Source organism: Oncorhynchus tshawytscha, linkage group LG19, assembly GCF_018296145.1.
Source record: "Oncorhynchus tshawytscha isolate Ot180627B linkage group LG19, Otsh_v2.0, whole genome shotgun sequence".
Classification (NCBI taxonomy): domain Eukaryota; kingdom Metazoa; phylum Chordata; class Actinopteri; order Salmoniformes; family Salmonidae; genus Oncorhynchus; species Oncorhynchus tshawytscha.
In genome coordinates, this window is record NC_056447.1 from 59,290,031 (window position 1) to 59,411,926 (window position 121,896).

Sequence of the window (121,896 nt, forward strand, 5' to 3'; positions counted from 1 at the left end):
CCTATAGAATAGGCCTACGCTAAAAAACCACACGAAGGAAGTAAGTAAGTATAATAAGTAATCTGTGTGACGTGCCATGGACATGTTCAGATTCATTAGATGTTAAATAAGTCACATGTCAAAGCCCTCACATTACATTAAACAACATTAGTTGACAGTGAACCGGGAACATGCCTTGACTACATAACGTGATGTTCCCTCTTTGATCATCACAGCACAATGGAAATAACAGTTGATAAGCACTGTGCTGGCGAGCACTGTGTCCTGTTGAGGTGAAGCTTACATTTAAAGGCTAGAATACACGTTGCATAAAGGGGACAATTCAATGTCTTCTGCTTTTTACAAGTTATGAGGTCTATTTGAACTGTCGAACAGCTGTGCTTCCAGTAGTCTATTGTTACTGTAAGAGGAATGTTGTACGTTTTATATACAATGCATTCAGAAAGTATTCAGACCCCTTGAATTTTTCCACATTTTGTTACATTACAACATTATTCTAAAATTGAGTAAACTGTTTTTTTTTAACCATAATCAATCTACACACAATACCCCATAATGACATCACAATACCCCATAATGACATCACAATACCCCATAATGACAAAACACAAACAGGTTTTTTGACATTTTTGAAAATCTATTAAAAATGTCAAACTGAAATATCACATTTATATAAGTATTCAGACCCTTTACTCAGTACTTTGTTGAAGCATCTTTGGCAGTGATTACAGCCTCGATTCTTCTTGGGTATGATGCTGCAAGCTTGGCACACCTGTATTTGGGGAGTTTCTTTCATTCCTCTCTGCAGATCCTCTCAAAATCTGTCACGTTGGATGGGGAGCGTTGCTGCACAGCCTTTTTCAGGTCTCTCCAGAGATGTCGATCGTGTTCAAGTCTGGGCTCTGACTGGGCCACTCAAGGACCTTCAGAGACTTGTCCTGATGCCACTCCTGAGTAGTCTTGACTGTGTGCTTAGGGTCATCGTCCTGTTGGAAGGTGAATCTTTGCCCCAGTTTGAGGTTGTGAGCGCTCTGGAGCAGGTTCTCCACAAGGGTCTCTCTGACTTTGCTCCATTAATCTTTGCCTCAATCCTGACTAGTCTCCTAGTCCCTGCTGCCACCACCATGCTTCACTGTAGGGATGGTGCCAGATTTCCTCCAGATGTGATGCTTGGCATTCAGGTCTGACTGCCTGTTCAGGGGCAGACTGCCTGTTCAGGGGCAGAACGACAGATTTGTACCTTCTGGTTACTAGTTGAACGCTCTAACCACTAGGCTACGCTGCCGCCCCTTACAGTGCACTCGGAAAGTATTCAGACCCCTCGACTTTTTCCTCATTCATCTACACATAATACCCCATAATGACAAAGCGAAAACATATATATGTATATATATATTTTTTTTTACTTCACAGGAGAGCTATTTGAATGTTAATCAAAATGTGTTTTTGGGCAGAAATGCCTTCTGGAACATGTGAACTTGCATATGCCTTAATAACAAACTTGCATTTAAATTTGAATAACATTGTTCAATTATGAGCCTAGTTGGTTTAGCCACGAAAAAGTGAGTAACCTTTCCAGTAGCTATGATTGGCTGAGATAATGAGTGGCTGGACATGCCGAGATGAGTTCGGATTGGTCTACCATGTAGAGCGCTTCTGTCTATAATTTGAATTGGTCAGTATGTGTATGTAATCCTTTCTAACGGAGCTTTGTGAAAGATATCAGGTTCATGATGTCACTGCGCCAACTGTCGATAGAACTGTTGCTCTCCACTTTCTTGGGGACCGAGTTTTGAAATCAGTGGAATTAGAGTATGATAGCTAAAGAGATGGAGAAAACACCTGTCTCCGGATAACATCTTCAAACTAAGGGCAGCCATGGAATCCGTGACAGAGAGGGTGAGGAGTCCATCCATGTATACGGGCAAAATAGTCTAGCTAGCTACATTTTCAGATATTACACGTTTCTAATTTTGTCAGAAAGTCATTTTCATTTCAAATTAAAGTGTACTGTTAGCTAGCTAGCTAACAATAGCGGCACTCCTAGTGGCTGGGGACTTTAATGCAGGCAAACTTAAATCAGTTTTAACACATTTTTACCAGCATGTCACATGTGCAACCAGAAAAAATAAATCCTAGACCACCTTTACTCCACACACAGAGATGCATACAAAGCTCTCCCTGCCCCCCATTTTGCAAATCTGACCATAATTATATCCTCCTGATTCCTGCTTACAAGCAAAAACTAAAGCAGGAAGTACCAGTGACTTACTCAATGCAGAAGTGGTCAGATGACGCTGATGCTACACTAGAGGACTGTTTGGCTAGCACAGACAGGAATATGTTCCGGGATTCATCCAATGGCATTGAGGAGTATACCACATCAGTCACCGGTTTCATCAATAAGTGCATCGATGACGTTGTCACCACATTGATCTTACATACATATCACTTGATCTTACATACATATCACAACCAGAAGCCATGGATTACAGGCAACATCCGCATCGAGATAAAGGCTAAAGCTGCCGCTTTCAAGGAGCGGGAGAGTAATCCGGATGCTTATAAGAAATCCCGCTATGCCCTCAGACAAACCATCAAACAAGCAAAGTGTCAATGCAGGATTAAGATTGAATCCTATTACACCAGTCCTGATGCTCGTCAGATGGGGCAGGTCTTGAAAACTATTACGGACTACAAAGGGAAACCCAGACACGAGCTTCCCAGTGACGTGAGCCTACCAGACGAGCTAAATGCCTTTCATGCTCGCTCCGAGGCAAGCAACATTGAAGCATGCACGAGAGCACCAGCTGTTCTGGATGACTGTGTGACAACGCTCTCGGTAGCCGATGTGAACAAAACCTTTAAACAGGTCAATATTCACAAAGCCGCTGGGCCAGACTGATTACCAGGACGTTTACTCAAAGCATGTACGGACCAACTGTCAAGTGTCTTCACTGATATTTTCAACCTCTCCCTGACCGAGTCTGTAATACCTACTAATACCTAATGTTTCAAGCAGACCACCATAGTCCCTGTGCCCAAGGAAGTGAAGGTAACCTGCCTACATGATTCCCGCCCCGTGGCACTCACGTCGGTAGCCATGAAGTGCTTTGAAAGGCTGGTCATGGCTCACATCAACAGCATCATTCCGGACACCCTAGACCCACTCAAATTCGCATACCACCCCAACAGATCCACAGATGACACAATCTCAATCACACTCCACACTGCCCTTTCACACCTGGACAAAAGGAACACCTATGTGAGAATGCTGTTCATTGACTTCAGCTCAGCGTTCAACACCATAGTGCCCACAAAGCTCATCACTAAGCTAAGGACTGTGGGACTAAACACCTCCCTCTGCAACTGGGTCCTGGACTTCCTGACGGGCCGCCCCCAGGTGGTAAGAGTAGGCAAACAACACGTCCGCTGATCCTTAACATTGGGGCCCCTCAGAGGTGTGTACTTAGTCCACTCCTATATTCCCTGTTCACCCACGACTGCGTGGCCAAACATGACTCCATCATTAAGTTTTCTGACGACACAACAGTGGCCTTATCACCGACAACTATGAGACAGCCTATAGGGAGGAGGTCAGAGAACTGGCAGTGTGGTGCCAGGAGAACAACCTCTCCCTCAATGTGAGCAAGACTAAGGAGCTGATCGTGGACTACAGGAAAAGGAGGGCCGAACAGGCCACCATTAACATCGACGGGGCTGTAGTGGAGCGGGTCGAGAGTTTCCAGTTACTTGGTGTCCACATCACCAACGAACTCTCATGGTCCTAACATACCAAGACAGTCATGAAGAGGGCACGACAAAACCTTTTCCCCCTCAGGAGACTGAAAAGATTTGGCATGGGTCCCAGCCTGCACCATTGAGAGCATCCTGACCGGTTGCATCACCGCCTGGTATGGTAACTGCTCGGCATCTGACCGTAAGGCGCTACAGAGGGTAATGCAAATGTCCCAGTACAACACTGGGGCCAAGTTAACTGCAATCTAGGACCTATATAATAGGCGGTGTCAGAGGGAAGCCCATAAAATTGTCAGAGACTGTTTTCTCTGTTATCGCACGGCAAATGGTACGGGAGCACCAAGTCTAGGACCAAAAGGCTCCTCAACAGCTTCTACCCCCAAGTCATAAGACTGCTGAACAATTCATAAAATTGCCACCGGACTATTTACATTGACCCCCTCTCCCTTTTGTACACTGATGCTATTCGCTGTTTGTTTGTTTGTTGCCATTGCATAATCACTTCGCCTCCAACTACATGTACAGATTACCGCAAATAGCCTGTACCCCCGCACACTGACTCGGTACCGGTGCCCCCTGTATATAGCCTCGTTATTGTTATTGTTATTGTTATTCTGTTACTTTTTATTATTACTTTTTTATTTTAGTCTACTTGGTAAATATTTTCTTCTTCTTCTTGAACTGCACTGTTGGTTAAGGGCTTGTAAGTCAGCATTTCACAGTAAAGTCTACACTGTTGGTTAAGGGCTTGTAAGTCAGCATTTCACAGTAAAGTCTACACATGTTGTATTCGGTGCATGTGACAAATTAAGTCTGATTTGATTTGGGTCGCTAGCTAATGTTATGTGTATGATCTGTGTAATAATATTACCTGTATCTCAGGGCCATTATAGCCTAATGTTAGCTAGGTAACATTGAACCTGGTTGGTTAGCTACCCGCAGATTCATGCAGGGTAGTAACGTCATGAGTTGGGATTATGGTTCATTGTTTAGCTAGCTAGCTAGCTACATGTCCAAACAAAAGACTCCTCTATGCAAGTAACCATTTCATAGACTGTTCATGATGCCACTGCGCCAACTGTCGATAGACCTAGCTGGTAATTTGCTCTGGCTATCTACTCCGATTTCAGAGCCTCTCGTCTGAGTGTGGATAACTGACAGATTTATGAACGCTCAACACCTAATGAATATGGCCTTTGGCAAAAGAGATTAATTAAATTGTTGCCAGCAGCACAGTTGCAGTCACCAACACTCTGGATAAAACAGCCTACCCAGCTCTCCTAGGGTGAGTAAAATGGTCAGAGTGAGCTGTTCTCTCATTTGTGTCTGAAAGTAGCTAGCAAGATAGCCAACATTAGCCCATTAGCTTGAGTGCTTGACTGCTGTTGTTACGTCAGAACACTCAGATCAACACTACTCCTCGGCCAGAGCGTCCAGCTCTGAACGCTCTGACAGTGAAACACTCTGAATTTACAAACGGACAATCTGACAACGCTGAGATTACAAATGCCCAGAAAACACTCTGGCACTCCAGATTAAATTTACGAACACACCCGTAGTATTTACCAGCCTTTAGTCTTGAAATCTTTGGTTGTTTAGAACATTGCCTCACATGTGAATCCTTAAAGAGATGGGTGGGGCTAAAGCTTAAGAGGGTGTGAACGATGTTGAATGGGTGTAGACAAAGAAGAGCTCTCCAGTAGGTGTACCAAAATGTTCAAGGGCTATTTTCTCAAAAGTGATTTCCCATTGTTCCTCAACTGTAGTGTACGATATACCATTTTCTAGCTCTGAGTCTCTACTTTTATCCAAGATGAAAAACACAATTTCTAATTTTGCTACATAAAACCGAATCGAGCCGGTCGGTCACATATTAACATAAGTATTCAGACCCTTTGCTATGAGACTCAAAATTCAGCTCAGGTGCATCCTGTTTCCATTGTTCATCCTTGAGATGTTTCTACAACTTGATTGGAGTCCATCTGTGGTAAATGCAATTGATTGAACATGATTTGGAAAGGTCTATATAAGGTCCCACAGTTGACAGCGCATGTCAGAGAAAAAAACAATCCATGAGGTAGAAGGAATTGTCCATAGAGCTCAGAGACAGGATTGTGTCAAGGCACATATCTAGGGAAGGGTAACAAAACATTTCTGCAGTATTGAAGGTCCCCAAGAATGCAGTGTTACTGATCTATCGGGGGAGAAGGGCCTTGAGCAGGGAGGTGACCAGGAACCCAATGGTCACTCTGACAGAGCTCCAGAGGTCCTCTGTGGAGATGGGAGAACCATCCAGTTTGTCAAAAGGCACCTAAAGAATGGTCAGACCATCAGAAACAAGATACTCTGGTCTGATGAAACCCAGATTTAACTCTTTAGCCTGAATGCCAATGTTCCGTCCGGAGGAAACCTGGCACCATACCTACAATGAAGCATGGTGGTGGCAGCATCGTGCTGTGGGTATTTTTTTCAGCGACAGGGACTGGGAGACTAGTCAGGATCGAAGGAAAGATGAACAGAGCAAAGTAAAGAGAAGTCCTGATGAAAAACTGAGGCTCCAGAGTGCTCAGGACCTCAGACTGGGGTGAAGGTTCACCTTCCAAAAGGACAATGACCCTCAGCACATTAGTGGCTTTGGGACAAGTCTCTTCTTTGGGGTATAACGGGTTGCCACTTACTTTCTGAGGTAAAATGATCTATCCACCTTCATCAGGGCTATCATTTCTACGTGAAATAATGATCTGTGAGTTACCTGCTTTAAAATGTAGCTGAACGTAACTATTTTACAATCTCTCTCTCCTCTGATAGCATCACACGGCTCTGCTCAGCGACTCAGCTCTTTGTAGTTACCGTTTCCATCCTCAGAGATATTCACCGCCTCGGCGCCCAATGGTAATCTATCGCTGTACTCCGAACCCACCTCAAATTTTAATGTAGAACCCGGGATAGACTCGGTAACCACACTCCCCTCCACCTCCTCCCCGTCCTGTCCGTCCTCCCCCTCTCCTATCTCACTTGGGTTAGAATTCTTCTCTGACTCCACAAACGACACCTGGGGGTCGAAATCACCTCCAACCATATGTTTGTCCATTTGATCTGGGTTCTTCTGCGCTGCCTTCATGATCAGTTTGTAAGTCTTTCCCTGGTACTTGTTTAAGAGATGACAACAGGTTGCTCCCAGCAGAGGGACTGTAGCCAGCACCAACAGGAAGATACTAACCATCACTATGATCAACAGAGAAGGAATTTTCATCCTGGTTGTGAAGACAACCTGAACCTGACAGTCCTGCCCTCCGTAGGTCAGACACAGGGTGTAGTTAGTGCCTGGTTGTAGGCCCTGGAACTTATAGGTGTTGATCCCTTCCTCTATCCGGGACCACTGCACCACAGAGTGTCCGTTACCAGTATTAAAACACAGATAGAGCATGTCTAGGGGGGTTTTGGTTGAGCCTTGATAGAGGCTGAACGGCTCTTTGTCGACGGTCTCTAGGTTCTCATTGCGGCTGAGGTGAAGGTTGTTCTTAGTGTTGGGGAGCTGGAGAGGGTTGAGCTGCACTTTGGCCTCCGTCTCGGATACCTCCAACGCGATGACACCTAAATCAAATGTATATTGTTTCAGCTGGTCCAGACTGAGGTTGAATGCGTGATTGGAGATGTACTGAGTGCCATCGCTGATGCCACACTTCCTGGGAAACGGAAGCTCCTCTGAGCCCTCGCCAGCCTGCACTGAGCCATCAGCGTGTTTAAAAGATGACCCAGTTGGATCGTTCTTGGTCTTCTCAGAGTCGGACTTGGGCCAGTTGATGATGTTGTTGGTCATCTTAGGCCCCGGCTTGTTTCCACCAGACGGACGGAGGATCTTATCTGCTGTGGTGGCCAGCATGGAGTTAATGGCTTGTTTCTTGGTGCCTTCCACCACTACCTTCACTGTGCTGTCTGCTTTACCGAGATCGTTGACAGCTGAGCAGCTGTAGTTCCCATCCTCCTTCTTGCTCATACGGGGGATGATCATAGTGCCGTTCTGGAAGACCAAGAACCGGCCGTTGGTGCTTTTATCATTGATGGGCGAGTCACTATTCATGCTGACCACAGAGGGCAAACTGAATGTGAACTTCTGGTTCCCTGCATTCACCACCTCCCAGCTGACCTCTGGTTTGGGGTTGCCCTTGGTCTCACAGTTGAGAATCACCATAAAGCCCTCGTATAGCTCAGTGTTGTCCAGGTTTGGCTGGTAGGTGATGGACACTGACGGGGCCTTGCAGTCCAGCTTGGGCATTTTGGTCACCAGGGCCCCTTGCAGATGCTCTGGGGCCTCGCAGACGATAGAGTCCTGCTCCGGGACAGAGATCTTAGACTCCGTGATCCAGTCTCTCAGCCACTCCAGACTGCAGGAGCAGGTGAAGGGGTTGTTGTAGATCTGAAGGTGAGACATGGAGCTCAGAGAGCTGAAGGTCCCCTGAACTATAGTAGTGAACCTGTTGTTGTTGATCCTCAGGGACCTCAGGTCTTTGAGAGTCGAGAAGGAATATTTAGGGAGGTTGATCATCTCGTTGTTGTTCATCTTGAGCAGCTGAAGGGAGGTGAGGTTGGCCAGGTCTTCCCAGGGGAAGCTGATGATCTTATTGTAGCTGACGTCCAGGTTTCTCAGCTGGATCAGCAGTGCCAAGGTGTCCCTCTCTATGATCACGATCTCATTGTGGGCCAGCCATAGGGAGGTCACCTGAAGAAGAATACTTTATTAATATCTCTTTTGCTGTACCCAGCCCAGCCCATCCCATGTAATATAATCATATAATATATGCCAGTGACTTGCAGTCATGCTTTCAGACAGTTTTCATATGGCTGGCTCCAGTGTGAATCAAACCCACAATCATGGTTTTGCAAGAACCATGATCTGCAAACTGAACCCCACAGGACCATATTCACAAACACACCTGGGTGACGTTAGGACCATATTCACAAACACACCTGAGTGACATTAGGACCATATTCACAAACACACCTGGGTGACATTAGGACCATATTCACACACACCTGGGTGACGTTAGGACCATATTCACACACACCTGGGTGACGTTAGGACCATATTCACACACACACCTGGGTGACGTTAGGACCATATTCACACACACCTGGGTGACGTTAGGACCATATTCACACACACACCTGGGTGACATTAGGACCATATTCACACACAACTGGGTGACATTAGGACCATATTCACACACACACCTGGGTGACGTTAATAAAGCTCTTGGCCTTCAGGAGTTTGATCTTGTTGGCAGAGAGAGAGAGAGTGGTGACGTTGAAGGGGAGGCCTACGGGAACTAATAGCAGGTCTTTGTAGGCACAGTCAGCGAAATGGTGGGCGTATTTATCCAGACAGCTACAGGTATCTGGACAACACTGGGCCAGACCCAACACAGAGGTCCATACAGCCAGGACACAGACCAGCCGCCACGACGCCATGTTCACCACCTGAGAACACACAGATAAGATGTTAATTAACAATTCATGAGATTATTTTCTGCTAATCTATACAGATCTTTAAAATACAAAACCCATAAATCATGATGTTCTACACAGAAATAATCCTTATGATAATGCATTGAGACATCCTGTGCATCACATCACGACACTACATCACTACACTATATCAATACATCACTACATCACTACACTAAATCAGGACATCACTACATTACATCACTACATCAATGAACTACATCCCTACTTCACTACATCATGACACATCAATACATCACTACACTACATCACTACACTAAATCATGACATCACTACATTACATCAATAATCTACATCACCACTTCACTACATCATGACACATCAATACATCACTACACTACATCACAACACTAAATCACTACATCACGACACCACATCAGTACAGTACATCACATTACATCACTACATCACATTACATCACTACACCACAACAGTACATCATTACAGTACAGCACTACATCGCTTCATCACTACACTACATCACTGCATCATCACATTACATCACTACACTACAATACATCCCTACAGTACAACACTACACTACATCCCTACATTACTACAGTATATCCTTACATAACTACACTACATAACAAAACATCACCACATTACTTCACAACATCACTTCCTTACATCACTACACTACATTACTACACTAGACCCCTGCACTATATCATTACATCACAACACTACATCACTACACTATATCACAACATTACATCACTATATCACTACATTACATCACTACACTATATCACTACATTACATCACTACACTATATAATTACATTACATAACTACACTACACCACCGCACTACACTATATCACTACACTACATCACTAAATTACATCACCACACTATATCACTACATTACATCACCACACTATATCACTACATTACATCACCACACTATATCACTACATTACATCACCACACTATATCAGTACATTACATCACTACACTATATCACTACATTACATCACTACATCATTACATGACTACACTATATCACTACATCACATCACCACACAATATCACGACATTACATCACTACGTCACTACACTACATCAATACATTACTGCATCACATCACTACATCACTACATTACATCACTACACTATATCACTACATTACATCACTACATTACATCACTACACTATATCACATCACTACATCACTACATTACATCACTACACTATATCACATCACTACATCACTACATTACATCACTACACTATATCACTACACTATATCACTACATTACATCACTACACTACATCACTACAACACTACACCACATCGCCAAACATCACTACACTGCAGTAGACCAGGGCTGTGTCTCCTAGAGGTTATAGGGATTACTGCAGTAGACCAGGGCTGTGTCTCAGAGAGGTTATAGGGATTACTGCAGTAGACCAGGGCTGTGTCTCAGAGAGGTTATAGGGATTACTGCAGTAGACCAGGGCTGTGTCTCCTAGAGGTTATAGGGATTACTGCAGTAGACCAGGGCTGTGTCTCAGAGAGGTTATAGGGATTACTGCAGTAGACCAGGGCTGTGTCTCAGAGAGGTTATAGGGATTACTGCAGTAGACCAGGGCTGTGTCTCAGAGAGGTTATAGGGATTACTGCAGTAGACCAGGGCTGTGTCTCAGAGAGGTTATAGGGATTACTGCAGTAGACCAGGGCTGTGTCTCAGAGAGGTTATAGGGATTACTGCAGTAGACCAGGGCTGTGTCTCAGAGAGGTTATAGGGATTACTGCAGTAGACCAGGGCTGTGTCTCAGTGTCTCAGAGAGGTTATAGGGATTACTGCAGTAGACCAGGGCTGTGTCTCAGAGAGGTTATAGGGATTACTGCAGTAGACCAGGGCTGTGTCTCAGAGAGGTTATAGGGATTACTGCAGTAGACCAGGGCTGTGTCTCAGAGAGGTCATAGGGATTACTGCAGTAGACCAGGGCTGTGTCTCAGAGAGGTTATAGGGATTACTGCAGTAGACCAGGGCTGTGTCTCAGAGAGGTTATAGGGATTACTGCAGTAGACCAGGGCTGTGTCTCAGAGAGGTTATAGGGATTACTGCAGTAGACCAGGGCTGTGTCTCAGAGAGGTTATAGGGATTACTGCAGTAGACCAGGGCTGTGTCTCAGAGAGGGCATAGGGATTACTGCAGTAGACCAGGTCTGTGTCTCAGAGAGGGCCTAGGGATTACTGCAGTAGACCAGGGGCTGTGTCTAGGAGAGGTTATGGGGATTACTCTAGACCAGGGCTGTGTGTCAGAGAGTTATAGGGATTACTGCAGTAGACCAGGGCTGCTGTCTCTAGAGAGGTTATAGGGATTACTGCAGTAGACCAGGGCAGTAGACCAGGGTACTGCAGTAGACCAGGGTTTGTCTCTAGGAGAGGTTATAGGGATTACTGCAGTAGACCAGGGCTGTGTCTCAGAGAGGTTATAGGGATTACTGCAGTAGACCAGGGCTGTGTCTCAGAGAGGGCCTAGGGATTACTGCAGTAGACCAGGGCTGTGTCTCAGAAAGGTTATAGGGATTACTGCAATAGACCAGGGCTGTGTCTCAGAGAGGGCATAGGGATTACTGCAGTAGACCAGGGCTTGGCTGTGTCTAGGAGAGGTTATAGGGATTACTGCAGTAGACCAGGGCAGTGTGTCAGAGAGGGCCTAGGGATTACTGCAGTAGACCAGGGCTTGGCTTTCTCTAGGAGAAGTTATAGGGATTACTGCAGTAGACCAGGGTTTGGCTGTCTCTAGGAGAGGTTATAGGGATTACTGCAGTAGACCAGGGCTGTGTCTCAGAGAGGGCATAGGGATTACTGCAGTAGACCAGGTCTAGTCTGTGTCTCAGAGAGGGTATAGGGATTACTGCAGTAGACCAGGTCTAGGCTGTGTCTCAGAGAGGGCATTGGGATTACTGCAGTAGACCAGGTCTAGTCTGTGTCTCAGAGAGGGCATAGGGATTACTGCAGTAGACCAGGTCTAGGCTGTGTCTCAGAGAGGGCATAGGGATTACTGCAGTAGACCAGGTCTAGGCTGTGTCTCAGAGAGGGCATAGGGATTACTGCAGTAGACCAGGTCTAGGCTGTGTCTCAGGGAGGGCATAGGGATTACTGCAGTAGACCAGGTCTAGGCTGTGTCTCAGAGAGGGTATAGGGATTACTGCAGTAGACCAGGTCTAGGCTGTGTCTCAGAGAGGGTATAGGGATTACTGCAGTAGACCAGGTCTAGGCTGTGTCTCAGAGAGGGTATAGGGATTACTGCAGTAGACCAGGTCTAGGCTGTGTCTCAGAGAGGGTATAGGGATTACTGCAGTAGACCAGGTCTAGGCTGTGTCTCAGAGAGGGTATAGGGATTACTGCAGTAGACCAGGTCTAGGCTGTGTCTCAGAGAGGGCATTGGGATTACTGCAGTAGACCAGGTCTAGGCTGTGTCTCAGAGAGGGCATAGGGATTACTGCAGTAGACCAGGTCTAGGCTGTGTCTCAGGGAGGGTATAGGGATTACTGCAGTAGACCAGGTCTAGGCTGTGTCTCAGAGAGGGTATAGGGATTACTGCAGTAGACCAGGTCTAGGCTGTGTCTCAGAGAGGGTATAGGGATTACTGCAGTAGACCAGGTCTAGGCTGTGTCTCAGAGAGGGTATAGGGATTACTGCAGTAGACCAGGTCTAGGCTGTGTCTCAGAGAGGGCATAGGGATTACTGCAGTAGACCAGGGCTAGGCTGTGAAGATCTCATACAAATACACTTCAACTAAGGACTTTAAGAAAAGGTTTAACATGTTCAATCTGTTTTAACCTGTACTGAAAAGGTTCAACGTGTTCAATCTGTTTTATCGTAATGTTATCTTATTGGTTTAGGGCAACCAACTTCCTGTGTTCAGGCAAATTCTTACAGCTACAATTTCACAAAGCTTCCAAAGTAACTGGGCAAGACAAATATATAAGTGCCTTTGAACGGGGTATGGTAGTAGGTGCCAGGTGCAGAGGTGTGCCAAGAACTGCAACACTGCTGGGTTTTTCACACTCAACTGTTTCCCGTGTGTATTAATTGCAGGAATGGTCCGCCACCCAAAGGACACCCAGCCAACTTGACACAACATTGTGAAGCATTGGAGTCAACATGGGCCAGCATCCCTGTGGAATGCTTTCTAAACCTTGTAGAGTCTATGCCCGAAGAATTAAGGCTGTTCCGAGTGCAAAAGGGGGTGCAATTCAATATTAGGAAGGTGTTCCAAATGTTTTGTACATTTTGTGAATATTTTCGTTGTCATTTTGACATCCGAAGTATAACCTCACAAACTGCACTTATTTCTGAACAAAGAACACTAGTGTTCAAATAAAGAATACAGTGGTTTTGAGGTTGTTTTTTTTTTTCATGCTGAGAAATGCAACATTAATTAAACATGGAATGGATCTATGGTTAAAGTCTGATAATGCCTCAATCTAATCCTATTTGTCCACATTACTATCGAATAAACATCATATTGGGGTCATAATGCATGTGTGTATATATATATTGTTACATCATTATCTCCAGTTTACTTTCTGATTTCAATCAACTTACCTCTCTGAAATTAAAATTCCCAATCCTTGCAGTTTTCCTAACAGGGCACTATCTGGATTATATCTTCTTTATAACATAAATTAGTGGTCAAAACAAGTAACGTCCTCTGTAGTAGATCCTTTTACGTGTCTTTTCTCCACGCTGATAACGTAGACCGTGGAGGAAACATATTTTTTTTCCGGTGGGATGATACGGTGCGATCCGAGCCAGTTCCCTCTCGCGACTGACAGAGGACGAACGGTCCACTGCGCGCTCCTGCCGTTAGTCACAGCGATGGTAGAGTTTGTGATCGCGCAGGCAGCCTCTCCCATTCCTTTACCATCATCAGTTCTGGAGTAAAGATAGGCCTTCAAAGGTTCCGGATTCGCCTGCCATCCACGAAAAATATTGATAATTTAGACACTAATGTTTAATTCATTGTTATTTCGACCTAAACTCATTTTTGACACCATTCTCCCCAGAGTTTGGTTTTTCCAGTTACAGAGAGATTTGACCAACCTAAACATAAAAGATGAGGAGTTATTTGTAAACATTATGAGTTGTGCTCTGTTGAGTTGGGGACTTAAATAGGTCTGGATGGTTGTAACGAAACATGTTATTGTTGTCATATATGGATGAAAGCTAAAAAAATAAAAAAAATCACATTGACAGAACAGGAAAATGTGAGGTCCCTCAATTGCTGGCGAAATTATAGGGCTACGTGACGATACATTTGATCATTATGATTATAATAATGAGGCATTGGGCTAATTGGAAAATATGTATATTGCACTACAGTGTGAATTTATTTGCACCAAAGAAAATAACTGATAAACAACCATACAGATAAAAACAGATCAATAATAAAAGCGTGCATGTGATTGGGTTAGGGTTAACCCTAACCCTAACCCAGGGGCTGATATAAAAACCACAACAAAACTATATACAATAAGTAAATACAAGTTTGTTAAAACAGATAACAAAACCCATGAATCCTAAATGAACAAAGGAAGCAATCAGCAATCAGAAATAAAAAAACAACAGTATTTGTTTTGATGGAATAAAGGAAGACAGAAAGATATGGGCCTATTGACACAAGAAATGAAATCATCCACCATATCAGAGGTGTTGGCTATAGGCCAACGTCTGGATCAAGTCTACAGTGGATCTATTTTCAAATAACGACTGCCATCTTCTGGTTTGACCTGCTGTTCTCCAGTAACAGCCTCATTTCAAGACCATGAAACTTGAAACTAGATTCTGGAATAAAACCTTTGCCATACAATTTACGATACAAGGAAATACATGTTCTGTCTTCCGTTTGTTACTATTTTAGCTCTTTGCCTGTTGTGTTGTTGTGTGTAGTGTATCCACAGGCTACTCAGTCCCTTTCCTCTTCCCCGTGCCCAGCTGCACTTACTATCCATGTACCCCATCTAATGCCCAGCTGCACTTACTATCCATGTACCCCATCTAATGCCCAGCTGCACTTACTATCCATGTACCCCATCTAATGCCCAGCTGCACTTACTATCCATGTACCCCATCTAATGCCCAGCTGCACTTACTATCCATGTACCCCATCTAATGCCCAGCTGCACTTACTATCCATGTACCCCATCTAATGCCCAGCTGCACTTACTATCCATGTACCCCATCTAATGCCCAGCTGCACTTACTATCCATGTACCCCATCTAATGCCCAGCTGCACTTACTATCCATGTACCCCATCTAATGCCCAGCTGCACTTACTATCCATGTACCCCATATAATGCCCAGCTGCACTTACTATCCATGTACCCCATCTAATGCCCAGCTGCACTTACTATCCATGTACCCCATCTAATGCCCAGCTGCACTTACTATCCATGTACCCCATCTAATGCCCAGCTGCACTTACTATCCATGTACCCCATCTAATGCCCAGCTGCACTTACTATCCATGTACCCCATCTAATGCCCAGCTGCACTTACTATCCATGTACCCCATATAATGCCCAGCTGCACTTACTATCCATGTACCCCATCTAATGCCCAGCTGCACTTACTATCCATGTACCCCATCTAATGCCCAGCTGCACTTACTATCCATGTACCCCATCTAATGCCCAGCTGCACTTACTATCCATGTACCCCATCTAATGCCCAGCTGCACTTACTATCCATGTACCCCATCTAATGCCCAGCTGCACTTACTATCCATGTACCCCACCTAATGCCCAGCTGCACTTACTATCCATGTACCCCATCTAATGCCCAGCTGCACTTACTATCCATGTACCCCATCTAATGTCTCTTTGGAGTACTGCACCACACTCTTCACCCCACAGACAGCAGGCTAGTGGGGTCACAGACAGCAGGATAGTGGGGTCACAGACATCAGGCTAGTGGGGTCACAGACATCAGGATAGTGGGGTCACAGACATCAGGCTAGTGGGGTCACAGACAGCAGGCTAGTGGGGTCACAGACATCAGGCTAGTGGGGTCACAGACATCAGGCTAGTGGGGTCACAGACATCAGGCTAGTGGGGTCACAGACATCAGGCTAGTGGGGTCACAGACAGCAGGCTAGTGGGGTCACAGACAGCAGGCTAGTGGGGTCACAGACAGCAGGCTAGTGGGGTCACAGACAGCAGGCTAGTGGGGTCACAGACATCAGGATAGTGGGGTCACAGACAGCAGGCTAGTGGGGTCACAGACAGCAGGATAGTGGGGTCATGTCTTAGTGTCTTGGTGGGGGAAGTCAGAAAACTGTAACGGCACAGGACAGATGACCTGTCATGTTCCCTTCAGATCAACTGTCATGTTCCCTTCAGGTCACCTGTCATGTTCCCTTCAGATCACCTGTCATGTTCCCTTCAGGTCACCTGTCATGTTCCCTTCAGATCACCTGTCATGTTCCCTTCAGATCACCTGTCATGTTCCCTTCAGATCACCTGTCATGTTCCCTTCAGGTCACCTGTCATGTTCCCTTCAGGTCACCTGTCATGTTCCCTTCAGATCACCTGTCATGTTCCCTTCAGATCACCTGTCATGTTCCCTTCAGATCACCTGTCATGTTCCCTTCAGATCACCTGTCATGTTCCCTTCAGGTCACCTGTCATGTTCCCTTCAGATCACCTGTCATGTTCCCTTCAGATCACCTGTCATGTTCCCTTCAGATCACCTGTCATGTTCCCTTCAGGTCACCTGTCATGTTCCCTTCAGATCACCTGTCATGTTCCCTTCAGGTCACCTGTCATGTTCCCTTCAGATCACCTGTCATGTTCCCTTCAGATCACCTGTCATGTTCCCTTCAGATCACCTGTCATGTTCCCTTCAGGTCACCTGTCATGTTCCCTTCAGATCACCTGTCATGTTCCCTTCAGATCACCTGTCATGTTCCCTTCAGATCACCTGTCATGTTCCCTTCAGGTCACCTGTCATGTTCCCTTCAGATCACCTGTCATGTTCCCTTCAGGTCACCTGTCATGTTCCCTTCAGATCACCTGTCATGTTCCCTTCAGATCACCTGTCATGTTCCCTTCAGATCACCTGTCATGTTCCCTTCAGGTCACCTGTCATGTTCCCTTCAGATCACCTGTCATGTTCCCTTCAGATCACCTGTCATGTTCCCTTCAGGTCACCTGTCATGTTCCCTTCAGATCACCTGTCATGTTCCCTTCAGTCACCTGTCATGTTCCCTTCAGATCACCTGTCATGTTCCCTTCAGATCACCTGTCATGTTCCCTTCAGATCACCTGTCATGTTCCCTTCAGATCACCTGTCATGTTCCCTTCAGATCACCTGTCATGTTCCCTTCAGGTCACCTGTCATGTTCCCTTCAGGTCACCTGTCATGTTCCCTTCAGGTCACCTGTCATGTTCCCTTCAGGTCACCTGTCATGTTCCCTTCAGATCATTATCTTCCTTCTCCTCTCACAGATGTCTGATGTGAGATTGGGCAAACCCATCACAGATGTCTGGGGTGAGATTGGGCAAACCCATCACAGATGTCTGGTGTGAGATTGGGCAAACCCATCACAGATGTCTGATGTGAGATTGGGCAAACCCATCACAGATGTCTGATGTGAGATTGGGAAAACCCATCACAGATGTCTGGTGTGAGATTGGGGAAACCCATCACAGATGTCTGATGTGAGATTTGGCAAACCCATCACAGATGTCTGATGTGAGATTGGGCAAACCCGAGACGGCCTACAGGGAGGAGGTGAGGGCCCTCGGAGTGTGGTGTCAGGAAAATAACCTCACACTCAACGTCAACAAAACTAAGGAGATGATTGTGGACTTCAGGAAACAGCAGAGGGAACACCCCCCTATCCACATCGATGGAACAGTAGTGGAGAGGGTAGCAAGTTTTAAGTTCCTCTGCATACACATCACAGACAAACTGAATTGGTCCACTCACACAGACAGCATCGTGAAGAAGGCACAGCAGCGCCTCTTCAACCTCAGGAGGCTGAAGAAATTCGGCTTGTCACCAAAAGCACTCACAAACTTCTACAGATGCACAATCGAGAGCATCCTGGCGGGCTGCATCACCGCCTGGTACGGCAACTGCTCCGCCCACAACCGTAAGGCTCTCCAGAGGGTAGTGAGGTCTGCACAACGCATCACCGGGGGCAAACTACCTGCCCTCCAGGACACCTACACCACCCGATGATACAGGAAGGCCATAAAGATCATCAAGGACAACAACCACCCGAGCCACTGCCTGTTCACCCCGCTATCATCCAGAAGGCGAGGTCAGTACAGGTGCATCAAAGCTGGGACCGAGAGACTGAAAAACAGCTTCTATCTCAAGGCCATCAGACTGTTAAACAGCCACCACTAACATTGAGTGGCTGCTGCCAACACACTGACACTGACTCAACTCCAGCCACTTTAATAATGGGAATTGATGGGAAATGATGTAAAATATATCACTAGCCACTTTAAACAATGCTACCTAATATAATGTTACATAACCTACATTATTCATCTCATATGCATACGTATATACTGTACTCTATATCATCGACTGCATCCTTATGTAATACATGTATCACTAGCCACTTTAACTATGCCACTTTGTTTACATACTGATCTCATATGTATATACTGTACTCGATATCATCTACTGTATCTTGCCTATGCTGCTCTGTACCATCACTCATTCATATATCTTTATGTACATATTCTTTATCCCCTTACACTGTGTATAAGACAGTAGTTTTGAAATTGTTAGTTAGATTACTTGTTGGTTATTACTGCATTGTCGGAACTAGAAGCACAAGCATTTCGCTACACTCGCATTAACATCTGCTAACCATGTGTATGTGACAAATAAAATTTGATTTGATTTGAGATGTCTGATGTGAGATTGGAGAAAACCATCACAGATGGCTCCGGTAATTGCCCAGTTATAATTTCCCAGATGGCTCCGGTTATTGCCCAGTTATAATGGTCAAGTGCTGCAAAGAAGAAGCTAGAAAATCTGCAGCTGGCCCGAGCGTCATGTCTTGCTCTTCATTGTAATCAGAGGGCTAATTTAAATACTATGCTGCCAGTCTCTCTTGGCTAAGAGTTGAAGAGAGACTGACTGCATCACTTATTTTTTTTAAAGAAACATTCATGTGTTCCAAATTCTAAATTGTATGCATAGTCAACTTACTCACAGCTTTGACACACACAGTTACCCCACCAGACATGCCACCAGGGGTCTTTTCACAGTCCCTAAATCCAGATCAAATTCAAGATGTACAGTATTATATAGAGCCCTTGTTGCATAGAACTTCCTTCCATCTCATATTGCTCAAATAAACAGCAAACCTGTTTTAAAAAAACAGATAAAGCAACACCTCACCGCACAACGCCTCTCCCCTATTGGACCTAGATCGTTTGTGTGTATGTAGTGATATGTAGGCTACGTGTGCCTTTAAAACAATGTATGTAGTTTTGTCTTTGAGCTGTTCTTGTCTATTAATGTTCTGTATTATGTCATGTTTCATGATTTGTGTGGACCCCAGGAAGAGTAGCTGCTGCTTGTGCAACAGAGGGGATCCTGTTGGGGATCCTAATAAATACCAAACTCAATAAAAAGGCTTATTACCTGAGCCAACAGATGATCACCAATGTACAGGCTATCATTGGCCTTGTTCGACAGTATCAAAACGACTGAATACAAATCACATTGCATCATAAATAATGACTCATTATTATTTGTCAGTCAGTCACAATTTAACCATGATACATTGCGGTTTAGATCCTATCAAACACGGCCATTGTACACCCGTGTACACGTATTCAGGCTGTGTCACTGTGCGCGTCCAAGGGGATCACTTTCGTTGGTCACTGCCTTCCAAGGTGTGTTGCATTATGGGGAGAAGAATTGTCAGACTTGTGACTACAAGTGATCAAGGGTCATGAAGTTTGACTGCAGTCTACCGCAAGTTTCTGCAGTTGTTTTTTCACCAATTTCATCCTGCAGCCATCGCTTGCATTGTGGGAGGATTTATTGTCAACCAATCATTAGGGTGTTTTTGGTTGACCCACGCAAATGTTACCAAAGACATGACAAACCCCAACTAACTTTGCCGCAACTCATGTATACAGTTAATATGATAGAATTGCTGTCTTCCCGGATCATAAATTATTGGAATGTGTTTGAGGTCCTCCCTGTGTGGATGTGTCATATGTCTTACACCAGTCCAAAGGCCTAATGGTGGAAATAATTCATATGATTATCATAGAGGTGTCCAAGACCTGACACAGCCCAAAGTAACAAACACCCCACTCTGACACCTTCCTAGAGGGGTCCCTGACACAGCCCAAAGTAACAAACACCCCACTCTGCCACCTTCCTAGAGGGGTCCCTGACACAGCCCAAAGTAACAAACACCCCACTCTGACACCTTCCTAGAGGGGTCCCTGACACAGCCCAAAGTAACAAACACCCCACTCTGACACCTTCCTAGAGGGGTCCCTGACACAGCCCAAAGTAACAAACACCCCACACTGACACCTTCCTAGAGGGGTCCCTGACCTGACACAGCCCAAAGTAACAAACACCCCACCCAGTATTCAAACCTGCACCTTAGAGACTCAGTCCTCCTTAGCTTACCATCCATTACATCACTATTCCACCTCAGTCCTCCTTACCTTAAAATCCGTTTTATCACTATTCCACCTCAGTCAGTCAACAACAAGGGCTCTGGAGCATGCTTTCATCAAGGATCTATCTGAACTTTGCTCCGTTCATCTTTCCCTCGATCATGACTGGTCTCCCCGTCCCTGCTGCTGAAAGACCTCCCAAAATGATGATGCTGCCAACACTATGCTTCACCGTAGGGATGGTATTGGCCAGGTGATGATTGTTACCTGGTTTCCTCCAGACCTTACACTTGGCATCCAGGCCAAAGAGTTCAATTTTGGTTTCATCAAACCAGAGAATCTTTTTTCTCATGGTCTGAGAGTCTTTTAGGTGCCTTTTGGCAAACTCCAAGAGGGCTATCATGTGCCTTTTCACTGAGGAGTGACTTACGTCTGGCCACTCTACCGTAATGGCCTGATTGGTGGAGAGCTGAATAGATGGTTGTCTGGTCTGCAGGGGCCAAGGACGTGGATGTCGATTAAGGCAGCCCCCCACACCTCTCTGATTCAGAGGGGTTGGGTTTAATGCGGAATTCAGTGGAACGCATTCAACTGACTAGGTATCTCCCTTGCCTTCTGGAAGCTTCTCCCATCTCCACAGAGGAACTCTGGAACTCTGTCAGAGTGACCATTGGGTTCTTGGTCACATTCCTGACCAAGGCCCTTCTCCCCCGATTGCTCAGTTTGGCCAGGCGGCCAGCTCTAGCAAGAGTCTTGGTGGTTCCAAACTTCTTCCATTTAAGAATGATGGAAGCCACTGTGTTCTTGGGGACCTTCAATGCTGCAGACATTTGTTGGTACCCTTCCCCAGATCTGTGCCTCGACACAATCCTGTCTCAGAGCTCTACTGACAATTCCTTCGACCTCATGGCTTGGTTTTTGCTCTGACATGCACTGTCAGCTGTCGGACCTGATATAGACGGGTGTGTGCCTTTCAAAATCATGCCCAATCAATTGAATTTACCACAGGTGGACTCCAATCACGTTGTAGAATGGATGGAGGTGGGGGTTTTATGACACCTCACTCATCATAAACCATAGGCAGCAGACGATTCCCTTTGTGGCCTAGTTTGGGTGATCAGAATGTCTGTGTGCCTTATGAAGAGTGTACCGCCCAAGAACTTCAACATCAAATAATGGACACCGGGACAATATATTTCATCCCCCAAATGTTGGTAATGACTTAGCGTGTGGTGGAAATTACATTTCATACAAAACCACTGATGAAAAACACCATTAAAAATGTTAATATCACACCATTCAAAATCTCAACTAAAAAAATACACGTGCCTCAATAACTTACAGCGTCTTTTAGAACAATTTGGGGATTCAATGCAGTAGGAAGAAACACTGGTTGACAAACAAATGATTGTTCACTGGCTGCAGTCTATTGATTCAGACTCATGAGACAGGTGTGTGCTCGCTCAAGGTTTGCCCATAATGCTCTCTGTTGCTTAACAACAGAGCAAATTTCATCCCAGACTGAGCCGTCAAGCATCATATGCTGTTTTGTCACTGCATGAGGCTCAGGGACAAGACCAAGCACATTATCTGGTTGGTACCATACAATGTCCTCTCTCATTGGCCAACATAATCGGTTGGCTCCCACACGACTCATCAACATCTTGTATAATACAGGGTAAGGGTCTTCATCATATTTCCCAACACACCACTTTCCAATCAGTCCCTCATGCATGTCTTGTTATTTAACTAGGCAAGTCAGTTAAGAACACATTCTTATTTACAATGACGGCTTAGGAACAGTGGGTTAACTGCCTTGTTCATGGGCAGAACGACAGATTTTTACCTTGTCAGCTTGGGGATTCAATCTTCAACCTTTCGGTTACTAGCCCAACGCTCTAACCACTAGGCTACCTGCCTCTAACCACTAGGCTACCTAGTCAATATACAATAATAATATCTATAGTGTAAGTAAAATGAACGCAAATAAGTTAGAAATTGTGCTGCTAATGCACATGACGGCACAAACACATCTCGTAAAAATTAAATATGCTATTGTTGGTTATCTTATGGAATTTATAGAAATAAAACATTTCCCTTCTTCAGAAGTTCCAGCTAGGCAGGCTAATGTTAGTTAGCTAATGTTAGTTAGCTAATTAATTTACTTGCTATCATACAGTTGGCGTAAATGAATAATTATGTATAATTATGTATTTATTATAAGTAGACATGATAATTAATAATTATGTATTTATTATAAGTAGACATGCAGTCATAATTGACTGTAGAGCATAAAGAACCCACAAGCTACCGGTGGCTGAAAGCACAATCATTGTGGGATGAATGAGTGCCGAATTTCCGGCAAAGGGTGGTCCATTCCTCCCTCGCCCCTTTTATTAAATTTTTTTGTAATTTTTTCATCTCCAATGTTTATTGAAAACATAAATAGATTTGCACAATGAACACTTATTTCTCAAATACACCGTTCCAGTTGTTGGTTAGCTATCTAGCAAATTCTTTGGCAAAGCATTGACATGAAATCAGTCAAAACACCTCAAAACAAGCCATGGTGTCAAGTCCAGGACAGGATGAAACTAGCTTAAACGAGTCACTTACGATTCCCCACATGTCAGTTCCTTGTTCACGATCTGGCAATCCAGCATCAAAACTATTCACGGACCTCGGGCCCCATTTTTATTTTTTTAAATAAATTAAGAAATATAACATTTCAAATGACAATAGAATACAAAGATAAGGCATCACTACATGTGTAGTTTTTCTGAATAAATATAAATAGCATTAAGAGTAAAAAAATTAAATCAGAAGGCTTGACTTTCAAAAGTTAAAGTTCCTAAAAGAAACTAACTAAAAAAATGATAAATCCTCCCTCGCTCGGCAGACTCAACAGCCTTGGTTTCTCAAATGACTGCCTCGCCTGGTTCACCAACTACTTCTCAAACAGAGTTCAGTGTGTCAAATCAGAGGGTCTGTTGTCCGGACCTCTAGCAGTCTCTATGAGCGTGCCACAGGGTTCAGTTCTCGGGCCGACTCTTTTCTCTGTATACATCAATGATGTCGCTCTTGCTGCTGGTGATTCTCCAATCCACCTCTACGCAGACGACACCATTCTGTATACTTCTGGCCCTTCTTTGGACACTGTGTTAACTAACCTCCAGACGAGCTTCAATGCCATACACTCCTTCCGTGGCTTCCAACTGCTCTTAAATGCAAGGAAAACTAAATGCATGCTCTTCAACCAATCACTGCCCACACCTGCCCGCCTGTCCAGCATCACTACTCTGGACGGTTCTGACTTAGAATGTGTGGACAACTACAAATAACTAGGTGTCTGGTTAGACTGTAAACTCTCCTTCCAGACTCACATCAAGCATCTCCAATCCAAAATTAAATCTAGAATTGGCTTCCTATTTCGCAACAAAGCATCCTTCACCCATGCTGTCAAACATACCCTCGTAAAACTGACCATCCTACCGATCCTTGTCTTCGGCGATGTCATTTACAAAATAGCCTCCAACACTCTACTCAGCAAATTGGATGTAGTCTATCACAGTGCCATCCGTTTTGTCACCAAAGCCCCATATACTACCCACCACTGCGACCTGTATGCTCTCATTGGCTGGCCCTCGCTTCATATTCGTCACCAAACCCACTGGCTCCAGGTCATCTATAAGTCTTTGCTAGGTAAAGCCCCGCCTTATCTCAGCTCACTGGTCACCATATTAACACCCACCCATACGTAGCATGCGCTCCAGCAGGTATATCTCACTGGTCACCCCCAAAGCCAATTCCTTTTTGGCCGCCTTTCCTTCCAGTTCTCTGCTGCCAATGACTGGAACGAATGGCAAAAATCACTGAAGCTGGAGACTCATATCTCCCTCACTAACTTTAAGCACCAGCTGTCAGAGCAGCTCACAGATCACTGCACCTGCACATAGCCCATCTGTGAACAGCCCATCCAACTACCTCATCCCCATACTGTTATTAATTTGATTTATTTTGTACCCCAGTATTTATTTGCACCCCAGTATCTATACTTGCACTCATCTTCTGCACATCTATAACTCCAGTGTTTAATTGCTATATTGTAATTATTTCACCACTATGGTCTATTTATTGCTTTACCTCCCTTATCCTACCCCATTTGCACACGCTGTATATAGACTTTCTATTGTATTATTGACTGTATGTTTGTTGCTTTGCTTTATCTTGGCCAGGTCGCAGTTGTAAATGAGAACTTGTTCTCAACTAGACTACCTGGTTAAATAAAGGTTAAATAAATAAAGTGTATGCTCATCAGATCTCATGAAACGTCATCAGAAGTGTTGACTTCATTTGAGGGCTGTGTCTTTTAAGTGTTTGGACCACAAAGCCTTGATGTGAGACAGGACAACAACAGTGAAATACAGACATGAAATGCTTTAGAAAATAAAAGAAACAACATTTTGAAAGCTGAAAAAAAATTGAAAGTTAGTTTAGTCTCTACTGGATGTGGGAAAAAATATATAAATGGTTTGCCATGCCCCGTCCCCTAAACTCTGGGAACAATGTTTTTGTCCCGGGACTTGAGCGTTATCACATGACACTTGGTCAACTGCTGAAATGGTAAATGCTGCTAGCTGTTTATTTCGATAAAGTGTGAATATTGTGTTTCCTATCATTACTACTTAGCTGAGCATTTGATAGATAGCATGTTGATCCGTCTGAACAAGAAGAGTCAAGACAAGAAATGCTAGCTGGCTAAAAACAATCACTCGGATGCTTATTAGCTAAATTAGCTATCCAGCTGCCAGGTAAATAAATGTGTCAGTGTTCATTACATGCACAAACAGCAACCATAATATTGTGCATATGTTTCTTACTGTTCCTAGAGATTCCGGTTTTGTGGGGATTTGGACTGCCCAGACTGGGTTCTTGCCGAAATCAGCACTTTGGCGAAAATCGTAAGTTTAGCGCCGTGACTGGTTGCATCACGGCCTTCGAGACAAGCTGCTAAGAGTGGATGACTCCTCTGGTCTCTAATATGTAGGCTCACTTCTCACTTTCATCACAAGTCAGAATTTGGAATAAACTTCAATTTGAACGTACTTTACATGTTGTCTGCTGATTTTTGTTCGTATGTAGGAGGTAATCTGAGACAATATATCCACAGATTAGTGTTATTAACCCGACTTTTCGGTAACTGGTTTGTATTTTCAATGCTGATAAACGCGACTTGCACAAATATGTCCGAGTTTAACTGAAGCACAGACCAAATGTTGTCCCAGGTAATCAGCTGGCACTTTCAGCTGATTGGGAGGGACATGCTTTGGTCCACAATGTTTGGTTACATCTGGCTATTTACATATTGTGCATCACGTGAAATGTGTCAGGAGATGGGAAATTCAAGGAACAGAACCTACTGGCGGCAAAAAGTTGGGTAACAATATTTTACTGTGGACATTTGATCTCCACTACCTTCCAGATAAATGACCAACAGCATGGACGACTGGTAAATTAACCTAAAATATAATTGTATTAAACATTCTGGCTTGCATATTTTCTTACAGCTACTTCTTTCAGACATATTATCATGTAGTAACCATGGTACCAGTCTGACGTTTAGGCAAGGCCTTTGTACTGGAATTGCTCTGTCCATGACTGTAACGCCCTCCAGCGGATGGTGAAGACGGCCCAGTACATTACTGGGAACGTGCTCCCACCAATGATGTGTATATAAATCATTGGCTCCCACCGATCCAGGACATGTATTTGAAATGATGCGTGAGGAAGGCCCGCAGCAACATCAAGGACCCCACACAACCCAGCCACGAGCTGTTCACTACCTTACTGTGGGGCAGATGGTGTCGGAGCATGAGGTCTGATACCAACATGCTCAGAGACAGTTTCTATCTACAAGCCATCAGACTGCTGAACACTTGAACTGAACTGACCACCTGCTCTGATTCTCTGAACCTTACACATGTACTCATACCCACACAGACATAAACACATCCACACACCCGTATACATTCATGTTACATACACACATCACAACTGCTGCTACCAGACTCTTATTATGACTGCTAAATAATACACAATTTAAACACTTGCCCCCAATCCCCCCCTTCCCCAAAATATGTATACATATTGGACTGTGCCTTCCTGCATCTTCTACTGAGCCATTTACTTTGTTCCTATTATCTTTTTATTAGTTCTCATTGTTGCTCCATTGTCCATATTGAACCTGCAGGAAGCATTTGGTTGGACGGTGTATACCATGTGTATCCTGTCCCTACCACTAATAATACTTGAAACTGCATTCATCCAGTAGAAATCATCCCCTGACGTTTGTCTTCTCTATTCCCAACAGTCAAGTGTGAAGATGAAACTCCTCTGTGTCCAGGTGTTGATGGATATGCTGGGAGAGGGCATTGATGTAAGTATCTCATACATGAACTCCCTATTGTCACCTGCAATTTTATTGTCTTAAAATGTGCCATTCCCTTTTTTTTGTCTTTTTCAGTATGACAAAGTTTCAAAGCTAACTGCAGATGCAAAGTTTGGTAAGCTGAATTCTGTTTTTAAAATGTGCTGCTACTTTGATGCAAACTGTAATAAAGGACAGCTTCAACACAGAAAGCTATACACACATGATGCTGGTCTATACTCTACATCTATTCTATCAATGCATCTGTGTTATTCTGATTTCTAGAGAATGGAGACATCAAGGCCAGTGTAGCCGTGTTGACCTTCATCCTCTCCAGTGCAGCCAAACATGATGTGGACAGTGAATCTCTCTCCAGTGAGCTGCAGCAGTTAGGACTCCCTAAAGGTACAGTAGTTTTCCATAAGTTACTCATACTATAGCCATTCATAGTGAGAATACCTCAAAGTACTAGGTTTGTTACAACCACTCACTGCAAAGGCTCATTTATTTTTCAATTAATGGATTGTAATAATATTTGAATGCGTACAGACTCCATTCCACTGTGGATGTTCCAAGCCCTCTAACGATGTGTAGTATCATAGTCATGCCTTTTTGGTTTTCCTCATCGGTATATCATGTATCTTGTAGAACACACCACAGGACTGTGTAAATCCTATGAAGACAAGCACATTGCCCTGCAGGAGAAGCTAAGGGAGAGCAGTCTGAGATGTGAGTTATCAACCTTCATTTGATTGAAGAAGACTTATAATACCTAAATGTTTTCTGGGGGGAGTAACACAAGGTGGCTAAAGAGATTTCAGATTCTCATTGGGCACTGCATTTTCTCTCGTGCTGTGTTTGTGGGTCATCTAGAGAGTATGGCGTGTTGACTAAACTCTGAGCCCCAGTATAATATAAACATGTTTCTGTACATATATAGCATTTATTATTGCTGTGTTTCAGTGGGTCGGTTGGAGGTAGTGTCTTGGCGTGTTGACTACACCTTGAGTTCCAGTGAGCTTCAGGAGGTTAATGAGCCCACAGTGCAGCTCTGTCTCCAGACCCAAGGGGCAGAGACTGGACACACGGAGACCACCATCGTCTCTGTGTCTGCAGACAAGTTCAGAGTCCTGCTGACAGGTGAGCCTGTGATGTACCATAAATACTGTTACAAAAAATCTACTCATATGGGACTAGAATCCTGAGGGCTTCACTGATTTCAATGTCTCTCTATGCTTCCCCCCTAGAACTAAAACAAGCACAGGCCATGATGAATGCACTACAATGAAGCAAGACTCTAAAAGTTTTGATTAATGATGCAGTGACTGGATCAGAAGAAAGTCAAGCAAGAGTGCAAGACATTGACAGAATATCATACAGGATGAGTGGACCATGATCTTTTGAATGTATTTTGTACATTGTGTTTATTCTATAATTGTTATTAAATATGTTGATGTATTTCTCATTTGTCCATGTCGAATCTATGATATGTATTTTCTTGAAAAAAATTACAACTTTACAATTAAATGTTTTGTCTACTTGCAATTTCTTAATTAGAAAATGTGTAAGAGTAGAACTTACCCTCTAGTAACATTTGGTGACGGGCACCCGTAGATATTACGTGTGGAACTACATGTCCCATCAGCCATTGCTCTTTAAGTATCGCAACTGGCCGACTAAGGTGCATCACTGAGTGGGCGTGTTAATGTGTGTCGCAGTTCCAGAAGCATCACACGTAAGTTTGTCGTAATTGCAAACATTGTTCATTGATATTTATTGAAGATGCACTCGGAAACAAAAGCTCAAAATCACGAAGTAAATTTACCACCAGACTGAAAGTGAGTGCTGTGTTTGGCACGTTTTTTCATAGAATATAACGCAGTAGCTAGCTAACGTTGACTAGTTACACAACTAATTTAACATCACACTCCATGCGTCCATACAAGGTTTGGATATTGACTTGCATGCAATTTATTCGTAAATACATTCGTGCAGCTACTTTCCTGACATTGTCACTCGCAGCTTGTGTAAAAAGTGTACAGTACAGGCTGTATGAAAATGTTACTGCCCACAATGGCTGTTTGGAAAAATATGATTTCATTGAATGTGTAGCCACAAGGTCTCTTTTTAAATTGTACCCGCCAAACAATTGAACATGTAATGTTTGGAATTAACTTGCGTAGTTAGGCCTATACTATGCAGTGTCCTAAAACTCTTGTCTGTCTCTCTTGGTCCCCTGTCTCCAGAACCACCAGGATGCCTTAGAGTCAAGAGGTGCACCTGGCCAGTCTGTCAACAGGATGCGTTGTGGGTGGTCTTCACTGGCCCTGTACAGAGACTTCATATCCATGCACATTGAATTTCTACTTGTACCTGTGAAAATAGACAAGTTATCTTTACTCATTGTGTATTAAGTGTTTTGCTTTTCTCTCACTTTCTTTCTCTCTGCATTGTTTTCTCTTAGCATTTACTGTTAGTCTACACATGTTGTTTAGTAAGCATGTTATGAATAAAGATGAATCAGATGTCACCAAAAGCCCTGAGTTCCCCTTTTCCTGCCCGGCCAACACCATCACCTCCAGAAGCAAGGAGGTCCGGCTCACGTACCCCCTAGAGGGGCGACCCCGCCCTGGGTAGCAGCAGGTCGTGGGTACTAGTTAGCCCAGAGGCCACACATTTCAGAGTAGGTGCTGATATAGGATTGGGGGTTTGGTATAGTAGGACTTAAAGTTAACTAAAGCAGGATTTGCGCTCTGGTGTGTATGGTTCGGTAGGACTTTAACTATGCCACTTGGTTTACATACTCATCTCATATGTATATACTGTACTCGATATCATCTACTGTATCTTGCCTATGCTGCTCTGACAAATAAAATTTGATTTGATTTATATAGTGTATAGTGCGGTAGGACTTCAGATATATAGTGTATAGGAACATCACAACCCAGTGTGATGTCAGTATAGAATATAGTACTTTAGGACTTCAGGTATAGGATATAGTATAGTAGGACTTCATGTATAGTAATTTAGTACTTCAGGTATAGTAAAGTGTGAATTCAGTGTAGTATATAGAACTGTAGGACTTCAGTATAGTTCATAGTACAATAGGACTTCAAGTATTGTACATAGTATGATAAATGTATATGTAAAAAATTGAGAAGACATTACAACCTTGCATAACAAGGATAAGAAGAATAACCTCATACAATGCAAGGAAAATTATATTCACCTGAAGTGCTGGTCCTGCTTCAGGTGTTGTTGCCAGCCATATCTTTCCACCAACAGTGTTCCATCCTCCAGTCCAACCAGCTGTGGGCTGTTGACCCCTGTCATAGTGCTGTTCTTCACAACACCAGCAATCTCAGACAAAGTGTTCATTCAGGTCTTTCTGAAGCGCTGCTCGATGAGGCCGAAGCCCCAGTCGGGGGGGCAAACTTGGTGTGGCCTGTGATCAGGAAGTGAAGGTCCAGACTGGTGGCGCTTGTGCATTGTCCACCAGGCACAATACCAGAGCACACACTTGTTCTTGTTTTGGCCACTGCAGTTATCACAATTCAGGTCCACACGTGTTTCCCCAACTAGCCAAAATGCTTGTGCTTCTAGTTCTGACAGTGCAGCAATATCTAACAAGTAATCTAACAATTCCACAACAACTACCTAATACACACAAATCTAAGTAAAGGAATGGAATAAGAATATATACATCCAAATATATGGATGTGCAATGACCGAGCGGCAAAGGCAAATAAAATGTTATTGATCACATACACATGGTTAGCAGATGTTAATGTGAGTGTAGCTAAATGCTTGTGCCTCTAGTTCCGGCAGTGCAGTAAGTAATCTAACAAATTCACAATGACTACCTCATACAGGCAGACTTGCTCCCAGGCAGACTAAATAACTTTTTTGCCCGCTTTGAGGACAATACAGTGCCACTGACACGGCCTGCAACGAAAACATGCGGTCTCTCCTTCACTGCAGCCGAAGTGAGTAAGACATTTAAACGTGTTAACCCTCGCAAGTGTTTACGGACATATTCAATCAATCCCTATACCAGTCTGCTGTTCCCACATGCTTCAAGAGGGCCACCATTGTTCCTGTTCCCAAGAAAGCTAAGGTAACTGAGCTAAACGACTACCGCCCCGTAGCACTCACATCCGTCATCATGAAGTGCTTTGAGAGACTAGTCAAGGACCATATCACCTCCACCCTACCTGACACCCTAGACCCACTCCAATTTGCTTACCGCCCAAATAGGTCCACAGACGATGCAATCTCAACCACACTGCACACTGCCCCAACCCATCTGGACAAGAGGAATACAGTGCCTTGCGAAAGTATTCGGCCCCCTTGAACTTTGCGACCTTTTGCCACATTTCAGGCTTCAAACATAAAGATATAAAACTGTATTTTTTTGTGAAGAATCAACAACAAGTGGGACACAATCATGAAGTGGAACGACATTTATTGGATATTTCAAACTTTTAACAAATCAAAAACGGAAAAATTGGGCGTGCAAAATTATTCAGCCCCTTTACTTTCAGTGCAGCAAACTCTCTCCAGAAGTTCAGTGAGGATCTCTGAATGATCCAATGTTGACCTAAATGACTAATGATGATAAATACAATCCACCTGTGCGTAATCAAGTCTCCGTATAAATGCACCTGCACTGTGATAGTCTCAGAGGTCCGTTAAAAGCGCAGAGAGCATCATGAAGAACAAGGAACACACCAGGCAGGTCCGAGATACTGTTGTGAAGAAGTTTAAAGCCGGATTTGGATAAAAAAAGATTTCCCAAGCTTTAAACATCCCAAGGAGCACTGTGCAAGCGATAATATTGAAATGGAAGGAGTGTCAGACCACTGCAAATCTACCAAGACCTGGCCGTCCCTCTAAACTTTCAGCTCATACAAGGAGAAGACCGATCAGAGATGCAGCCAAGAGGCCCATGATCACTCTGGATGAACTGCAGAGATCTACAGCTGAGGTGGGAGACTCTGTCCATAGGACAACAATCAGTCGTATATTGCACAAATCTGGCCTTTATGGAAGAGTGGCAAGAAGAAAGCCATTTCTTAAAGATATCCATAAAAAGTGTTGTTTAAAGTTTGCCACAAGCCACCTGGGAGACACACCAAACATGTGGAAGAAGGTGCTCTGGTCAGATGAAACCAAAATTGAACTTTTTGGCAACAATGCAAAATGTTATGTTTGGCGTAAAAGCAACACAGCTCATCACCCTGAACACACCATCCCCACTGTCAAACATGGTGGTGGCAGCATCATGGTTTGGGCCTGCTTTTCTTCAGCAGGGACAGGGAAGATGGTTAAAATTGATGGGAAGATGGATGGAGCCAAATACAGGACCATTCTGGAAGAAAACCTGATGGAGTCTGCAAAAGACCTGAGACTGGGACGGAGATTTGTCTTCCAACAAGACAATGATCCAAAACACAAAGCAAAATCTACAATGGAATGGTTCAAAAATAAACATATCCAGGTGTTAGAATGGCCAAGTCAAAGTCCAGACCTGAATCCAATCAAAAATCTGTGGAAAGAACTGAAAACTGCTGTTCACAAATGCTCTCCATCCAACCTCACTGAGCTCAAGCTGTTTTGCAAGGAGGAATGGGAAAAAACTTCAGTCTCTCGATGTGCAAAACTGATAGAGACATACCCCAAGTGACTTACAGCTGTAATCGCAGCAAAAGGTGGTGCTACAAAGTATTAACTTAAGGGGGCTGAATAATTTTGCACGCCCAATTTTTCAGTTTTTGATTTGTTAAAAAAGTTTGAAATATCCAATAAATGTCGTTCCACTTCATGATTGTGTCCCACTTGTTGTTGATTCTTCACAAAAAAATACAATTTTATATCTTTATGTTTGAAGCCTGAAATGTGGCAAAAGGTCGCAAAGTTCAAGGGGGCCGAATACTTTTGCAAGGCACTGTATATACATACGCATACCTATATAGATATACATATACACATATATACATACACATACCTATATAGATATACATATTCACATATAAACATACACATACCTATATAGATATACATACACATACCTATATAGATATACATACACATACCTATATAGACATACATAAACATATATATACATACACATACCTATATAGATATACATATTCACATATATACATACACATACCTATATAGACATACATAAACATACCTATATAGACATACATAAACATATATATACATACACATACCTATATAGATATACATATTCACATATATACATACACATACCTATATAGACATACATAAACATACCTATATAGACATACATAAACATATATATACATACACATACCTATATAGACATACATAAACACATATATACATACACATACCTATATAAGTTTACATATACACATATACACATATATACATAAGCATACCTATATAGACATACATATTACTTTGCCACCATGGCCTTTTTTGCCTTTACCTCCCTTCTCACCTCATTTGCTCACATTGTATATAGACTTGTTTATACTGTATTATTGACTGTACGTTTGTTTTACTCCATGTGTAAATCTATTTGATTTGATTTGTGTCGTTGTATCTGTCGAACTGCTTTGCTTTATCTTGGCCAGGTCGCAATTGTAAATGAGAACTTGTTCTCAACTTGCCTACCTGGTTAAATAAAGGTAAAATAAATAAATAAAATAAACATATACATACCTATATAGACATACATACTTTTTTTTTTAAGAATATACCTTTATTATTATTCCCCGCAAACCCTGCCACCGTTCCCCAATTGCAGTAAACCAATAAATACTTAGGCTTCTACCTTCAGTTTAAATATCTTATACTCATTTTACAGACAAAAAATAACTATTGTAAAATAGATTGTGTTTGTTTTTAGTCCTTTCTCTATTACTGATGTCCATCCAGTTTGATTTCTATTTGTAACTGTGCTATTTCACAAAGGTTCTGAACCTGTATATTTTACAGACCCCATATGTTTTACATTGGTTATCTTGTTATTAGTCCCACCCTGCAGCTCCATTCAACCTCTCCCATCTATCTCTCAACTTCATCAATTTTGGATTTCTACTTGCCATATATTTTTCAACTGTGCTGTGATGCTTCACAAACAAATTGAACCTTTCTATTCTCATAGCTTCTACAGTTTGTAAATGAAAAATAAACATTTTTGCTAAAATAATTATATTATTGATTGACATAGTCATAGCCATAGTCAATCAATAATATTATAATTATTTTAGCAAAATGTTTATTTTTCATTTACAAACTGTAGAAGCTATGAGAATAGAAAGGTTCAATTTGTTTGTGAAGCATCACAGCACAGTTGAAAAATATATGGCAAGTAGAAATCCAAAATTGATGAAGTTGAGAGATAGATGGGAGACGAATCACCTTGTATTGCTATCTGCAGTGTTAGTTCTAGGCAAATGTTGCTATTCTTCAGCCATTCCTGGACCTGTGACCAAAAACGAGCTACATATGGAGAGTACCAAAATAAATGATCTAATGACTCTGCCTCCTCACAGCAGAATCTGCAGAGCTGGGAAGATTGTATCCCCATATATATAACATTCGATTGGTTGCAAGAATTTTGTATAGTAATTTATATTGAAACGTTAGAAGTTTTGAATCCAGTGTTGTTTTGCGTATCAATTCATAAACCATGTGCCATGGAATGGGTACATCCAAAATCTCTTCCCAACTACTTTGCAATCTATATGGCACAGCTGTCAGTTTTTTAGTCCTTAAATTAATTTGGTTTATGTTTTTATTTATCACACTTCTCTTTAACTATTTATGTTCTTTAAAACAGGGCCGACATACACGTTCCTTACTTCTTTCCCCTTCTACTTGCCTCTTCCATTTTTGTGGTAATGCTGCAATTAATTCGTTGTAATTTTGGGTAGAGCAGACATTTCCATGTCTGTGTTAGCTGTATGTGTGACATAACTCCACCAGTCCTATTTATGATATCATTCACAAAAATTATACCTTTTTTAAAAATGTATTTCTAAAAATACTTTAAAAAAAATCAATTAGTATATTTGAGTTGAACCACAATATTTGTTGTATTATTTGTTCTGTCTTTTCAGGTCGATTAAACTGAAATTGCAAACAACTTTCTAAGGCTTGTTTGAAAAATAATGATATTTTGGAGATTATTCCCTTTTCAAACAACCGAAAGTTACCAATGTAATCTGAATAAAAGGAAAAAGGCCCTTCTTGAACATAGGATGAGACATTCTTAGCAATTTACTAGAGAACCAGTTTGGATTTAAGTATAACTTTTGTATGACTGATGCCTTTAGTGAAAGGTCTAATGCTTTAATATTTAATAATTTCTGCACTCCGAAATCATATTCGTTATACAAATAGGCCCTTTTAATTTTGTCTGTCTTGCCCTTCCAAATAAAATGGAATATTTTTTGTTAATATAATTTAAAAAGCAGGTCACTAGGTGTAGGCAAAACCATAAGCAAATAGGTAAACTGTGATATGACTAAAGAGTTAATCAGGGTGATTTTTCCACAAATAGAAAGGTATTTTCCTTTCCATGGTAGCAAGAGCTTATCTATTTTTGCTAACTTTCTATAAAAATGTATTGGAGTGAGATCATTTCTTTCTTTTAGGATTTGTATACCGAATATGTCTACATCTCCGTCAGACCATTTAATTGGTGAACTACACGGTAATGTAAAATGAGCATTTTTTAGTGATCCAATATGTAATATAGTACACATCATAATTTGGTTATAATCCAGAGAGGATAGCAAACGTATCTAGATCCTCTATGAGGCCATGGAGAGATTCTAATTGTGGTTTTGAAAGAAAACATAAATCATCAGCGTACAATGAAACCTTAGTTTTTAAGCCACAGATTTTTAATCCCTTAATATTATTGTTTGATCTAATTTTGCCAGCTAACATTTCGATGGCAATAATAAATAGATATGTCGATAGTGGACATCCTTGTTTTACTCCTCTAGATCATTTCAAACTTTCTGAGATGTAGCCATTATTTACTATTTTACACCTAGGGTTACCGGAATATCCCTCTTGTTGGACAGGAACACACCCCTTGTAACCCTCCCCTTATTGTACAGGAACACCTCCATTGTTGGACAGGAACACCTCCATTGTTGGACAGGAACACTCCCCTTGTTGAACAGGAACACTCCCCTTGTTGGACAGGGACATCTTGTTTGGAAAGGAATACCACACTTGTTGAACAGGCACTATCCCCTTCTTGGACAGGAACACTCCCCTTGTTGGACGGGCAAGCCCCACTTATTGGACAGGAACAGTTCCCTTTGCTGGAGAGAAACAACCCCCTTTTTGGACAGGAACACCTTATTGACCAGAAAATCCTGCTTTGTTGGACAGGAACATCCCCCATGTTTTACAGTAACAACACCATTGTAATACTTATAGGACAGGATTACATCACCCTTGTTGGACAGGAACACACCACTTGTTGGACAGGAACACACCCCTTGTTGGACAGGAATACCTTGTTGGACAGGAACACCCCCTTGTTGGACAGGAATACCTTGTTGGACAGGAACACCTTGTTGGACAGGAACACACCCCTTGTTGGACATGAATACCTTGTTGGACAGGAACACACCCCTTGTTGGACAGGGACAAGGAACACCCCTTGTTGGACAGGAATACCTTGTTGGACAGGAATACCTTGTTGGACAGGAATACCCACTTGTTGGACAGGAACACACCCCTTGTTGGACAGGAATACCTTGTTGGACAGGAACACCCCTTGTTGCAAAGGACAGGAACTACTCTTGTTGGACCAGCCTTGTTGGACAGGAAAGGACAGGAATACCTTTAAAAGGAACACCCCTTGTTGGACAGGAACACCTTGTTGCCCTCAGGCCCAGGAATACCTTGTTGGACAGGAACACCACTACCACAGGAATATCTGGACAGGAACACTGTTGGACATGAACACCTCGTTGTATTTCAGGCCAGCTACTCCACCACTAGGCAGTTTATACACTGTTTTAAAAAATACATTCACAGATTTCACAACACACTGTTTGCCCTCAGGCCCCTACTCCACCACGACCACATATCTACAGTACTAAATCCATGTGTACATGTCTGTATAGTGTGTATGCTATCGTGTGTGTGTATGCATGTGTCTGTAACTACAGTATGTTTGGGTTGCCTCACAGTCCCCGAAATTCAATAAGGTGTTTTTTAATCTGTTTTTTAAAACATAATTTTACTGCTGGCATCAGTTACTTGATATGGAAAAGTACTGTGCGCCACGCATAGTCTGTTCTGGACTTTGAAGAGACAACTTGTGGTATGCCTTGTGGGGTAGGCATGGGGGTCAATACCTCTCAAAAATACAAGGACACCCCCTTCTTTAACAGGATCATCCCCTTGATGGACAGGATTACCCCCCTTTTTGGAAAGGACCACCCCTTCTTGTTCGACAGGAACACCCCCTTGTTGGACTGGAACCATACCCTTGTTGAATAAGAAATCCTTGTTGGCCATGAACACCCCATTGTTGGTCAAGAATATCCCCTTGTTGGATAGGAACACCCCCTGGTTGGAAGTAACACATCACCGTTGGATAGGAACACCCCCTGGATGAACAGTAACACACCACCATTGGATAGGAACACCCCCTGGTTGGACAGTAACACCCCCTGGTTGGATAGGAACACCCCCTGAATGGACAGTAACCTACCACCTTTGGATAGGAACAGCCCCTGGTTGGACATTAACACATCACCGTTGACTAGGAACACCCCCTGATTGGATAGTAACAGACCACTGTTGGAAAGAAACACCCCCTGGTTGGATAGGAACACCCCCTGGCTGGGCAGTAACACACCACCGTTGGAAAGAAACACCCCCTGGTTGGATAGGAACACCCCCTGGATGGGCAGTAACACACCGCTGTTGGATAGGAACACCCCCTGGTTGGATAGGAACACCCCCTGGTTGGATAGAAACACCCCCTGGATGGAAGTAACACGTCATCACTGGATAGGAACACCCCCTGGCTGGACAGTAACACATCACCGTTGGATAGGAACACACCGCCTGGTTGGATAGGAACACCCCCTGGTTGGAAGAAACAAATCACCATTGGATAGCTTTTTTCCATCTACGTAACATTGCAAAAATCAGAAACTTTCTGTCCAAAAATGATGCAGAAAAATTAATCCATTCTTTTGTCACTTCTAGGTTAGACTACTACAATGCTCTACTTTCCGGCTACCCGGATAAAGCACAAAATAAACTTCAGTTAGTGCTAAATACGGCTGCTAGAATCCTGATTAGAACCAAAACATTTGATCATATTACTCCAGTGCTAGCCTCCCTACACTGGCTTCCTGTCAAAACAAGGGCTGATTTCAAGGTTTTACTGCTAACCTACAAAGCATTACATGGGCTTGCTCCTACCTATCTCTCTGATTTGGTCATGCCGTACATACCTACATGTACGCTACGGTCACAAGACGCAGGCCTCCTAATTGTCCCTAGAATTTCTAAGCAAACAGCTGGAGGTGGCAGGGTAGCCTAGTGGTTAGAGCGTTGGACTAGTAACTGGAAGGTTGCAAGTTCAAATCCCCAAGCTGACAAGGTACAAATCTGTCATTCTGCCCTGAACAGGCAGTTAACCCACTGTTCCTAGGCTGTCATTGAAAATAATAATTTATTCTTAACTGACTTGCCTAGTAAAAAGGTAAAATAAAAAATAAATAAAAGGCAGAGCTGTCTCCTATAGAGCTCCATTTTTATGGAACGGTCTGCCTACCCATGTCAGAGACGCAAACTCGGTCTCAACCTTTAAGTCTATACTGAAGACTCATCTCTTCAGTGGGTCATATGATTGAGTATAGTCTGGCACAGGAGTGGGAAGGTGAACGGAAAGGCTCTGGAGCAACGAACCGCCCTTGCTGTCTCTGCCTGGCCGGTTCCCCTCTTTCCACTGGGATTCTCTGCCTCTAACCCTATTACGGGGGCTGAGTCACTGGCTTGCTGGGGCTCTCTCATACCGTCCCTGGGAGGGGTGCGTCACCTGAGTGGGTTGAGTCACTGATGTAGTCATCATGTCTGGGTTGGCGCCCCCCCTTGGGTTGTGCCGTGGCGGAGATCTTTGTGGGCTATACTCAGCCTTGTCTCAGGATGGTAAGTTGGTGGTTGAAGATATCCCTCTAGTGGTGTGGGGGCTGTGCTTTGGCAAAGTGGGTGGGGTTATATCCTTCCTGTTTGGCCCTGTCCGGGGGTATCCTCGGATGGGGCCACAGTGTCTCCTGACCCCTCCTGTCTCAGCCTCCAGTATTTATGCTGCAGTAGTTTATGTGTCGGGGGGCTAGGGTCAGTTTGTTATATCTGGAGTCCTCTCCTGTCCTATTCAGTGTCCTGTGTGAATTTAAGTGTGCTCTCTCTAATTCTCTCTTTCTCCCTTTCTTTCTCTCTCTCGGAGGACCTGAGCCCTAGGACCATGCCTCAGGACTACCTGACATGATGACTCCTTGCTGTCCCCAGTCCACCTGACTGTGCTGCTGCTCCAGTTTCAACTCTTCCGCCTTATTATTATTGGACCATGCTGGTCATTTATGAACATTTGAACATCTTGGCCATGTTCTGTTATAATCTCCACCCGGCACAGCCAGAAGAGGACTGGCCACCCCACATAGCCTGGTTCCTCTCTAGGTTTCTTCCTAGGTTTTGGCCTTTCTAGGGAGTTTTTCCTAGTCACCGTGCTTCTACACCTGCATTGCTTGCTGTTTGGGGTTTTAGGCTGGGTTTCTGTACAGCACTTTGAGATATCAGCTGATGTACGAAGGGCTATATAAATAAATTTGATTTGATAGGAACACCCCCTGGATGGACAGTAACACACCACTGTTGGATAGGAAACCCCCCTGGATGGACAGTAACACACCACTGTTGGATAGGAACACCCCCTGGATGGACAGTAACCTACCACCTTTGGATAGGAACAGCCCCTGGTTGGACGGTAACCCACCACCTTTGGATAGGAACACCCCCTGGTTGGACATTAACACATCACCGTTGACTAGGAACACCCCCTGGTTGGACAGTAACACACCCCCTGGTTGGATAGGAAATCCTCCCGGTTGGACAGTAACACACCACCTTTGGATAGGAACACCCCCTGGTTGGACAGTAACACACCACCTTTGGATAGGAACATCCCCTGGTTGGATAGGAACATCCCCTGGTTGGATAGGAACATCCCCTGGTTGGACAGTAACACACCACTGTTGGATAGGAACACCCCCTGGTTGGACAGTAACACACCACCGTTGGATAAGAACACCCCCCCTCTGGTTGGAAGTAACACATCACCGTTGGATAGGAACAGCCCCTGGTTGGACAGTAACACACCACCACTGGATAGGAACACCCCCATGTTGGAAGTAACACATCACTGTTGGATAGGAACACCCCTGGATGAACAGTAACACACCACCGTTGGATAGGAACACCCCCTGGTTGGATAGGAACACCCCTGGTTGGAAGTAACACATCACCGTTGGATAGGAACACCCCTGGATGAACAGTAACACACCACCGTTGGATAGGAACACCACCTGGTTGGATAGGAACACCCCTGGATGAACAGTAACACATCACCGTTGGATAGGAACACCCCTTGTTGGAAGTAACACATCACCGTTGGATAGGAACACCCCTGGTTGGATAGGAACACCCCTGGTTGGATAGGAACACCCCTGGTTGGAAGTAACACATCACCGTTGGATAGGAACACCCCCTGGATGAACAGTAACACACCACTGTTGGATAGGAACACCCCTGGTTGGATAGGAACACCCCTGGTTGGATAGGAACACCCCTGGGTGAACAGTAACACACCACCGTTGGATAGGAACACCCCTGGTTGGAAGTAACACATCACCGTTGGATAGGAACACCCCCTGGTTGGATAGGAACACCCCCTGGATGAACAGTAACACACCACCGTTGGATAGGAACATCCCCTGGTTGGATAGGAACACCCCCTGGATGAACAGTAACACACCACCGTTGGATAGGAACACCCCCTGGTTGGATAGGAACACCCCCTTGTTGGACAGGAACAACTCCTTGTTGTCCAGGATAAACCCCCTTGTTGGACAATAACACCACGTTGTTGGACAGGAACAACCCCGTTGTTGGACAGAAAAAAACCCTTTGTTGGACAGGAACACCTTGTTGGGCAGGAAAACCTTGTTGGGCAGGAAAACCTCCCTTGTTGGACACCCTCGCTATCGGTGGTGATAACCTGGTCCAGTACGATGTCATAGCAGTCCCGTGAAAGACTAAATGTTTTCAAACTGTGTATTGGTTTATTCTCATATCATGTCCTACAAAAACATACAATTTAGTAGCTTCTACAAAACCTATGTGAATGTTAATATTATTATTAGAATGTTGATACAGACCAAACACAAACCTTTCGTAGCACATAAAACACATTAAAAACGATTAAAATATCAGATAAATCTTGTTGCACACTCAGTAGTTCAATAACAAACTTGAATCTAATTGATAAAGAATAGTGCTTATTCTTTCAAATCTGTGGAGAAGATTTGAATAGTTACCAAATTTACTTGAAATAAACATACATTCTTATTCTAAAAGAGGAGAGTGTATAAAAAATACATAATAAAATAACTGAGATGTCAAACATAACCATGAGGAAATAGCCTGGCGTACATTTGTGATGGGGAAGTCAGATACGATATTGTCAACACAGAAACAAATTATTTTTGAATAGTCTGATAACAACAAATGAGGTAAACATTGTATGGAATTTGAAGTTTGGTAGTTGCAACTGTAGGCCTATGTTACTCTATGATATCACCCTGAGAGGGGCCATTCAGGTGAGGGCCAGAGCTGGTGTTTCCCCTACAATTAGAATTACTGGCATGTGTACACTCAATATGGCTGCCCGTCAACTCATCATGGACGTTGACATGAATGAAATCATGCGTTCTAGTCATTCTAATTTCCTTTCATGGTTGTCTTCTCTTCTCTACGCCATCTCAATTGGTTCTTCTTGCAGTTGTGTCTCCAGTTTAACATCTTTCACTTTCTTTGTATCACTTTTGTGATTCTTCCTGATATTTGATAGAAAATAACAGTTCGTTATTTGTAGCATAAATATGCTAAAAAAAAACTAAAATAGAACAAACTGAGTAATTCTAATTTTCCTGTTCAACTAGTTTCCTAACAGAAGAGATTACAGAAGAGAACGATGAATAGTGTACTTACTTGCTCTGCATGGCCAGGACAACAATGACTATGATGAGTATTGCTCCAGTGATCCCAAACACCACTCCTAGAATCAGGGCTACAGGAAACAGAATAACAGGTCAGTGTTTAATTAACAGAAGATAATAAATGAATATTAAGTCCAAACTGTTGAACAGGCCTACAGTATATTGTTTTTTAAGAGACCTACACTACACAGTGCCTTTGGAACATATTCATAACCCTTGGCTTTTTCCACATTTTGTTACTTTACAGCATTATTCTAAAATGGATTAAATTATTTATTTTTCTCATTAATCTACACACAATACCCCATAATGACAAAGTGAAAAAGTGTTTTTAGAATTTTTGCAAATGTTAAAAAATTATGAGACACGAACATGAGACTCGAAATTGAGCTCAGGTGCATCCTGTTTCCATTGATGATCCTTGAGATGTTTCTATAACTTGATTGGAGTCCACCTGTGGTAAATTCAATTGATTGGACATGATTTGGAAAGGCACACACCTGTCTATATAAGGTCCCACAGTTCGGAACCATCAAGACTCTTCCTAGAGCTGCCGCCCGGCCAAACTAAGCAATCAGGGGACAAGGGCCTTGATCAGGGAGGTGACCAACAACCTAATGGTCCCTGGGACAGAGCTCCAGAGTTCCTCTGTGGAGATGGGAGAACCTTCCAGAAGGACAACCATCTCTGCAGCACTCCACCAAGCAGGCCTTTATGGTAGAGTGGCCAGACGGAAGCCACTCCTCAGTAAAAGGCACATGATAGCCCTCTTGGAGTTTGCCAAAAGGCACCTAAAGGACTCTCAGACCATGAGAAAAAAAGATTCTCTGGTCTGATGAAACCAAAATTTAACTGAATGCCAAGCGCCAGGTCTGGAGGAAACCTGGCACCATCATCCCTACGGTGAAGCATGGTGGTGGAGGCATCATGCTTTGGGGATGTTTTTCATAGGCAGAGACTGGGAGACTAGTCAGGATCGAGGGAAAGATGAACGGAGCAATGTACGGAGAGACCTGTGAATCCTGTGAAAGGTCTGAACACTTATATAAATGTGATATTTCCATTTTTAAATTTTTAATAGATTTGCACAGATTTCTTAAGAACGGTTTTGATTCGTCATTATGGGGTATTGTGTGTTGACTGGTGAGGAAAAAAACGATTTAATCAATTTTAGAATAAGGCTGTAACGTAACAAATGTGGAAAAAGTTAAGGGGTCTGAATACTTCCGAATGCACTGTACAATACAAAAGTATGTGGACACCACTTCAAATGATTGGATTTGGCTATTTCAGCCACATCCGTTTGCTGACAGGTGTATAACATCGAGCACACTGCTCGAACTCACTAATGCTCTTGTGGCTGAATGGAAGCAAGTCCCCGCAGCAATAATCCAACATCTAGTGGAAAGCCTTCCCAGAAGAGTGGAGGCTGTTTTAGCAGCAAAGGGTAGACCAACTCCATATTAATGCCTTCCCAGAAGAGTGGAGGCTGTTATAGCAGCAATGTTCCAACATCTAGTGGAACGCCTTCCCAGAAGAGTGGAGGCTGTCATAGCAGCAATGTTCCAACATCTAGTGGGAAGCCTTCCCTGAAGAGTGGAGGCTGTTATAGCAGCAATGTTCCAACATCTAGTGGGAAGCCTTCCCTGAAGAGTGGAGGCTGTTATAGCAGCAATGTTCCAACATCTAGTGGAAAGCCTTCCCAGAAGAGTGGAGGCTGTTATAGCAGCAATGTTCCAACATCTAGTGGAAAGCCTTCCCAGAAGAGTGGAGGCTGTTATAGCAGCAATGTTCCAACATCTAGTGGGAAAGCCTTCCCAGAAGAGTGGAGGCTGTTATAGCAGCAATGTTCCAACATCTAGTGGAAAGCCTTCCCAGAAGAGTGGAGGCTGTCATAGCAGCAATGTTCCAACATCTAGTGGGAATGCCTTCCCAGAAGAGTGGAGGCTGTTATAGCAGCAAATGACCAACTCCATATTAATGCATTCCCAACATGGAGGCTGTTATAGCAGTGGGGACCAACTCCATATTAATGCCTTCCCAGAAGAGTGGAGGCTGTTATAGCAGCAATGTTCCAACATCCATAGTGGAATGCCTTCCCAGAAGAGTGGAGGCTGTTATAGCAGCAATGTTCCAACATCTAGTGGGAATGCCTTCCCAGAAGAGTGGAGGCTGTTATAGCAGCAATGTAGACCAACTCCATGGAAATGCCTTCCCAGAAGAGTGGAGGCTGTTATAGCAGCAATGTTAGACCAACTCCATATTAATGCCTTCCCAGAAGAGTGGAGGCTGTTATAGCAGCAATGTTCCAACATCCATATTAATGCCTTCCCAGAAGAGTGGAGGCTGTTATAGCAGCAATGGGTAGACCAACTCCATATTAATGCCTTCCCAGAAGAGTGGAGGCTGTTATAGCAGCAATGGGTAGACCAACTCCAGTATTAATGCCTTCCCAGAAGAGTGGAGGCTGTTATAGCTGCAATGTTCCAACATCTAGTGGAAAGCCTTCCCAGAAGAGTGGAGGCTGTTATAGCAGCAAAGGGTAGACCAACTCCATATTAATGCCCTCCCAGAAGAGTGGAGGCTGTTATAGCAGCAAAGGGTAGACCAACTCCATATTAATGCCTTCCCAGAAGAGTGGAGGCTGTTATAGCAGCAAAGGGTAGACCAACTCCATATTAATGCCTTCCCAGAAGAGTGGAGGCTGTTATAGCAGCAAAGGGTAGACCAACTCCATATTAATGCCTTCCCAGAAGAGTGGAGGCTGTTATAGCAGCAAAGGGTAGACCAACTCCATATTAAAGCCTTCCCAGAAGAGTGGAGGCTGTTATAGCAGCAAAGGGTAGACCAACTCCATATTAATGCCCATGATTTTGGAATGGGATGTTCGACAGGTGTCCACATTCATTTGGTCATGTAGTGTATTTCTCTACTCACCAACAGGAGTATCGGGCTCATCCTCCTCCTCTTCAGTACCCTCATCTGATGACAGAACATATCAGAAATATTATAGACAACATAATATCAGATTATTATAATATCAGATTATTCTAGAAATTATAATATCAGATAAATATAGATAATATAATATCAGATTAATATAGATATTATAATATCAGATTATTATAGACCGAACATCAGATTGTTATATAAATTATAATATCAAATTATAGATATTATAATATCAGATTGTTATAGATATTATAATATCAGTTTATTATTCAACATGACATTCATCTGTAGTTAGTTTTCATTTTCATTGAACACTACAAGAAAAATTTATATTTCATCATTGATTAATACATTTTTTTGCTATACTATGTAATTTTATGTAATGTCATTTTACCATGAATCCCAGCACAGGTGGCATTGCAGGCATGATGGTCGATGAACCTGTTCCCATTCCCCACACAGCCAGTCCAGTGAAACTTCTTACACTTCTCATGGATGGGGTCGTAGAAATAACGCAGGTAGGTGCCAAAGCATTCACCCAGAGCCTTCTTGAAGTGGCAGGCTTTTGACTCTGGGGAAGGACAAGGGTTGGGTATGGAGAGATGGCATTAATTACACACTAAGATGTGTGATTAATTACACACTAGGAGCCCATGCTCTTACAATGGAAAGCATAGGGTCATATGCAATCCCAGATTGCAATTCCTATGGCCTCCACTAGATGTCAGCAGTCTTTGTTCAAGGTTTCAGGCTTGAAAAATGAAGAATAAATATGAGTTTTAGTACGATGACACAAGTTTGGAAATCTGTGTTTGAGTTCGCAGCGAAGCGAACCTGCTAATTTTGCTTTCCTATTGAACATACTTCTTTAATTATAGTGTAATTACATTTTAGGGTACGTGAGGAATAAATATAAATGTATTTTGACTTGTTGAAACAAAGTTTAAGTGTAGATTTCGGATTCCATTCTTTCCATGTTTAAACGAGTGGATTACTCAAATCGATGGCACCAACTAAATTGACTTTGGGATACAAAGAAGGATTTTATCTAACAAAACTACACTACATGTTGTAGCTGGGACCCTTTGGTTTGCAAATCAGAGGAAGATTTTCAAAAAGTAAGTGAATATTTAATCGCTATTTGTGAATTTATGAAACCTGTGCTGGTTGAAAAATATTTTGATGTGGGGTGCCGTCCTCAAACAATCGTATGGCATGCTTTTGCTGTAAAGCCTATTGTAAATCGGACAATTCAGTTAGATTATCAATAATTTAAGCTTTTAACAGATATAAGACACTTGTATGTACCTAAATGTTTAATATCCATACATTTTATGATTATTTATTTGAATTTGATTGCACTCCAATTTCACCGGAAGTTGACAACAGGTATCCCACTGGCAGGATGCCTAGCTCATGTGTAAATATTTGTATGAACATAGCAAGATTCAACAACTGAGACATGAACTGAACAAGTTCCACAGACACGTGACTAACAGAAATTGAATAATGTGTCCCTGAACAAAGGGGGGGACAAAATCAAAAGTAAGTCATTATATGGTGTGGCCACCAGCTGCATTATGCACTATAGTGCATCTCCTCCTCATGGACTGCACCAGATTTGCCAGTTCTTGCTGTGAGATGTTACCCCACTCTTCCACCAGGGCACCTGCAAGTTCCTAGACATTTCTGGGGGAATGACCTCCTCCTCCGATCCAACAGGTCCCAGATGTGCTCAATCATTGGGATTGAGATCTGGGCTCTTCGCTGGCCATGGCAGAACACTGACATTCCTGACTTGCAGGAAATCACGCACAGAATGAGCAGTATGGCTGGTGGCATTGTCATGCTGGACGGTCATGTCAGGATGAGCCTGCAGGAAGGGTACCACATGAGGGAGGAGGATGTCTTTCCTGTAACGCACAGCGTTGAGATTGCCTGCAATGACAACAAGCTCAGTCTGATGACGCTGTGACACACCGGCCCAGACCATGACGGACCCTCTCCGAATTGATCCCGCTCCAGAGTACAGTTCTCGGTGTAATGCTCATTCCTTCGATGATAAAAGCAAATCCGACCATCATCCCTGGTGAGACAAAACCGTGACATGTCAGTAAAGAGCTCTTTATGAGCTAAACGACTACCGCCCTGTAGTACTCACTTCCGTCATCATGAAGTGCTTTGAGAGACTAGTCAAGGACCATATCTCCTCCACCCTACCTGACACCCTAAACCCACTCCAATTTGCTTACCGCCCAAATAGGTCCACAGACGACGCAATCGCAACCAGACTGCCCTAACCCATCTGGACAAGAGGAATACCTATGTGAGAATGCTGTTCATCGACCACAGCTCAGCATTTAACACCATAGTACCCTCCAAACTCGTCATCAAGCTCGAGACCCTGGGTCTCGACCCCGCCCTGTGCAACTGGGTACTGGACTTCCTGACGGGCCACCCCCAGGTGGTGAGGGTAGGTAACATCTCCACCCCCCTGATCCTCAACACTGGGGCCCCACAAGGGTGCGTTCTGAGCCCTCTCCTGTACTCCCTGTTCACCCACGACTGCGTGGCCATGCACACCTCCAACTCAATCATCAAAACACCAGTCCCAATGGGATTTGATTTGAATGTCAACAGTGAAGAGGTGACACCGGGATGCTGGCCTTTTAGGCAGAGTTACAAAGAAAAAGACATATCTCTGATTGGCGAGTAAAAATACAAATTAAGATGGGCAAAAGAACACAGACACTGGACAGAGGAACTCTGCCTAGAAGGCCAGGATCCCGGAGACGCCTCTTCACTGTTGACGTTGAGAGTGGACAGAGGAACTCTGCCTAGAAGGCCAGGATCCCGGAGACACCTCTTCACTGTTGACGTTGAGAGTGGACAGAGGAACTCTGCCTAGAAGGCCAGCATCCTGGAGACGCCTCTTCACTGTTGACGTTGAGAGTGTGTATGTTACCATGTGTTTGTATGCATGTGGGTGCTGCTTAAACAGTCCCCGCTGTTCCATAAGGTGTATTTTTATCATTTAAAAAAAATCTAATTTTATTGCTTGCATGAGTTACTTGATGTGGAATAGAGTTCCATGTAGTCATGGCTCTGTAGTACTGTGTGCCTCCCATCGTCTGTTCTGGACTTGGGGACTGTAAAGAGACCTCTTGTGGCATGTCTTGTGGGGTATGCATTGGTGTCCGAGCTGTGTGCCAGTAGTTTAGACAGACAGCTCAGTACATTCAACATGTCAATACATCTCATAAATAAAAGTAGTGATGAAGTCAATCTCTCCTCCACTTTGAGCCAGGAGAGATTTACCTGCATATTATTAATGTTAGCTCTCTGTGTGCATCCAAGGGCCAGCCGTGCTGTCCTGTTCTGAGCCAATTTCAATTTTCCTGAGTCCTTTTTTGTGGCACCTGACCTCACGACTGAACAGTAGTCCAGGTGTGACAAATCTAGAGCCTGTAGGACCTGCCTTGTTAATAATGCTGTTAAGAATGCAGAGCAGCACTTTATTATGGACAGACTTCTCCCCATCTTAGCTACTGTTGTATCAATATGTTTTGACCATGACAGTTTCCAATCCAGGGTTACTCCAAGCGGTTTAGTCCCCTCAATTTGCTAAATTTCCACAATATTCATTACAAGATTTAGTTTAGGGTTCAGTGAATGATTTGTCCCAAATGGTTTTAGTTTTATAAATATTGAGGACTAACTTATTCCTTGCCAACCATTCTGAAACTAACTGCAGCCCTTTATTAAGTGTTGTCATTTCATTCGCTGTAGTAGCTGACATGTATAGTGTTGAGTTATCCGCATACATAGACATGCTTTCTTTACTGAAAGTCAGTGGCATGTCATTAGTAAAGTTTGAAAAAAGTAAATGGGCCTAGACAGCTGCCTTGGAGTATTCCTGATTCTGTTGGAGATGCTTCCATTAAGAACACCCTCTGTGTTCTGTTAGACAGAACTCTTTATCCACATTATAGCAGGGGGTGTAAAGCCACAACGCATACGTTTTTACAGCAGCAGACTATGATCGATAATGTCAAAAGCTGCACTGAAGTCTAACAAAACAGCCCACACAATCTTTTTTATCATTTTCTCTCAGCCAATCATCAGTCATTTGTGTAAGTGCTCTGTTTGTTGAATGTCCTTCCCTACACGCGTGCTGAAATTCTGTCAATTTGTTTACTGTAAAATAACATTGTATCTGGTCAAGCACCATTTTTTTCCAGAAGTTTACTAAGGGTTGGTAACTGGCTGATTGGTCGGCTATTTTTTATTTTTTATTTTTACCTTTATTTAACCAGGTAGGCAAGTTGAGAACAAGTTCTCATTTACAATTGCGACCTGGCCAAGATAAAGCAAAGCAGTTCGACAGATACAACAACACAGAGTTACACATATGAGTTACACATATTACACATATGGGGCTTTGGTGACAAAACGGATTGCACTGTGATAGACTGCATCCAATTTGTTGAGTAGGGTATTGGAGGCTATTTTGTAAATGACATCGCCAAAGTCGAGGATTGGTAGGATGGTCAGTTTTACAAGGGTATGTTTGGCAGCATGAGTGAAGGATGCTTTGTTGCTTTGTTGCGAAATAGGAAGCCAATTCTAGATTTAACTTTGGATTGGAGATGTTTGATATGGGTCTGGAAGGAGAGTTTACAGTCTAACCAGACACCTAAGTATTTGTAGTTGTCCACGTATTCTAAGTCAGAGCCGTCCAGAGTAGTGATGTTGGACAGGCGGGTAGGTGCAGGTAGCGATCGGTTGAAGAGCATGCATTTAGTTTTACTTGTATTTAAGAGCAATTGGAGGCCACGGAAGGAGAGTTGTATGGCATTGAAGCTTGCCTGGAGGGTTGTTAACACAGTGTCCAAAGAAGGGCCTGAAGTATACAGAACGGTGTCGTCTGCGTAGAGGTGGATCAGAGACTCACCAGCAGAAAGAGCGACCTCATTGATGTATACAGAGAAGAGAGTCGGTCCAAGAATTGAACCCTGTGGCACCCCCATAGAGACTGCCAGAGGTCCGGACAGCAGACCCTCCGATTTGACACACTGAACTCTATCAGAGAAGTAGTTGGTGAACCAGGCGAGGCAATCATTTGAGAAACCAAGGCTGTCGAGTCTGCCGATGAGGATGTGGTGATTGACAGAGTCGAAAGCCTTGGCCAGATCAATGAATACGGCTGCACAGTAATGTTTCTTATCGATGGCGGTTAAGATATCGTTTAGGACCTTGAGCGTGGCTGAGGTGCACCCATGACCAGCTCTGAAACCAGATTGCATAGCAGAGAAGGTATGGTGAGATTCGAAATGGTCGGTAATCTGTTTGTTGACTTGGCTTTCGAAGACCTTAGAAAGACATGGTAGGATAGATATAGGTCTGTAGCAGTTTGGGTCAAGAGTGTCCCCCCCTTTGAAGAGGGGGATGACCGCAGCTGCTTTCCAATCTTTGGGAATATTTGAGCCAGTAAAGGGGGCTTTACTATTCTTAGGTAGCGGAATGACTTTTGCTTCCCTCCAGGCCTGAGGGCACGTACTTTCTAGTAGGCTTAAATTGAAGATGTGGAATATCGTCCGTTATTATCCATAGTAATTTTCCATCCAGATTGTCAGACCCCGGTGGCTTGTCATTGTTGATAGATAACGATCATTTTTCACCTCTTCCACACAGACTTTACAGAATTCAAAATTACAATGCTTGTCTTCCACCATTTGGTCAGATATAGTGTCAGCGTTTGTTGACATTCCCAAAACATTCCATGAATTGATAAAAACGTAAAATTGACCATATCTATCTGCTCACTTGTCAGAGAAAAATAAAAGGTGTAATATTTTTTGCGGGCTGTATATAAAACAGATTTTAATCAGATGTCATGTTGCTAAAAGGCTATAAGTTCTACTTTAAATGTGTGTTATCTCACCGTCCATGGGATAGATCTCCTCTGCCTTGGCAGAACAGTTCCTCATACAGAGCCTCTCCAGGGTGAAGCGGTTAGCGTTGCCGCCCTCCCCCAGGTACTTGAAGGGGTAGCACAGGTCTTTAGCTGCGTCATAATACAGCAGGATCTGGAAGTCATCTGCTCCTGAGGTTGGAGCTGTACCCTCATCCTGTGGTAGGGAACAGTACTCTGTTGGAACACAGAGAGAAATGGAGAGGGAGGGTTAGAACAGACTACAGTACGCTGTTGGACCATAGAAGATAAAAGGAACATTTACAAAAGACAGGTGGAGAGAACTGAGAACATCCGGTGTGCTGCTGGACCATGGAGAGATGGGGATAAATTAGAACAGACAGGTAGAGAGACCTGAGAACATCCTGTGTGCTGTTGGACCATAGAAGATAAAAGGAACATTTACAAAAGACAGGTGGTGAGAACTGAGAACATTCGGTGTGCTGCTGGACCATGGAGAGATGGGGATAAATTAGAACAGACAGGTAGAGAGACCTGAGAACATCCTGTGTGCTGCTGGACCATAGAAGATAAAAGGAACATTTACAAAAGACAGGTGGAGAGAACTGAGAACATCCGGTGTGCTGCTGGACCATGGAGAGATGGGGATAAATTAGAACAGACAGGTAGAGAGAACTAAGAACACCCTGTGTGCTGCTGGACCATGGAGAGATGGGGATAAATTAGAACAGACAGGTAGAGAGACCTGAGAACATCCTGTGTGCTGCTGGACCATGGAGAGATAAATTAGAACAAACAGGTAGAGAGACCTGAGAACATCCTGTGTGCTGCTGGACCATGGAGAGAAATTAGAACAGACAGGTAGAGAGAACTGAGAACATCCTGTGTGCTGCTGGACCATGGAGAGATGGGGATAAAGTAGAGAGAACTGAGCAGACAGAACACATTTAGGGGTTGGATGCATTTAGAAAAATAGATTATTTTAAGATGAAAATTGCACTTGTATACCACCTGTATTTCTAATGTTGTAATGTCGCAGTATGACGGGGAGAATTAGACAGACAAACAATATGCACTGCAAACAGTACATGCACTACATACATCCACTACGATTGAGTGCAGATGATTATCGTGCAATATGTTGAATGTAAATGTTTAACTAACTCTGTCACCAGAGAGGCCCACTCCTAGTTTTTATGATGGCTGTAAACATCATAATGTCATCTACAGTTTCACCACTCCCTTCTCAGTCCCACCTTCAACTCCCTCCTCAGTCCCACGTTTTCAATATGGCAGCCTAGAGGCTTTCTGGCTTCTTGTTTTTAAAGCAAGTCAAAGTGAGGGTGTCCATCACAGAGATGTATGTACGGTCTAATTATTTTTCTGGACGTATGTATCCAATCCCTTACAATGCAACACAGATTCCATCCAATCCCTTACAATGCAACACAGATTCCATTGGTAGAAAGATGTCCTTTTGCCAAGATGGTCTAGAACTCCAGAGAGAGCTGAAACCAAGACGGTCTAGACCTCCAGAGAGAGCTGAAACCAAGACGGTCTAGACCTCCAGAGAGAGAACTGGAACCAAGACGGTCTAGACCTCCAGAGAGAGCTGAAACCAAGATGGTCTCGAACTCCAGAGAGAGCTGAAACCAAGATGGTCTCGACCTCCAGAGAGAGAACTGGAACCAAGACGGTCTAGACCTCCAGAAAGAGCTGAAACCAAGACGGTCTAGACCTCCAATCCCTTACAATGCAACACAGATTCCATTGGTAGAAAGATGTCCTTTTGCCAAGATGGTCTAGAACTCCAGAGAGAGCTGAAACCAAGACGGTCTAGACCTCCAGAGAGAGCTGAAACCAAGATGGTCTCGAACTCCAGAGAGAGCTGAAACCAAGATGGTCTCGAACTCCAGAGAGAGCTGAAACCAAGATGGTCTAGACCTCCAGAGAGAGAACTGGAACCAAGACGGTCTAGACCTCCAGAGAGAGAACTGGAACCAAGACGGTCTAGACCTCCAGAGGGAGCTGAAACCAAGACGGTCTAGACCTCCAGAGAGAGAACTGGAACCAAGACGGTCTAGACCTCCAGAGAGAGCTAAAACCAAGACGGTCTAGACCTCCAGAGAGAGAACTGGAACCAAGACGGTCTAGACCTCCAGAGAGAGCTGAAACCAAGACGGTCTAGACCTCCAGAGAGAGAACTGGAACCAAGACGGTCTAGACCTCCAGAGAGAGAGCTGAAACCAAGACGGTCTAGACCTCCAGAAAGAGCTGAAACCAAGATGGTCTAGACCTCCAGAGAGAGAACTGGAACCAAGATGGTCTAGACCTCCAGAGAGCTGAAACCAAGATGGTCTAGACCTCCAGAGAGAGAACTGGAAACAAGATGGTCTAGACCTCCAGAGAGCTGAAACCAAGATGGTCTAGACCTTCAGAGATGGTCAGAACACCATGTGGAAAACTGAACCAGGTCAAACTATCCAGCCTGCTGCCACAGCACAATTTCCCTGTATCTTATTGACCTTGACCGTAACCCCTCCCCAACCACTAGTCACAGCCCAACTAACTCCCCTGTATCTTATTGACCATAACCCCTTCTCATCCAGCAACCACAGCCCAACTAACTATCCTGATGGTATTAAGGTCTATAACAATTAGCTGTGGTCCCAGTCTGGGGTAGATTTGAGGTTGTTGAGTCCCTTAATGGCAGAAACCCATGTGACCCTCTCAGTTTGCGCAATATCGCTATCATTGTTGGGCAAATGATTGTTCCTAGCTTTATAGGGTCCTAAAACATTTCAAATACAGGAAGCAGCATTCTCTGTAAACTCTGACTCCTAAACTGTAGGACAACAACATCCAACAACAAACCACCACCTTTTCATCATAGTCTTGATGATTCTCAGATTTACACCATGTGACCTGGACTTAGCACTACGCTGGTGTTGGATATGGCCCACAAGGTCGAAAGGTAAATCTTCAACACCTCATCAACGCCCATCAAAACAGATGAGTACGAAGCATTCATATTTCACTGTACAATGTATACTCTATTCAACTGCTTCAGAACGAAAACCTTTGACACAGAAACAGATGAGAATTAGTGCTTGTCTTTTATTACGTCTTGATCTAAAGTAAAGCCTTCAATTGTCAGTGAAACCGCCATGTTGTCAGACTGATACTGTCACGGATCATAAAGGATTTGAAGAGAATAACCTTTGACTTCCCTGTTCTATATTAGTTACAGTGTTACCATAAATGCAGAATCTTAGAATGGATAACATATTGAAACATGAGTAACTTCATTCATTGATTAAATTCATAAATATTGTTGTAAAATAGTCATATTTTCTATATTGAATGAAATGTGTGTTGGACTTTTTTGCACTCCCTCCCAAACTCAAGTGAAGTGAACTCAAGTTGAAGAGAAGCACAGACAGGCTTCCCTTATTTCAAGTGGCAGAGGAGTAAAACGAATTGAAAAACATTACAAGCGTTTGATGCTAGAACGAAAACATAGTAAAAGAAGAGTTATAAGACAACTTTATAAGCAGAGAACGGTAGACATATTTGATGAAATCATAGTCTCAAAATGCAAATTAATTTTGGATGTACAGACAGAGCACTGACTGAGGTAGTCACATAAATACTAAATGATTGAACTTACCTGGTACTTCAGTGTGAACCATGTAGAATGTAGCAAAAGCAAAAACCCCAAATATGACCATTTGTTTCATGATGTTGTCTGTGTGTTCTCTCTAGTCTTCAGCAGAGTGAATGACGATTGTAGTCTCCAGTAAACTACAGGGGAAGTGGAGGATTGGCAGTTAACATCCCTGACCTTTGTACTTATAATGGTCCTCTGATACCAGGGCTGTGTCCCAAACCCTATTCCATATGGGCCCCAGGTAAAAGGAGTGTACTATAAGGGTATTGGGTGCAAAAAGGATATTAGCCTGGTCCCAGATCTGTTTGTGCTGTATAGGTTAACATATAGAGAGGACGTCAAAACTCGATCTTTAACCAGAGATCACACTTTTTTTCAAATACTGTAAAAGTATATGCTCAAATTTGTTTATTGAAGACAACTTTAATTTGCTTTGAATCTAATGTTCCATGAATACATGTGCACAACAAAAATAACGCAAACCAAGCAGGGACGGACTGGGACAAAAATTCAGCCCTGGCATTTCAGCCACGCTAGCCCACATCACCCCCATGTCTGTCACTCCTGTTAATCGCTATTACATATAGAGCCAACATATTCTTCCTACCTCCACTGCACTCACCTCTGAGCTGTCTATGCTAAGTCTAGCGTCCTTTACCACAGCACTGGGACCAGAAGACCAGGGGACCACACTGCCTGCACTGGGCCCAGCAACATCCTAGTTGTGAATGAATAATCACATGTCGTGACTTGACTTTAACATTGCTCTCAAATCAAATTGTATTAGTCACATGTGCCAAATACAGCAGGTGTAGACCTTCAGTGAAATGCTTACTTACGAGCCCCTAACCAACAATGCAGATAAAAAAAATATGAATAAGAATAAGAAATAAAAGTAATTTAAGAGCAGCAGTAAAATAGCAATAGCGAGACTATATACAGGGGGTGCCGGTACAGAGTCAATATGCTTGGGCACCGGTTTGTTGAGGTAATATGTACATGTAGGTAGAGTTATTAAAGTGACTATGCATAGACGATAACAACAGAGTGTAATAGCGGTGTAAAAGAGGGGGGGGCAATCCCTGATGTCCTTACACAAGCTCTCTGGTCTTGGCCATTGTGGAGAGGTTGGAGTCTGTCTGATTGAGTGTGTGGACAGGTGTCTTTTATACAGGTAACCAGTTCAAACAGGCGCAGTTAATACAGGTAATGAGTGGAGAACAGGAGGGCTTCTTAAAGAAAAACTAACAGGTCTATGAGAGCCGGAATTCTCATCATACAATGTGATTTTCTGGATTTTTGTTTTATATTCCGTCTCTCACAGTTGAAGTGTACCTATGATTAAAAAAATGACAGACCTCAACATGCTTTGTAAGGAGGAAAACCTGCAAAATCGGCAGTGTATCAAATACTTGTTCTCCCCACTGTATATACTGTACACAATACCATCTACTGCACCTTGCCTATGCCGTTCTGAACCATCACTCATTCATATATCTTTATTTACATATTCTTCATCCATTTACACCTGTGTGTATAAGGTTGTTGTTGTGAAATTGTTAGGTTAGATTACTTGTTGGTTATTACTGCATTGTCGAAACTAGAAGCACAATAATTTCTCTACACTCGCATTAACATCTGCTAACCATGTGTATGTGACAAATAAAATTTCATTTGATTTGGAATAGTTCCATGTGGTCATGGCTCTATGTAGTACTGTGCACCTCCCATAGTCTGTTCTGGACTTGGGGACTGTGAGGATACCTCTGGTGGCATGTCTTGTGGGGTATGCATGGGTGTCCGAGCTGTGTGCTAGTATTTTAAACAGACAGCTCGGTACCTTCAGCTTGTCAACACCTCTTACAAAAACAAGTAATGAGGAAGTCAATCTCTCCTCCACTTTGAGCCATGAGAGATTGACATGCACATCATTAATGTTAGCTCTCCATGTACTTTTCAGGGCCAGCCATGCTGCCCTGTTCTGAGCCAACTGCAATTTTCCTGAGTCCTTTTTTGTGGCACCTGACCACACGACTGAACAGCAGTCCAGGTGTGACAAATCTAGAGCCTGTAGGACCTGCCTTGTTAATAGTGCTGTTAAGAATGCAGAGCTGCTCTCTGTTATGGACAGACTTCTCCCCATTTCTCCCCTACTGTTGTATCGATATGTTTGACCGTGACAGTTTACAATCCAGGCAGTTTAGTCTCCTCAACTTGCTCAATTTCCACATTATTCATTACAAGATATAGTTGAGGTTTAGGGTTTAGTGAATGATTTATTCCAAATACAATGTTTTTAGCTTTGGAAATATGTAGGACTAACTTATGCCTTACTACCCATTCTGAAACTAACTGCAGCTCTTTGTTGAGTGTTGCAGTCATTTCAGTCGCTGTAGTAGCTGACATGTATAGTGTTGAGTCATCCTCATACCTAGACACACTGGCCTTACTCAAAGTCAGTAGAATGTTGTTTGTAAACATTTTAAAAAGAAAGGGGCCAAAACCGCTACCATGGGAATTCCTGCTTCTACCTGGATTATGTTTCTCTCAGCCAATCATCATCGACCTGGCCCGGGTATCCTGGAAGGACATTGACCTCATCCCGTCAGTTGAGGATGCCTGGTCATTCTTTCAAAGTAACTTCCTCACCATTTTAGATAAGCATGCTCCGTTCAAAAAATGCAGAACTAAGAACAGATATAGCCCTTGGTTCACTCCAGACCTGACTGCCCTCGACCAGCACAAAAACATCCTGTGGCGGACTGCAATAGCATCGAATAGTCCCCGCGATATGCAACTGTTCAGGGAAGTCAGGAACCAATACACGCAGTCAGTCAGGAAAGCTAAGGCCAGCTTCTTCAGGCAGAAATTTGCATCCTGTAGCTCCAACTCCAAAAAGTTCTGGGACACTGTGAAGTCCATGGAGAACAAGAGCACCTCCTCCCAGCTGCCCACTGCTCTGAGGCTAGGTAACACGGTCACCACCGATAAATCCATGATTATCGAAAACTTCAACAAGCATTTCTCAACGGCTGGCCATGCCTTCCGCCTGGCTTCTCCAACCTCGGCCAACAGCTCCGCCCCCCCCCCGCAGCTACTCGCCCAAGCCTCTCCAGGTTCTCCTTTACCCAAATCCAGATAGCAGATGTTCTGAAAGAGCTGCAAAACCTGGACCCGTACAAATCAGCTGGGCTTGACAATCTGGACCCTCTATTTCTGAAACTATCCGCCGCCATTGTCGCAACCCCTATTACCAGCCTGTTCAACCTCTCTTTCATATCGTCTGAGATCCCCAAGGATTGGAAAGCTGCCGCAGTCATCCCCCTCTTCAAAGGGGGAGACACCCTGGACCCAAACTGTTACAGACCTATATCCATCCTGCCCTGCCTATCTAAGGTCTTCGAAAGCCAAGTCAACAAACAGGTCACTGACCATCTCGAATCCCACCGTACCTTCTCCGCTGTGCAATCTGGTTTCTGAGCCGATCACGGGTGCACCTCAGCCACGCTCAAGGTACTAAACGATATCATAACCGCCATCGATAAAAGACAGTACTGTGCAGCCGCCTTCATCGATCTTGCCAAGGCTTTCGACTCTGTCAATCACCATATTCTTATCGGCAGACTCGGTAGCCTTGGTTTTTCTGATGACTGCCGTGCCTGGTTCACCAACTACTTTGCAGACAGAGTTCAGTGTGTCAAATCGGAGGGCATGCTGTCCGGTCCTCTGGCAGTCTCTATGGGGGTGCCACAGGGTTCAATTCTCGGGCCGACTCTTTTCTCTGTATATATCAATGATGTTGCTCTTGCTGCGGGCGATTCCCTGATCCACCTCTACGCAGACGACACCATTCTATATACTTCCGGCCCGTCCTTGGACACTGTGCTATCTAACCTCCAAACGAGCTTCAATGCCATACAACACTCCTTCCGTGGCCTCCAACTGCTCTTAAACGCTAGTAAAACCAAATGCATGCTTTTCAACCGTTCGCTGCCTGCACCCGCACGCCTGACTAGCATCACCACCCTGGAATGTTCCGACCTTGAATATGTGGACATCTGTAAGTACCTAGGTGTCTGGCTAGACTGTACACTCTCCTTCCAGACTCATATCAAACATCTCCAATCAAAAATCAAATCTAGAGTCGGCTTTCTATTCCGCAACAAAGCCTCCTTCACTCACGCCGCCAAACTTACCCTAGTAAAACTGACTATCCTACCGATCCTCGACTTCGGCGATGTCATCTACAAAATAGCTTCCAACACTCTACTCAGCAAACTGGATGCAGTTTATCACAGTGCCATCCGTTTTGTCACTAAAGCACCTTATACCACCCACCACTGCGACCTGTATGCTCTAGTCGGCTGGCCCTCGCTACATATTCGTCGCCAGACCCACTGGCTTCAGGTCATCTACAAGTCCATGCTAGGTGAAGCTCCGCCTTATCTCAGTTCACTGGTCACGATGGCAACACCCACCCGTAGCACGCGCTCCAGCAGGTGTATCTCACTGACCATCCCTAAAGCCAACACCTCATTTGGCCGCCTTTCGTTCCAGTTCTCTGCTGCCTGTGACTGGAACGAATTGCAAAAATCGCTGAAGTTGGAGACTTTTATCTCCCTCACCAACTTCAAACATCTGCTATCAGAGCAGCTAACCGATCGCTGCAGCTGTACATAGGCTATCGGTAAATAGCCCACCCAATTTTACCTACCTCATCCCCATACTGTTTATATTTATTTACTTTTCTGATCTTTTGCACACCAATATCTCTACCTGTACATGACCATCTGATCATTTATCACTCCAGTGTTAATCTGCAAAATTGTAATTATTCGCCTACCTCCTCATGCCTTTTGCACACAATGTATATAGACTCTCTTTTTTTCTACTGTGTTATTGACTTGTTAATTGTTTACTCCATGTGTAACTCTGTGTTGTCTGTTCACACTGCTTTGCTTTATCTTGGCCAGGTCGCAGTTGTAAATGAGAACTTGTTCTCAACTAGCCTACCTGGTTAAATAAAGGTGAAATAAAAAATAAAATAAAAGTAATTTGTGTAAAGTGCCATGCCGTGCTTGTCGAGCGTCCTTCCCTGTAAGCATGTTGAAAGTCTGTTGTCAATTTGTTTACACCCTCGACAACTACTGTGATGATTATTATTTGACCATGCTGGTCATTTATGAACATTTGAACATCTTGGCCATGTTCTGTTATAATCTCCAACCGGCACAGCCAGAAGAAGACTGGCCACCCCTTCTAGGGAATTTTTTCCTAGCTACCGTGCTTCGACACCTGCATTGCTTGCTGTTTGGGTTTTAGGCTGGGTTTCTGTACAGCACTGATCAAATCAAATGTATTTATATAGCCTTTCTTACATCAGCTGCTATATCAAAGTGCTGTACTAAAACCCAGCCTAAAACCCCAAACATATTCCACATACACGCACAAATCTGAATTACACCTGTGCTGGAATAATACATTATGGCATTTCAAACATGATAGTACAAAAAAACACATTTCATATTTCCACAAACTTCAGTGTTTCCTTTCAAATTGTATCAAAAATAGGTCCTGAGCTACAGGCAGTTAGATTTGGGTCCTGAGCTACAGGCAGTTAGATTTGGGTATGTCATTTTAGGTGAAAATTGAAAAATAGAGGCGGATCCTTTTAATGGGTTTGTGCTTATTAGTAATTGGAATTAGCAATTGTATAAATGTGTCAAGTGCAGCGTCTGGTTGCTCCTCATTACACACCACAGACCAGCAAATATTATTTACATCAACATATTCATCAATAAAAAACGTATTGTATGACCTCTCATACACCATATTAGGCCCAGACATTGGAACTTTGGTTTTCCTAGATAAATAAATTAAATCAAAGTTTATTTGTCACGTGCGCTGAATACAACAGGTGTAGACCTTACAGGGAAATGCTTAAAATGGCTATTATATTGTGATCAGTACATCCTATGGATTTGGATACTGCTTGAAAGCAAATTCTGCAGCAGTAGTAAAGATATGATTAATACATGTTGATGATTTAATTCCTGGGCTGTTTGTAACTACCTGGTAGGTTGACCAACAACCTGATCCAGGTTACAGGCACTGGTTACAGTTTGAAGCTTTTCCTGATTGGGCAGCTTGATGATGTCCAGTCAATATTTAAATCACCCAGAAAATATACTTCTGTTGATATCACATACATTATCAAGCATTTCACACATGTTATCCAGATACTGACTGTTGTCACTTGGTGATCTATAGCAGCTTCCCACCAGAATGGGCTTTAGGTGAGGCAGATGAACCTGTAGCCATATTACTTCAACATTATTTAGCATGAGATCCTCTCTAAGCTTTACAGGAATGTGGTTCTTTATATTTCCACGCCTAGTCATGGCGACGTATATTTTCTCATTGTACATTTTTGGGGCTTTAGTACTTCTCTTAGCAGAACTTTTAGAGTGTCACGACTCCCGCCGAAGTTGGCTCCCCCGCCTGTTCGGGCGGTGTTCAGCGGTCGTCGTCACCAGACTACTAGCCGCCACCGATCCCTTTTTCTTTTCGGTTAGTTTTGTCTCATTTGTTACACCTGTTCCTATTTTGTGTGTGCGTGATTTTCTTCCCTATTCAGTTTATGGAACCCGCCCCTTTGTTGTGCGGGATTATTTTGATGTTCACGTTGTATCGTTGGTGTTGTTAGTCCTCTGGACCTTGTTACCCGTTATTTGGGTTGGTCAGTGTTTGCGCCCTGCGTGTTGGGCATTTCATTTCGGTGCCGTATTAAAGTGCACTTTTCCCCTGGACCTCTCTGCGCCTGATTCCTCGCTACACATCTAGCCAGCCGTGACATAGAGAGCATTGGTTAAGATTTTGATTGTCATTGAACCATTTGTTATCTTTCTTACTCTTGTGTGGGTTGGGTACAGGAACTTAGCGAGCTGGTTGATTGTAGCGCTAGTCGTTTCGCTGGCAACGTACTTTATAGTTATTTTGATCACGGCGGTTATTGGTTTCATGTTTTCGGGGAGGATACCATGCGTGTGCGTTATCTCTTACCGCTCCCTGATGCTGCACCCTCTAACTGGAGTGAGTGCGCCTGCTCCTGATACCCGAGATGTCAGGGTTCTTAGCGCGGCTCACTTTTGATGCCTCAAAAGCTGTGCTCGCAAGCTCTGACTTCTGAGATTGGCAAACAAACGTGGGATGTAGGTCCCAAGTAGTAAATTAAGTTGTTTTAGTGAGTAGGTCAAAGTAAGCTGAACAAAGTCTATGATAGTATAATGGTGGGTGTTTAATCCGAGCTTGTTTGACATTTTTAGTCAGCAAAATGCCGTGTTTGCGAGTCGCAGAAACACTGAATTCTATTTTCAAAGCCGTGGCAAGTTTCGCGTAGTCGTTTTGCACATGTAGCTGTTGTAGACTAATTAACCTCGTCACGTGTCTATTTGACGTTCGCTTCAACAGGTAAAGCCTGTCAGAACCCGTAGTGTTTGAATAGCCATCCTCTATGTCTGCTAAGAATGTCTCAGTGTTGTTTGGCTGACCTGGAACGGGGTCAAAGGTGAGGAAGTTTAACGATTTTGTCAATGTGTTCGAAGCTAAGAATGTGGAGAAGGTTGGCTTCATCCTGTTGGGAATTATGGGCAGTTTAGGCAAGAGGAGAAGCCAAGCTTTGGCTTTGTTGGCAAGGAGGCACCATATTACACTGTGTAAAATGGCCAAGAGGAAAAGACTGAGGGACCCCTGAGAGAGGTAAAGTCTGAAACCTTCTGCCGTGTTCCCGCCTTTCTGTACCGAGCTCCGGTTGTGAGCTTGGTTTTTTGGTTGGGTGACTGTTCTGGAGTTCCTCCAGGTGGTATCAGCTCCTACTGCTGCTAGCGTGGGGGTGAGACTGGTAGGGAGCAGCACAGGGTTAAAGATCAGCTCCTACTGCTGCTAGCGCGGGGGTGAGACTGGTAGGGAGCACCACAGGGTTAAAGATCAGCTCCTACTGCTGCTAGCGTGGGGGTGAGACTGGTAGGGAGCACCACAGGGTTAAAGATCAGCTCCTAATGCTGCTAGCGCGGGGGTGAGACTGGTAGGGAGCACCACAGGGTTAAAAATCAGCTCCTACTGCTGCTGGCGTGGGGACGAGGGGGAGACTGGTAGGGAGCACCACAGGGTTAAAGATCATTCACAGTTGAGGGTTCCAGATCAAAGCTGATGGTGAAAATTACATGGTTTGGGCTTTTCATGCAATAATTGTTTAACAGTCATATATTTATTGATGACTAAGTATAAAAAACATACATGCTATAGTGCTAGCCATTAAAAAGTATTTTCCAATAGAGCTGACATATACAACATCTACCGTGAATGGAGTCTCCGCGAATATGGGAACATTGCCTTTAAAGGCTTCTGACAAAGGGGCGATCAGATTGAATCCCGGTCAAGGTATGATGATTACCATATATCACTCCTTTATGGTCACCTCAAGAAAGTACCATGAACGGTAACGCTTTTCTTAGAAGATGAGAGAGTCGACAGTTGTCAGAAGTCAAACCATCCAGTCAACAAGCCACAGAAAATGTGTTTATTAAAAGTTAAGCCAAATGCCCCAAATTCACATCAAATACTGAAAAATGTTTATTTAAGAGACAATAACACGGAGTTTAAATAAAGGAACATTTGTATTAATCAGAAAATCACTGTATAAAGATGTGAATGGTGGATGGCTTGATAAAGCGGATAAGACAGGGGTTCTCAAACCTCTCCTCTGGGACCCCCAGCAGTCCCAAACCTCTCCTCAGGACAACTAGCTGTTCCAAACCTCTCGTCAGGACAACTAGCTGTTCCAAACCTCTACTCGGGACAACTAGCTGTTCCAAACCTCTCCTCGGGACAACTAGCTGTTCCAAACCTCTCCTCTGAGACCCCCAGCTGTTCCAAACCTCTCCTCTAGGAACCCCAGCTTTTCCAAACCTCTCCTCTGGACCCCCAGCTGTTCCAAACCTTTCCTCTGGACCCCCAGCTGTTCCAAACCTCTTCTCAAGACAATTAGCTGTTCCAAACCTCTCCTCTGAGGCCCCCAGCTGTTCCAAACCTCTCCTCTGAGACCCCCAGCTGTTCCAAATCTCTCCTCAGGACCCCCAGCTGTCCCAAACCTCTCCTCCTCTGAGACCCCCAGCTGTTCCAAACCTCTCCTCTGGGAACCCCAGTTGTTCCAAACCTCTTCTCAGGACAACTAGCTGTTCCAAACCTCTCCTCAGGACACCCAGCTGTTCCAAACCTCCTCCTCAGGACCCACAGCTGTTCCAAACCTCTCCTCAGGACCCACAGCTGTTCCAAACCTCTCCTCAGGACCCACAGCTGTTCCAAACCTCTCCTCAGGACCCACAGCTGTTCCAAACCTCTCCTCAGGACCCACAGCTGTTCCAAACCTCTCCTCAGGACCCCAGCTGACCCAGGACCCCCAGCTGTTCCAAACCTCTCCTCAGGACCCACAGCTGTTCCAAACCTCTCCTCAGGACCCACAGCTGTTCCAAACCTCTCCTCTGGGAACCCCAGCTGTTCCAAAATTCTCCTCAGGACCCCCAGCTGTTCCAAACATCTTCTCAGGACAACTAGTTGTTCCAAACCTCTCCTCAGGACCCCAGCTGTTCCAAACCTCTCCTCTGGGACGACCCCCAGACCCTGGGACCCCCAGCTGTTCCAAACCTCTCCTCAGGACCCCCAGCTGTTCCAAACCTCTCCTCAGGACCCCCAGCTGTTCCAAACCTCTCCTCGGGGACCCCAGGACCCACAGCTGTTCCAAACCTCTCCTCTGGGAACCCCAGCTGTTCCAAAATTCTCCTCAGGACCCCCAGCTGTTCCAAACATCTTCTCAGGACAACTAGTTGTTCCAAACCTCTCCTCTGAGACCCCCAGCTGTTCCAAACCTCTCCTCTGAGACCCCCAGCTTTTCCAAACCTCTCCTCTCTGGGACCCCCAGCTGTTCCAAACCTCTCCTCAGGACAACTAGCTGTTCCAAACCTCTCCTCTGAGACCCCCAGCTGTTCCAAACCTCTCCTCTGGGAACCCCAGCGACCCCCAGCTGTTCCAAACTCTCCTCAGGACAACTAGTTGTTCCAAACCTCTCCTCCCCCAGCTGTTCCAAAGCTCTCCTCTCAGGGGACCCCCAGCTGTTCCAAACCTCTCCTCTGGGACCCCCAGCTGTTCCAAACCTCTCCTCGGGGACCCCCAGCTGTTCCAAACCTCTCCTCAGGACCCACAGCTGTTCCAAACCTCTCCTCTGGGAACCCCAGCTGTTCCAAAATTCTCCTCAGGACCCCCAGCTGTTCCAAACATCTTCTCAGGACAACTAGTTGTTCCAAACCTCTCCTCTGAGACCCCCAGCTTTTCCAAACCTCTCCTCTGGGAACCCCAGCTGTTCCAAACCTCTCCTCAGGACAACTAGCTGTTCCAAACCTCTCCTCAGGACCCCCAGCTGTTCCAAACCTATCCTCTGAGACCCCCAGCTGTTCCAAACCTCTCCTCGGGGACCCCCAGCTGTTCCAAACCTCTCCTCGGGGACCCCCAGCTGTTCCAAACCTCTCCTCGGGGACCCCCAGCTGTTCCAAACCTCTCCTCGGGGACCCCCAGCTGTTCCAAACCTCTCCTCTTGGACTCCCAGACATTCAACGTATTTTACCTATACCACAGCTAGCACACCTGATTCAACTTGTCAACTAATAATCAGGCCCTTATAGGTGAATCAGGTGAGCTACTTCAGGGCTATATCAACATTGTGAATTGTCTGAGGGTCCACAGAGGAGAGGGGTAAGAGACTGGTAGCAGTAGAGATGTCTGAGGGTCCCCTGAGGAGAGGGGTAAGAGACTGGTAGCAGTAGAGATGTCTGAGGCTATGGTAGAGATAGTAGAGATGGGTACATGTCTTTATGAGAACTAGAGAACAATCAGGTGTGATGCCTTCATCATTAATTATAGCAACAACAGAACATAGAAATGTCCGGAGAAATTCATCAAGAGCAGGTGGGAGTTCCAAACGGCACCCTATTCACTAGATAGTGCACTACTGGCCCGGGTCAAAAGTAGTGCACTATCAAGGGACTAGGTTGCCATTTTGGACAAGACTTAGAAATGACCCAACAATTCACTAACAACAGGAGAAACAGATTGTTTTATACGTGTGATGAGTAAATAGTGCAGCGCTGTCCTCTCTCTCTGTCTGTGCTCTCTCTCTGTCTGTCCTCTCTCTCTGTCTGTCCTCTCTCTCTGTCTGTGCTCTCTCTCTGTCTGTGCTCTCTCTCTGTCTGTGCTCTCTCTCTGTCTGTGCTCTCTCTGTCTGTGCTCTCTCTCTGTCTGTGCTCTCTCTCTGTCTGTGCTCTCTCTCTGTCTGTGCTCTCTCTCTGTCTGTGCTCTCTCTCTGTCTGTGCTCTCTCTCTGTCTGTGCTCTCTCTCTGTCTGTGCTCTCTCTCTGTCTGTGCTCTCTCTTTGTCGTCTGGTCTTGTATAATGTACACCAGGCAGGTTTCAACCAGGCATGTTCCAGGTCCTGACCTCTCAGGGCTGTAGATGGTCCTCATCCGTTCATTAAGGAGACCTGAGTATGGAGGTCTGAGGCACAAGGGAAATGTTTCTGTGGATCTGCTTGTATTCCTCCAGGGCTGGTCTGGGTTTGAGTGGGGAGGAACAGTTTATAAAGGTTCCCATTTCACCTTCTGTTTCTCTGTCGTTTTAAGAAAACATAAAAAGCATCATCGTTCCATCAGAGGCTGTAGTAATAATATTACTACGACATATAAACGTCAACAAAAAAACTAAACGACATCCTCAAACCAAACAGAGGAAAAACAAGGAAGGCTAATGAAGAGGAAACACAGGAGGCTGAAGAGAATGTGGGTGTATCTAAGAGAGGACAACCAAACTGAAGAGATCCAGGGTCATAGTGAGAACGAAGCCAGTCTGTTCCTGGTTCAGCTGACATCTCTACAGACAGACATCCAGGGAGAGTCTGTAGCCGCAGTGAGGCACTGTGCTGTGGTCAGGGTGTGTGTGGGCAGTGTTTTTTGCATGTTCAGGATCTCTGCCATAAAATCAGAATATAGACCTTTCCAAGGAGCCCTTTCAGATTCTTATGTGGAAGGTACTGCAAAACAGAGACAGAACCGACAGAGAACATGTTAAGGAACAACACACTGACCTACTATCATGACCTCAATAACACACTGACCTACTATCATGACCTCAATAACACACTGACCTACTATAATGACCTCAATAACACACTGACCTACTATCATGACCTCAATAACACATATTAGATTATTCTAGATTATTCTGTAGGCTAACAAAACTTAAATTAGATGATGCTGGATACAGACATTACTCTACTGTAGGCTAATAAAACACACGTTAGATGATGCTGGATACAACAGACACTAACGTACTGTAGGCTAACAATACACATTAGATTATTCTGGATACAGACAGACAGTTCTGTAGGCTAATATACCACACATTAGATGATGCTGGATACAATACCCCATAATGACAAGATTAAAAAAAGGTTTTTAATCAATAAAAACTGAAATATCACAATTACAGTATTCAGGCCCTATACTCTTTGTTGAAGCACCTTTGGCAGCGATTACAGCCTCAAGTCTTCTCCGGTATGACGCTACAAGCTTGGCACACCTGTATCTGGGGAGTTTCTACCATTCTTCTCTGCAGATATCCCGAGTGGTGCAGTGGTCTAAGACACTGCATCTCAGTGCTAGAGGTGTCATTACAGACCCTGGTTTGATTCCAGGCTGTATCACAACCGGCCGTGAGTGGGAGACCCATAGGGCTGCGCACAATGCCCAGCGTCGTCCGGGTTAGGGTTTGGCCGGGGTAAGCCGTCATTTTAAATAAGAATGTGTTCTAAACTGACTTGCCTTGTTAAATTAAGGTTAAATAAAAATAAATTAATTAAAAGGTAATCTCAAGCTCTGTCAGGTCGGATGGGGAGCGTCGCTGCACAGCTATTTTCTGGTCTCTCCAGAGATGTTCGATTGGGTTCAAGTCCGGGTTCTGGCTGGGCCACTCAAGGACATTCAGAGACTTGTCCCGAAGCCACTCCTGCATTGTCCTGGCCGTGTGTTTAGGATTGTTGTCCTGTTGGAAGGAGAACCATCGGCCCAGTCTGAGGTCATGGAGCAGGTTTACAACAAGGATCTCTCTGTACTTTGCTCCGTTCATCTTTCCATCGATCCTGACTAGTCTCCAAGTCTTTGCAGCTGAAAAACATCCCTACAGCATGATACTGCCACCACCATGCATCACCATTGGGATGGTGCCAGGTCTCCTCCAGACGTGACGCTTGGCATTCAAGCCAAAGACTTCAATCTTGGTTTCATCAGACCAGAGCATCTTGTTTCTCATGGTCTGAGAGTCTTTAGGTGCCTTTTGGCAAACTACAAGCAGGCTGTCATGTGCCTTTTTACTGAGGAGTGGCTTCCGTCTGGCCACTCTACCATAAAGACCTGATTGGTGGAGTGCTACAGAGATGGTTGTCCTTCTGGAAGGTTCTCCCTTCTCCACAGATGAACTCTGGACCACCAAGGCATTTCTCCCCTGATTGCTCAATCTTGTTGGGCGGCCACCTCTTATATAGACAGGTGTGTACCTGTCTATATCATGTCCAATCTACTGAATTTACCAAAGGTGGACTCCAATCAGTTTTAGAAACATCTCAAGGATGATCAATGGAAACAGGTTGCTTTGTCATTATGGGGTACGGTGTGTAGATTGATGAGGATTTTTTATTTATTTAATCCATTTTAGAATAAGGCTGTAATGTAACAAAATGTGGAAAACGTCAAGTGGTCTGAATACTTTCCGAATGCAGGTCATGTACAGTGTTACACTGACTAAAATAATACTGTTACCTTAAAAAGTCAGGAGCCCTGGTGATCATGTTTTCAAAGTCAGCGAAGGACAGTTTGCTATCTCCGTCTAGGTCAGCCTCTTCGATGGCCTTCTCACAGACCAGGGTGACCTCTTCAGGGCTCAACTCCTCCCTCGTCAGCTTGTTCAAAGTCTTCTCCAGATCCTCCTTACACAGGAAGTTATCCACATTGAAATCTACACACACACACACACACACACACACACACACACACACACACACACACACACACACACACACACACACACACACACACACACACACACACACACACACACACACACACACACACACACACACGATGTTATCCAAGTTCAAAACTAACACAGAAAGTTACATAGGTGATGAATCCCAAACCAGCTCCTCACCCCTACCAACTCGCTCGGAAGGCCCTCTGTTGTAGCGTGTCACTGATGAAACTCAGAGGGTGACTTCAAGAGTGGTGAGGGGATCAAATAAACCCATCAATTTTGGGACAGACTGGACACTTGAATGATGCAATTCATGTTCCACATTTTAGTAATAGAAAGAGCATGAAACTCAAATAAGAAAATCCCCCCTGTAGTTTTACAAGATGTGAACCTCATTTAACAGTTAAACATTTAATTTGGAGTTATTTCATATGTTACACGTGTCAAGACTCAAAGTCAGACAAACAGATTGTGTGAAATTGCACTAACTAAAATATAATGCAGTGCATTATGGGATACCACTATCTGGTGTACGTACGTAATATTATTTTTGTGCTGGCAACTCACTTGGTCGAAGTGACTATCAAAGGGTCTAATTAGCCCCTACACCCTCCATCATTTTTACTCCCTCAGCTTTGGGACACTTAATGTCAACAGGTAGGGTTAACATGAAACTATAGTTTTTTTTCTACAAAATGCAGAAATGTGCCGTTTTCACATATGTATACACTGGATTTGTGCTGAAATATTGAAACTGAAGTTGACAAGTGGTAGAATTACCCTTTTAACAGAGATTCATGTTGGATTAAATGTGATTATCATATACAGTGCCTTCAGCAAGTATTCACACCCCTTGACTTTTTCCACATTTTGTTGTGTTACAAGTGAAATTAAATGGATTTAATTGTAATGTTTGGTCGACGATCTACACAATACTCCATCATGTGAACGTGGAAGAAAAATTATAACTTTTTTTTTTTAATATGAAAAATGAAACACTAATATAGCTTGATTAGATTTGTATTCACCCCCCTAAGACAATACATATTGGGAACACATTTGGCAGCGATAACAGCTGTGAGTATTTTGGGATAAGCCTCTACGAGCTTTGCACACCTGGATTGTACAGTATTTATTCATTTGTATTTATTTATTTAACTTTTATTTATCTAGGCAAGTTGCCCATTTATTCTTTAAAAAATTCTTCAAACTCTGTCAAATTGTTTGTTAATCATCGCTTGAAAGACATTTTCAAGTCTTGCCATAGATTTTCAAGCCAAGTTAAGTCAAAACTGTAACTACGCCACATAGGTACATTCAATATTGTCCTGTGGAAAGGTGAATTTGTCTCCTAGTGTCTCTTGTAAAGAAAATTGAACTAAGTTTTCCTCTTTTGCCTGTGCTTAGCTCTTTCTTTATATCATAAAAACTCCATAGTCCTTGCCAATGACAACCATACCCATAACATGATGCAGCCACTACTATGCTTAAAGAAATATGAAAAGTGGTACACAATGATGTGTTTCCGTCACGCTCTGACCATAGAGAGCCCTTTGTTCTCTATGGTGTAGTAGGTCAGGGCGTGACTAGGGGGTGTTCTAGCTCAATATTTCTATGTTGGTGTTTTGTTCCAATTAGAAGCAGCTGGTAATCGTTGCCTCTAATTGGGGATTATATTTAGGTAGCCATTTTTCCCACCTGTGTTTGTGGGATATTGTTTTGTGTTTGTGCACCACTACTTTCACGTTTTGTTATTGGTTTATTGTTTTCGTTTAAAGTTTCACCGTAATAAAGATGTGGAACTTCAATCACGCTGCACCTTGGTCCGTCTTTAATCACGAGCGTGACAGTTTCCCCAAACATAATGCCTTGTATTTATGACAAAAAGTTCATTTCTTTGCCACATGTTTTTTGCAGATTCCAAGAACACAGGATGAGATGTTACTATCCTTTGTGCAAGCACTTCCAAGAGTTAATGAACAGTGAGCGTGGTGAAATTTGGGGAGCGCATCGTCAGTAGTGTACCTTTGGTTCCTAGGGTGTTTCGGCCTTTCACACTATACACCCTCCCCAAAGGCGGCCAGCGACAGGGTGATCAATCCTACGCTTGCGTCCCATTCCCAATTAGTCATAGGAGTTGCCTTGTTGTTGATAGCCAACATCCCATGGGACTATGCATGGCATGTGAGTCAAGCATTGTTGACCGCATACCTCCTGGCCCTCTCACTTCGGGGCCCAGCTGGGGTCTTTCCTCTTCATCCAGAGCCACTGACTGCTGCCTTCTGCCGCCTCCGATACAGCTTTGATTGCCGAACGCTGGCTCTGGCCCTTAATTCCCAGGTCTCTAAGCAGTCTGGTTGTAGATGTTGCCACAAAACCTCTGCAGCCCACCTCCACTGGTCGGACTTCTGTGTTCCAGCCATGATGCCGTGCTTCGGCAGCTAGATCAGCATAGCGCAGATGTTTTCGCTCATAAGCCTCATCTACTGAGTCCTCCCAGGGTACTGTGAGCTCAATGATGAAGACCTTATTGAACGAACGGGACCAGAGCACCATGTCAGGTCTTAGGGTGGTGGTTGCGATCTCCGGAGGAAACACAAGTTGCCGGCCAATGTCAGCTAGCATTTTCCAGTCGCGGGCCAAGCACAGCTGGTCTCGCTCTAATGGTGTAGAGCCGCTCTTCGGTGGTTTAGCCCCTTCGCGGACAAAGTTTGTCAGTAAGGAGTGTGATGCTGCTGTGGGTGGTAGGGAGTTGGTGGCAGCTCGCTTGACCTCCAGGGCGGACGCAAGGTTTTTAAGGACTTGGTTGTGACGCCAAGTGTAGCGTCCTTGGGTGAGGCTTGTTTTACACCCTTTGAGAATGTGCCTGAGGTTGGCTGGCATGGAACAGAGGGTGTTGGTGTTGGAAGGACGTCATATGTTGCTCTGATGGAAAAGCTCAACCGCCTCGCTTCCATGGCCCACAGATCCTTCCAGCTGATCTTCCTCTTCTCCACACTGTCCCATTGAGTCCACTGTCCCTGTTTGGCAAGAGAGACTGCCTTGGCCCACCTTGCAGCCTCCTCCTGATGGCGTACTTCCTGCACTACCATCTTCCGCCGCTCGGGTGCAGTGGCCTTACTCCAAGCAGCACGGCTAGTTAGCCCAAGGCCTCCTCTCCCTTGCTGAACATGACCCACAATGTCAGCATGTCTGAGGGCTGCTGTTGCCTCCTGGACTGCTTTTCCTGGCCTCCATTTTCGCCCAGTTGCCAAGGTCGGTGCGTTGTTGCTCACCACTGGGTCTCGAGATTCATTCAGTGTCATCTGGAGCCTGGTTTTTGCACACTTGAATTCCTCTGTTAGACTGGTGAGGGGCAGCTTGAGGACACCATCTCCATAGAGGCCTATGGTGGTAAGGCATCGTGGAACTCCAAGCCACTTCTTTAAGTAGCTTGTGACTCCTCTTTCCATCTTCTCCACTGTTGAGATTGGAACCTCATACAGTGCTAAGGGCCACAAAACCCGGGGTAGGAGACCAAACTGCAGACACCAGGCCTTTAACTTTCCAGGTAGCTGGGTGTTGTCGATGGACTGTAGGCTACTACTGATGTCTTTGCACAGCTGTTGCACCTGGTCTTTGTCCTTCAGGCTTGCATCATACCACCTTCCAAGGCTTTTTACCGGCTGCTCAGACACTGTTGGGATTTGGTAATCTCCGATGAAGAATTTCAGGTCAGAGAGTACTCCCTTCACAATCGAGATGCTGCGTGACTTGGATGGTTTAATCTTCATACGGGCCCAGCTGATGTTCTCCTCGAGTTTTCTGAGCAGTCTCCTGGTGCATGGGACAGTGGTGGTCAATGTTGTAATGTCGTCCATGTAGGCTCTGAGTGGAGGGAGGCGTAAACCAGAGTCGACTCGCTGTCCACCAGCAACCCATTTTGAGGATCTGATGATAACCTCCATTGCCATTGTGAATGCCAATGGAGAAATGGTACATCCCGCCATTATACCTACATTCAGGCACTGCCATGTGGTGGTGAACTCTGAGGTGGTGAAGCAGAACTGCAGATCCTGGAAGTACGACTTCACCAGGTTTGTGATGGTGTCCGGTATGTGGAAAAATCTGAAGGCAGACCACAGGAGTTCATGGGGCACAGAACCAAATGCATTGGCGAGGTCGAGGAAGACTACATGGAGGTCCCTTTTCTCCACCTTGGCCATTTGGATCTGGTGCCAGATCATGCTGGAATGTTCCAAGCAGCCAGAGAACCCTGATATTCCTGCCTTCTGTACAGATGTATCGACGTACGCATTCCTCTGCAGGTACTCGGCCATCCTCTGGGCAATGACCCTAAAGAAGATTTTACCCTCGACATTCAGTAAGGAGATTGGGCGGAATTGGCTGATATTCACTGCATCCTTCTCCTTAGGGATCAGGACCCCGCCTGCCCTACGCCACACTTTGGGTATTATCTTCTTCTGCCAAGCTGTTCTCATAAGCCTCCAGAGGAACCTCAGGACGTCTGGTGCGTTCTTATACACTTTGTACGGGACTCCATTTGGCCCCGGGGCTGATGCTGTTCTTGCCCGTCGAACTGTGTTTTCCACCTCTTTCCATGTCGGAGGGCTGGTCTCAATATGATGTTCCGGGGGTTCAATGGGTGGGATATCTGATGGGATGGCCAGATGTTCATGTCGCTTTGAGTCAAAGTTTGTTGTTCTCAGGTGCTCCTCTAGGTCTTTCTTTGTTGTTTTTAGAGCTCCACTTTTTTCCTTTGTGAAGAGACTTTTAAGGAACTTGAAGGGATCTTTATAGAATCGAGTTCTAGTTTGCTCTTTCTTCCTTCTGCGTTTCCGTAGGTTCTCTGCTCTACGGAGGGATGCCAACCGGGTTTTGATGTCAGCCTGAAGTGCCTCTATGCCCTCCTTTTCCACTTCCGAGGCCATCTTCCACTGTTTCTTAAGCTGCTGCCTTTCTTGAACGAGGCACTTGATTTCTTGTTGCCTCCTGGAAACTGGTGGGGTTGGAACCTTTCTCCCGCCTTTTGCCTCTTCCACTCCAAATCTTTCTGTCCCGTACTCATAGATGATGTCCCCCATCCTCTCCAACTTCTTCTCCACTGTGCCTCGAAGTTTCTCAAAGGTCAAGGTAAGGTCAGTATTCACTGTTTCCCACAACTTCTTGTCACTGGCGCCAGGCCACTTCACATACGGTCTGTGCCCTGGCAGTCTCCTCTCGACTGCAGGTCTGGGAGGCTGGGTGAGTTCCACTCCTGTTGTTGGTTCCACCTCAGTTGTTACTTCGGTGCTTGAGTTTACGTCCTCCATGACAGTGGTACTGATGCACTGCAAACTATGGTTTACGTCCAGTTGCTGTGCTTCATTCGACTGATTTGATTGCTTTCGCAGAAAGTAATCAATGCGAGTTCTCTGTCTCTCTTTACCCAAACACCCCTTCTTCCCCTGGTGGATCCTCAACCCATGGTGTGATGTAACTTTCCTCCAACCACAGACACATACCTGCATCTGTTTGTGGCCCACTGTTGCAGCAGAACTTGTGACAGTTGCTGTGGTGTTCTCTTGTGCTGTGCTCTCATTACTCGTAGTCGTTTCCAGTCCAGTCGTTACCATGTTGTCAGCCGATGAGTCTTCTTCCGCCCCCGCTCTCGCAGACTCTAGGGGTATTCTCGTATGTTGACTTTCTGTAGCTAAAGCGGGTGTTTCCAACATACTGCGAAGCATGGGAAACTACAGAAATGGGAAGCTACTGTCCCAGTGGGGTCTATTCCCTCCGGTCAGCCGTCTCTCCGTGCCGCCACAAGGACTTTCCCCTGTTGTCAGCTGATCTTTCTCAGCAGTCACTGGACAAGTCCAGATATTCAGATTCCAAGAACACAGGATGAGATGTTACTATCCTTTGTGCAAGCACTTCCAAGAGTTAATGAACAGTGAGCGTGGTGAAATTTGGGGAGCGCATCATCAGTAGTGTACCTTTGGTTCCTAGGGTGTTTCGGCCTTTCACACTATCCACCCTCCCCAAAGGCGGCCAGCGACAGGGTGATCAATCCTACACTTGCGTCCCATTCCCAATTAGTCACAGGAGTTGCCTTGTTGTTGATAGCCAACATCCCTGCAGTATTACTTAAGCACCTTGTTCCAAGCAGAAGGCATGTTTTGTAATATTGTTATTCTGTACAGGCTTTCTTTTTACTCTGTTATTTATGTTAGTATTGTGGAGTAACTACAACTTTGTTGATCCATCCTCAGTTTTCTCCTGTCACAGCCATTAAACTCTGTTACTGTTTTAAAGTCACCATTGGCCTCATGATGAAATCCCTGGGCAGTTTCCTTCCTCTACGGCAACTGAGTTAGGAAGGACACCTGTATCTTTGTAGTGACTGGGTGTATTGATACACCATCCAAAGTGTATTTAATAACTTCACCATGCTAAAAGGGATATTCAGCATCTGTACCCTTCTTTGCAAGGCATTGGTTGAATCTGTGGTTGAAATTCACTACTCAATTGAGTTACCTTACATGTAATTGTATGTGTGGGGTACTGAGATGGGGTAGTCATTTAAAAATCATGTTAAACACTATTATTGAACACAGAATGAGTCCAAAAAACTTGTGATTTGTTAAGCACATTTTTACTCTTGAATTTATGTAGGCTTGCAAAAGGGTTGAATATCAGCTTTTCATTTTTTATTAATTTAGAAAATGTTCTACAAACAAAATTCCATTTTGAAATTATGGAGTATTGTGTGTAGATCAGTGACACAACATCTCAATGTAATACATTTTTATTTCAGGCTGTAACACAACAAAATGTGGAAAAGGTTAAGGGGTGTGAATAGTTTCTGAAGGCACAGTATATTAGCATACTCACCGTATATTTTGAAGGCGTATATGGCCTTGAGCTCCCTGGGGGCTGTCTCACTGAGGACAGAGAACATATCCACAAAGTCGTTGAAGCTCAGGTTCCCTGCTCCGTCCTCAGAGAAGGACTCCACGATCCTGTTCCTGAACGGGTTCTCCTACAGGACATACAGTGAGAGGGGGAGACAAGGCAAGGCTGTCATTACTCATACATCACTGTCTATGAAGGCTATCGTCAGTATGTCACTGATACAATAAGGGTTTTATTCTACAAGAAACAGAGAGAGACAAGAGGACAAGGCTAACATCACTGATAGAAGACAGTGAGCCAGTGGTCAGACAATTACTTATTTACTATGTGTGAATGGAATTTAATGTGGAAAGCAAATAAGTGTCATATCTATTTATTATGATTAAACAAAGCCTGTGTGTCTATGTATGCTGATTATTCAACAATATGCGGGTCAGCAACCACAGCTAATGAAGTCACTGAAGCCCTTAAAACTTCTTCGGGATCGGTATCCCTTCCACGAGACGGTTGAGCTAACGTAGGCTAATGCAATTAGCATGAGGTTGTAAGTAACAAGATCATTTCCCAGGACATAGACATATCTGATATTGGCAGAAAGCTTAAATACCACGAGGACAAGGCTATTGTTTGAGGAGAGTGCACAAATTTGAACATGAAAAGTTATTTAAAAACTAATTAGGCACATTTGGACAGTCTTGATACAACATTTTGAACAGAAATGCAATGGTTCATTGGATCAGTCTAAAACTTTGCACATACAGGGATGTCATCTAGTGGCCAAAATCTAAATTGCACCTGGGCTGGAATAATACATTATGGCCTTTCTCTTGCATTTCAAGGATGATGGTACAAAAAAAATACAAAAGAATGGTTGGATTTTTCTTTGTATTATCTTCTACTACATTCCTTTCACATTTCCATAAACTTCAAAGTGTTTCATTTGAAATGGTACCAAGAATATGCATATCCTTGCTTCAGGTCCTGAGCTACAGGCAGTTAGATTTGGGTATGTCATTTTAAGCGAAAATTGAAAAAGGGGCTAATCCTTAACAAGGAGTTGCAGTCAGTTTTGGAAGGTGTGGCCAGCAATAAACTGGTCCTGAACATCTCTAAAACTAAGAACATTGTATTTGGTACAAGTTGTTCCCTAAGTTCTAGACCTCAGCTGAATCTGGTAATGAATGGTGTGGCTCTTGAACAAGTTGAGGAGACTAAATTACTTGGCTTTACCTTAGATTGTAAACTGTCCCGGTCAAAACATATACTGTACGTAGACACACAGGCTTTATTCAGAACAAGTGGCAGATCATTAGTAAAGCTTGAAAAAAGAAAGAGGGGCCTAGACAGCTGCCCTGGGGAATTCCTGATTCTACCTGGATTATGTTGGAGAGGCTTCCTTTAAAGAACAACATCTGTGTTCTGTTAGACAGAACACATTATAGCAGGGGGTGTAAAGCCATAACACATACGTTTCCAGACTATGATCGATAAATACAAAAGCTGCACTGACGTCTAACAGACAGCCCCCACAATCATTTTATCATCAATTTCTGTCAGCCAATAATCAGTCATTTGTTTAAGTACCATACATGTTGAATGCCCTTCCCTATAAAAAAGTGCCAAAAATCTGCCTGTTAAGCCTCCCCCCTACGAAAATTCTGTTAAAAATCACGCAACATTTTGGCGTCCTGCTACTCAGGCCAGGAATATAGTATATGCATATGATTAGTATGTGTGGATAGAAAACACTCGGACGTTTCCAAAACTGTTTAAATCACGGCTGTGACTATAACAGAACGTCTGTTTCATCGAAAAGCGCAGGAAAATCTGATCACTGGAGATGGAAAAAAATATCCATGCGCCACTTCAACCCATTGTTAAAGGTGAACCGTATTAAATGAGGCCGAGGTTGCAGTACCTACAGCTTCCACAGGATGTATAGAGTCTTCTCATTTGATTCTGATTTGATTCTTGGTAGATCCGACCAAAGGGAACCGATTCCCTCCGACCACCAACTTGATGCATTGTCTCTGTGTTTTTCCGGACATTTTTTCCACACGACCAGCTATCGAATTTACATCGCCTCCTGATGATTTTTATAGCTTATTAACGTGTAGTAATACCTAAAGTTGCATTAGAAAGGTATTTCGAAGTGTTTTGTGAAAGTTTATCGTCGACTTTTTAACTTTTAAAAAATGACGTTACGTTATGAAACGCTATTTTTCCGTTTATCACACAGTCTTCATAGATCGATATCTAGGCTATATATGGACCGATTTAATCCAAAAAAAGACCCAGTATTGATTATGGGACATCAAGGTGTGCCAAGAAAGAAGATGGTCAAAGGTAATGAATGTTTTATATTTTATTGTGCGGTTTGTGTAGCGCCGACTATGCTAATTCTTTTGTTTACATCCCCTACGGGTCTTTTGGGGTGTTGCATGCTATCAGATAATAGCTTCTCATGCTTTCGCCGAAAAGCATTTTAAAAATCTGACTCGGTGGCTAGATTCACAACGAGTGTAGCTTTATTTCAATACCAAGCATGTGTATTTTAATGAACGTTTGCGTTTTAACTAATACTATTAGCGTTTAGCGTAGCGCATTTGCATTTCCAGAGCTCTAGTTGGGACATCTGCGTCTCAAGTAGGATCAAGAGGTTAATGTGAGAGAGCATTGTATCTGGTCAAGCACACTTGTTCCCCAAAATTTACTAAGGGTTGGTAACTGGCTGATTGGTCAGCTATTTGAGCCAGTAAAGGGGGCTTTACTATTCTTAGGTAGCTGAATTACTTAAGCTTCCCTCCAAGCCTGAGGGCACACACTTTCCAGTGTGTGTTGATTACCAGTGTGATTAGTAGTGTTTGTTGATTACCAGTGTGTGTTGATTAGAGTGTGTTGATTACTAGTGTGTGTTGATTATCAGTGTGTGTTGATTACCAGTGTGTTGATTACCAGTGTGTGTTGATTACCAGTGTGTGTTGATTAGAGTGTGTTGATTACCAGTGTGTGTTGATTACCAGTGTGTGTTGATTACCAGTGTGTGTTGATTACCAGTGTGTGTTGATTAGAGTGTGTTGATTACTAGTGTGTGTTGATTATCAGTGTGTGTGATTGTGTGTTGATTTGATTACCAGTGTGTTGATTACCAGTGTGTGTTGATTAGAGTGTGTTGATTACCAGTGTGTTGATTACCAGTGTGTGTTGATTACCAGTGTTGTGTGTGTTGATTACCAGTGTGTGTTGATTACCAGTGTGTGTTGATTAGAGTGTGTTGATTACCAGTGTGTTGATTACCAGTGTGTGTTGATTAGAGATTACCAGTGTTGATTACCAGTGTGTGTTGATTACTAGTGTGTGTTGATTACCAGTGTGATTACTAGTGTGTGTTGATTACCCGTGTGTGTTGATTACCAGTGTGTGTTGACTACCAGTGTGTGTTGATTGATTGATTACTAGTGTGTGTTGATTACCAGTGTGATTACAGTGTGGGTTGATTACTAGTGTGTGTTGATTACTAGTGTGTGTTGATTACCAGTGTGATTACAGTGTGTGTTGATTACCCGTGTGTGTTGATTAGAGTGTGTTGATTACTAGTGTGTGTTGATTACCCGTGTGTGTTGATTAGAGTGTGTTGATTACCAGTGTGTGTTGACTACCAGTGTGTGTTGATTAGAGTGTTGATTACTAGTGTGTGTTGATTACCAGTGTGATTACAGTGTGTGTTGATTACTAGTGTGTGTTGATTACCAGTGTGATTACAGTGTGGGTTGATTACTAGTGTGTGTTGATTACTAGTGTGTGTTGGTTACCAGTGTGATTACTAGTGTGATTACCAGTGTGATTACCAGTCTGATTACCAGTGTTGATTACCAGTGTGTGTTGATTACTAGTGTGTGTTGATTACCAGTGTGATTACAGTGTGTATTGATTACTAGTGTGTGTTGATTACCAGTCTGATTACCAGTGTGATTGCAGTGTGTGTTGATTACTAGTGTGTGTTGATTACCAGTGTGATTACAGTGTGTATTGTTTACTAGTGTGTGCTGATTACCAGTCTGATTACCAGTGTGATTACAGTGTGTGTTGATTACCAGTGTGATTACAGTGTGTGCTGATGACTAGTGTGTGTTCATTCCCAGTGTGATTACAGTGTGTGTTGATTACTAGTGTGTGTTGATTACCAGTGTGATTACTAGTGTGATTACCAGTGTGTGTTGATTACCAGTCTGATTACCAGTGATAATTACAAGTGTGTGTTGATTACCAGTCTGATTACCAGTGTTGATTACCAGTGTGCGTTGATTACTAGTGTGATTACCAGTGTGATTACCCATGTCTGTTGATTACCAGTGTTGATTACCAGTGTGTGTTGATTACTAGTGTGTGTTGATTACTAGTGTGTGTTGATTACTAGTGTGTTGATTACTAGTGTGTGTTGTTTACCAGTTCGATTACCAGTGTTGATTACCAGTGTGTGTTGATTACCAGTCTGATTACTAGTGTGATTACCAATGTGTGTTGATTACCAGGGTTGGTTGAGTACCAGTTTGTGTTGATTACTAGTGTGATTACCAGTTTGTGTTGATTCCCAGTGTGATTACTAGTGTGATTACCAGTGTGTGTTGATTACCAGTGTGATTACTAGTGTTACCTACATTTAGTTCCGGCATGCTGACTATAAGAGCTAAGGGTATTGTAACATCAGGCTCGTTGGTGTAGTCCATGGGTACTAGGTGTGGAGCCAGCTCATGGTATCGCCCATGTAACCTAGAACACAAGACAATAACGACTATTAGTAGTGGTATCAACACATTGGCTTTCACTTCTTTCATTCCTACAATATATTGGATGTAAGAAAACAAACAATGTTACTGAATAAAGATACTGGATGAGATGAAGCATGCTGTTAACATGGGGATGTGTAGGAGCTGAAAACATGCTGTTAACATGGGGATGTGTAGGAGCTGAAAACATGCTGTTAACATGGGGATGTGTAGGATCTGAAAACATGCTGTTAACATGGGGATGTATAGCAGCTTTTTGCTTTAACATGGGGATTTCTTAGGAGCTGTAAGGTCATCTTGTTTTAACATGGGGATGTGGAGCTGAAAACATACTGTTAATATGGAGATGTGTAACTGAAAACATGCTGTTAACATGGGGATGTGTAGGAGCTGAAAACATGCTGTTAACATGGGGATGTGGAGCTGAAAACATGCTGTTAACATGGAGATGTGTAGGAGCTGAAAACATGCTGTTCACATGGGGATGTGTAGGAGCTGAAAACATGCTGTTAACATGGGGATGTGGAGCTGAAAACATGCTGTTAACATGGAGATGTGTAGGAGCTGAAAACATGCTGTTAACATGGGGATTCTAGGAGCTGAAAACATGCTGTTAACATGGGGATGTGGAGCTGAAAACATGCTGTTAACATGGAGATGTGTAGGAGCTGAAAACATGCTGTTAACATGGGGATGTGTAGGAGCTGAAAACATGCTGTTAACATGGAGATGTGGAGCTGAAAACATGCTGTTAACATGGGGATGTGTAGGAGCTGAAAACATGCTGTTAACATGGAGATGTGGAGCTGAAAACATGCTGTTAACATGGGGATGTGTAGGAGCTGAAAACATGCTGTTAACATGGGGATTTAGGAGCTGAAAACATGCTGTTAACATGGAGATTCTGTAGGATCTAAAACATGCTGTTAACATGGGGACACATGATGGAGCTGAAAACATGCTTTAACATGGGGATCTGCAAGCTGAAAACATGCTGTTAACATGGAGATGTGGAGCTGAAAACATGCTGTTAACATGGGGATGTTTAGGAGCTGAAAACATGCTGTTAACATGGAGATGTCCTAGGATCTGAAAACATGCTGTTAACATGGGCAACCAGGAGCTGAAAACATGCTGTTAACATGGGGATGTGTAGGAGCTGAAAACATGCTTTAACATGGAGATGTGGAGCTGAAAACATGCTGTTAACATGGGGATGTGTAGGAGCTGAAAACATGCTGTTAACATGGGGACAGACAGAAGCTGAAAACATGCTGTTAACATGGAGATGTAGGATCTGAAAACATGCTGTTAACATGGGGATGTGTACAGCTGAAAACATGCTGTTAACATGGGGATGGTAGGAGCTGAAAACATGCTGTTAACATGGGGATGTGGAGCTGAAAACATGCTGTTAACATGGGGATGTGGAGCTGAAAACATGCTGTTAACATGGGGATGTGTAGGAGCTGAAAACATGCTGTTAACAGGGGATTGATGGAGCAAACATGCTGTTAACATGGGGATGTGGAGCTGAAAACATGCTTTTAACATGGGGATGTGGAGCTGAAAACATGCTGTTAACATGGAGATGTGTAGGAGCTGAAAACATGCTGTTAACATGGGGATCAAAGGAGCTGAAAACATGCTGTTAACATGGGGATGTGGAGCTGAAAACATGCTGTTAACATGGAGATGTGCAGGAGCTGAAAACATGCTGTTAACATGGGGATGTGTAGGAGCTGAAAACATGCTGTTAACATGGGGATGTCTGAAAACATGCTGTTAACATGGAGATTTAGGAGCTGAAAACATGCTGTTAACATGGGGATGTGTAGGAGCTGAAAACATGCTGTTAACATGGGGATGTGTAGGAGCTGAAAACATGCTGTTAACATGGGGATGTGTAGGAGCTGAAAACATGCTGTTAACATGGAGATGTGGAGCTGAAAACATGCTGTTAACATGGGGATGTGCAGACCAGCTGAAAACATGCTGTTAACATGGGGATATTGTCAGGAGCTGAAAACATGCTGTTAACATGGAGATGTGTAGGATCTGAAAACCATGCTGTTAACATGGGGATGTGTAGGAGCTGAAAACATGCTGTTAACATGGGGATGTGTAGGAGCTGAAAACATGCTGTTAACATGGAGATGTGGAGCTGAAAACATGCTGTTAACATGGGGACCCACTCCAGGAGCTGAAAACATGCTGTTAACATGGAGACTGTAGGATCTGAAAACATGCTGTTAACATGGGGAATGTAGGAGCTGAAAACATGCTGTTAACATGGGGATGTGTAGGAGCTGAAAACATGCTGTTAACATGGAGATGTGGAGCTGAAAACATGCTGTTAACATGGGGATGTGTAGGAGCTGAAAACATGCTGTTAACATGGGGATGTGTAGGAGCTGAAAACATGCTGTTAACATGGAGATGGTAGGATCTGAAAACATGCTGTTAACATGGGGATGTGTAGGAGCTGAAAACATGCTGTTAACATGGGGATGTGTAGGAGCTGAAAACATGCTGTTAACATGGGGATGTGGAGCTGAAAACATGCTGTTAACATGGGGATGTGGAGCTGAAAACATGCTGTTAACATGGGGATGTGTAGGAGCTGAAAACATGCTGTTAACATGGGGATGTGTAGGAGCTGAAAACATGCTGTTAACATGGGGATGTGTAGGAGCTGAAAACATGCTGTTAACATGGAGATGTGTAGGAGCTGAAAACATGCTGTTAACATGGAGATGTGTAGGAGCTGAAAACATGCTGTTAACATGGGGATGATTGTAGGAGCTGAAAACATGCTGTTAACATGGGGATGTGGAGCTGAAAACATGCTGTTAACATGGAGATGTGTAGGAGCTGAAAACATGCTGTTAACATGGGGATCAGTAGGAGCTGAAAACATGCTGTTAACATGGGGATGTGTAGGAGCTGAAAACATGCTGTTAACATGGGGATGGAGGAGCTGAAAACATGCTGTTAACATGGAGATGTGGAGCTGAAAACATGCTGTTAACATGGGGATGTGTAGGAGCTGAAAACATGCTGTTAACATGGGGATGGTAGGAGCTGAAAACATGCTGTTAACATGGAGATGTGTAGGATCTGAAAACATGCTGTTAACATGGGGATGTGTAGGAGCTGAACATGCTGTTAACATGGGGATGTGTAGGAGCTGAAAACATGCTGTTAACATGGAGATGTGGCCTGAAAACATGCTGTTAACATGGGGATGTGTAGGAGCTGAAAACATGCTGTTAACATGGAGATGTGTAGGATCTGAAAACATGCTGTTAACATGGGGATGTGTAAACAGCTGAAAACATGCTGTTAACATGGGGGTGTGTAGGAGCTGAAAACATGCTGTTAACATGGAGATGTGGAGCTGAAAACATGCTGTTAACATGGGGATGTGAGCTGAAAACATGCTGTTAACATGGGGATGTGTAGGAGCTGAAAACATGCTGTTAACATGGAGATGTTAGGATCTGAAAACATGCTGTTAACATGGGGATGTGTAGGAGCTGAAAACATGCTGTTAACATGGGGATGTGTAGGAGCTGAAAACATGCTGTTAACATGGGGATGTGGAGCTGAAAACATGCTGTTAACATGGGGATGTGGAGCTGAAAACATGCTAACATGGGGATGTGTAGGAGCTGAAAACATGCTGTTAACATGGGGATGTGGAGCTGAAAACATGCTGTTAACATGGGGATGTGTAGGAGCTGAAAACATGCTGTTAACATGGAGATGTGTAGTAGCTGAAAACATGCTGTTAACATGGGGATGTGGAGTTTTTGAAAACATGCTGTTAACATGGAGATGTGTAGGAGCTGAAAACATGCTGTTAACATGGGGATGTGGAGCTGAAAACATGCTGTTAACATGGGGATGTGAGGAGCTGAAAACATGCTGTTAATTTGGTGATGTGTAGGAGCTGAAACATGCTGTTAACATGGAGATGTGGAGCTGAAAACATGCTGTTAACATGGAGATGTAGGAGCTGAAAACATGCTGTTAACATGATGTGTAGGAGCTGAAAACATGCTGTTAACATGGAGATGTGGAGCTGAAAACATGCTGTTAACATGGGGATGTGTAGGAGCTGAAAACATGCTGTTAACATGGGGATGTGTAATAGCTGAAAACATGTGGTTTACATGCCAGCAGCACACCACCCTGCATCCCACTGCTGACATATCTCTGAAGTTAAGCAGGGTTTGTCCTGGATGGGAGACCAGATGCTGCTGGATGTGGTGTTGGAGGAGAAGGAGGCACTCTTTCATCTGGTCTAAAATAATATCCCAGGGCAGTGATTGTGTTTAAGCAGGGTTGGTTAACTCCTGTAGGTTGCTGTCTTCCAGATGGAATTTAAACAGGTGTTCGGACTCTCTGTGTTCACTGAAGTCATTAACCGTGGTGTCCTGGCTAAATTCCGAATCTACAATCATGGCCTTCATACGATCATGGCAACCTAATCATCCCCAGCTTCCAATTGGCTCATTCATCCACCTCCTCTCCCCTTCAACTATTCCCCAGGTCATTCCTGTAAATGAGAATGCGTTCTCAGTCAACTTACCTGGTAAAATTTGGGTAAAAACTATATTTACACACCCCGCTCTGCAATGTAACACAAACAGAGTCACGATGACACTGGCCATTAAAACCAATACCCTCCTATAAAGAGGTATGTTTATTAGATATCAAACAACATGTGCTCTCAGTGCCATGGTTCAAACGCTATGTTTACCGACTGAAATCAGCAGAGAGGACTAGACACAAAGACTGACCATAACAACAATCGACAGGACATACCAGGACAGCAGAGAGGACTGGACCCACAAAGACTGACAATAGATATGACAACAGATATGATGTTAGAATCACTGCAATGAAACAATGATGAGTACGCACACACAAAGAAAATAAAAGTCATGGACATCATAGCTCTTTGATCTATCGTAGCTCTCTGATCCATCGTTGCTCTCTGATCTATCATAGCACTCTGATCCATCGTAGCGATCTGATCTATCATGGCGATCTGATCTATCATGGCGATCTGATCTATGATAGCGATCTGATCTATCATAGCGATCTGATCTATCATAGCGATCTGATCCATGTTGTCATACAGAAGAACAGTTGTTATTTGAACAGTCAGCAGTGTTGTTCTGTTCTCTGGACAGGCAGGGAGGTCAGAGCTAAACCTCTGACCCCTTCCAGGTGCCATCTCAGTTGCCAGCTGATTGTCCATTTGGTTTCCAGAGCTCTGCCGCTGGCCCTGTTATCCCTGTTATCACAGCCCATCTCTGTCTCAATGTCATGGTGGACCCATTCATCCACAGCACAGTGCTCCGAGTAGGTTATCTATTCATCCACAGCACAATGCTCCGAGCAGGATATCTATTCATCCACAGCACAGTGCTCCGAGCAGGATATCTATTCATCCACAGCACAGTGCTCTGAGCAGGATATCTATTACATAAGAGTATGAGGTGAGCCATGCTGAGCTGTCAATAATCACTAAGGATTCAGACAGTGGAGTAGAAGGAGTGTATTATCACTGTTTTGACGACCATGGGGAAATCATTTCACAAGATCCAGTGGATCAAGAAAACCTTCTTTCCTCTGTGTGAAGAGATGGGGCTGTATCCTCTCAACCGTTAAATGCACTCCTCTGTGTGAAGAGATGGGGCTGTATCCTCTCAACCATTAAATGCACTCCTCTGTGTGAAGAGATGGGGCTGTATCCTCTCAACCGTTAAATGCACTCCTCTGTGTGAAGAGATGGGGCTGTATCCTCTCAACCGTTAAATGCACTCCTCTGTGTGAAGAGAGATGGGGCTGTATCCTCTCAACCGTTAAATGCACTCCTCTGTGTGAAGAGATGGGGCTGTATCCTCTCAACCGTTAAATGCACTCCTCTGTGTGAAGAGATGGGGCTGTAAATGCACTCCTCTGTGTGAAGAGATGGGGCTGTATCCTCTCAACCGTTAAATGCACTCCTCTGTGTGAAGAGATGGGGCTGTATCCTCTCAACCGTTAAATGCACTCCTCTGTGTGAAGAGATGGGGCTGTATCCTCTGTTAAATGCACTCCTCTGTGTGAAGAGATGGGGCTGTATCCTCTCAACCGTTAAATGCACTCCTCTGTGTGAAGAGATGGGGCTGTATCCTCTCAACCATTAAAAGCACAACCAAATTCTAATGGAAAAACAATCTGATTTTTGGTTTAGTTGTAATTGTGTTTGGTTGTCGACAAATTAATAATTGATATGTTGGATTCAGACTAAGACCTGGACTGGCCTGGTGTATTACAGAACTCTGTCTGTCTGCCTGTCGGTCTGACACTGGTACCTAGTCCCAATATATCCATTTGCTCTTCCCATTAGAAATTAAACAATCCTCTGAAACGCCAAGAAACCACTGACAGAAGACAGTAGATCACCATTAAGTAACACAGATGACAACATGTTAAGCAGGTTCATCAAAACCACAGATCTGGAATGTTTGATCCTCTCTACCTGTCGCCAAGAAGCCATAAAACAGGTCTGGATCAATACCAGCGAAGAAGCCTGTTAAAGAGATCAAATGAAGTGCTTTGGAACACTAAAACGAGTCGCAACTGATCTGCCACCACCTTATATTGAAACATGGTGGAGATGTCACGTTCTGACCTTAGTTCTGTTATTTTATCTGTGTTTTAGTATGGTCAGGGTGTGAGTTGGGTGGGCAGCCTGTTTGTTTTTCTATTTTGGTTTTTGAGTTCGGCCTAGTATGGTTCTCAATCAGAGGCAGCTGTCAATCGTTGTCCCTGATTGAGAATCATACTTAGGTAGCCTGGGTTTCACTTTTGGGTCGTGGGTGTTTGTCTTCCATGTCAGTGTTTGTCGCCACACGGGACTTTTTCGTTCATTTCACGTTTATTGTTTTGTATTTCTTAGTGTTCAGTTTATGTTTTAAAATAAACATTATGGACACTTACCACGCTGCGTTTTGGTCCTCCGATCCTTCTCGCTACTCCTCCTCAGAAGAGGAAGAGATCCGTTACAGGAGAGGGTATTGGGACAGATTTAAAGTGTACTGAAACATTCATCCTGGTGTTCTGAATCACGTGCGTTGTAACACCACATAATCAAGAGTTGTGCAACACCTTGCCAGAGACTGGGAGCACTAACCAGGAAAAGGTTGAAAACACTATGGTGGTGTTTCAGAATTAGATCCCTTCTTCAGGAGTCCCTCCTATTGTGTAGCTGCTCTTACACGGTGTGCTGATTAACTTCTCATTGGTCCAAAAGGTCAAACAAAAGACAAAAGAAAAGATAGTTTGGTGAAAACACAAGTTTGTATTTTAAAGTTTGTCCAGTATAATAATTAATGAGTACAACATTACTTTTTAAAGACATGATTTTGTAGCTTCAACTGTTTTATCTTTTCTTAGCAAATTATCAAACAACAACAAAACATTAACTGGGTAATATTCATTATTCCAATTCTGTTGCAAAACGTTTCTTAAACTGAAGCAAACGAAACGTGGAGGGATCTACCTGAATTGGTCCAATATAAACTCTTGTTTTGCTCGGTTTGCTTCCAAATCAAATCAAATTTTATTTGTCACATACACATGGTTAGCAGATGTTAATACGAGTGTAGCAAAATGCTTGTGCTTCTAGTTCCGACAATGCAGTAATAACCAACAAGTAATCTAACCTAACAATTCCAAAACTACTACCTTATACACACAAGTGTAAAGGGATGAAGAATATGTACATAAAAATATATGAATGAGTGATGGTACAGAACGGCATAGGCAAGATGCAGTAGATGGTATCGAGTACAGTATATATATATGAGATGAGTAATGTAGGTATGTAAACATATACAAGTGGCATTGTTTAAAGTGGCTAGTGATACATGTATTACATTAAGATGACAAGATGCAGTAGATGGTACAGAGTACAGTATATACATATGAGATGAGTAATGTAGGGTATGTAAACATTATATTAAGTGGAATTGTTTATAGTGGCTAGTGATACATTTTTTACATACATTTTTCCATTATTGAAGTGGCTGGAGTTGAGTCAGTATGTTGGCAGCAGCCACTCAATGTTAGTGATGGCTGTTTAACACTCTGATGGCCTTGAAATAGAAGCTGTTTTTCAGTCACTCAGTCCCTGCTTTGATGCACCTGTCCGTTTGGTTCTTAAACGGTAAACGGTTTCCGTAATGAATACACCCCAGGTCTTTCACATTTTTATATTGACAAAGTAAAACAGTTCACTGATCTGTAAGGTAGTTACCATACAGTGGCTTGCGAAAGTATTCACCCCCTTGGCACTTTTCCTATTTTATTGTCTTAACCTGGAATTATTATTATTATTTTTTTTTTTGGGGGGGGGTTGTATCATTTGATGCCTACCACTTTGAAGATGCTAAATATTTTTTTTTATTGTGAAACAAACAAGAAATAAGACAAAAAAATTGAAAACTTGAGCGTGCATAACTATTCACCCCCCCAAAGTCAATCCTTTGTAGAGCCACCTTTGGCATCAATTACAGCTGCAAGTCTCTTGGGGTACGTCTCTATAAGCTTGGCACATCTAGCCACTGGGATTTTCTTAATTCTTCAAGGCAAAACTTCTCCAGCCCCTTCAAGTTTGATGGGTTCCACTGGTGTACAGCAATCTTTAAGTAATAACACAGATTCTCAATTGGAGTGAGGTCTGGGCTTTGACTAGGCCATTCCAAGACATTTAAATGTTTCCCCTTAAACCACTCAAGTGTTGCTTTAGCAGTATGTTTAGGGTCATTGTCCGGCTGGAAGGTGAACCTCCATCCCAGTCTCAAATCTCTGGAAGACTGAAACAGGTTTCCCTCAAGAATTTCTCTGTATTTAGTGTCATCATTCCTTCAATTTCCTAGTTCCTGTCGATTAAAAACATTCCCACAGCATGATGATGACACCACCATGCTTCACTGTGGGGATAGTATTCTCGGGGTGATGAGAGGTGTTGGGGTTTGCGCCAGACAGCTTTTTCCTTGATGGCCAAAAAGCTCAATTTTAGTCTCATTCGAGAACCTTCTTTCATATGTTTGGGGAGCCCAGGTCTGTGGAGTGTATGTCTTAAAGTGGTCCTATGGACAGATACTCCAATCTCCGCTGTGGAGCTTTACAGCTCCTTCAGGGTTGTCTTTGGTCTCTTTGTTGCCTCTGTGATTAATACCCTCCTTGCCTGGTCTGTGAGTTTTGGTGGGCGGCCCTCTCTTGGCAGTTTTGTTGTGGTGCAATTTTTTAATAATGGATTTAATGGTGCTCCGTGGGATGTTCAATGTTTTGGATATTTTTTTATAATCCAACCCTGATCTATACTTCTCCACAACTTTGTCCCTGACCTGTTTGAGGAGCTCCTTGGTATTCATGGTGCCGCTTGCTTGGTGGTGCCCCTTGCTTAGTGGTGTTGCAGACTCTGGGGCCTTTCAGAACAGGTGTATATACAGTTGAAGTCAGAAGTTTATATACACCTTAGCCAAATACATTTCAACTCAGTCTTTCACAATTCCTGACATTTAATCCGGGTAAAAATGCCCTGTCTTAGGTCAGTTAGGATCACCACCTTGTTTTAAGAATGTGAAATGTCAGAATAATAGAGAGAATGGAAATATGGCATTATATTTCACATTCATGGGAAAAAATAGAGGCTATGACTGCTAATTTTAGCAGTAGCACTCCTGCAAAACTTCAGCCCAGGGCTCAACTTCGGCCCAGGGCTCAACTTCGGCCCAGGGCTCAACTTCGGCCCAGGGCTCAACTTCGGCCCAGGGCTCAACTTCGCCCCAGGGCTCAACTTCGCCCCAGGGCTCAACTTCGCCCCAGGGCTCAACTTCGCCCCAGGGCTCATCCACCATCCATTGGGCTGCAGGAACATGCAGTGTGGTAGTCCAGCGCTAGCGCAGGTTAAAATAAGTGGCTATAGTGTAGCATACATCAAACAATAGATGAAGCTCATATAGTTAGTAGGCTTTCCAGCAGTATCAACTAAAAAGTGCCTTAATTTGCATAAAAAACTAGTTCACGACAAGTGCAAACAATGACATGTCAGTTACCAACTACGTGTAGCTTCACGAAAAACTGATCAATGAATCAAAATGGCTGTCCAAACTATTAGCATTAGCAGCTGAAATGCTACACCAAACAAATGTTGTTATTGAGTGAATTCCTTTTCTGTTTCCTCGTTCAATGTGATGATCCCTGCAATAAACCATTCACACATACTTTCAGGGATTGTTTTGGAGAGTTTCATCTGAATGTCTGGTGTGCTCTCACCTGTCTGGCTGTGTGAATGATCCAAATACAGGGGAGGTGCCTGCAAACTTGCCTGTTTTTATACTTGGTTTGCTAGAGAGAACACCTGCCACAAATATCCTCTCTCCACCTCCATGCCGCAGACTGGGAGAATTCTGAACAGAATGGCAGCACAATGTTTGAAGTTCACATTTAGCCTTTATTCTTAAAATGTGTCTTCTAATATGGGGCCCAGAATCCTCACATGGTACATGGCTATGTGGTTGAGTGGGTCAGATTCCAAATAAATATTTTACAGGGGTTCAATTCCAGTTTCCAACTCACTCCTTCTCGGTCTCCTCCTGTTTCTAATGTGTCTTATCTCTCTAAACAAAGCACTGAAAAACTAAAGGTGGAATTTCACACCAAAGATATTCTCCCTCGGCCCCATTCAGATTTAGGTTGATTTAACATGGATATACATATACAGTGGGGCAAAAAAAATATTTAGTCAGCCACCAATTGTGCAAGTTCTCCCACTTAGGAAGATGAGAGAGTCCTGTAATTTTCATCATAGGTACACTTCAACTATGACAGACAAAATGAGAAAATAAATCCAGAAAATCACATTGTAGGATTTTTAATGAATTTATTTACAAATTATGGTCCCCCCGTGTGGTTCTGGGATTTTTGCTCACCGTTCTTGTGATCATTTTGACCCCACAGGGTGAGATCTTGCGTGGCGCCCCAGATCGAGGGAGATTATCAGTGGTCTTGTATGTCTTCCATTTCCTAATAATTGCTCCCACAGTTGATTTCTTCAAACCAAGCTATTGCAGATTCAGTCTTCCCAGCCTGGTGCAGGTCTACAATTTTGTTTCTGGTGTCCTTTGACAGCTCTTTGGTCTTGGCCATAGTGGAGTTTGGAGTGTGACTGTTTGAGGTTGTGGACACGTGTCTTTTATACTGATAACAAGTTCAAACAGGTGCCATTAATACAGGTTATGAGTGGAGGACAGAGGAGCCTCTTAAAGAAGAAGTTACAGGTCTGTGAGAGTCAGAAATCTTGTTTGTTTGTAGGTGACCAAATACTTATTTTCCACCATAAGATTTTTTTTTAAAATCCTACAATGTGATTTTCTGGATTTTTTTTCTCATTTTGTCTGTCATAGTTGAAGTGTACCTATGATGAAAATTACAGGCCTCTCTCATCTTTTTAAGTGGGAGAACATGCACAATTGGTGGCTGACTAAATACTTTTTTGCCCCACTGTATATATATATATTTTTTTAAGTCCATATTTTAATAAGTCCATGTCTAGTATCTCAAGTCTGAATCAGGCCCATGTGGTAACAAGGGGGGTTCAGCACAAAAGTTCAGTCCTGAAGACTGTCTGAGTGGTCTTAGGCAGTCGTTTGACAAGCAGGAGACCTGGGTTCTGTAATTTACTGCCGTAAACATTTGGATTGTAACATTATTTATAATCTCACAATGGGTCTGGCAACTGTAGACTATTATTAGTGCCAAAATCTACCCTAGGAAAAGTATGTATTTTTCTTGTCTATATTGAACACATAATTTAAACATTCACAGGGTTGGAAAAAGTATGTGTACCCCTTGGCTAATGACTGTCCAAAAGCTAATTGGAGTCAGGAGTCAGCTAACCTGGAGTTCAATCAATGAGATGAGATTGTACATGTTGGTTAGTTAGAGCTGCCTTGCCCTACAGAAAACACTCACAAAATGTGAGTTTGCTATTCACAAGAAGCATTGCCTGATGTAAACCATGCCGCTAACAAAAGAGATCTCAAAAGACCTAAGATTAAGAATTGTTGACTTGCATAAAGCTGGAAAAAAGTGCATAAAGCTGATACTTTTTTTCAAAAGTATCTTTATAATGCCTTGATGTTCATCAGTCCTCGGTAAGACAAATTGTCTATAAATGGAGAAAGTTCAGCACTGTTGCTTCTCTTTCTAGCGGTGGCCGTCCTGCAAAGATAACTGCAAGAGCACAGCGCAGAATGCTCAATGAGGTGAAGAAGAATCCTATTGTGTGGGCTGAAGACTTACAGAAATCTCTGGAACATGCTAACATCTCTGATGAGTCTACAATATGTAAAACACTAAACAAGAATGGTGTTCATGGGAGGACACCACGAAAGAATTCACTGCTATCCCCCCAAAAAACATTTTCTGCATGTCTGAAGTTTGCAAAAGTGCACCTGGATGATCCACAGGGCTACTGGCAAAATATTCTGTGGACAGGTGAAACTACAGTTGAGTTGTTTAGAAGGAACACTCAACACTATGTGTGGAGAAAAAAAGGCACAAAACCTCATCCCAACTGTAAAGTATGGTGGAGGGAGCATCGTGGTTTGGGGCTGCTTTGCTGCCTCGGGGCCTGGACAGCTTGCTATCATCGATGGAAAAATGAATTCCCAAGTTTATCAAGAGAATGTTTGGCTATCTGTCCGCCAATTGAAGCTCAACAGAAGTTGGGTGATGCAACAGGACAACGACCCAAAACACAGCAGGAAATCAACAACAGAAACTGCTTCAACAGAAGAAAACACGCCTTCTGGAGTGGCCCAGTCAGAGTCCGGACCTTGAGATGCTGTGGCATGACCTCAAGACAAAGTTCACACCAGACATCCCAAGAATATTACTGAACTGAAACAGTTTTGTAAAGAGGAATGGTCCAAAATTCCTCCTGACCGTTGTGCAGGTCTGATCCGCAACTACAGAAAATGTTTGGTTGAGGTTATTGCTGCCAAAGGAGGGTCAACCAGTTATTAAAACCAAGTGTTCACATTTCCCACCATGCACTGTGAATGTTTACACGGTGTTCAATAAAGACATGACAACGTATCATTGTTTGTGTGTTATTAGTTTAAGCAGACTGTGTTTGGCTGTTGTGACCTAGATGAAGATCAGATAAAATGTTATGACCAATTTATGCAGACATCCATGTATTTCCAAAGGGTTCACATACTTTTTCTTGCCACTGCAGACAAATCAAATCAATAATGACACAGACGATAATAGAAAAAATAATAATAGTCAATGAGCAGTAACAATGAGCAGGACACTACAGTAAGAAATGAATGAGGACAATAATGAAATGGTGAGAAAGATACAAGTAGCAATGCTATTGCTCTGGTTGGTCATTCCACTGGCTTCCCTAGGGGTGTGGCAGGAAGCTACTTATTTTGCAGGTAATAGTGTTACACCCTGATCTGATTCACCTGTCTTTGTGCTTGTCTCCACCCCCACCATGTGTTTCCCATCGCCCCTCATTATCCCCTGTGTATTTATACCTGTGTTCTCTGTTTGTCTGTTGCCAGTTCGTTATGTTCGTCAAGCCTCCCAGCGGTTTTCCCCTTACTCCTGTCTTTTCTAAAGTTCCTGTTTTCTAGTTTCTTGTTTTCTAGTTTTGCCAGTTTTGACCATTCTGCCCTGAGCCTGCCTGCCGTTCTGTACCTTGTCCCACCACGCTGGATTACTGACCTCTGCCTGCCCTTGACCTGTTGTTTTGCTTGCCCTCTGTTCTAGTAATACACTTTTGTTACTTCGACTGGGTCTTCCCTAAAACGTGACAGTACGAACCAGCCATGACCAACCCAGCAGACTCAAATCAGCTCCACAATGCTGTCTCCCTGCAAGGAGTCACCATGTAACCTGCCAGGCTTTTCTCTCCCAATGCTCCCTCATTTTCGAGCTGCAGCCTTCTTTGTTCCCCTTGGACTGCTCGAGGATATTGTACATCATAACGATGATGTCCGGGAGGGCACTCGCCTGGGCTACGGCGGTATGGGAGCAACAGTCCATCGTCTGCCTCAGTCTAGAGGAGTTTGTGGCGGAATTTCGGAAGGTGCTTGATTCTCCGTTCTGTTGCTCCGTACCCTCCGTATACTTCCCACTTTTCAAGTTTCTAAAATCAAACCCATGTCTCAGAGCCCTTTGTCTCCTGTTTCTGGATTACTGACCTCTGCCTGCCCTTGACCTGTCGTTTTGCCTGTCCCCTGTTCTAGTAACAAACATTTGTTATTTCGACACTGTCTGCATCTGGGTCATTCCTAAAAGGTGTTAAATACGGCACAAAGAGGGATTTTCTGTTTTGGTTTCAAAATCATTGTATTTGTTTTCAATTTTGATGGGGTAAAAATGCCCGTAAATCTGTATAGTTCTGGCAGTGTAGGAGAAAATGCAGCTCTGTCTTCACCGCTCTCTGAGGGTGGAGTGAACACAACCTGTCCTCCCTGGGTAGCCAGATCTGTCAGTGACGGATGGTTTCTACGACCAGGCTGTGCTAGCGAATAAATACGTCAGATTACTATATTTACCTATCAGCTATCTATCTAGATAAATAATACCTCTGATTACTATACCTACCTATCAGCTATCTATCTAGATAAATAATACCTTCTCTGAACAAGTCTGCCTAAAAGCAGTAAGGAACAGGAATGGAATAGGGGAGAGAGAGGGAGATATATGACCTGTGGACAGGTGGTTAATGTGAGGCTGGACTGGAGTAGCTCGTAGAAAGAGGACAGCTGCAACAGAATGCCAGAAGCTCCACTTACCGGAGGATCTCTTTCCGTGTGAAGAAGGTACAGTCCTATGAGGAAAAGAAGAAAACATTATTTATCATTGCTATACACGACATTAAGGCCAAATATTGTTACATGCAGCACATATCTGAGAATGTTTTTAGAATATAGAACAAATGCATTTATTTCACATAAATCAACCCTAAAGCCTTAGGAGGGTTAGCGCTCCTGAAATATTGTCTACTGGACTCCCTACAGTGTGACCTCAATCACCTAAAGTGTGATCTCAAAGTGTGACCCCTGCAGTGAAAAGACTCATGTTCCTCTGATGTCACTATAGAGCTATAGGTTGTCAGCTGTCTCTCGCCACACAGAAAGGTGAGTTGAGCCAGCCAGGGGAAGGAACATGATCAGCTGGTGTCTGTGATCATGGCACAAGATAGATAGAGACACACTGTACCATCACCCTCTAGTCCAGACACACTGTACCATCACCTACTAGTCCAGACACACTGTACCATCACCTACTAGTCCAGAACTAGTCCAGACACACTGTACCATCACCTACTAGTCCAGACACACTCCACCATCACCTTACTAGTCCAGACACACTGTACCATCACCTACTAGTCCAGACACACTGTACCATCACCTACTAGTCCAGACACACTGTACCATCACCTACTAGTCCAGACACACTGTACCATCACCTACTAGTCCAGACACACTGTACCATCACCTACTAGTCCAGACACACTCACCATCACCTACTAGTCCAGACACACTGTACCATCACCTAACTAGTCCAGACACACTGTACCATCACCTAACTAGTCCAGACACACTGTACCATCACCTAACTAGTCCAGACACACTGTACCATCACCTACTAGTCCAGATACACTGTACCATCACCTACTAGTCCAGACACTGCACCCTCACCTACTAGTCCAGACACTACACCATCACCTACTAGTCCAGACACACTGCACCACCACCTACTAGTCCAGACACTACACCATCACCTACTAGTCCAGACACTCACCATCACCTACTAGTCCAGACACACTGTACCATCACCTACTAGTCCAGACACACTGTACCATCACCTACAGTCCAGACACACTGCACCATCACCTACTAGTCCAGACACACTGTACCATCACCTACTAGTCCAGACACACTGTACCATCACCTACTAGTCCAGACACACTGCCAGCACCTACTAGTCCAGACACACTGCAGCAGCACCTACTAGTCCAGACACACTGCAGCATCACCTACTAGTCCAGACACACTGCAGCATCACCTACTAGTCCAGACACATTGCACCATCACCTACTAGTCCAGACACATTGCACCATCACCTACTAGTCCAGACACATTGCACCATCACCTACTAGTCCAGACACATTGCACCATCACCTACTAGTCCAGACACTACACCATCACCTACTAGTCCAGACACCACACCATCACCTACTAGCCCAGACACTACACCATCACCTACTAGTCCAGACACCACACCATCACCTACTAGTCCAGACACACTGCACCATCACCTACTAGTCCAGACACACCACACCATCACCTACTAGCCCAGACACCACCATCACCTACTAGTCCAGACACCACACCATCACCTACTAGTCCAGACACACTGCACCATCACCTACTAGTCCAGACACACTGTACCATCACCTACTAGTCCAGACACACTGTACCATCACCTACTAGTCCAGACCACCTCACCATCACCTTACTAGTCCAGACACACTGTACCATCACCTACTAGTCCAGACACACTGTACCATCACCTACTAGTCCAGACACACTGTACCATCACCTACTAGTCCAGACACACTGCACCATCACCTACTAGTCCAGACACACTGTACCATCACCTAACTAGTCCAGACACCACTGTACCATCACCTAACTAGTCCAGACACACTGTACCATCACCTAACTAGTCCAGACACACTTGCACCATCACCTACTAGTCCAGATACACTGTACCATCACCTATAGTCCAGACACTGCATCACCTACTAGTCCAGACACTACACCATCACCTACTAGTCCAGACACACTGCACCACCACCTACTAGTCCAGACACTACACCATCACCTACTAGTCCAGACACTACACCATCACCTACTAGTCCAGACACACTGTACCATCACCTACTAGTCCAGACACACTGTACCATCACCTACTAGTCCAGACACACTGCACCATCACCTACTAGTCCAGACACACTGTACCATCACCTACTAGTCCAGACACACTGTACCATCACCTACTAGTCCAGACACACTGCAGCAGCACACTAGTCCAGACCACTCACCTACTAGTCCAGACACACTGCAGCATCACCTACTAGTCCAGACACACTGCATCATCACCTACTAGTCCAGACACATTGCACCATCACCTACTAGTCCAGACACATTGCACCATCACCTACTAGTCCAGACACATTGCACCATCACCTACTAGTCCAGACACATTGCACCATCACCTACTAGTCCAGACACTACACCATCACCTAGTCCAGACACCACACCATCACCTATAGCCCAGACACTACACCATCACCTACTAGTCCAGACACCACACCATCACCTACTAGTCCAGACACACTGCACCATCACCTACTAGTCCAGACACACCACACCATCACCTACTAGCCCAGACACTACACCATCACCTACTAGTCCAGACACCACACCATCACCTACTAGTCCAGACACACTGCACCATCACCTACTAGTCCAGACACACTGCACCATCACCTACTAGTCCAGACACACTGTACCATCACATTAAAACCTGTGACCTCCCCTACCCCTTCAACCCATTCGTCCCTCCCTGTTCCTTCAATTCTGCCATCCCCCCTTCTTCAACCCATTCCACCCTCTCTTCTCCTTCAGCGCTCTCATCCTCCCTACCCCTTAAACCCATTCCACCCTCTCTTCTCCTTCAACCCTGCCACCCTACCTACCCCTTCAACCCTGCCACCCTACCTACCCCTTCAACCCTGCCACTCTCCTTACCCCTTCAACCCTGCCACCCTCTCTTCTCCTTCAATCCTGCCATCCTCCCTCTCTGCCAGCCTTAATGGCAGCCTCTCAGCACCCTGAATAACACAGTCATTCTCTCAGCTTCTGAAGACAGAGACATTTCAAATCTGACCCAGTTCATGGTCTGACTGTGTTTATAGTCTGACTGTGTTTATAGTCTGACCCTGTTTATAGTCTGACCCTGTTCACCCTTTCCTTTTCTCTCTCTGTCACATGGTGCCAGCTCTGCCAACACAGCTCTGCCAGGCCAACACAGCTCTGCCAGGCCAACACAGCTCTGCCAGGCCAACACAGCTCTGCCAGGCTAACACAGCTCTACCAGGCCAACACAGCTCTACCAGGCCAACACAGCTCTACCAGGCCAACACAGCTCTACCAGCCCAACACAGCTCTACCAGCCCAACACAGCTCTACCAGCCCAACACAGTTTTGCCAGACCAACACAGCTCTACCAGGCTAACACGGTACCAGACCAACACAGCTCTACCAGGCTAACACGGCTCTACCAGGCTAACACGGCTCTACCAGCCCAACACAGCTCTGCCAGGCCAACACAGTTCTGCCAAAAAAGCTCTGCCAGCCCAACACAGCTCTGTACCTTGTCAGCTCGGGGATTTGAACTTGCAACCTTTCGGTTACTAGTCCAATGCTCTAACCACTAGGCTACCCTGTACTGTACTGTAGATGAACTGTACTGTAGATGAACTGTACTGTAAATGAACTGTACTGTAAATGAACTGTACTGTAAATGAATGAACTGTAAATGAACTGTACTGTAGATGAACTGTACTGTACTGTAGATGAACTGTACTGTAGATGTACTGTACTGGAGATGAGCTGTACTGTAGATTAACTGTACTGTACTGGAGATGAACTGTACTGGAGATTAACTGTACCGTAGATGAACTGTACCGTAGATGAACTGTACCGTAGATGAACTGTACCGTAGATGAACTGTACCGTAGATGAACTGTACTGGAGATGTACTGTACTGTAGATGTACTGTACTGTAGATGTACTGTAGATTAACTGTACTGTAGATTAACTGTACTGTACTGTAGATGTACGGTCCTGTAGATGTACGGTCCTGTAGATGTACTGTACTGTAGATGTACTGTAGATGTACTGTACTGGAGATTAACTGTACTGTACTGTAGACGTACTGTACTGTAGACGTACTGTACTGTAGATGAAATGTACTGTAGATGAGATGAACTGTACTGTAGATGGACTGTACTGTAGATGGACTGTACTGTACTGAAGATGTACTGTAGATGTACTGTACTGTACTGAAGATGTACTGTACTGTAGATGTACTGTATTGTAGCTGAACTGTACTGTAGATGGACTGCACTGTACTGTAGATGGACTGTATTGTAGATGAACTGTACTGTAGATGTACTGTATATGAACTGCACTGTAGATGTACTGTAGATGAACTGTACTGTACTGTATATGTACTGTGCTGTAGATGAACTGTACTGTAGATGAACTGCACTGTACTGTAGATGTACTGGAGTGTACTGTAGATGTACTGTACATGTACTGTACTGGAGATGCACTGTACTGTAGATGAACTGTTCTGTACTGTAGATGAACTGTACTGTAGATGTACTGTAGATGAACTGCACTGTAGATGTACATGTACTGTACTGTACATGTACTGTACAGGAGATGTACTGTACATGTACTGTACTGGAGATGTACTGGAGATGAACTGCACTGTACTGAAGATGAACTGTACTATAGATGAACTGTACTATAGATGTAATGTACTGTAGATTAACTGTACTATAGATTAACTGTACTATAGATGTACTGTACTGTAGACTGGAGATGTACTGTACTGTAGATGTACTGTACTGGAGATTAACTGTACTGGAGATGTACTGTACTGTACTGGAGATGTACTGTACTGGAGATGTACTGTACTGTACTGGAGATGTACTGTACTGTAGATGAACTGTACTGTAGACTTCCGCTGAAGGCCCATTCTGCTAACCTGCTAGGCCTGCTAGCTACCTAGAGCTACTTGGAACCCTACTAATTCCACGACTGGTCTATCGACGTCACAGCACAGAGAGGCAAAAAACAGACTTACCCCCATCGCGACGTCCCCTAGAGGCTAACTCTCTAGCCCCGGTCTGCTAACTGCTAGCCCCTGCTAACTGCTTGCTTGCAAACTGTGTCTGGTAACTGCTGGCTAGCCAGCCCCGGTCTGCTAACTGCTAGCTTGTTTAGCCCCGGCCTACTAACTGTTAGCGTGTTAGCATCGGCCTGCTAACTATCTGAATCGCCGTTTCCCCAGTCAGCCCAACCACTCACTGGACCCATATGTTCACTTGGCTACCTCTCGCACGGTCCCCGCAGCCGGACAACTTTCTCATGGTTTCTGGAGGGAAATGCTGTAGGAATGCTCATCCGGTGTCGCTCATTCAGCCGACAGAAACTTTCAACCGGTTTTCCCCATTAAGCAACGAGTCGGAGTCAGAGGCCGAGCCTTCTCTTGTCTCTACTCCTCCCGTTACGGGGTCTGAGATGCCGAAGCTTCCCACCATTAGCTCTGACAAATTGAAAACTCTAGTCATTGGCGACTCCATTACCCGCAATATTAGACTTAAAATGAATCATCCAGCGATCATACACTGTTTACCACGGGGCAAGGCTACCAACGTTAAGGCTAATCTGAAGATGGTGCGGGCTAAAGCTAAAACTGGCGAGTGTAGAGCGTATAGAGATATTGTTATCCACGTTGGCACAAACAATGTTAGGATGAAACAGTCAGAGATTACCAAGCGCAACATAGCTTCAGTGTGTAAATCAGGTAGAAAGATGTCGGCATCGAGTAATTGTCTCTTGCCCCCTCCCAGTTAGAGGGAGTGATGAGCTCTACAGCAGAGTCTCACAACTCAATCGCCGGTTGAAAACTGTTTTCTGCCCCTCCCAAAAGATAGAATTTGTAGATAATTGGCCCTCTTTCTGGGACTCACCCACAAACAGGACCAGGCCTGACCTGCTGAGGAGTGACGGACTCCATCCTAGCTGGAGGGGTGCTGTCCTCTTATCTACGAACATAGACAGGGCTCTAACTCCTCTAGCTCCACAATGAAATAGGGTGCAGGCCAGGCAGCAGGCTGTTAACCAGCCTGCCAGCATAGTGAAGTCTGCCACTAACACAATCAGTGTAGTCAGCTCAGCTATCACCATTGAGACCGTGTCTGTGCCTCGACCTAGGTTGGGCAAAACTAAACATGGCGGTGTTCGCCTTAGCAATCTCACTAGGATAAAGACCTCCTCCATTCCTGTCATTATTGAAAGAGATCATGATACCTCACATCTCAAAATAGGGCTACTTAATGCCTTACTTCAAAGGCAATTATAGTCAATGAACTAATCACTGATCATAATCTTGATATGATTGGCCTGACTGAAACATGGCTTAAGCCTGATGAATTTACTGTGTTAAATGAGGACTCACCTCCTGGCTACACTAGCGACCATATCCCCGTGCATCCCGCAAAGGCGGAGGTGTTGCTAACATTTACGATAGCAAATTTCAATTTACAAAAAAAAAGACATTTTCGTCTTTTGAGCTTCTAGTCATGAAATCTATGCAGCCTACTCAATCACTTTTTATAACTACTGTTTACAGGCCTCCTGGGCCATATACAGCGTTCCTCATTGAGTTCCCTGAATTCCTATCGGACCTTGTAGTCATAGCAGATAATATTCTAATCTTTGGTGACTTTAATATTCACATGGAAAAGTCCACAGACCCACTGCAAAAGCCTTTCGGAACCATCATCGACTCAGTGGGTTTTGTCCAACATGTCTCTGGGCCTACTCACTGTCACAGTTATACTCTGGACCTAGTTTTGTCCCATGGAATAAATGTTGTGGATCTGAATGTTTTTCCTCATAATCCTGGACTATCGGACCACCATTTTATTACGTTTGCAATTGCAACAAATAATCTGCTCAGACCCCAACCAAGGAACATCAAAAGTCGTGCTATAAATTCACAGACAACACAAAGATTCCTTGATGTCCTTCCAGAATCCCTCTGTCTACCCAAGGACGCCAGAGGACAAAAATCAGTTAACCACCTAACTGAGAAACTCAATTTAACATTGCACAATACCCTAGATGCAGTTGCACCCCTAAAATGAAAAACATTTTTCATATGAAACTAGCTCCCTGGTATACAGAAAATACCCGAGCTCTGAAGCAAGCTTCCAGAAAAGTGGAACGGAAATGGCGCCACACCAAACTGGAAGTCTTCTGAATAGCTTGGAAAGACAGTACCGTGCAGTATTGAAGAGCCCTTACAGCTGTTGATACTGTCGCAAAGCTAACGAAAAAGCAGCATTCCCCAAGAGAGGACGGCTTTCACTTCAGCAGTAATAAATTCATGAACTTCTTTGAGGAAAAGATCATGATTATTAGAAAGCAAATTACGGACTCCTCTTTAAATTTGCGTATTCCTTCAAAGCTCAGTTGTCCTGAGTCTGCACAACTCTGCCAGGACCTAGGATCAAGAGAGACACTCAAGTGTTTAAGTACTATATCTCTTGACACAATGATGAAAATAATAATGGCCTCTAAACCTTCAAGCTGCATACTGGACCCTATTCCAACTGAACTACTGAAAGAGCTGCTTCCTGTGCTTGGCCCTCCTATGTTGAACATAATAAAGGGCTCTCTATCCACCGGATGTGTACCAAACTCACTAAAAGTGGCAGTAATAAAGCCTCTCTTGACAAAGCCAAACCTTGACCCAGAAAATATAAAAAACTATCGGCCTATATCGAATCTTCCATTCCTCTCATTTTTTTTTTTAAAAGGCTGTTGCGCAGTTACTGCCTTCCTGAAGACAAACAATGTATACGAAATGCTTCAGTCTGGTTTTAGACCCCATCATAGCACTGAGACTGCACTTGTGAAGGTGGTAAATGACCTTTTAATGACATCAGACCGTGGTTCTGCAACTGTCCTCGTGCTCCTAGACCTTAGTGCTGCTTTTGATACCATCGATCACCACATTCTTTTGGAGAGATTGGAAACCCAAATTGGTCTACACGGACAAGTTCTGGCCTGGTTTAGATCTTATCTGTCGGAAAGATATCAGTTTGTCTCTGTGAATGGTTTGTCCTCTGACAAATCAACTGTAAATTTTGGTGTTCCTCAAGGTTCCGTTTTAGGACCACTATTGATTTCACTATATATTTTACCGCTTGGGGATGTCATTCGAAAACATAATGTTAACTTTCACTGCTATGTGGATGACACACAGCTGTACATTTCAATAAAACATTGTGAAGCCCAGAAATTGCCCTTGCTAGAAGCATGTGTTTAGACATAAGGAAGTGGATGGCTGCAAATGTTCTTCAAAACAGAGATGCTTGTTCTAGGTCCCAAGAAACAAAGAGATCTTCTGTTGAATCTGACAATTAATCTTAATGGTTGTACAGTCGTCTCAAATAAAACTGAAGGACCTCGGCGTTACTCTGGACCCTGATCTCTCTTTTGAAGAACATATCAAGACCATTTCAAGGACAGCTTTTTTCCATCTATGTAACATTGCAAAAATCTAAAACTTTCTGTCCAAAAATGATGCAGAAAAATTCATCCATGCTTTTGTCACTTCTAGGTTAGACTGCTGCAATGCTCTACTTTCCGGCTACCCGGATAAATCACTAAATAAACTTCAGTTAGTGCTAAATATGGCTGCTAGAATCCTGACTAGAACCAAAAAATTTGATCAATTTACTCCAGTGCTAGCCTCCCTACACTGGCTTCCTGTCAAAGCAAGGGCTGATTTCAAGGTTTTACTGCTAACCTACAAAGCATTACATGGGCTTGCTCCTACCCATCTCTCTGATTTGGTCCTGTCGTACATACCTACATGTACGCTACGGTCACAAGACGCAGGCCTCCTAATTGTCCCTAGAATTTCTAAGCAAGCAGCTGGAGGCAGGGCTTTCTCCTATAGAGCTCCATTTTGTGGGAGACGCAAACTCGGTCTCAACCTTTAAGTCTTTACTGAAGACTCATCTTCAGTGGGTCATATGATTGAATGTAGTCTGACCCAGGAGTGTGAAGGTGAGCGGAAAGGCTCTGGAGCAACGAACCGCCCTTGCTGTCTCTGCCTGGCCGGTTCCCCTCTTTCCACTGGGATTCTCTGCCTCTAACCCTATTACAGGGGCTGAGTCACTTGCTTACTAGGGCTCTTTCATACCGTCCCTAGGAGGGGTGCGTCACTTGAGTGGGTTGAGTCACTGATGTGATCTTCCTGTCTGGGTTGGCGCCCCCTGGGTTGTGCCGTGGCGGAGATCTTTGTGGGCTATACTCAGCCTTGTCTGAGGATGGTAAGTTGGTGGTTGAAGACATCCCTCTAGTGGTGTGGGGGCTGTGCTTTGGCAAAGTGGGTGGGGTTATATCCTTCCTGTTTGGCCCTGTCCGGGGGTGTCATCGGATGGGGCCACAGTGTCTACTGACCCCTCCTGTCTCAGCCTCCAGTATTTACGCTGCAGTAGTAGGCATTGCAGTAGGCATGATGACTCCTTGCTGTCCCCAGTCCATCTGGCCGTGCTGCTGCTCCAGTTTCAACTGTTCTGCCGGTGATTATTATTATTTGACCATGCTGGTCATTTATGAGCATTTGAACATCTTGGCCATGTTCTGTTATAATCTCCACCCAGCACAGCCAGAAGAGGACTGACCACCCCACATAGCCTGGTTCCTCTCTAGGTTTCTTCCTAGGGAGTTTTTCCTAGCCGCCGTGCTTCTACACCTGCATTGCTTGCTGTTTGGGGTTTTAGGCTGGGTTTCTGTACAGCACTTTGAGATATCAGCTGATGTACGAAGGGCTATATAAATACATTTGATTTGATTTTGATTACCGGCAGGTATATCTCACTGGTCAACCCCCAAAGCCAACTCCTCCTTTGGTCATCTTCCCTTCCAATTCTCTGCTGCCAATGACTGGAACGAACTGTAAACATCTCTGAAGCTGGAGACTCATATCTCCCTCACTAGCTTTAAGCACCAGCTGTCAGAGCAGCTTACAGATCACTGCTCCTGTACATAGCCCATCTGTAAACAGCCCATCTATCTACCTACCTCATCCCCATACTGTATTTATTCATTTATCTTGCTCCTTTGCACCCCAGTATCTCTACTTGCACATTCATCTTCTGCACATCTACCATTCCAGTGTTGAATTGCTATATTGTAATTACTTCGCCACCATGGCCTATTTATTGCCTTAACTCCCTCATCTTACCTCATTTACACTCACTGTATATAGACTTTTTGTTTTCTTTTGTTCTACTGTATTATTGACTATGTTTTGTTTATTCCATGTGTAACTCTGTGTTGTTGTATGTGTCAAACTGCTTTGCTTTATCTTGGCCAGGTCGCAGTTGCAAATGAGAACTTGTTCTCAACTAGCCTACCTGGTTAAAAAAAAATGAAAAAATGTCTGGAGAGATTAGATGGGAACATGACAGAGAAATAGGAAGGGAACAAGGCAGCAAGATGGGAAGGGACGAGGACAGAGAGATGGGAAGGGACGAGGGCAGCGAGATGGGAAGGGACGAGGACAGCGAGATGGGAAGGGACGAGGGCAGCGAGATGGGAAGGGACGAGGGCAGCGAGATGGGAAGGGACGAGGGCAGCGAGATGGGAAGGGACGAGGACAGAGAGATGGGAAGGGACGAGGACAGAGAGATGGGAAGGGACGAGGACAGAGAGATGGGAAGGGAAGAGGACAGAGAGAAGGGAAGGGACGAGGACAGAGAGAAGGGAAGGGACGAGGACAGAGAGAAGGGAAGGGACGAGGACAGAGAGAAGGGAAGGGACGAGGACAGAGAGAAGGGAAGGGACGAGGACAGAGAGAAGGGAAGGGACGAGGACAGAGAGAAGGGAAGGGACGAGGACAGAGAGAAGGGAAGGGACGAGGACAGAGAGAAGGGAAGGGACGAGGACAGAGAGAAGGGAAGGGACGAGGACAGAGAGAAGGGAAGGGACGAGGACAGAGAGAAGGGAAGGGACGAGGACAGAGAGAAGGGAAGGGACGAGGACAGAGAGAAGGGAAGGGACGAGGACAGAGAGAAGGGAAGGGACGAGGACAGAGAGAAGGGAAGGGACGAGGACAGAGAGAAGGGAAGGGACGAGGACAGAGAGAAGGGAAGGGACGAGGACAGAGAGAAGGGAAGGGACGAGGACAGAGAGATGGGAAGGGACGAGGACAGAGAGATGGGAAGGGACGAGGACAGAGAGATGGGAAGGGAAGAGGACAGAGAGATGGGAAGGGACGAGGACAGAGAGATGGGAAGGGACGAGGACAGAGAGATGGGAAGGACGAGGACAGAGAGATGGGAAGGGACGAGGACAGAGAGATGGGAAGGGACGAGGACAGAGAGATGGGAAGGGACGAGGACAGAGAGATGGGAAGGGACGAGGACAGAGAGATGGGAAGGGACGAGGACAGAGAGATGGGAAGGGACGAGGACAGAGAGATGGGAAGGGACGAGGACAGAGAGATGGGAAGGGACGAGGACAGAGGGATGGGAAGGGAAGAGGACAGAGGGATGGGAAGGGAAGAGGACAGAGGGATGGGAAGGGAAGAGGACAGAGGGATGGGAAGGGAAGAGGACAGAGAGATGGGAAGCGACGAGGACAGAGTGATGGGAAGCGACGAGGACAGAGAGATGGGAAGGGACGAGGACAGAGAGATGGGAAGGGACGAGGACAGAGAGATGGGAAGGGACGAAGACAGAGAGATGGGAAGGGACGAGGACAGAGAGATGGGAAGGGACGAGGACAGAGAGATGGGAAGGAAGAGGACAGAGAGATGGGAAGGGACGAGGACAGAGAGATGGGAAGGGACGAGGACAGAGAGATGGGAAGGACGAGGACAGAGAGATGGGAAGCGACGAGGACAGAGAGATGGGAAGCGACGAGGACAGAGAGATGGGAAGGGACGAGGACAGAGAGATGGGAAGGGACGAGGACAGAGAGATGGGAAGGGACGAGGACAGAGAGATGGGAAGGGACGAGGACAGAGAGATGGGAAGGGAAGAGGACAGAGAGATGGGAAGGGAAGAGGACAGAGAGATGGGAAGGGACGAGGACAGAGAGATGGAAGGGACGAGGACAGAGAGATGGGAAGGGACGAGGACAGAGAGATGGGAAGGGACGAGGACAGAGAGATGGGAAGGACGAGGACAGAGAGATGGGAAGGGACGAGGACAGAGAGATGGGAAGGGAAGAGGACAGAGATGGGAAGGGACGAGGACAGAGAGATGGGAAGGGACGAGGACAGAGAGATGGGAAGGGAAGAGGACAGAGAGATGGGAAGGGACGAGGACAGAGAGATGGGAAGGGACGAGGACAGAGAGATGGGAAGGGACGAGGACAGAGAGATGGGAAGGGACGAGGACAGAGAGATGGGAAGGGACGAGGACAGAGAGATGGGAAGGGACGAGGACAGAGAGATGGGAAGGGAAGAGGACAGAGAGATGGGAAGGGAAGAGGACAGAGAGATGGGAAGGGACGAGGACAGAGAGATGGGAAGGACGAGGACAGAGAGATGGGAAGGGACGAGGACAGAGAGATGGGAAGGGACGAGGACAGAGAGATGGGAAGGGACGAGGACAGAGAGATGGGAAGGGACGAGGACAGAGAGATGGGAAGGGAAGAGGACAGAGATGGGAAGGGACGAGGACAGAGAGATGGGAAGGGACGAGGACAGAGAGATGGGAAGGGACGAGGACAGAGAGATGGGAAGGGACGAGGACAGAGAGATGGGAAGGGAAGAGGACAGAGAGATGGGAAGGGACGAGGACAGAGAGATGGGAAGGGACGAGGACAGAGAGATGGGAAGGGACGAGGACAGAGAGATGGGAAGGGACGAGGACAGAGAGATGGGAAGGGAACAGGTCTACCACAGAGACACACAAATATCATAACCCCCAAGACATTCTAACCTCTCACCATTACAATAACAAGTGGGTTAGCATTGTTTGGGGGTATGATATTTGTGAATCTGTAACTTTCTCACTCATCATTATCCAGGATTCATTCAGGATTATCCGTAATCATGGTAACATCACAATGAATGTAGAGGTGTTAAGAAACATATTATATTCTTATTGACAATAACAACGACTCCAAGATGACACAATACTTTATCTACCATTCATTTCTATTGGGCACAAAACAATCGGAAACACAACCAAAACATACAGCGAATGCATCCAACAAGTTTTTGGAGTCACAAGCTTGAAGTAGATGTTGTGTACTAAGAATAACCAAATATTACACTTCTTACTACTTTAATACACATTTAAGTGAATTTGTCCCAATACTTTTGGTGCCCTAAAATGAATGGACTATGTACAAAAAGTGCTGTAATATCCAAATGGCTACGGATGAAAAAACCCTCAAATTTAAACATTACAGTCTGCACTTTAACCTCATAGTTAAGTTATCATTTCAATTCCAAAGTGTTGGAATACAGAACCAGAACAACAACACGTGTCACTGTCCCAATAATATTGGAGCTCACTGTATTTCATGGACATCAGAACTGACTGCTGAAATGCTAAGGTAACAGTTAAGAACAGCAGCTAAGAGAAGCTTCCAGAGAAGTAACCAGAGACGGTCTTGGTTAATGTTGAGGTATGTATGAGGTATCTTCTGAGGAGGGTAAGGTTTCCAGCCATGCTGCTATCAGAATCCTCTGGCATCCATTATTAAACAGGCCAGAATCACCAGGTAAACCTGTGCAGAATAAGACTGCTTAGGGTTAATGGACAACACAGGCACCCCAGCAAACGTTCCCAGAACATTTGTTAAGTTGCGGCAAATGTTCTCATAAAACGAATACTGTCCAGTTGTGCTGAATATTATTCAATGTTTGTATACAGCATTCGCATTTTGTCCGTTCTTTACCTGGAAACCTAATGAGAATGTTTTGGGAATGTTCTGTGCTCAGCCCATTCCTGTACTCCCTGTTCACCCATGACTGAGGGCCACACACGTCTCCAACCACGCATGTCTCCGACCAATAGAATTTGATTTGATTTTTAAGTTGTTACAGATGTTGTGCCATTTTTTTGGTGGAAATTAGGAGAACATTCCAAGGATGATTAATTTAAGATATTTTAAAAAACAAAAAACATTATCAGAATTTTTTTGGGAATGTTTTGGGGTAAAACCATAACTAACGTTTTGGGGATGTTATCATCCTGATGTTAGATAATACATACAGGCTACATACATGATATAGGCTATTAACAGTATAATATAGGCTACATACAGTATGATATAGGCTATTAACAGTATAATATAGGCTACATACATGATATTGGCTACATACATGCTATAGGCTACATACAGCATGATATAGGTTACATACAGTATGATACAGGCTACATACATGATATAGGCTACAGAGTATGATATTGGCTACATACAGCATGATATAGGCTACATACATGATATAGGCTACATACAATATGATATAGGCTACATAGAGTATGATATAGGCTACATACGGTATAAAATATAGGCTACATACAGTATGATATAGGCTACATACAGTATGATATAGGCTACATACAGTATGATATAGGCTACATACAGTATGATATAGGCTACATACAGTATGATATAGGCTACATACAGTATGATACAGGCTACATACGGTATGATACAGGCTACATACAGTATGATACAGGCTACATACAGTATGATACAGGCTACATACAGTATGATACAGGCTACATACAGTATGATACAGGCTACATACAGTATGATACAGGCTACATACAGTATGATACAGGCTACATACGGTATGATATAGGCTACATGACACAGCCACCACCATTCTTGAAATTATGAGGAGTGGCACTCAGTGATGTGTTGTATTGTGTTGGATTTGCCACTAACATAACACTTTGTATTCAGGGCGTGAAGTTATTTTCTTTCCTATATTTTTAGCAGGTTTAGTTTAGTGCCTTATATATTATTGCAAACAGGATGCATGTTTTGGAATATCTGTGATCTGTACAGGCTTCCTTCTTTTCACTCTGTCCTTTAGGTTACTATTGTGGAGTCTCTACAATGTTGTCGATCCATCCTCAGTTATCTCCTATCACAGCCATTAAACTCTGTAAGTGTTTTAAAGTCACCATTGGCCTCATGGTGAAATCCCTGAGCGATTTCCTTCCTCTCCGGAAACAGAGTTAAGAAGGGCGCATGTATCCTTTTAGTGACTGGGTGTATTGATAACCATCCAAAGTGTAATTTAATATCTTCAACATGCTCAAAGGGATATTTAATGTCTGCTTTTTTTCCCCGTCTACCAATAGCTACCCTTCTTTGCGAACCATTGGAAAAACTCACTGGTCTTTGGGGATGAAGAAAAAATGTGCCAACGCTACAGAAGACTTTATCATTAAGCTGATACAGGACTAGTAAAGGCCCAGAGCACTACTTTATCATTAAGCTGATACAGGACTAGTAAAGGCCCAGAGCACTACTTTATCATTAAGCTGATACAGGACTAGTAAAGGCCCAGAGCACTACTTTATCGGTCCGCTGGTACAGGACTAGTAAAGGCCCAGAGCACTACTTTATCGGTCCGCTGGTACAGGACTAGTAAAGGCCCAGAACACTACTTTATCATTAAGCTGATACAGGACTAGTAAAGGCCCAGAGCACTACTTTATCGGTCCGCTGGTACAGGACTAGTAAAGGCCCAGAGCACTACTTTATCATTAAGCTGATACAGGACTAGTAAAGGCCCAGAGCACTACTTTATCATTAAGCTGATACAGGACTAGTAAAGGCCCAGAGCACTACTTTATCATTAAGCTGATACAGGACTAGTAAAGGCCCAGAACACTACTTTATATGTATATATACCCCCCCCCATGTTTCAAGGGGTTCTGCAGCACCCTAAGCACCACTACTTCCCACAGCTTTTCTTCTAGCAGACAGTTGTCGTAGTAAAGTGATGTGTGTTCTTTATTAGAGAGATGGACAGAGTAAAACAGCCATTTACCTGACGTAAATTTGGTAAATCTAACCACTCTACCATTATAAGATGGACTTTGCTTTTTAGCGTGGTGGACAGAGAGAGACAGTTATCTAGGCTTGCAGTAGACCGACAGATCTAAAACATACCCTGGGTTGGAAAAACTGGTAGGTAGCTTTTCCCTATGCATTAGAAATGAGCTAAGTGGTATAATATATTTTAATATGAAGCAAAATGTCAATCTGAGCAGTGTCAACACAATATGTATTTGAAGCTGACCTACGTGTCTATATTTTTTCAACATATTTTTGTCCACAATCGAAAATAGGACTTTCTTTTCTTTTGTGTAAAATAAGCAGTAAGGAAGTCAATGCATTTTTGTGTTACGAGGCATTTTCATAAATTGTTCTTTTTTTTATTACATCATTCATTGATCGACACTTATTCTGGAGCGACAACAACAGGTTGCTAATGTCACTATTGATCACAAGCAGAGTTTCTGAACATAAAGATGCATTGCAATGATCAAACTACAATAAATGTTCGCACGTACGGGCTCTTACCTGGTAAGCATCTAGCTGTTCATCAGTAAATATCGTTTGCTTATTACCCATCTTAGCCTAGTAATTTTCCTCTTGTACAGATTCATCACATTGGAACTTCGATGCGTTTTCTCAAGTCTAGTCATTTAGGGCATTTACACGACGTGGTCAAACAAGAATTATGACTCCGCATAGATGTTCAGTGTCCAAAGAATGGCAAGCTCTGAAACAGTCGGTGGTGTATTCCAATGAGATGTTGTAAAAGTATTGAAACGCAGAGGAAGAAGAAAAATTAGCACAATTCTCAGTGCAGCCAGTTGTTGAAGCAGCAGAAGTAGCCTACAGACAGACAAAAGTCCGAAAAGATCTGAAGAGCAGAATCTGCTGACGCCTTGGGCAGTTTCAGTTTCAGCACAGGCGGCTGTCCACAACTGACGAGAGAATCGTACCGATAATGAACTGTAGTTACCACCAGGGGGCGGCTGCATCACACCCACGCAAGCATTGGAATTCAGAAAACACCTTTCTTTCTCAGACGTAAATATGGCTCCTGTTTCATCTGCAGAAAAGCTCAATCGTATTTTCCTCATGTATTAGTAGAATTCTAATTCGTAGCCTCCGTTTTCTAGTTCCAGAATGCAAGTTTAAAAAACATTTACGATTTGCGTGAAATATCTGTGTAAACTCTTTGGAATTGTAATCGGTGGGTGTCACTGAAAAGGCGGATACCCCATTTCAATATAAAAGTCCATTACACACAATAGACTGACTGACGAGGTGATTTGCCACAGTCGAAATCCTGCAATAAGAGATATGACGCTATTTGTGTAAACTTTTTGACATTTCTAATCTGTGGGTGTCACTGACTAGGCTGATACCCCATTTCATGGGTGCACACTCCATAAGTAAGACTCTACAGTGCCGTTATGCATTCCCCAAATGCTATTATGCAGTCTAATACATCCACAGAGTGATTTGACTTTTTTTTGTGATGTTTATTGTCACATGTATTTATTTTGTAAGTTATGTAACAACATTCTGACCTTGTTTAACATTCTCTTATCCAAATATGGCATTATTCCACTATGGATCCGTCGTTTGGAACTGGCTTATTCCAAGATGGCGTAGCAGTCAGACGTATTTGTCCTTCGTCTTGTCGTGTCCCATGTATATATATTTTGTATATATTTTTCTACGCATATCTTTTTATATTTTTCTAAACCCTTACTTCAAAATACTCTCCTGCAATCCGCCTCACCCAATGCAGTGTGGACCTGCTTTTTCTCTAACGTATTTCTCTTTGCCTCTTACTGGAATCTCTCCAACATAAACTAGCCAGCTAACTAGCCAGCTAACGGTCATCAGCTAACCTTAGCTCGGAAAGCTCTCGCCAGTTTGTACAATGCGATTCAACCAGAGCATACCGGACCAATTTTTTTCTCTCCATATCCCCGGATTCCTATCGCAAGCTCTGAACCTTCTCACCTTCCGACATTCGCATCTAACGTCCCCTGAATGCTAGCTGTCTAGAGCACAACGGACTGTTGGCTTACGAGGCCCATCGAATACATTCCGAAGCCACGAACTAGCAGTCAGCTATCGTTTGCTAGCGGTCATCAGCTACCTTTATCCCGGACAACTCTCGCCAGTCTGTACAGCGTGACTCAAACCAGAGCTAGTCGGACTTATTCTTCTCGATATTTTCGGATTCCTACCGCAAGTTCTGAACCTATTTTTATTTTTTAACATTTTTATTATGATATCTTTTCTTTATTTTTTTATATTTTAAAATCCACCTGGAATTATAGCAGCTAACGACCGCTGAACGCACAGCCGCTAATCTGCGGCCTGCTAGCCATCTAAAGCACATTGGACTGCTGGCTTAAGAGGCCCTTCGGACATATTTCTTCGGTCACTAGACATATTTTGCCAATTGCCAGTTCACCACACAGAGCCCTGCTGATGTAACTGTACGAGGGGGGCACAACAGATGTGTCATTTCAATAAGCATTTCTCTCCGTCACGTCATCCCTCTAAGGCCTTTCTGTTAAGCAGCTGCTAGCCCCATGCCGCTAGCTGCTTGAAGCCACGCACTGGACTTGTATGATCACCCGGCTATGCATGCCTTTCCCTAACCTTTCCCTAACCATGCCATGTCGATTACTGTTCTGGTTTGTAACTATTGTTTTATTTCACTGTAGAGCCTCTAGCACTGCTCAACAAGCCTCAGCTAACAATTTAGATCCACCCCACACACACGCAGTGACATCACCTGGTTTAAATGCTATTTCTAGAGACAATATCTCTTTCATTATCACTATATACACAGGTTTACCCCCACTGTATTCATATCCTACTATACCTTTGTCTGTACATTATGCCTTGAATATATTCTACCGTGCCCAGAAATCTGCTCCTTTTACTCTCTGTTCTGAACGTACTAGGTGTCCAGTTCTGTTAGCCTTTAGCCGTACTCTTATCCTACTCCTCCTCTGTTCCTCCGGTGATGTAGAGGTTAATCCAGGCCCTGCAATGTCTACCTCCACTCCCATCCCCCAGGCTCTCTCATTTGTTGTCTTCTGCAACCGTAAAAGCCTTGGTTTCATGCATGTTAACATTAGAAGCCTCCTCCCTAAGTTTGTTTTATTCACTGCCATAGCACACTCCACCAATCCGGATGTCCTAGCCGTGTCTGAATCCTGGCTTAAGAAGACCACCAAAAACCTTGAAATTTCCATTCCTAACTATAACATTTTCCGACAAGATGGGACTGCCAAAGGGGGCGGTGTTGCAAAGATAACCTGCAGAGTTCTGTCTTACTATCCAGGTCTGTACCTAAACAATTTGAGCTTCTACCTCTAAAAATGTACCTTTCCAGAAACAAGTCTCTCACCGTTGCCACTTCCTATAGACCACCCTCTGCCCCCAGCTGTGCCCTCAACACCATATGTGATTTGATTGTCCCCCCATCTATCTTCTGAGCTCGTGCTGCTAGGTGACCTATTTGTTATTTATTTTACCTTTATTTTACTAGGCAAGTAAGTTAAAAACAAATTCTTATTTTCAATGACGGCCTAGGAACGGTGGGTTAACTGCCTGTTCAGGGGCAGAACGACAGATTTGTACCTTGTCAGCTCAGGGATTTGAACTTGCAACCTTTCGGCTACTAGTCCAACACTCTAACCACTAGGCTACCCTGCCGCCCCTAACTAACTCACCCTCGAAATACACCTCTGCTGTTTTCAACCAAGATCTCAGCGATCACTGCCTCATTTCCTGCATCCCTAATTGGTCTGCGAGCAAACGACCACCCCTCATCACTGTCAAATGCTCCCTAAAACACTTCTGCGAGCAAGCCTTTCTAAACGACCTGGCCGGGGTATCCTGGAACGACATTGACCTCATCCCGACAGTAGAGGATGCCTGGTTATTCTTTAAAAGTGTCTTCCTCACCATCTTATATAGGTATGCCCCATTCAAAAAATGTAGAACCAGGAATAGATATAGCCCTTGGTTCACTCCAGACCGGTCTGCCCTTCACCAGCACAAAAACATCCTGTGGCGTTCTGCATTAGCATCGAATAGCCCCCGTGATATGCAACTTTTCAGGGAAGTTAGGAACCAATATACATAGGCAGTTAGGAAAGCTAAGGCTAGCATTTTTAAACAGAAATTTGCATCCTGCAGTACAAACTCAAAAAAGTTCTGGGACACTGTAAAGTCCATGGAGAATAAGAGCACCTCATCCCAGCTGATGTTCTGAAAGAGCTGCAAAATCTGGACCCCTACAAATCAGCCAGGCTAGACAATCTGGACCCTCTCTTTCTTAAATTATCTGCTGAAATTGTTGCAACCCCTATTACTAGCCTGTTCAACCTCTTTTGTATCGTCTGAGATTCCCAAAGATTGGAAAGCTGCCGCGGTTATCCCCCTCTTCCAAGGGGGAGACACTCTAGACCCAAACTGCTACAGACCTATATCTATCCTACCCTGCATCTCTAAGGTCTTCGGAAGCCAAATTAACAAACAGATTACTGATCATTTTGAATCACATCGTACCTTCTCTGCTATGCAATCTGGTTTCCAAGCTGGTCATGGGTGCACCTCAGCCACGCTCAAGGTCCTTAACGATATCATAACTGCCATCGATAACAGACATTGCTCTGTAGCTGTATTCATCGACCTGGCCAAGGCTTTCGACTCTGTCAATCACCACATTCTTATTGGCAGACTCAAAAGCCTTGGCTTCTCAAATGATTGCCTCGCCTGGTTCACCAACTACTTCTCTGATAGAGCTCAGTGTGTCAAATCGGAGGGCCTGTTGTCCGGACCTCTGGCAGTCTCTATGGGGGTGCCACGGGGTTCAATTCTCGGGCCGACTCTCTTCTCTGGATACATCAATGATGTCGCTCTTGCTGATGGTGATTCTCTAATCCACCTCTACGCAGACGACACCATTCTGTATACTTCTGGCCCTTCTTTGGACACTGTGTTAACTAACCTCCAGACGAATTTCAATGCCATACAACTCTCCTTCCGTGGCCTCCAACTGCTCTTAAACGCAAATAAAACTAAATGCATGCTATTCAACCGATCATTGCCCGCACCTGCCCGCCCATCCAGCATCACTACTCTGGACGGCTCTGACTTAGAATACGTGGATAACTACAAATACCTAGGTGTCTAGCTAGACTGTAAACTCTCCTTCCAGACTAATTTCAGATTTCTCAGCCAAACGTGAAGAACAAACGGAGCTATTTCGCCTACAAAAATAATATTTTGGGAAAAAATTAACTTTGGCTCTCTACCTGGGAGTCTCGTGAGTGAAAACATCCGAAGTTCATCAAAGGTAAACAATTTAATTTGATTGCTTTTCTGATTTTCGTGACAAGGTTGCCTGCTGCTAGCAAGGCATAATGCTATGCTAGGCTATCGATAAACAAATGCTTGTCTAGCTTTGGCTGTAAAACATATTTTGAAAATCTGAGATGACAGGGTGATTAACAAAAGGCTAAGCTGTGTTCCAATATATTTCACTTGTGATTTTCATGAGTAGGAATATTTTCTCGGAAGATTTATGTCCGTTGCGTTATGCTAATTAGTGTCAGATGATGACAATGGCCCCGTTCACGGGATGGGGTGTCACTAGAGGTTAAGCATCTCCAATCCAAAACTAAATCTAGAATCAGCTTCCTATTTAGCAACAAAGCTTCCTTCGCCTTTCCTTTCAGTTCTCTGCTGCCACTGACTGGAACGAACTGCAAAAATCACTGAAGCTGGAGATTCCCATCTCCCTCACTAGCTTTAAGAACCAGCTGTCAGAGCAGCTCACAGATCACTGCACCTGTTCATGGCCCATCTGTACACAGCCCATCTATCTACCTCATTCCCATACCTTATTTATTTTGCTCCTTTTGCACCCCAGTATCTCTACTTGCACATCCCTCTTTTGCTCATCTACCATTCCAGTGTTTAATTGCTATATTGCAATTACTTTGCCACCATGGCCTATTTATTGCCTTAACTCCCTTATTTGACCTTATTTGCACTCAATGTATATAGACTTTGTTTTCTTTTTTTTCTACTGTATTATTGACTGTATGTTTTGTTCATTCCATGTGTAACTCTGTGTTGTTGTATGTGTCGAATTTGAATGCTTTATCTTGGCCAGGTCGCAGTTGCTAATGAGAACTTGTTTTCAAATAGCCTACCTGGTTAAATAAAGGTGTTCTCAAATAGCCTACCTGGTTAAATAAAGGTGAAATAAAAATAAATAAAAAACATTTTTTGAAGGCGAACCGCACTGTTGTGGCTAATCCTTATTTTGGCTAGCTTCGAACAGGTCAAGACTTTTGGGCATCATCTTTGACAGAGTCAGGTCACAGAGTTTCTGAATCCAGAGGGTCAACATCTTGAAACTTCCGGGAATGCTTGCGAAACAGACCTGACAGACCAGTCTGGAGTTTGGGATTTAAGAAGTGAAAAAATATTCCTTATAGTTGTTAATTTTCTCAATCTAAAGGCAAAACCTAGATTTGAGACAATGTCTTAAGTAGTTGGACATGCTATTACTCCAATCTTGTGAAAGTGACAAACTGACACGGTTCAAAAACAACTTTATGTCGAAGGAGTGCCTTTGATTTACGTGCGCAGTTTGGCTCGAGACTACCGTTAGACCCGATGACGTGTTACTAGGCATGACATCGCCATGACATCACCAACAAGTGTGATCGGGGAAATCTATTGGAATTTTAGCCTGTCTTTGGTCAAGTCAATGTTTTTGATTTTGCAAACACAATAACACAATGTATTGTAGTTTGCTTCGATTATGCTACATATGCAGACTCCGTTGTAGTTCTGACAAATATCCACATAGACATTGTTAGCCACATGCTATGCTAGAACCCTAACTAGCTAGCTGCACTCTGCTCGGGCAAGCAAGCGTAACTTACCGTCATATATTTTCTAGGATCTCTATTTCTTCTGTGATACAGTCGTCAGCTGTCCTGCAAATCAAGGGCCAATGACAATTTCAATCAAAATACCCAAATAAATCACTATCCAGTTCTACAGTATGTTCAGTACAGTTCATGAGCTAACTAACCTAGCTATAGAAGGATGGATTCAAAGAGAGACATGAAATATCAAGGTAAGTTCATAGCTATATGGATTGATGGCTTGTTGCTAGTGAAAAATAACAGCAACAGCAGTAGCCTCAAAGAAACTCTGTGGTAGCCTGCTGTCCATCCACTTGCTAACATTGTGCTACTGCACCATCATCAGATAAGCCAAGTAATCTAAGGTATTTTGTTTGCATTAGCTAGCAACTGTACATTTGCTGAACCATCACATACTTAAAACAACATGTTCTTGGTTAGTTTTAGTTAAAAATTATGCCATGAGTAATGACTCAGACAGAAGCCTTGGTTCACCCCGAAACTCAGCCTCATGCTGCTGCTACTACTGCAGTAATGACTCAGACCGAAGCCTTGGTTCCCTAGAATCTCAGCCTCATGCTGCTGCTACTACTGCAGTAATGACTCAGACCGAAGCCTTGGTTCCCAGGAATCTCAGCCTCATGCTGCTACTACTGCAGTAATGACCCACTCACTGGCTTCTTCCTAAATGACACCCTATTCCCTAAGGGCCCTGGTCAAAAGTAGTGCACTATTAAGGGAACAGGGTGTCATTTGGGACACAGCCGATGGGTTAGTTAGGGGGATAACTATGGTTGGGCGGTATACAGATATCCATACCTTCCTACCATGCCTGTGCCATCACGGGATATACGGTATTACTGGTGGTGCACACAAGGGGCAATATTTTTTTGCAAAACTTTTTATGGCTGCAGGGGCAGTATTGAGTAGCTTGGATGAAAAGGTGCCCATTGTAAATGGCCAGCTCCTCAGTCTCAGTTGCTAATATATGCATATTAGTATTATTAGTATTGGATGGAAAACACTCTGAAGTTTGTAAAACTGTTTGAATTATGTCTGTGAGTATTACAGAACTCATATTGCAGGCAAAAACCTGAGAAATTCCACTTCCTGTTTGTATTTTTTCTGGGGGTGGCAGATTTTCAACCAAGCTCTCATTGAAATTACAGCGAGATATGGATGAGTTTTCACTTCCTACATCTTCCACTAGATGTCAGCAGTCAATAGAACATTTTCTGATGACGCTAATGTGAAGGGGAGTCGAATGAGACAGGAAATAGTCACCAGTGCCACGAGTTGACCATTCTTTCACCATGCGCGTTCACAGGGGAAGGACCTGCGTTCCACCGGTCATCTGAAGTCATTCTAATTCTCCGGTTGGAACGTTATTCAAGATATATGTAAACAACATTCTAAAGATTGATTCAGTACATCGTTTGACATGTTTCTACTGACTGTTACGGAACTTTTGGACATTTCGCCACGTTATAGTGGACGCACTTTGTGACTTTGGAATTGTTTACCAAACGCGCTAACCAAGGTAGCTAATTGGACATAAATAACGGACATTTTCAAATAAATCAAGCATTTATTGGGGACCTAGGATTCCTAGGACTGCATTCTGATGAAGTTCATCAAAAGTAAGGAAACATTTATCATGTATTTTCTGGTTTCTGTTGACTCCAACATGGTGGCTAATTTGGCTACTGTTCTGAGCTCCGTCTAAGAGTATTGCATGGGTAGCTTTTTCCGTAAACTTAAAAAAAAAATCTGACTCAGCGGTTTTATTAAGGAGAGGTATATCTATAATTCCATGTGTATAACTTGTATTATCATCTACATTTATGATGAGTATTTCTGTTGAAACGATGTGGCTATGCAAAATCACTTGATGTTTTTGGAACTAGTGAATATTTGTTGTGTAACTGGGAGTCTCGTGAGTGAAAACATCCGAAGATCATCAAAGGAAAACTATTATTATTTGATTGCTTTTCTGATTTTCATGACCAAGCTTCCTGATGCTAAGTGTACTTAATGTTTTGTCGTGCGATCGATAAACTTACACAAACGCTTGGATTGCTTTCGCTGTAAAGCATAATTTCAAAATCTGACATGACAGGTGGATTAACAAAAGGATAAACTGTGTTTTCCTATATTGCACTTGTGATTTCATGAATATAAATATTTGTAGTAATATTTATTGAATGTAGCACTATGCTATTCAGCAGTTGTTGATGACACTTATCCCGTTAGTGGGATTGCAGCCATAACAAGTTAAGAACACATTCTTAATTTCAATGACAGCCTACCAGGGAACAGTGGGTTAACTGCCTTGTTCAGGGGCAGAACAGATTTTTACCTTGTCAGCTCGGGGATTTGACCCAGCAACCTTTCAGTTACTCGTCCAATGCTCTAACCACTGCCGCCCTGGACTTGGGACCAGCAGCACAATCTTGTGTATAGGGCATTTTGTAAGTACAGTCATTGTAAATAATCTGTACATCTTTATTTATTTTTTACTTTGTGTTTGTGGTGTGTTCACTTATGACATTAGATCAGTGTTGGCTGCTAACTTGGCCCTTATCTTAAATATTTCACCTCTGTGTTTGGAGACATTGGATCAGCATTGTCGGGTCTCCTGTTAGTACATTTTATGTAGGGAAGCTAATGATTCATAATGTATGACACTTCTGGGAGTGTGTAAACTTGTATTTTTTATTAGAATAGCATTTCTGTATGTTTTCTATAGTTATGTTCTTGAAAATGTATCAATTTAACCATTTGGAAACTTGGGTAAATTTGGGCAAATCGTGAAGGACACCTGGGTGACTTCATACTAAATGTCATGTAGCTTGCTCATTCTTCAAGTTATCAGTCTGAAACTTTGCACAT

The 121,896-nt window shown here is 43.8% G+C and overlaps 4 protein-coding genes and 3 long non-coding RNA genes across 8 annotated transcripts; 1 reads left to right on the plus strand and 6 right to left on the minus strand.

Annotated features, from left to right (window-relative positions):
- Positions 1-6,221: 6,221 nt before the first annotated feature.
- Positions 6,222-14,110, minus strand: LOC112219169 (immunoglobulin superfamily containing leucine-rich repeat protein 2-like). The gene is made up of 3 exons (XM_024380371.1): positions 13,854-14,110; positions 8,992-9,237; positions 6,222-8,479 (listed from the first exon to the last, which is right to left on the minus strand). The coding sequence occupies exons 2-3, from the start codon at positions 9,226-9,228 to the stop codon at positions 6,584-6,586; spliced, it is 2,133 nt and encodes a 710-aa protein (XP_024236139.1). The 5' UTR covers positions 9,229-9,237; positions 13,854-14,110; the 3' UTR covers positions 6,222-6,583.
- An 11,337-nt stretch (positions 14,111-25,447) lies between these two features.
- On the plus strand, positions 25,448-28,811 carry commd4 (COMM domain containing 4). 2 transcript variants are annotated; one of them, XM_024380198.2, is made up of 8 exons: positions 25,448-25,547; positions 25,814-25,885; positions 27,295-27,360; positions 27,448-27,487; positions 27,637-27,756; positions 28,000-28,080; positions 28,315-28,491; positions 28,599-28,811. In XM_024380198.2, exons 1-8 carry the CDS (start codon positions 25,545-25,547, stop codon positions 28,637-28,639), a joined length of 600 nt encoding a protein of 199 aa, XP_024235966.1. In that variant the 5' UTR covers positions 25,448-25,544; the 3' UTR covers positions 28,640-28,811. The 2 variants fall into 2 exon arrangements, with proteins under 2 accessions (XP_024235966.1, XP_024235967.1); XM_024380199.2 differs by lacking the exon at positions 25,448-25,547 and adding an exon at positions 25,568-25,735.
- Positions 28,812-29,098: 287 nt separating this feature from the next.
- Positions 29,099-30,922, minus strand: LOC112218956. Its single transcript, XR_002948675.1, has 2 exons — positions 30,581-30,922; positions 29,099-29,724 (listed from the first exon to the last, which is right to left on the minus strand). It is a non-coding gene; the product is annotated as an uncharacterized LOC112218956 (long non-coding RNA).
- Positions 30,923-36,858: 5,936 nt separating this feature from the next.
- Positions 36,859-37,152, minus strand: LOC121840023. The gene is made up of 2 exons (XR_006079323.1): positions 37,054-37,152; positions 36,859-37,008 (listed from the first exon to the last, which is right to left on the minus strand). It is a non-coding gene; the product is annotated as an uncharacterized LOC121840023 (long non-coding RNA).
- A 4,564-nt stretch (positions 37,153-41,716) lies between these two features.
- Positions 41,717-55,365, minus strand: LOC112218954 (kunitz-type U19-barytoxin-Tl1a-like). The gene is made up of 6 exons (XM_024380196.2): positions 55,232-55,365; positions 51,571-51,777; positions 46,021-46,197; positions 45,612-45,656; positions 42,667-42,745; positions 41,717-42,512 (listed from the first exon to the last, which is right to left on the minus strand). Exons 1-6 carry the CDS (start codon positions 55,299-55,301, stop codon positions 42,428-42,430), a joined length of 663 nt encoding a protein of 220 aa, XP_024235964.1. The 5' UTR covers positions 55,302-55,365; the 3' UTR covers positions 41,717-42,427.
- Positions 55,366-63,795: 8,430 nt separating this feature from the next.
- Positions 63,796-66,539, minus strand: LOC121840118. The gene is made up of 3 exons (XR_006079422.1): positions 65,471-66,539; positions 64,704-64,883; positions 63,796-64,656 (listed from the first exon to the last, which is right to left on the minus strand). It is a non-coding gene; the product is annotated as an uncharacterized LOC121840118 (long non-coding RNA).
- An 89-nt stretch (positions 66,540-66,628) lies between these two features.
- Positions 66,629-113,163, minus strand: cib2 (calcium and integrin binding family member 2). The gene is made up of 6 exons (XM_024380195.2): positions 112,589-113,163; positions 95,924-95,958; positions 80,910-81,021; positions 76,231-76,378; positions 69,147-69,342; positions 66,629-67,363 (listed from the first exon to the last, which is right to left on the minus strand). The coding sequence occupies exons 1-6, from the start codon at positions 112,637-112,639 to the stop codon at positions 67,342-67,344; spliced, it is 564 nt and encodes a 187-aa protein (XP_024235963.1). The 5' UTR covers positions 112,640-113,163; the 3' UTR covers positions 66,629-67,341.
- Between the last annotated feature and the right edge of the window lie 8,733 nt (positions 113,164-121,896).

Excerpts from the sequence above, each read along its gene's own strand:
- LOC112218954 (XM_024380196.2), bottom strand. The coding sequence starts at position 55,301 with ATGAAACAAATGGTCATATTTGGGGTTTTTGCTTTTGCTACATTCTAC. Across the intron at positions 45,657-46,020 it reads CACCTGTGCTGGGATTCATG|ATGAGGGTACTGAAGAGGAG; the intron begins GTAAAATGACAT and ends TTCTGTCATCAG. Across the intron at positions 42,513-42,666 it reads GTCCTGGCCATGCAGAGCAA|GAAGAATCACAAAAGTGATA; the intron begins GTAAGTACACTA and ends ATCAAATATCAG.
- LOC112219169 (XM_024380371.1), bottom strand. The coding sequence starts at position 9,228 with ATGGCGTCGTGGCGGCTGGTCTGTGTCCTGGCTGTATGGACCTCTGTG. Across the intron at positions 8,480-8,991 it reads GCTTTATTAACGTCACCCAG|GTGACCTCCCTATGGCTGGC; the intron begins GTGTGTGTGTGA and ends ATTCTTCTTCAG.
- commd4 (XM_024380198.2), top strand. Across the intron at positions 27,757-27,999 it reads GCAGTTAGGACTCCCTAAAG|AACACACCACAGGACTGTGT; the intron begins GTACAGTAGTTT and ends TGTATCTTGTAG. Across the intron at positions 28,492-28,598 it reads GTTCAGAGTCCTGCTGACAG|AACTAAAACAAGCACAGGCC; the intron begins GTGAGCCTGTGA and ends CTTCCCCCCTAG.
- cib2 (XM_024380195.2), bottom strand. The coding sequence starts at position 112,639 with ATGGGTAATAAGCAAACGATATTTACTGATGAACAGCTAGATGCTTAC. Across the intron at positions 95,959-112,588 it reads AACAGCTAGATGCTTACCAG|GACTGTACCTTCTTCACACG; the intron begins GTAAGAGCCCGT and ends TTTTCCTCATAG. Across the intron at positions 69,343-76,230 it reads ATACGCCTTCAAAATATACG|ATTTCAATGTGGATAACTTC; the intron begins GTGAGTATGCTA and ends GTGTGTGTGTAG.